Source organism: Lissotriton vulgaris, chromosome 3_1, assembly GCF_964263255.1.
Source record: "Lissotriton vulgaris chromosome 3_1, aLisVul1.2, whole genome shotgun sequence".
NCBI classification, from domain to species: domain Eukaryota; kingdom Metazoa; phylum Chordata; class Amphibia; order Caudata; family Salamandridae; genus Lissotriton; species Lissotriton vulgaris.
In genome coordinates, this window is record NC_141689.1 from 1,350,163,828 (window position 1) to 1,350,308,006 (window position 144,179).

The window sequence follows — 144,179 nt, forward strand, 5'->3', positions numbered from 1 at the left end:
TGGCCCTACTACGCTTACCCCAGGAAGTTATTTTTAAAACGCATTTTAAAGAACACTTGGTTCAAACAGGCAAAGGTGGCCCTGTAGTTTCTAAAACTGTCCGTAGAGGCCCTAACACCTTTTTGTAGTTAATTTTTTAAGGATGGCCGCGAGATTCAGAAACACAAAAGACTATGGATGATGGTATTTGATGTTAATCCCTTTGCACTAGTATTTATGATGCTTTAAATAATGAACTATGCTGGAGGTGGGTTTCCCTTCCAGCATGCTTGATTTACATATTTTTGTCCCAATCCCGACAGATTTCAAATGTAACCCGCTCAGGGATCCCAGATCTCCCAATTTTATTAAGGTTAATCTATTTTATCATCCAAGATGAATTTTATAGATATTTGTTAATACTCTTGCATCAATTGTATATGTATTTTGTATTAGGCCCCAATCTTTGTGTGTTTTTTAATGGTGTTGTACTTTTATGGTATTGCTGTATAAAGTAATTTTGATGATGATGAGTAGCCATAAAAATGTTTATGCCCCTGTGATAGCACTTCAAAGCAGAGTAGCTGTCATTTTATGTTGTTCCGTAAATTTTATGTTCCTTATAGGAAATTTTATTTGAAACCCATCTTTTTAAAATATGATATACGTAGCACCAAGAAAGCTATGCAGCTGATGTATAATTTAGGGACCCCAGACATATGTTTCCATGTGGCTGTATACATCTTAAAATGCACATTTGCACGGAAATCAATTATAGTATGAATTCAATACATGGTTTTAAATTATATGTATTTTATTAATATTAGCTTGCACATGTATATGCATTTTATCGATATTAGCCAGCATATGTATATAAAATGTTTTTAATTTGCACATGCGCCTGATAATGAATATTTTATATTGTGTTTGCCAATTTTGCACATCTGATTAATTCGTTATTGCATATTATGATTGTGGTCTCATACCAAACTGTTAAGACATGTATCTCCTACGACAAATGTTGCTACCACGAAAAGTAAATCCCTTGTTATGCGTCAACCAGAACTAATAAGGAGCATACAATGCTGTTTTTTGGTACTTGATAAATTAGGGCTTGATGTAAATTCATGATGCACATATAATTTTGTATTCTGTATTGGTTGCTATATGGTTATATTTATATATACCTAATAAAGCACTTTTGAACTGAACTGTATATGGAACAAGAGACACTGACAGACAAGCGGGCGAGTGAGGTTCTGTTAGTATGCCTGCTTTACAAATTCCATATATCTCTAGTGGGTGTCAACCCCTTTCTTCCAAACCAAACAGCTGAACAGCTGAATAGAGACATCCAATAAACTTTTTCGAGTATTGGAATAACGTTCTGAAAGAGTGTCAGACAATTAACTGTCCTCAAACCACACTTCTAATGATTCACTGTAAATTCCGGAAGTGTGCTGTCGAGAGCACTGAATGCACGTCACACGTAGCAATAGGGGCATGGTGGCCTTGCCCAGTGTCCGGGCGCGTACACGCAGCTAGATACCAGCACATAAAAGACACACGCTGCTCTCTCCCTAAATCTACACAAGACGGAAGATGTGGGCCCTAATAGGTTTTTCGAGTAGGGCTGGGATTGTGAGTAAATTACGAACGGGTGGTATATGAGTGAGCCTTACATCCGGACAGTGCTGTCTGTGTGCTTCTAGACGATGGAAGTTTAAAATTGTTGGTTGCCTTGTTTCCCCTACCTTTTTTTCCTGGTTGCACGATAGTGAGATCTGGGTTGTTCTCCCTGGTTGGGTAAGATACACATGTTTTGTATTGATCCTTCAGATGTGACAATGAAACACAACACTTTACTTGGGGCAAAAATCATTGAGATCCGACTTTCTTCACTTAATTTTGGTGTGTGTTGACTACGGGTACAACGATTTTTAATTATGTTTTTGGTGCATGACAGTAAGACTGCAGTCTTAATTGATCAGCCTGTGATTCGTTCGGATACGGTAGATGTGCACTTCACAGAAACCGAACTGTGTAATGACCTGTGGGGACTCATGGTTTGCCACTATGATCACTATATTCTTGAATCATGTTGCAAGTAATAGATTGCACAGAAGCACGCAGATACCTAATAATGCTATGTAAATGAGAAACGTGTGCAGCGCCAGTTGGACATGCTCACCAACTACAAGTTGGATCCAGGATAAGTACATCCAAGAACCAGGATTGTAGAGGCAGCTATCTGCACTACATAAGCAACGCGCTTTTGAACTAGAAGTGGAATTTTTCTCTTTTTTGCCCTGAAGAAAGCCTAGGACCCTTTGGGGCCACTATAAAAAGGCTGAAACATGTTGGGAACTGTATAAGGGTCATAGGATCATTAAATCTTCATGACCCCATTTGTTCTTTATTTTTAATATCCCCTAAAACTCTGAAAATAAAGGGATACCTGGAGTTTTCGGAGGATTTTTAATCTTTAACCCCCTGGCCTATTCTTTTAAGTGCTCCCTGCAATACAGTTGAGCCCTCCCTGACCTTTAGGAGCCAGGGTGAACACGATGATGAGGCATGACGCTACTAGAGTATGTGAGGGTTATCTAACAAAAAGGTATTGCCCCAAGCATGCAATTGAAATACCGACACACCTTTATAAGGGAATAGTGCGCAAAATTTTTGTGCAACCAGGTGGGATACTCTTTGTGTTTGTGAATATATAGTCGGGAGGACGTTTTCCTCCTTTTTTCCGTCCTGTACTGTGGAAGACCTTCTCTACCCTTCCGGCATTCAGCCAGAGTTTTTGAGCTGACTTGATGGGCCATCCTATCAGGATGGGAGGGAAGAGCTGGACCTAGCCTCACTTAAACCTGAATAGGCTGTGTCCTGTCCCCACACAAAGGGATGCATACCCCCTGAAGTGAGTCTGGAGCCAGGGCAGGAAGGGCAGGTCCTCTTTGCACTTCAAAGGCCTGTCTTTGAAGGAAGTTGTGGCCTGATGCTGATGTAGTGAGCAGCAGTGCTCTTGAGCTCTGACCGGCCGCCCGCCGTTCGGTACCATCCTGACGCAAACCATCAGGGTGAGAGCAGTCCTAAAGCCCAGTAACCCGATGTGCTCACCATGATAGATTGAGAGTGATTTTGCAGGGGAATATACCTGGAAAAAGCCTGAACTGCCAGGGACGCATATATTACAAACTGGTGGCGTGCATCGGAGACGAAAGCTTCCCTGCCTAGAGGAGCAGCGAGGGAGACAGCGATGAGGCAGTGAAGAGACACAAGTAGCCCAATATCGATACTGGGGATGACTAAGAGAACCCTTGTGGTGAAGTGTGGTGACTGAGGAGACTGAGGAGACGACTGCAGGCTGAGCACAGACTGGACATGACCCGGTTTGTGAGCTCCCAGTGGAGGGGTAGACAAACTGTGTCATTCACTGCTGCAAGCAACCTGAGAGCCTGCGGGTACTTTGTGCCCCCCCAGATATCACCCTGGATACCCCCTGGAACAGCGGATGTCCCTGGGGCCGCCACAAGATCTGAACTAATGCAATTGCATGGGGCAGACCTACTGCGGTGAGAAGGAAACTGATGAGGCCATGGGACTGGCCACACGGAACAGACTACCGGAGCTGGCAGTGACGGAGTAGGTGAAGAGCAGACGAACAGAGCGGGGAAGAGAGGCGACTTGTGGAGCCCGCCCCAGACCAGAGTGGGGGTCTAGAGAATACCTCCAGCAGATGCAGGAACCTCGAGGCAAAATAGCCCACCAGAGGAGGGGCCAGCAAGCGCAGGCAGAGCCCCCTGAAGCACTTGATGCCCTGAGAGGCCTAGTCAAGAAGTGAAAGCAGGACAGTAATGCCCGCACACTGAGGGGCCCAAGACGGGCTGGATCCTCTGCTGGGGTTAAAGAAGGAGAGTCATTGAGCCTGGCAGGAACTACAAATGGACGTGGCCCTATAGAAACATCAGCAAGGAGAAAAAGAGTCTGTTTGCTGACGAAGCAGCCTGAGAGAATCTGACATAGGGGCACTGAACAGCGGACCCCCCCATATGCATGCCAGGCAACTGTTGGGACAGAAGAGACCATACTGGGGAAACTGCGCTAGAGAAGCCGAGATATAACCCAGGGCAGGCGGTCCCAAGTACATTTGAGGAGCTGCTGATCGACTGGGAACAACATATTGATTTGATTTTTGGTTTTATATAGCGCTCGAATTCCTGGAGGTATCTTGTCGCTGCTGCTGTCTTACAAGGTGCTGACAGGAGATTGGTTGCTGCCGATTACTAGTGTGTAAACAGCCAGGTTTTTATTTATTACCGAAAAGCCAGGAAGTCTTGGCATTTCCTTACAGGCCTTGATAGGTTGTTCCATAGTGTGGCTGCTTTCAATAGAAAGCTTCTGCCACCCCAGGTTGGCATACCAAAGGGGAAGTAGATTAAAAGATTGAGATGAAGCACAGACCGAAAACCCACCAGAGGAGAGTGAGAGCCAAACCTCTCAAGTAGATCCCCCCATGAATAGAAATTTGCCTAGCCAGCGAGTAGGTAAGTTTCAATTCTATTAAGGACGCGGAGGCGAGGATCATGCTCTGTCTTTCTTTGCTTTATTATCAAAATTTTCACAGCAGCTTGTCAAGAAACTTTAACAAAAAACCACATTTCCCATAACCAGGGAAAGCAACACTTTTATAGTCTTTCACTCTGTTCATAACATCTTGGCCATAAATCCTGCTGGTCCTTCCTCACCTTCCTCTTTCTTCGCTGAAGGATCACCCCCTTCGTCAACCAGATTGTTTCGAATTGTCATTCCCTGAAAGAAGAACACAGCGATCACTCACCGTCCCACCAACGGGAATACGGCACATCAATAACCATTAAGCTAAATGAAGAATTCTGCATCACAGCATAATCATAAGGCAGTAAAAAGACATATGAAATGAAATGAAATGAAAAAATTAATTTATTAAGCGCACGTACACCAACGGCTTCTTGGCGCTTTGGATAGCAGAGGAGAACCTGCCAGTTCATATCCTGAACAAAAGAAAAAAACAGCTAAACGAAGGCTTGAGAAAATAACCACGTTTTCAGCGCCTTTCTAAAATTGAGATAAGAGGGGATGAGACGGAGGCCTGGGGGTAAGGAGTTCCAAGAAAGGGGAGCTTGGGAAGAAAATCTCAGTCCACCCAATCTTTTCCGTTTAAACGGACATGACGATAGCAAGTTGGAGCTCGAAGAACGAAGGGCTTGAGATGGAATGTATCGATCAAGGCGGCAGGAGATGAATGCCGGGCCTTGCTGAGCGAGGGTTTGATGAGTGAGGCAGCCCAACTTGAAGAGGCAGCGCTGGATCACAGGGAGCCAGTGCAATCGCTTCAGGAGGGGCCTCGCTGAGCTTGTTCTGGGCTGGCGAAAAATCAGCCTGGCCGCTTGGTTCTGGATCAGCTGGATAAAGCGCATTTCCGTAATCAATACGGGACATGACCAGCCCCAGCATGGTCTGAACCAGGGCCTCATGGGTGAGGAACCTGCTGATCTTGCTAATGCGGCGAAGATGGAAAAAACAAGCTGAGAGAACCGATTTAATTTGTGGTTTCATAGTCAGGTCCCCACTGATGGTGACTCCAAGACTCTTCACTGAACTCACCGGGCATGGGGCACTGCCCAACGAGGGCGGCCAGAAGTTGGAACTCCAGGGGTTGGCCGGAGGCCCGGTCAATACTATCTCGGTCTTTCCAGGGTTCAGCTTAAGTTGGTTTGCATTCATCCAATTACCAATAAAAGACATGGTGGACTGGAATCTTTCGATAGAGATAGGGGAGGAATCAATATAAAAAATGAGCTGGAGGTCGTCTGCGTAATTGAAGACGACCCCAGGAAGCTCTTGCAACTTAGAGATAAGGGGAGAAATATAGAGATTAAATAATAAGGGGGAAAGAGAAGAGCCCTGTGGGACACCACAGGTCAGGTTTTTGGGTTCAGATGTGAAGAGAGCGAGGCGAACACCTTGCTCACGATCCTGTAAAAAGGAAGTGAGCCAACTCAGTGAGGTGCCCCTGATGCCGGCGCTCTAGACCCGTTGAAGAAGAATGGTATGGTCAACGGTGTCGAAAGCTGCCGACAAATCAAGGAGCACCAGAGCTTGAGAGATGTTATTGTCCGCTCCCTTTCTCAGTTCGTCATGAACTGCCACCATAACGGCTTCAGTCGAGTGGTGTGGTCTAAAACCAGCCTGATGTTGATTCAAGAACTGAGAATTTTCTACAAAAGAACCAAGGCAGTTCGTTACATAGGCTTCCAGAAGTTTACCCAAGAAAGGGAGTAAAGATATTGGGCGGAAATTACTCAAGACCTGAGGGTCAGCCCCGGGTTTTTAAAGAATTGGTGAGACAACAGCGGATTTGAATGCATTAGGAACTGTCCCTAATGCGAGGGAATTATTAAGCAATGAGAGGGGAGTCTCTGGGAGACTAAGAAAGATTTCACGGGCAATATGAGCAGGGCAACAATCGGCGGGGGAGCCAGAACGGTCCTTTCTAAGAAGGGATATGAACATTTCCAGTGTGATTGGGGGAAAGGTAGAAAATTAGGCATTGTTTTCTGAAGCACTAGCTGTATATGGACCTGCATCAGGTGAGGGAATGCTGGCCTTGATTAGGGCAATCTTCTCTACAGAATAATTATTCAGAGAATCACAGAGGGGCTGTGAAAAGGAGGGGGTCATGGTGATCCGGTCAGGTATAGCCAATTCGTCAACAATAGAGAATATCTCCCTCGGCTTGTTAGTGGCGTTCAGCTTTTTTTCAGAAAAATATTTAGTTTTGGCCTCTAGAATGGCCAGCTTATATGCTTTAAGTGCTGCAAGAAATGTGAGCTTTCTGAATGGGCAGTAGTCTGCTCTCCACTTGCGCTCAGTTTGACGGAGTGATAATTTTAAGTCAAGTAGTGATTTATTAAACCAGCGTTGCGCATCATGCTTGCGCTTGAACCTGAGTTTCTTCAAGGGAGCAACCATGTCTCGGGCGTCTGTAACCCAGGTATGGATTCTGTCAGCCATGGCGTGAACAGACAGGGGGAGACCTGCCTCATCCAACAAGGAGGGAGTGGTGGAGGCCAATGAAAGACAAAGTGAGGGGACGTCTACCTTACCCAAATTCCGAGTAAGCGGGCACTTAGTGGGGCAGCATGTAATAGAGGGGGCTTTAGGTACGAGAAAGGAGATAAAAGAGTGGTCTGACCAGGCACATGGAGAAACCTGTAAGTTTAACACTTTCTGGTTTTGAGCCCAAAGCTGGTCAAGAATATGGCCCTTGTTATGGGTAGCAACATGAACATACTGAAGAAAATTCAAGCTAGTTAAAAGGTCAGTGAACTCCCTGGAGGAGGTACTTTCCTGTGGAGATTGGGGCTAATAATTAAAATCGCCTATAATGAAAGTCCTCGCATGGTTAATGGCCAGTTCAGCAGCTATGTCACCAAAAGAGGGCAGAAAGCTGGGCATTTGTCCTGGAGGGCGGTAAAAAACAGCGACAGTGAGGGGGAAGCTTTCTTGGTCGAATTTAAAAATTACGTAATCCACCGATTGTATGGGGCGCATGCTAAGAGATTTAACTTTATGAGTATGGGAAATTATAGCGGCAGCCCCACCCCCATCTTACCCTGCTGCCGGTTCGCCTGAAGGATATAATAGCCATCAGGAATGGCGGCCAGAATGTCAGGGCTAGTATCGGCTGTAAGCCATGTTTCAGATAGTAACAGTATGTCTGGCTTAATTGTTTCAAGGAGGTAGAATATCTCTGCTTGATGTTTCACCAATGAGCGGGTATTTAAGTACCAGAAAGATAGACAATTCTGGTCATGACCAGACCGGTCAGGGAAATCGCTACGTTGCAGAGTAGCCAGACCTGGGCTAGCGGCGGACTCTGTGGCCGGTGTGGGCTGAGACAGACGGGGGATTGTAATGAGGTAGGCCAAACATCGGGAACTAAGCAATGTTCGAAGGGAGGATTATAGCCACATAGGGAGATGAGTTTTTGAGGGGAATATACCCTAGTAGACTGTTGGCCGGCAGGGGGGGGTAGCCCCTAGGCCCGGACTGGCGCGGACGGGCGCAGACGGGCATGCCTTTGGCGCACCGCCGGCACGCCCGCTGAGCAAGTCCGCTGCACGTTGTCATATGGGACTGGTTTTAAGGTGAGGGGGGCGTGAGCGCTAGACCGCTCACCTCCTCCAACCGGAAGTAGAGGGGTATTGCAGAGTGTCACACCGATGGGCTCCCTCCACAACAATCGAGCGCAGACTGCTCGCGGTGGAACGGGGAGTCCAGCGGGGACGGCACGCCTATAGCGAGTAAGTGAAAATGCAGGCGTTTAAAAACACACAAGAGCTAGCAGTCAGCTCGAACAAAGAGAAACAAAATGAAATAAAATTGGCTATAGCTTTTCTTTAAAATGCTGCAAGCGATACCATCTGGCACACTACCTCAGCGCATCCAACGAGCATTACTCTCCCGGCCCGGTTTTAAGGTGAGGGGGGCGTGAGCGCTAGACCGCTCACCTCCTCAAACCGGAAGTAGAGGGGTATTGCAGAGTGTCACATCGATGGGCTCCCTCCACAACAATTGAGCGCAGACTGCTCGCTGTGGAACGGGGAGTCCAGCGGGGACGGCACGCCTATAGCGAGTAAGTGAAAATGCAGGCGTTTAAAAACACACAAGAGCTAGCAGTCAGCTCGAACAAAGATAAACAAAATGAAATAAAATTGGCTATAGCTTTTCTTTAAAATGCTGCAAGCGATACCATCTGGCACACTACCTTAGCGCATCAACTAACCCTTTTAACCATACAAGTATAATAAGCAGATTACTTACATTCATACGGGGCGGGCAGCAACCCATGCGCTTGCTGGGAGGGATAATCCTCGCCTCCGCGTCCTTAATAGAATTGAAACTTACCTACTCGCTGCAAATTTCTATTCCGTCAGGACTGGAGGCAAGGATTATGCTCCTTCAAAGCTTGTCGACCACCACCTGAGCCACATTCACCAAGGGCTTAAAGTAAAACTTCTTAAAGGTGGAGTCTGACGACCAATCCGCTGCCCTCATGAGGTCTTCCAAACGGACACCGAGGCTGAACGCCTTTGAAGCCATAGCACCTCTAGCAGAATGTGCACCAAAAACTTGTGTGTAAATGCCCGCTTCTTGCATAATCATCCCCACCCATCTGGCTATGGTGGGAGTAGACACTGCCTTGAAAGGCTTCCTAAGGGCAATCAGGAGTTGTCGTTTGTCTGGGGGACGAACTTCCTCCGTGGCCTCCTCAAAGGCCTTTAAGCATTGCACCACACAGAGCTTGGGCGAATCCGAAAACGCAGGGTAGGTGATTGTACGTGTATTAGATTTGGTGCGTTTACTCACCGTGAAGGTAACCCCGTCCGGGGAGAAAACACGTGCAGATATATCCAAAGCTCGGACGTCCGAGACCCTTCTACACGAGACCAAACAAAGCAGCATTGACAATTTGGCGGATAACTCTTTCCTAGAAAGGAAACAATTTGGCTGCCATGACAACAGAAGGTTTAAGACCTGATTGATATCCCACAGGGTGGAGTACCTAGGTTCCAGAGGCAGAGACAACCTTATGCCTCTCAACAGTTTACACACAAAAGGATGCTCCCCTACGGCGGTGCCGTCTATTGGAGCATGACCAGCTGAGATAGCAGACCGGATGGTATTCACCGACCTATAGGCTAATCCTCTCTGGGCCAGCTCTGCCAGATAGTTTAAGATGTAAGTTAAATCGGCGACCACGGGATCCACTTCCCATCGCATACACCAGCAAACCCATCTAGTCCAATCTGATCTGTACCTTTTGGACGTGCTGTCAGCCCACGCTCTGGACAACAAGGCGTCAGCATGTTCTGAAAGGCCCGGCAGTCTCCAACGTTGCCTGTAATCCACCATGCCATTAGTTGGAGCAAGCCGTCCTTCACCAGGCGGTGGGGAGTCCCCTCTGGACTCAACAGGAGATGGGGAGTCTGGGGGAGTTGGATTGGAGAATCCCAGGAAAGTTCCAGTAGAACTGGAAACCAGACTTGTGACCTCCAGAGCGGTGTTACCAACACAATCGAGGCCCCCTGTCTGCGGACCTGGGCCGCCACTCGGGTTATCATGGAAAAAGGCGGGAACGCATAACCCCTTTCCAGACTCCACTCCTGAGAAACCGCGTCCAACGCCTCCGCCAACGGATCCGGCCTCCAACTGAAGAACCGGGGAAGCTGGTAGTCCAGTCGACACGCAAACAGGTCGATGGAGAAAGGACCTCAGCGGTCCTGGAGGTACCGGAAGAGTTCCGGATCCAATCTGCAAATGCTGGCATCCCGAAGGTGACAGGAGTGCCAGTCTGCCACCGAGTTCTCGGTTCCCGGGAGATACTCCGCCGTAACCGCCACCTGATTGGAGAGACAAAACTCCCAAAATTGCTTCGCCAAAGTCGCCAGAATCTTGGACCGTGTGCTGCCCAGGTGATTGATATACCTGACTGCAGACACATTGTCCATTCTCAGAAGGACTGAAGCTTGAACCCTGTCCTTGGTCCAGCAGCGCACCATGAGAGAGCCCGAAAGGAGCTCGAGGCAATTGATCTGAAGCTGTTGCTCTTGAGGAGACCAACTCCTGCCTGTGGAGAAATCCCCACACCTTGCTCCCCAGCCTGCCTGACTGGCGTCCGACTCTATCACCAAGTCGGGAGCAGAACCGAAGATTTCAGGCCTCCATGTGAGCTAGCCACCACTCCAGCTCCTCCCGCACTTCGTCTGTCAACGGGACCACCTGGGTGTAAGTCATTCCCTTCCTTAAATGATGCGCCTTCAGTCGCTGCAGGGCCCTGTAATGCAAGGGGCCCGGAAAAATGGAGGCTGAGAAAAGGCCGACGAGCCTGGCAATTTGTCGTAGCGAAACTCCCTGTCTGGCCAGGGTTTGACGGATTTCATGACGTATCTTTGCCACCTTCCTGGAAGGTAAACTGAGTGTGGCTAACACTGAGTCTACTACAAACCCCAGAAAACAAGCTTGCTGGGTTGGTGCCAGAAGAGACTTCTGCTCGTTGATAACGAAGCCCAGCCGTTGCAGAAGATCAACTGCCTTCTGCAGATGGTGGCGCAATTGCACGGGGCATTGAGCCATAATGAGCATATCGTCCAAATAGACAATGAGACGAACGCCACGCGCCCGCAAATACTCCACCGCCGGCTTGAGGACCTTGGTGAAACACCATGGTGCCGAGGAGAAGCCGAACGGTAGATAGCAAAACTCATACGCTAGTCCACTCCAGAGGAACTGCAGGAACCGCCTGTGCGGAGGAAAGATCGGAACCACCAGATACGCGTCTTTCAGGTCCAATCTGACCATCCAATGGTGTGGCTGGAGCACATCCCTGAGCAGGGGCATGCCCTCTATTTGGAAGTGTCTGTACACCAGCCACTCATTGAACTCCTTCAGATTGATAACAGGCCACTTGCTGCCATCTGTCTTGTCCACTAGAAAGACGTTGCTGAGGAACCCAGCCGGGTGAACCTCCGTGTGGCATATCGCCCCTTTCTGGAGCAGCCCTGCGACTTCCTCGTCTACCAATGCGGCATCCGCTGCCGAAAACACTATTGGTGGCGGCCGAACAGCCTGCTTGGGTGACCCGCAAAATTCTATCTGTAAACCCCTCACTGTCTGGAGCACCCAGTCGTCGCCAGTAGGCGCTTCCCAAGCGGGGAAAAACAGTGCAAGCCTGCCCCCCATTTGCAGTTGCGCCACAGGCACGACACTCACCTGTGGAATTTCCGTCGTGACGTTTGTAGTTCCCACGTCCGCGGAATCGCTGACCTCTGGTCGGTTAGAAGTTATTGTACCGCTGGTCCGCCTGGTACTGACCACGTCTGGAGCCTTGCACCCTGCCCTGGGGCTGCTGCGCTTGTCCACGGCCGGGCGGGCGGCTCCTGCCCCGACCGGCCCCGCGGAAAACCCGGGTGTTAAAGACTCTTTTAATGTTGGCTTGAGCCTTATTAAGGGACGTAAACGTCGCCACAAACTTCCCTAACTCTTTTATAAAGGGCTCTCCAAACAAACCCCCTTGCGCCGAAGCTCTGAGCAGGCCAGGTCGCCCAACTTGGGGTCAACCTTAATTAACAGGGACCTGCGTTGCTCCGTTGAAAGCACACAGTTGGCATTCCCCATAAAAAAAATGGCTCGCTGAGCCCAGACCGACAACACTTCCGGGTCAATGGGGGCTCCTGAACTACGCGCCTCCTCCGCCGTGTCCAATATCTTGGTCATCGGACTAATGGCATCCAATAGTTTATCCTGGCATGCACGCCACGATCTATCAATCCCCTTCCTGGGGTCTTTGATGAAATTTGCCAAAACGTGGCCATCTTACTTTCAATTTCTGGGGTCAAAGACACCTTGCCAGCTAGAGTGGGATGAGGGCACTCTGCTCTAAGTCGACTACGAGCATCATTCTCCAGTGGCTTGCGGAGACGGGATGCGACGCGACATACAATGCCGCCTTCTCCGCCGGAACCCATTCCGCCGACCAGGGGTGGACAATGTCGTCCGGTTCCAGCATGTCTGCTATACACGCCTTGGGGGGTTCCATAGACCCAGAAGGATGCCAGGACCGATACCAGCCAGCCTCATCATCAGAGGCCTCAGGGGAGTCCTCATGCTGGGTCTGGCGGGACACTGGTGGAGGAGACTCAGACCGAGGAGGAGGCTCCTGGGGGGGCCACGGGAGCGGTGTGTTCTAAGAACGCCTGTTTCAGACGCTCAAAAGCACCTTTGTCCACCCCTTCCGTGCACTGCTTCTTGGGTGGTGGGGGCCCGAATCATGCTGCGGGGCAGGAACCCCTTCAGTCGCACCAGAGGCCCCTGGCAAAACTGGCGGCGCCATCTTTGCGCACAATTAGTTGATCCTGTCCACTAAGCGCTGTTCCATGGGGGTCATGAGATCATTGACCGCCCGGTAGATAGAGTCATCTACTTTAATATAGAAATCATCATCCCATTGAAGGTATGACAGGGAGTCCTCTTCTTCATAATACTCCTGCACCATCGTGGCATCAGAACCTGGGCACCCCAAGCTCACACACACACAGGACCCAAGCTTCTTTGCCTGAGGGCTTCCCAGAGAAGGTCAATAATCATGGGGATTCGTGAGAGTACTTTCTTGCCTGAGGGTCTCTCAGGAAAATTCACTGGCCACAGGCACAATTTACACGGGGCTGCCAACCCCTAAGGCACCAACACGCCCTACAAATCTTACTGGGCAATCAACTGCCTGCCACGGTGCCTCTGCGGTGCCAGACCGACCTATACTGCGTAATGGGGAAACCACACCCCTCCGCGTGGCGCGCGCCACTACCTACCCACAGCGTGGGCGTAACAAAAGGGGAATTACGTACAGACCGGGCCGCAGCACCGGGCGATTGCAGGCAGAGTGCGGGCTCAGACTTGGCGGCTACCGGAGCACGGAGGTCTGCTGAAGGAACAAGACTGCGCTCCGGAGCTGCGAATTACGAGTTGCCAACACAGCACCGCGGTCTCTGGGCATGACAAGGGCTGCGTAAGGAGCGCGCTAGCGTTCCCGTGGCCCGGCGGGGAATCTGTTGAATGAAATGGAAATCAGTCACCCCGACCCCGCATACCGACGCACGAACGCGCCACAACATGTTACACAAGAGAAAATCCAAGCACTTAACTTTCAGCTGCAAGCAGCGAAGAAAGAGGAAGTTGAGGAAGGACCAGCAGGATTTATGGCCAAGATGTTATGAACAGAGTGAAAGGACTATAAAATAGTTTTTTTCCCTGGTTATGGGAAATGTGTTTTTTGTTAAAGTTTCTTGACAAGCTGCTGTGAAAATTTTGATAATAAAGCGAAGAAAGACAGAGCATAAACCTCGCCTCCATTCCAGACATAGAATCCGACATTGCAAGATATCCTACACGCTATAACCACTTCCAGCGAGCGATTGGAGGCTAAGATCTATTTGATAGGTGCGGACCTAGGCCTCTTGAGGGCCAACCATAGACGCCTGGCAGAGAGAGTTACAACAAATGAGCGTCAGATATACGAGTCAGCCGCTGCATTTGCAGAAATGAAGAACCAACTCACTGCACCTGAATCAAAAGTACGGGTACTGGAGCTCAATTCTGAAGATGCTGAAAATCATTCACAATAAACAGTATCAGGTGATAGACCTGCCGGAAAAAGTGGAAGGCACGAATATGGTGGACTACTAAGAGAACTGGTTGCACGTGGCAGTGGCACCAGAGGGTCTCAAACCTTTCTATACCCTTGAGAGACGGCTCCTGCATTATTGAGACAGGGATCACATACTGGGGCAAGCCGGATGACAAGGTGACATAAGAGTGAACAAAGCAGTGGTGCAGATATTACCAGATTTCTCTAGGGAAGTGCAACAGAAGAGGAGCTCATATCAGAGTGTCAAATTGAACCTTAGGCAGCTCGAATACAAGTACGTAATGCAGTACCTGGCCAAACTGCGACAGTCCATCCCTGAAGGAACAAAGTTCTTTGGCTCTCCACAAGAGGCATGGACTTGGTTGGAATGACATGAGTAGTGAGCCCACCTGGAACAGAGACAATGCAGGAGACGAAGCAGGCGATCCTGCAGCAGAATACCGAAGAGAGAGAACGTAGCACCAATGCAGGCAGAGGTTACAGATGGAAAGATGCAATACACTGCACGTAGTGGCGCTGATCAGCTGAAAAGAACCAGCTGACTGCTTTATTCGCTGTGCAGTATACGCTGTTTAAACCTGCTGCCTGGGGCTCTTTTTATCCTTCGTTTTGCTGTCAGTGAGGGGATTCCTGCAGTGCTCACAGACCTGGAGTGAGACTGCTCCTGTTGCATAATCCATTCCACTCCAGGCTTTGGCATCATCCGCCCTGAACTGTGGACTTCAAATCCCAGGCTGCACAGCGCCATACCAGCTGCCACTGACGAAGGGGAGGCACCCATTCCAGCCTGTGCATAAAGCGCTGCCTCTCTCCCCGTGGCGAGGGACGCGCGAGGGCGGCACCCGGGCCAAGCCTGGACCAAGGGCGGGCCCGTCTGTGCCCATCAGAGGCCGGCCGGGCCACCCTTCTAAGCCCCATGACAAGGGCCGCATAAGGAGCGCGCTAGCGTTCCCCTGGCCCGGCGGGGAATCTGTGGAATTAAATGAAACGAAATTAAATGAAATGAAACACGACCTTGTGCTCGTGTTGTCATTTTCAACATTTTTATCCTCCCACCTGGCCCTATCTCTACCCCCCTCCCCTCCCTTTCCGCCCCCCCATTTGTACCTACTGGGAAAGTCCCCCTCTATCTCCTGCTGCCACTGTTGGGGCAGCCTAGCTGAGCGGTGACCTCAATATCTCCCTTCTCCCCTTATAAAACTCATATCTGTGCAGATAGCGAAAAAGAATACCCAAATATGGAAGCAGAAAAAGAGAAACAAGGATTTTTATATAAGATTTCTACAGTCACCTCTGTCAACCATCAGCAATCAGCTAATAGCTTTTTTATTCTACTCCTTAAAAGAGAAAAAAAACATAAAAAAAGAAAAATATTTAAGAAAAGAATAGCAATAGACCATTACAAATAACTTTTTCTCCCCAGTGGATAAGGTCCTCAAGGACATAATAAGCAGATTTTTATCCTATCTCCCACCTAAAATGAAAAACAAACCCATAGCTAGAAGTGATAGATCTACATTTTAATGTAATTTAGAGAGCAATAACTCAGCTTCTTTGAAATCCGTAAAGAAGTAAGTATGCCCCGCTTTAATTACTTTTAGGCATGCTGGTTTATGAAGATATACCTGCCCTCCTGCAGATTTGAAAGGGTCAATTAGTTGACGCAACTTCCATCGCTTATCCATAGTAGCCTTACTTAGGTTGGATCTTTCAAAGAATGTTACATTTCTATTGTCACAGGAGAATTAGGTCTTGCTTTAATAGATACTGCCTGCCTAAGTAGGAAATTGTCAAAATATATCAGTAAGGGGCGGGGAAATTTGCTCTCTTTGTTTCTATTGATTATTGGCAATCTATGCACTCTCGAGAGTTGCGAGTCCCAATCCCAGTCGGCCAAGTCTGGAAAAGCCCTTTGGAATAATTTAACCACATATGCACGAGGGTCCAATCCCTCTGAACCTTCTGGAACCCCAAAAAGTCTAAGGTTGGGCCTCCTTTGTCGATTTTCCATGTCTTCCAATTTGCTTTGGAGGGCCTTGATCTCTGCGTCATGCTGGTGAGTTGATGCCTCCGTACGAACTGTCAATTCTTCAACGTCAACCATCCTCTGTTGAAGCTCTTCGATTTCTTTTGTGACTCCCCCGAGCTTGCTAGTCACCTCCAGTAGACAGTTCTGCATTGTATTATTGTCCTCCCTTAATTGGAGAAAGTGCTGTTGTGCTTCTTGCCGATGTTCTGTTAGAGTTTTCAAAATTATAGAGAGTGATGAGGACTCAGACGTATCTAAAGGCATCGTGTATGATGTACTAGCCGTGTCTTCTACTACCTGAGTTGGAGATATCTGCAAGTTTGGTGAGCATGTTTCCAAGCATTCAATTACAGCTACTGTTCCTGCAGACGTGGTTATAGTGTTATCATATTCAGGTTGAGGTTTAGTCCCTGCCGTAGAAGTTATCTCAGACCTGGCTGATGCAGGAGGGGCCACTGACAGAACGGGGGACGGAGCATTACATTCAACCGACTTGTGAGAAGCTTTCAAGTTTTCCCCTTCGGACCCTGACAAACGCAGTGCCATATTTTTACTCCCACCCTTTGGCCTGTATCCATTTTCGCAGAGGGCTCTCATCTCTAATAGGCTTTCCTCGTGTGTTTGAGGAAGTTATTGAAGTAGTGAGAGCTGAGGCATTTATGTTCTTTCCTTTCTTCATTTTGTTTTTTGCCTTAGATCTTCCTTTTTTACGGCCTAGTGGTTTGGCCACGTCAGCTGAAGATCCATTCAGTTCTTCTTCATCTTCTGCGATCTCTTCATATTCATATTCGTCATTAGAGTGTTCTTCAGCCCTCTCAGAAATATTAATAGCACTTTTCACAGTACTAGCCACTGCACTAGCCACTCCATCCATTACTCCTTCAGGTTGCTCTGAGGAAACAGAAGGAGCAGCCGTAAGTACCTCAGAGGTGGAGTTTGCTGGGACTAACCCCAAATCTGCTTCATCGCCATTCACCCTATTCTTAATGCTTTTCGAAACCCCATTATGCATGAGTGTTGTATTGGTACTCAGTGATTGGCCTGTATTACCATTGGGACTCTCAGCAAGCACTATACTCGAATAGTTGCCAATACCCTCTCCATTCTCATAATTATCAGGTGCAACAGCTGCAACAGATGCAACATGGTTGTGTTTTCCCGGCAAACAGGGGACGGATGCAACATTGTTACCAATATTTTCATTAATGACCGGATTAGTCTTCTTTTTAGGCGAGAAAGTCTTGTGTTTGTGTTTGCAGTTTTGTTGACATGAGAATTGTTTGGGACATTAAATAAGCAAAGTTAAATTCGTCATTCGACATTCCAACTTTCTCTTGCCTTTTCTGCAAGATTTTCTCCGTCCGGAAAAAATGCATTAATAAGAGAATAAATACCCCAATCGTGCTTTTTTTTTTACCAAGCATTAGTGTTTCTACTAAATTAACTTTTTCAAACCAACCCCTCCCCCCACCTTTCGTGACAAAAAGTGTCTAATTTGAAGGTACTTAAAAAAATCCCGCCAATCCAGTCCAAACTTTCTTTTTAGTTCTTCAAAGGATTGAATCACTGTAGAGGAAAGGAGGCAGCCTATTTGGACATTTCCCACGTCGTGCCATTTGTGTATATATCTGTCATTGAAAATTTCCGGAAGGATTGGATTATTCTTTAAGGGAGTATAAAAAGGCAATCTCCCTATACCAAGCATTTTTCAAACGGACTTCTTTACCTTCAATCCACTGTACAATGTTTTAAATTTAACCTTTTTGTGGTAACTGTCATGCAGATGTCGCCAAAAATATCCTCTGCTCTCATTGACTAAAAGTAATTGAAAGAGAGATGGCGTATAGTCCTCCCTCTCCTCCCATTCCCCGTTATTCTGTACTAACTCATTACTATATAATAGCACGGTTGCCCAATAATAAGCCTTTAAATTTGGGACAGCTAATCCGCCTCTATCCTTATGAAGAGTAAGGAACTTATAGGCCCATCGGGGTTGTGAATATGCCCAGATAAAACTCGAAAACATACGTTCTATTGATTTGAACCAAGAAGATGAAAATTCTAGGCAAATGGCTCTAAACAAATACAGAATTTTCAGGAAAAAATAACAATTTTAGGGGGCGTGGCTTGGACGGCGGTGGTAATGGCCGCCTAACCCTATCCCTGCATGCGTAGGAAAGCGACTTCTTCACCCTAGGAGAGAATCTTCGAACCACCGATCTACTGGGCACTGGATCCTAGCTCCTGACATCATGGAGCACACTCGGTGACAAGATCCGAGTTGAAATCCGCGGATTAATGCCCCTTTCAGCACCCGTGCCTCTGCGCCGGCCAGCGCCTGGTCAATTGCATGGAGATCCGTGGAGAAGTGTGGCTCAGGGGTTAGAGGCGGCAGACCCGGAAGCTGAGATCGGCCTTGGACCAGGGTTCAATTCCCCGCCTCGACGGGGCTTGGGCTCAATAATTCCACAGACTCGACAATTCTCGCTCCGGTGCCTACTCGACTCACGGGTTCACACTCTGCGACTCTGGGCAATAGCTTGCTTAATCTCCACAACGGCCCCTCGCGGCGGGATGCCTGGCTTTCACCTTGTGGATACCCTGCCGGGGTTATCTCACAGGGGAATACCAGGACGGGTTCCCTAAGCAAGCGCTTAGATGCCTGCGATGTGGGCGGTTTGCGCTATATAAATACATGTACATTTACATATGCTCCACCTGCTCTACCCTTTCACGGCGGTCGTCACCTACCTGCCAATGAAGCCTCTGAGGTGAGCCGCCTGTGTTTCAGTGCATCACAAGTGCCCGGCCACACACAGGAACAGTTTTGTTAACTTTGATCGGCTCCAGCGTTCCCTCGCCGAAATGCCTGTCCCCAAAATGGCGGCCTGCTTTCTTGTCTGTGCGCGATAACGGCGCCCTGGGGGCTTCTACCAGCGCAGATCTACTCACCCGGCCACACCGCTCTAGTGCCACTCTGATATGCGCTTACAACCCTGCATCCTTGAAACAGAAGCTGTCCCTGTGTGCCCCTTCGACCTACGGCGACCGGACCTCCCAGGGGGACTTGCTTGACCCCAAAATGGCGGCGGAAAAGACTCATTTTTAGCGCGAAAAGCGCTATTCGTAGCTTGAGGGCGCCATTCATGCCCAGATACACCGGGAAAACCCTAAAACAGCCACCAGGGTCGTCACTGTTGATCCCATTGCCACTCGGATCACAGAAGTCAACAGAAGGATCATTAATGAGCCCATACTTTCTGTAATCGCCTTCTTGTGTGCCCTTCACCTCTCCGCCCAGCCACTACTCTGCCACCACAAGATTACCAGAGGGGGTTCCTGAGGTCAAGTGGCAACGCCGCGACCGGCACCATCACCACTTCTGCAGAGTTACGGAGAGTTAAAAGAGCCCCTACCCCGCAACCATACTGCTCTCTCAGGTGCCACGTGACACTTCAAAAATACCAGACACATCTCACTTCTGATATATCACTCAGGTCAGTGATTAAACACCTCCGCGGCCTTGGCCCAAACATCTTCTTGAACCTAACTCTTAAGCCAAACTGGATAATTCCCGCCTCATCGCTAGCCCGCTATGGAAAACCAACAAAATGGCGGAAGGGATTGATAAGAAGAACACCAAGAAAGTGAAACCGGAATCGTCCGTATCTGACTCGCCCATCAAGGCAAAAGCAGATCTTAATAGTACCCTGGATATGATCCTAAAAAAGCTAGCGGAGGTACATGATCTCGCAAAATCGACGAAAACCAACACAGATACTATGCAGCTTGAACTTACTGCAATAAGGGCAGACATGAACTCGGTCCACAAGAGCTTAGACGAAGCAGAGCAAAGGATAAGCGATGTTGAAGACAAATCCAACCTCTCTGCCAAAAATATCTCCCAGCTTCAAAGATCGACTGACTCCCTCAGACGCCAGAATGCGGAATTGAAAGACAGAAATAGAAGGGGCAACATACGCATCTTTGGAGTTCCTGAGAATGCGGAGAAGGATGCTGAATCCTGCGTAGCCTTCTTGGAAGCTTGGATTCCCTCAGTGACGGGCATCTCATTTACCCATGAATTCGAGCTTGACCGAGCTCACAGAGTCCCAACCTTCATCCCTCATGGATACAAGGGCCCGCGCCCGCTGATCTGTAAACCGCTGCGATTCCAGCACACTGAAGCTATCCTACAATTCGCCAGACGTAATCACTCCGTCACCTGGGGAGGCCACAAAATCACCTTCACTCAGGACTACTCGAAGGACACGATGGAAGTCAGAAAAGGCTTCCTGGCCCTAAGGGAAAAACTGAGGTCAAAAGGTTTGCAGTTCTCCTTTGCAGGTCCGACGAAATTCAAAATCATCATCAATGGCAAACCTCGCTTCTTCTCCAACCCTAATGATCTAGCGATGTTTCTGGAAGATTCACCTACGCAGGCAATGGACTCATCTGTCTTCGCATCTAATAAAAGGAAGACGGCCGGCCATGAATCTGATCAATCGAGCACAGGACATGGCTGAGCTGCCCTCTGACTCTCCGTGACCTACAGTAATTTTGTACATGCCCGTTTTCTCTATTCTGCCTGCATATGCCGACATATGCCAGCTTACATTCCTAACAGCTGTAAGTCCGTGCTTATGCTCGTGCTAACTTATGTTCGTGCTAATTTAGCATGTTTCCAGTCCCCAAGTTGACCCTCGCCAAAAGGTAGGCTCTTCTTTTACCTACTTTTGGGCCCACTGTCATGTCACTAGTCTATTCGCACTGATACTTGGAGAAACTGAAAGAACTATGTTCCAAAGACTTGCCTACTGTCACTATGGTTATTTGTTATCTGTAATGGTTTTATGAAACAAATCTTTTAGTCTAGCCTAAGTTATACACTGCTACGAAAATACATAATACTAGTTAGTTTTTCATGAGTCATGTTTTTACTTTTTGACTGTTATCTTTGCTCTGAAACGTAATGTCCACACCAGTATCCCCTGTGTAGTCATCATGATCTACTGTATTTCCTATGGTTATATAGCCCCGTATAGTATTAAAACTGGTAGCCCTCACCATTTTCTTCATTTACAGTCACTTTCTCTAATGGCTTGGGTTAACCTAGTTATACCCTGCTAGTAAATACTAGCTAGTTATAAGATCTCTCCTGTTATGATGTCATTTTTGACTCCTCCTACGTTGTGCTTGGACGGTACTGCCGTCGCTGCTCCTATGTTCTAGTTTTGGGGGGGATGGGTGGGGGGAGGGTTGGGGTATTGTGGGTACGGGTAAAGGGTGTGGGAGGGGGAGGAGGGGGGGGGACTTTGGGAATGTTTCAGTATGCCTTATGTACTCTTGTTTTGCCTTTTGTGTTATCTTTACATGCTCAACAGTACAGTTATCTAACAAACAGAAATACTACCGGCTGATTGTTTGCCACACGTTCTTCCAGCCCTTTTCTGACATATTCAGAACTTACCGCCAAGCTAGGCCAGTTCTGGACCCAGAAACCACCCATACAGTAACTCTCACGACAGTAGCTTTATTAATCCATAGGCGATACCCAGCAGCTTCATGACCCACACCAAATCTATATCGGATGGCCTTAACATTGTCTCCCTAAACGTCAAAGGGCTCAATCACCCGGTTAAAAGGAGGAAGGTCTTAGAATATCTTGCCAAAACCAAGGGTGATATTTTCCTACTCCAGGAAACCAAATTATCCAACGAAGACGCTGAATTTATCAACCAATACTGGATTTCACACACCCTATGCTCCTCAGCTATACACAAAAAGAGAGGGGTCATTACACTAATTGCAAAGAATTCCAATATCTCCGTTGTTTCACATACTCAAGATAATGATGGTAGGTTAGTCATGGCTCACCTCCTGAAGAACGATGATCACATCCATGTCCTGAATATTTATGGCCCAAATGGAGACGATCCAATCTTTTGGGACTCCATCTCCCCCATACTCGAAACAGTACCCCAAGACGAACTGCTGGTGGTTGGGGGGGATTTCAATCTGCCTCTTGACCCGGTAATAGACCGCCAGTCTCATTGTACCTACCACCCCACTCGCTCACACGATAGTTTGAAACGCCTCTGCTCAAAATTTGACCTACAAGACTCCTGGCGACTACAGCACCCAGATGGCCGTGATTACACGTTCTACTCGACTCCCCATAACTCCTACTCCAGGATCGATTATATCCTCATCAATAGTCCCTTCACTCACCTTATTGAAGAAACCAACATTGCCCCCAAATTCGTATCAGACCACTCCAGCATCCAAGCTAAACTAGTAGGCTCCAGATCTATTCTTCCCCCAAAGAGATGGCGCTTCAACGACGACATTTTCACAAAGCCAGAAAACAAGGAAAAAAATTGAATCTGCCATAAGAGACTACCTTGAATTAAACGATACCCCGGGCTCAGACATAGCGAATGTCTGGGACGCACTTAAAGCCACTATAAGAGGGGTGATTATTGGTATTAGAGCGCAAACTAACAAGGCACTGAATCTAGACCTTGTTACTTTAGAAAGGGACATTAAGATCCTGGAATTATCCCATGCGGCGGACCTCCATAATACTTCGGTTCTAAATGACCTCACTAAAAAGAAATACAAATACAACGCGATCCTAAGCAGAAGAGCGGGGGTGTGGGTTAATAAATTTAAATCATTGAGGCTGTGTGAAGGCAACAAAGCAGGGAAACTATTAGCATCCTATCTAAAACATAAAAACAGACAATTCAACATTGCCTCAATCAAGGATCAAAACAATATTATCCAAACTAAACATAACCACATCCTACACACCTTCAAGTCCTTTTACGAGGATCTGTACAAGAATAAATTAGACTTTGATCCTCATGCGTGCTCTACATACCTGAAGTCCCTAGGACTCCCAAAACTCAACGACGCGGATAACCTGAAACTGAATTCCCCGTTTTCCCTACAAGAAGTCTCGGACTCCATTAAAACACTCAAAAGCAATAAAGCACCAGGCCCCGACGGCTTCTCTGCCAGTTTCTATAAGGAACTTGGGCCCACATTAAGCCCAACCCTTCTAAAATTGTTCCAGTCCTTTTCCTCAAAAAAAGGGGTAACGAAATCAATGAGTGAGGCCACCATTATTATCATACCCAAAGAAGGGAAGGATCCGCTACTAACAAAAAATTATAGACCGATATCCTTGATAAACCTATACTGCAAGATCTATGCCAAAGTCCTCGCGTCCAGACTGGACTTGATCTTACCTAAATTAATTAGTACATCACAGGTTGGGTTCCTAAAGCATCGCATGTCTAATGACAATACGAGACTTCTCTGCCATGTTATAGAAAAGGCCAAGGCGTTTGATGCCCCCTCCGTGGCGATTACCTTAGACGCGGAGAAGGCGTTCGACAGAGTATCTTGGCTCTTCCTTAAACATTGTATGTCCACCTTCAACTTGGGTAACACCTTTATAGATATGGTCATGGCTATGCATCTCTCCCCATCCGCTCGCATTGCCATAAATGGCTCATTGTCAGATCCCTTTGGCCTGGAACAGGGGACCAGACAGGGTTGTCCCCTCTCCCCATCACTCTTCCTCCTGGCAATGGAGCCCCTCATCGCCAGCATTAAAAAGAACGACAACATCAAGGGCGTAAGCTTTGGGGATACTTGTGATAAACTAGCCGCATATGCGGATGATATCCTGATAGTGACTGAATCTCCGGAGCCTTCCATCACCGCCTTGATGTCAACCATTGAATTATACTCCACCCATTCAGGGTATAAACTTAATCGGGAGAAATCGGAGGTCAAACCATTAAACATCCTAGCCACTAAAGACACGTTGGGGAACTCTGGTCTCTGTTGGCAATCAGGGTTTATAAAATACCTGGGGATAGAGTTTGGGGACTCCCTTATGGAAACCCTTCTACAAAATGAGAAGACCACCCTAAATAAAATTAAAAAAAAACTGGATGGATGGTCCCCTCGCTTCATCACGTGGTGGGGTAGAGTAGAAACCATCAAAATTATGATATCCCCCCTGGTAAACTACCTTATTTCAATGCTTCCTCTAACACTCACCCAAGACTTCTTCCATAAATTGGACCAATCTATAGCCAACTTCCTGTGGAAAGGGAAAAAAGCGAGAATCAGCATTAAAAAATTACGATTGGACAAATCTTTAGGAGGGGTCAACCTACCGAACTTTAGACACTATGAGACCGCTTTCCTAGCGAAACAAGGTGCCCACTGGCTAGCCCCAACGGTAAACTACACCCCAGTTTGGCTGGAAGTAGAACAAGCGATCCTAAACGGAATCACTCCGGCTGCGGCCCTCTCACTCAATTTAAATGAACTAGCCCACTCGAAATCGATCTTTCGCAACACGAAAACGGCTCTTCTTAAAATCGATAAATTTCTAGATCATAGCATATGCCACTCAGGTTGGGAATCTTTATGGAACAATCGACACATACTGCACAAAGGCAAACATCTGCATAATTCTCAGTGGGTAAAGAAAGGTAACTTCTTCCCGCACCAATTATTCGAGGGGTCATACTCTATCCCGTTCAGAGTCTTGCAAACTACCTATGGCCTGGCGCCTCTAGAGTTCTATACCTTCCTAAACATAAAAGCCGCACTCTCTAAGGCGAAACTATCCCTAATACCTCCCTCCCTCCCATCTTACCTCAGTAGATTAAACAGACTTGGACATCAGGTATCACATCTTTACAAACTTATTCGCCCCCAACATACCAATCTCACCGCTCCACTCACTCAGTTTTGGTCTGAAATGTCATCTAGACCAATTTCAGAGGAGGACTGGGCCAATACCTGGGAATCTTGCATGCGACATAAAATTAGCCCGACTTTATCCCAGACCAAATATTGGTTCCTCCACAAAACCTTCTGTACTCCTGCGCGTCTTTATGCCCATAACATCAGCCAAGACGCCTTCTGCTAGAACTGTAAACGGGCGGAGGGCGACCTCGCACACATTATTCTACATTGCGACTGTGTTACCCAATTCTGGGACAAGATATTCGACTTCATTAGGAAAATTTTCCCCATCTCCCCGTCCAGAGAACTTCCATACCTAGCTTTTGGTTTCACCCTAGAGCCCTCCCTCCACGCCGACGACAGGGCATTACTTGATCTCATGCTCACTGCAGCTGTTAAAATTGTCCTCAGTAATTGTAAGGATTCTAGCAAGGCTACATTTGCTTGCTGGCTTAACTGGATAATTAACCTCAGGGGAGCGGATAACATAGCTCTCCAACAATCACCATGGCGCCCCCCTATGAGAAAGATGTGGTCTACCCTTGACAGTTATTTTACCACCCATAAACCACCTTAGTCATTATCTCCCCCCCTCCGTTCCACTTGACGCCATCACAATCCAACAGTGTGGAGCTAATCTGTTACTTCAATTCACCCTGAATTCCTGAGCCCCACCTACATATCTTTGGCGCTCTAATTTACATGCAACTGCCCGGACACACCGCCTACGGAAGTATGTATTATCGTGTAACCTATTGGGTATTGCTTTTTACCCTTTTTCGCTTTATTGTACTGTACTGTTCATTTGTATTAATGTATGCTTTTTAAGTCTGTATTTTTTTGTATTTATTTAATACTGAAACACCCAATAAAAACCTATTTGAATTTAAAAAAAAAAACCAACAATTTTATCGCATTCACTCTTCCAATAATAGAGAGGTGTAAATTGTCTAGGCGTTGGAGATCTTTCTGCATTGCGTCTGTCATTGGTTTCAGATTCAGAATAACCAGATTTTCGAGATCCGAAGTAATGCAAACTCCTAGAAATGTAGAGGCAAGATGGTGACCGACTGACATCTTCATGGAGACGCTCTGCTGAGTCTGCCCTAATGAAACTGCTTTGGACGCCTTGGTCACTTTCTGGTAGCAAAGTTATCTGGAATCGTTAAAACCAGTCATAACCCAGAATTTTAGAAGAAAGGAATGCAGCAGAAACACAATATTGATATTTAGATCCAGGAACAATCTCCTTCACAGCTCGTACTCATGCTGTTCCCCTGCTACGAGGACGCCCGGACAGCTCGGGCTTCACGGATTCAATCTGACCTGCGTGAGTTCTTCCCGGCTCGACAGGACAGCGGGAGAGCAATTGGGAGACAGCACGCTCATCACATTGACTCAAAAAACTTCCAGCTGAAGCAGAGCTGCAAGCGCTACAGAGACGGTGATGGTGCTTGGAGCGGGACAGCTTCGGGGATACTTTGTATCACCAAGCACATCTACATTTTCACCCAAGTAAGGATGACCGGCAAAGAGGCTAGGGCAGGCAAGGGAAAGACTGCACTAACATCTTCCCAGTCAAATACTGTGCTTGCAGTTACACGCCAAAAAGAGGTGGGTGTTTTAAGCGCCAAAAGCAGAAGTGGGGGAGAAAAAAGGGACTGCTTAATTACACAGGAAAAAGACATTGCAATCATGGCCACGGTCAAAAAAGGCACCACTCGACTACTTAAGGAAACCGATGTCTCACAGCCTTTAATCACCAGTAGTTTCACTACAACAAGAGGGGCGGAGGACAATGTGCCTACAAGCGGGTCAGCAAGTCAAAGCATAGAAGGTTTGGCCAGTCAGATATCAGATACTCTCTCCTGATGACAACGCCCTAGTACCTGTAATTCTGGCAGCAGAAGGCAGCCGAGGGGGGCAATATGACCAGCGTTAGTAATAACACCAGCACTTGGGGTAGCAACATGACTACTGTTATGAACATGGTAGGTACTGCCAGCCCTTTACCACCATCTCAATGTGATAACAGTGGGCCGTTAGAATGTATACCAAAAACGCCAAACAACCAGGACAAGTTTTACTCTCTGACAGAGGAATCAGAATTGTCAGATATAAGTATCTTGTTGTCCATTGGAGAGAAAGGCAATAAGTGGTATAGTAGTCCTAATACAGATACTCAGAGAAATAAACCAGGCACAAAGAAATTACTCAAGAAAAAAATAGAGATCGACTGCAAATAAATTGTGACATGTCCAATAAAGAGAGTGCAAGAGATCTCAAATGGGACTATAATGACACTCCTCTCATGCTATTCTCAAGCTCCGCCATAGCGTCTGGGCGCAACCAAACTATCACTGGGAGCGGTGTACGGGGAGATCATGGAGACTCAAGAAGCGAACCTGCCCTGACAGATATTTTGCAATCCATCAAAAGATTCCAGGAGGAAGTCAAGGCAGACAGCCGCAGATCCTGTCTGGCTGCCAAAAAGTTGCAAGGGGAAGTCAGAAAGGTTGGCAAAACCTATGCCGAAATTGCAGATCGAATGGCCGTGGTGGACGAAAGAACTGAACAACTAGAAAAAAAAATCACTAGACTACTAACACAGCATGATGAACATGGGGGGTTGGTTGAAGACTTGATGAGGAAGATGGAGGAGAAGGAAAACTTGCAGAGACGCAACAATCTCCGCTTCCTAGGAATTCCAGAAGGGGCAGAAAAAGATGACCCAAGGAAATTTTTGATTACTCTGCTCAAAGGGGCTTTTCCAGAACTGCAATCATAGGATTGGGACAGGGAGATACAGCGAGCCCACGAATGTCCTCTGTTTCCTGGTAAACGTTGTGAGAAGTTAGCCTGGCATATGATGTCCTCTAGTTCTAGTCTGCACCTTGTACCAGTCTAATCGACCCTTATTGATGGTGGTTGTAAAGTCAACCTTATAGAAAGCTATCCTATTGGTAGCATGAACCAGCAGTCTTCAGGCTAAGACTTCAGTAGGCGAGTTAAGCAAGTTGTTTTACCATATATAATCCATTGAATACCAAATGAAAGGACACCACACAAGGTGTATATCAAATATATATTTATTTAACTTAAACACAACCCCTCTGCACTCTTTATGAGGTCAGAGGAAAAACTACAATACAAGTCACACAGTTAATACACAATAAGTTGCACAGTATACGGTATGCCCTAGGGGCCTCATTAACTATATACTAAGAAAGTGGTATAAGTATGACATGTAATTTAGAAAGCAGGCCTAGAGCCTGTTGAATCGCTGGGGCTACTTTAAGCAACCAGAGGCTAAGAAGTAGGAGACCCACGGGAGTCGCGTGCAGTGTCTAAACACAGGCGCGGGTTCAAAATTGACTTTCTATGGAGTTCGTAAAAGTTACAAAGTTACAGTTTAAGGACACTTCCGGATGGACTAGGACGGAACCCTTTTAGACTTAGACACTAGGAGGGCCAATACCCTCGAGACTACCAGAGTACTCGTGTTACCTCACCCACGGAAGCTCGGTGCATAGGTGTCTTTTGGTGTTGGGTTTCGTCGTCATTTTCTATGGAGAGCTGCAAAGAAGTGCTGTCGGCGACCAGAGGAAAAGTGTCCGGGTGGATCCAAGGGTGGATCGGAGATGTGAAGAACCTGAAAGCAGAGGGGACAGAGTCTGGGTCACTAGCCAGTGACCAGGAAGGAACCAGGAAGGAACCAGGCGATGTCGGGTGCTTTAAGGTGAAGAAGGTGAGTTTGTCTCTTCAGCCACGAGGTCCAAGAGGCATCGACGATGACCAGGACCTGGATTCGAGCTGTCCCATGATGGATCTAGATGACTGCAGCGTCGGTATCCGGATTTGACCCAACAAACCTTGGCAACCGCAACCCACGCAGGATATCGAGATTGGCTCTGTTGCAGACCAGCAAGGTCTGTGGGGCTTCTCTTTTTCAGGGAAACTGGAGCAAGCCTGGAACAACCAGGATCGCAAGTTAGATTCAAGATGGCGTCTTCAGGGGGCTCACTAGCCAACGGGCAAGGAACTGGGAAGATGATTGAGCACAAATGTAAAGATGGGGCCCACGGGACACTCCTGGAGTGTGGGGGCCTGAGCTTCAGTTCAAATGATGCTCGAGCTGGGGCTTCTCGTACCCCAATGCACAATTTACTGAGGCTTCAGAAAAGTAGTGCAGGTAGAAAAATGCAGGATGTTCAAGATGTCCGGTCCCACGTCTCGCGTGTCCGCCACAGGTCTTAGCTTTGATGTGGATGTGGGTCGGGGTCAGTGAAGTCTGGAAGTCCAGTTCCTGAGTCGCAGAGTCTTCGGGTTCTGATGGGAGCCTTGAAACTGCAGACCGGCAAAGTTGCTGTTGGTGCCTGTTTGAACAGGGTGGTCACTTCTTGACCACAAGGGAGATGTCTTCCATCTTCTAGTCAGAATAGAATGTCGTAGGTCCAAGACTTCTGTATCAAAGTTTTGTTCCAGGATAATCTAAAGTCCTGGGGACACAGCTCCTATACTTATACTAAGGATGGGGGCTGGATTACCTGACTAGGTCCCTCCTATGGGTAAGAAGGGGTGGTTACACCCCTTTCCCTTTGTCCAATTTTACACCACAGCTGGGGCTGGAGTGCCCCAGCAACTGGTTTGAACCGGGCTATGCATGGAGCACCTTGTGTGCCCCAGGCAGTGTCTAGATGCATTCACTGAATGCAGCCCTCCTTGCCCCAAGACACAAAACCCCTGTCTGGGGAGGTGCCAGCACCTCCCTGGACAGGAAACCTATTGTCCAGGCCTCCCCTGCCGGAGTTTCATCCAGCAGCAGGAGGTCAGAATCGTGTCTGTGGCAGCAGCATCCATTTTGTGATGCTTAGGCTCTGTTTAACTTTAACCGGGTAAAGCAGTAACTTAGATGTCTTTTCCCTCTAGAAGGGTAGAATGCTACCTCCGCTGCCTGAATTGGTGGGGGGGGGGGGGTAGTATTCCAAAGTGTTTGACACCTTACTAGACATGTTTTGATAAAGCCAAACCAAAGTTAGCATTAACCGCGAGAATTATAATGCACTAAAGAGTATATGGTATGGCTATATCATAGAACAGCTATAAGGAAATGGTTTCGAAAGCTGCAGAGGGGCTCAGCTCATGCTAGGGCACCCTCTCACATAAAACCAAGCACTCTGCTTCCAGGATTGTCGAGGCCTACCATAGGAGTGGCTTATAGGTGTATATGTGTCTATATGTAAAGGTAGATATAGGTATACTATGATTACACCACCTTACCCAGGCTGTGTGAACAGACCTGTGGTGTCATTCATTTCATGAAGCTTTATTCGGTGCATTAAAAGAACAATGACCATAAAAGCACATAAGCAAAATGATACATAATTATACAGATAAAACAGGATTAAAAAATCATGCTTTTCCTAAGCTGCATTGACTTACATAAAAACGTGGCAATATAAAAACATTTGTCCGGAGAATTCAATTCATAAATCGATTTCATAGCATCATCAACATTATAAATAGCATATTTTTTAAAAATTGGTTTTAGATCAACAATCCTCAAGTTCATATAGAGAGTACAAATTAGCATAAAGTGCAGGGTGCTCTGTTTCGAGTGACCATCGCATGGGCATGGTCCAACTGGATGCTTTTTTACTTGTGGGAAAGCCACCAATCCATGGGCCAACCCAAGTATAAGTCTAGTCAGAACAAACCTATGAGCTGATCTGGTTACCTGGCTCAAGTACAATTGGGGGCCCTCACTTTTCATATATTTATTGTACAGAATAACTGAAGTGAGGTGTCCACTGGATGCTACACGTTTTTGGGCTCTATGCATCATGAAAATTTGTTTCATGTCTGACTTTGAATAATTACTAGCAGAGCCTGGATCAGCCACTATATTGAGTCCATATATAATTAGAAAACTGTCCACAATATATTTGAGCCATGGTATCTTCAAAAAATTATCCAATTTGAGACAATCCCCAATGACAGACTGGTTAAAGGCTCTCTCTCCCTTAATCCAGATGGCACGCCATACCATTAGTGGCCTAAACAAAATTAGGTCACTTAAGTGGGCAACCCCAGCTTCCCTATGGATCAAATCAGTGGAGGCTGATGTGGGGACACATAGCAATTTTTTAACAAAACAATTTTCCTCCCTTTGCAATGAGTCAGTGTTAGTATAGCCCCACAGCCCCGCCCCATATAATGCGATGGCAACACTCCTCGCATTATATATTTGGATCATGTCTCTTATTCTTCTGTCGCCGATCTTAGTTGCAAATTTAAAAATACCATAGGCGCTTTTCTTCATTTTGGACCTAACATTCATTAAATCATATGACCAACTACCATCATGAGAAAAGAGGACGCCCAGATAACAGAATTTATCCTCACCCTGAACTTTCACCCCATCAATAAAAAAGGCATGATTTTTCTTAACTCTAGCACCACAGATCATGGTATGAGTTTTACTCTTATTGATAACTAGCTTCCGTTTACTGATAAAATCTGAAAACTGGTCCATCAGTCGCTGCAGACCTATCGGAGTCCGGGACAGGAGCACAACATCATCTGCATAAAGCAGAACTGGGACACCTGTTCCGCCAATCTGGGGAGCATCTGCTTTGACTGTTTTCAGGACCATATCGACCGCATTAATAAAAAGAGTAAACAAAAAAGGGGCTAGGACACAGCCCTGTCTAATCCCGTGTTTTACATCAAAATTTGGGGTACACTCCCCTCCTACCCCAAAACGCACACAAGTTTGCATTCTATCATATAATCTAGCTAGGAAGAAAATGATAGCCTCTGGTGCGCCGAGTTCCAACAGGACTGGCCAAAGAATGGAATGGTCCACAAAATCACATGCGCTGCTTAGATCGGCAAAGCAAAGATATAGGGTGCCTGGCTTAGCCCTGGTATACTTTCCGATAATTAAATCCAAGTTCAGGCATTGATCGAGTGTTCCTCGCCCCTTTCTGAAACCATTTGGGAGTTTGCCAAGATCTCATTTTCTTCCGCCCACTCTTCCAACCTAAACAACAGCACCCTGCTCATTAGTTTTACTGAAGAGTCGAGCAAACTAATCGGGCGATAATTACTAGCTGCCGCCTTGTCCCCTTTCTTATATATAGGGACGATGATGGAGTCACCCCACGTAGGTGGAATCTGGGTTGTTACGGCTGCATTCAGTGCCAGTGTAAGTATGGGTCCCCACAACCGTGGGACTGTCTTATAGACGTCGATGGGTTCTCCATCTGGACCCTGGGCTTTTCCCCCCTTGCTAGACTTAATGCTGTTTTCAACTTCTGAGAGGGTAATGTCTAGAGGGACTATAGGCCAAATTCTTGGTTCGACATCAGTAGAACCAGTTCCTTGAAATATGGCAGAAAAGTGGGAGATCCATGCCTCGCTACCAACATTGGATACAAGGTGTGGTGCTTTATCATCCCTAAGAAAGGGAGAATTTACTGTCGACCAAAACAGGCAGTTATCTGAGATTTCTGCCGCCCGAGTTAGGTTATCCCACGCTTCTTGTTGTAACTTCCTCTTTCTTCTAGACAATGCCAATTTATATTCAGATCTCAGGTGAACAACTAGAATTTTGTCCCTTGGTCTAACTCCTAGGGCCTGTTTCAATCGAGTTAAGATGGCTGTACATGCATGATCGAACCAACCCTTTCCCTGTGAGGGCTTGACATTCCTACTATTGGAAAAAACATCCTCAATATTTTTATTAATTTTAATAAAATTATCCATAATAATAGAAGATGTACTACCCATATTCAGAATGCCTTCAATTTCAACCAACGATTTGGATATGATCATGTTCATAACAATTGCCGATTTTTCCCCTTTCCATCTTATCCGTGTTCCGTTTCACCTATGTGGCTCAATGTTACACAACCTTCTGGTCACCTGCTGCCTACTATACTTCCATAACTCAGTTTCCATAACAATACGATTATGATCACTAAGTGTAGGGTCCTGGATGACTGAGGTCAAAAAATTTGGCGCAATAAAAGATGATGCCATAACATGATCGATGAGAGAGTTAAAATTCCTTCCCGTATAAGTGGAATAGTTTGACCATTCGCATCCTTGCCTGGTTGCAGTAGCTCTAGATCGTATGTTGCCATGATATTATTAATCGCTTCACCATAGGCATTATGCGGAAAATGGGATATATTATTATCACTACAATCTAACACTCCACAAGCCCTAGAAAGTGACAAGTGACAAATGGAAAGATTAAAATCACCTAACCAAATGATATTAAAAGAACATTTTGCTTCGGCTACAAGCTTCACGAGTGCCTTATCTAGCTCCTCAATGACTAGATGTCGGGTATTATTATAAATGTTATTATAAAAATTTATTAACACCACCTCGTGACCATCTTTTCCTTTAACCCACAGAATTTGTGAGTGTGTTCCTACCGTAATATATTTAATAACTGTAAGCGATAAGTGCACAGACAACAAAAAAAGCAAACCACCCTTCGCTCTATCATGTCTGGATTCTAAGGCATCCAGGCTGTAACAGACAAAGCCATCAACGCTGTGTGAACAGACCTGTGGTGTCAGTTTGGAAGGCAGGTGCCTATGCCCTGGGTACCTATGGTACACTATACAGGGGCTCACAAGGGTGACCCATTAACTAATCTGGTATGTACCTAAAGTACATGGAGTCCATTTTATAGGGAAAGCAGATTGTCTGGGGCCCTGAATAGCAGAGTCCCAGGGCCAAATAATTCGAAAACCAACAAAACACCAGGAAAACCATATAGTCAGATTCCACCTTCCTACAAATGTGCCACGGTATCACAACACCCTCGTGCCATGCTTTTTTTTTTTTTTTTTTCACAACAAATTTTGTTGATCGATCAGGTAAAGGCAGGTATACAGTTCTCCACAATCAGGAAGTCACTGCAAATTATCAACACATATAAATCATTGTAGCCCAATCAAAAATAGAAACTTTTTGCCCTAATCCCCCCCTCCCACAGCCACCCAGTAACCCCACTACCCACCCCCTATCCCTCCCTAGCCCTGTACACGCGATCATATCAAGCCTCCAGTAAGTGCTATCCGTATGCCAGGCGCCATGCGTCACTCTCGGCCTGGCGTCCATCACCCAAATCCAGATCGTCGTTAGGTTCTGCTGGGGGATCTAGATCCAAACCTCTGTAGTCTGCCCACCGCTTCCAGATTTTATAGTGTTTTCGGGGGCAACCTCTGGCTTCGAACACTGGGCGCTCCAACCCCATAAAATAATCCAGTCCAGCCTTCCACGCAATCAGGGGGGGGGGCTCGCTCATTCTTCCACGCTCGTGCCAAGTCCCGCTTGGCCACCACTAGGCCCAACAGCAAGAGATGACATTGTAAATATTTCCACCTACCCCCTCTAACACATGAAGGAGACCCAGACGATTAGTGCAGGGGTGATCCCAGCCCAACACCTCCGACAAACAACTCCACACACCATTCCAGAACCTAGTCAAGCCAGCACACGACCACACTGTGTGCATCAGGGAACCTATCTCAGCTCTACAACGCAGGCACTCCGGGGACCCAATCAGGCCCGCTTTCCACAGTCTCTCCCGTGTATAGTAGGCCCTGTGCAAGTATTTAAAATGGATTAGTCGGAGTCGTACCGCAATAGCAGTCCCTCGTGGGGACTTCAGTGCCTCCCTCCAGTCATCTTCATCCAGGGGCACTACGTCCTTTTCCCAGGCGTCCTTAAGTGGGAGCAGGGAGGAGGAACAGTGAGTGACCAGCGTCTGATAGATGCGGGACACCTTCTTGTCCCCAAGATCACCCATGAAAACCTTCGCATCCACGGGGCTGAACTCTGGCAGCGACTCCAACCCAATTAGGCTAGGCGCCAATGCGTGACGAAATTGTAGATATCTGAAGAATTGAGTTTTAGGCATGTGGAACTCGTCCCGCAGGTCCTGAAAGGACTTAAGCGTCACACCGGCCATAACGTCTCCAAGCGAGGAAATCCCTATAGAGTCCCAACCGCCAAACCCCGTCAGCGAGGCCAGCGCGGGGAGTCGTCCGTTCTGCCACAATGGGGTCTCCGCCGTCAACCTTCCCCACCAACCCATCCGACGCAGTGCTTGTCTCCAAACGGCAAAAACTACTTGCGTGTCTGATGACAGCCGCCGCCTGAGCCCGGCCGAGTACAAGATGGTATGTAACGGGTTATTCCCCATCAGCGAGCGCTCCAGAGCATATGCCGGGTCACCTCCATCCCCATACCACCATTCGTTTAAGACCAACAGATGAGAGGCTTGGTAATATGAGAGGATGTCCGATGTGGCTAGGCCACCACAATACGTGGATATAAAGCACATGCACAGCGCCACTCTAGCGGCACCCCCTGCCCACAAGAAGCGACCCAAGACGGAATTGACCTGCCGGAACCATTGGGGTGAGATTGGGTGCGGATGGTTCTGCAATTGATAGAGGAGGCGCGGAAGGGTGACCATTTTAAAGATTGCCGACCTACCATAGATGGTAAGCAGCATTCGAGACCAGGTTTTATTGTCCGTTTGGACCCTCTCCCACACCGGCAGCACATTACGCTCCCACGAGATCGTCGTGGACTCGGACAAGAACACTCCAAGATACAATATGCCTCCGGCCGCCGCTCGCAAGGTTGACGCCCACGAGCCCACGTCCGCCCCGTCACCCAGCACCCATAGGGTGGACTTACGCGGGTTAAGGTAGAGGCCCGATACATCACCAAAGATACGCATTATCTCCAACACTCGGGGGTCCCGATCTATTTAGATCAGTGAGGAAAAAGAGGACGTCGTCCGCATAGAGGGCGATTCTATCGGTAAGGCCCCCCTCCCACAGAAAGCCCCGTAGCTGCGCATCAATGCGCACCCAAGAGGCGAGAGGCTCCATGATCAATGCAAATAAATATGGGGACAGCGGGCAACCCTGACGGGTCCCCCGGCCGATGGTAAACCTCTCCGAGATCGCTCCTGAGACACGCACAGACGCCGTGATGTCAGTATATAGAAGTCTGATATAGGAGATAAACACTGGGCCCAGATTAAGATGAGGCAGGAGTGCGAACAAATAGGTCCAACTCACCGAGTCGAAGGTCCTGTCTATATTCGCCAAGAGCAGGGCCGCCCGCTCTCCCATGGCCCTCATCGCGTCTACGGCTGTCTGCGCCCGGTGAATATTCTGTTGTGTTGCCTGCGTGGCATAAAGCCCGCCTGATCAGGGTGGACCAGATCGGCCACATACGGGAGGAGACGGTTCGCCAAGGCCTTAGCAAACAGTTTAGCCTCGAAGTTGAGTAATGATAGAGGGTGGTACGAGTCGTGACGATCAGGGGGCCTACCTGGTTTCTGAAACACCACCACCTCAGCATGACGCCAGTAAGCTGGCAGCCTACCCACTTCTCGCGCTGCCTCTAGCGCTGTCCTGTAATGGGACCCCAATTGGAGATGGAATTTCTTATAGAATTCACACGGGAAGCCGCTCGGCCCGGGTGCCTTCCCTGTGTTGAGCTGTCCCAGTGCATCACCCAGTTCCTCCGCCGTGAGGGGAAGGTTCAATGCCGCTCGAGTCTCAGTAGAGACTGCTCTCAGGGGCAGGTCAGCGATAAATTTGTCAATCGCCTCAGCTGAAAGGCAATTCTGCGGCGCATACTGCTCCGCAAAATAACTGGCGAAGCTAGCTGCCAGTGCCGCTGGGTCCGTAACGGTGACACCATCCCCATCTGTAAGCCCAGGCAGGGTGAGGGGCTGCAGGGTATGCTGTCACGGTTTATGGAGCATAGTACAGGATTTGTCACCCCATTGATATACCCTACACCGTGTGGCCAACCACGCCAATCGAGCCTCATCAAGCAACACTGACGCATAGGACTGCTGCGCCTGCAGAAGCAGCCGCACTGCGTCGTCCTCCTCCTGACACCGTCGCTCCAGAGCCTCCACCCGAGCCGCCGCCTCCACTATAACTTTCCGACGCCTGCGACGGGCCGCTGCACACCATGCAATATCAATTCCCCTCAAAGTAGGTTTCATGGCTTCCCAGACAACTGTTGGATCTGTGCCTTCCACTAGATTTTCTCGCCAATAGTTTGCAATCGCACCACGCATGTGTTGCACATAGTCAGCTTGCTGAAGGTGCCATGAAGACATTCTCCATCGAAAAGGCTGCCTCGTCCTACGTAGGTCAATCACCACGGCCACAGAGGAGTGGTCAGACAGTCCCCTAGGTAGAATATTAGCCTCCTGCACCCTATCCAGGAGTCCACAAGGCACAAATATATAATCTAGCTGGGAGAAGGAACCATGGAGGGCAGAGACATATGTGTATTCACGGGCCCTGGCATGCATGTGTCGCCAAACATCCGCCCAGCCCAGCCCCTCCACCATAGCACGCAGCCGAGTAGGGGCCGCAGCAGCAAGTGGCCCCTGCACCCTCCGACGGTCCTCATGCATATCCATCACGTCATTCCAATCTCCACCTAGTATTGCTAGGGAATCCGGGATTTCAGCCCATACTGCAAACAAACGCTCAGCCAGGGACCACTGCGGGGGGGAGCATAAACACAGCCAAACACAATTGATTCCGCGCCCACCATCCCCTGAACAAACACATAATGGCCCTGGGGGTCTATCCACTGCCTCTCATGCATGTAAGCCAGCCTCCAATGGATCAGGATGGCAACGCCCCTGGAACCCCTAGAAAACCCCGCATGAAAGATTTGTTGGTATCCATATCTTTGTAGGCTTAGCACTTTCGTCCCCATCATGTGAGTCTCTTGTAACAATAAGACATCCGCCGCTTCCCTCTTACCCCACCGCAATATCGCCCCCCTCTTGATTTTGTCCAGCATCCCCCTAACATTCCAACTTAGTATACGTAGTGACTCCCTGGGGAGCCCCGGGGTGGACGCCTCAGCCATAATCCCATGAGACCCAACACAAGAACCCCCTGCACCAGGCCCAGGCGCACAGCACATCACAGAACAAGGCACCAAAGGTCGCGTGTACCCCCCACCAACCAACCCAAACCCCACCCCTCACCTGCCCCCCAAACGAACCTCTCAACTCCCCATCCCCCGTTCCGTGCCCCCCACCCCAATACCTCATAGAACACTGAAGTATCTGTCGCGGCATGGGCAACCTCGGGCCCAAAACAGAGCGCCCAAGGCCAACCATACCAATGGATCCCAATTACCCACTGAACAAAAGAACCCCCCCCAGTCAACTCCTACTCACCTAGGAGGCAAGTAGCCCCTATAGAGGAGCACCCCGAACCCCTTCCCACAACCCCACACAATGTCATAATAACAAATTAGTACTCAGCGTTCAATCATCAGCACAGTAGAACAAAGCTGTACAGCTCCTCTCAGCTGGAGCTTGCGGCATCTGTAGAAAGATACAGTTCCCCGCAGTCTCTCAGCGGCCTTTTCCAGAGTGATCGGAGTCAGTAGGTGCAGCAGATTGAGTTCCACTTCGAGAATTAGAGCGTCTCCGAGATCTAGACCTCCTGTTCCTTTTGCCTCTGGCATTCTGGTCCCCCCGGTCCTGCGATGGATCTCTCGAGTGGCCTGGGTCCAAGCCCGGTTGAGCATGTGGCCTGACTCTCACCGTTTCATCAGTCCATTTGAAAACGTCCTCCGGTGTATCAAAGAAGTGAGTTCGTGATTGGAAGACCACCCGTAGGCGGGCCGGGTAGAGCAAGGAGTATTGAATCTTCAGGCCTCGAAGTTTCGCCTTGGCGGCAATAAAGGAGTGCCGCTGTTGTTGTACAATTCTGGTGTAGTCGGGGAAGATCATGATCTTCTGGTTTTCAAAGAGAAGGGAGTCTTTGGCCCTCGCTTCCCGCAAGATAGTGTCCCTGTCATGAAAGTTCAGGATTCTGGCAATCACTGGTCTGGGCCGCTCTCCCACCGGCGGCTTCTGCGTCAGGGCCCTATGGGCGCGTTCAATCACAAAACAGCGGGGTAGGACATCCGGGGGGAGCCAACTCTCCAACCACTGGGACAAGAACTGTTCCATATTGCCCTTCTCACAATCCTCCGGAAAACCCACAAAGCGAAGGTTGTTTCTGCACGCCCGCCCTTCGGCATCCTCCACACGAAGCGCTAGGCCCTTTTGAATGTTTTCCATCGCCGCCATTTTCTGCTTCAGGGTCCCAACATCATCCTCCACCACCGAAATCCTAGATTCGGCCTCCGTGATTCGTGCCACCGCGTTTCGCATGTCCTGGCGCAGCAGGGTCACGTCCGCTCCAACTGCCCCAATCTTGGCATCCAACATGTCCCTGGACTGGGTTATCGCCGCCATGAGCGCCGCATTATCTGGTCCCGACCCCTGTCCACCCGGCGCTCCGGGCCCCCCACTTGGTCCTGTGAACTTGTCGATGGGTCCTTGGTTGGCGGGCCCACTCCCCCCTCTGGTCATGGTCGAGGCTCACCCCGGGGCCACCGCCCTCGGAGGGCACACAGATCTTCTCGGCAGGGGTATCCTGCACCTCCAGCAATGGCCGAAGGTATTGCATAGAAAAGTCCTCCCCGCCCCAGGCTCACACTTCTTGCGCACTGCCGCTGTCCGTTACCGGGGGGGCACACACCGGGAGGTGTAGGATCACACCCTTATTGTAGGTGCGCAGTGCGGCTCAAGCCAGGTCCCGGCCTTCAGCTTTCGGTCCGGACCTCACTCCACCGAGGGCCACGTGGCACCGCTGTCTCCCGGCCACTCAGTGCCCTCGTCTCACCGCTGCATGGCGCCGGGCCCCAACAAGCACCGTCGGCTCCAATTCCCTCTTCGCCCTTCGTTAGCACTCTCAGAGGGGACCCCGGAAAGTCACTCACTCGTGCCGCCACTCCGCCATCTCCGACTCCCTCGCAGGGCCTCTCCCGGACCGGGCGTGATACTCGTCGGACCGCTCAGCCGCCCCTTCACTCACAGTGCAAGGAAGCACTGCAACGCCGTGTCCAGCTTATCGGTTGGTCCCCATGTCAGAGGTCTCAGCTCCGCCGGATTCTTCGCACCGCAGCCAGGGACCACCAAACTCGAGAACTCAGGAACCTGGGACGATTTGAAGTCCAGGTTACGAAGTTGTACGATTGACATACCAATCGACACTAAACAAAGTGGATGGTGGCCTGATCAGCTGGTATGAGAAGACAGGGCTGAATCAGGTGTCCAGAAAGAGGTGTCCACAATCGGTGGAGTGACCGAGTGTTAATACCCTGATGAATCTGCCAAAAGCATTGGGGCAGTGAAACATGTCGGTATCAGGTATTGGTACGCATTATTAAGCTACCAGCCGTTTTAATTCACCAGCACACACTAATACGAACAATAAAGATATATAGTGAGTGTGTCTGATGATTTTATGTCACTCGTTTATGTTGGTCACACTAGTTGGCTATTGTTGTAAGCTTTCTGTCTAGCACCTCTTTACACGCATTTTTGCCTTTGTGTTGTACATTTTCTGTGTTTTGTACACTCATTTCCTTCTGGATTGGAATGGCAACCGATGATGAGAAAGGGGCATAGAATTGGTAAGAACATCTGCCAAGTTCCCCGAGGGTTGTTCGCCCGTGAGGTGCCTTCCTCTCCACCACACATTTTTTCATTCTTTCACCTGTTTGAGTGTGGAATGATGGACTGTTTGATTGAGGGCAGTTCATTGGACACTTTGAGTTGATTGCCACCCTGTAATTTTCAGTTTCCAAGACACAAGCATTGCTTTGTGTATGGACAGCAAAACATTAGAGAAAACACACCTCACTGTAAAGAGAAAGGGGGTTGTTTCTGGCACATTGTAATAATAGGTCCAGAGCTAGTGCACTCTCATGTTGAGTAAATAGAATACCTGTCCTTGGTACAGGGATCTTTTTTGTGATTTGCTCTAACTTGCAAAACAGGTACAGACAAATTAGGTCTGATGGTAATACCCGGATTCTTTATATCCAAATGGCTGAATATATATATGGTGTATACACTGTAATAAGATGGGATTGTTAACCCTTCTATTGCGGCGGCAATTCCGCCGCAGCGCTAAGGGGCGGTGGGGGTCGCGTGGCGCTCCGACGCTGGTGACGGAACCGCTCCGTCACGCCCCTCGGGTGAGCTGTGCTTGTGACGGAGCGGTTCCGTCATGGCCCCGCCCGCTCAATAGAACGCGCCGCGCAGGCAAGCGGGTCGTGACGGAACCGTTCCGTCACCAGCACAGCCCACCCGAGGGGCCTGACGGAGCGGTTCCGTCACCAGCGTGGGAGGGGTTAAGAGTACTATCAATGAATATCTGTGGCTTAAATGATATTTAAAAAAAAGGCAAACTGTTGCAGTAGGACTACAGGCTTGGGGTACAAATATTGTTTGCTTACAAGAAACGCACATTGAGTGTTCACAAACACACATTTTAAAAACATTAGGGTATAGGTTGATCTGTGCCACAACACAAGGAGCTAGGGTGGGGGGTGTTGCTATACTAGCCAGGGGAAGCAGGTATGTTTTTAGTCACTCTAAAGCAGACAAATTTGGTCGCTGGGTGTTTACAGAATGCCAGTATGGGAATGGGCAAAAGATAATACTCTGCGCCATCTATGGTAGTAATAGTGATAATCTGACGGTTTTTGATGAGATCTCAAACAAACTTACACACTGGCCATTACCTTTAATGATTTGCGGGGATCTTAACATCAACCTTCCAAATGATTGGTCCATAAAAGATGGTTGGCATTATGTCGGCCGTAAACAAAAAGTATTTAAAGCACTGGGACAAATGTGTTGTATGCATGGGCTAGTGGATGGCTGGTAGACCTTAAAGCCCGATGTTCCAGGGTACACATTCTTTTCTAGTCCACATCTTACCATGTAAGATTGGTTTATATATTGATGTCTAACTCAATCAAAACTAAGCACCAAATGCAGAAACTACCTCAAATCCTATCGGACCATAATCCATTAATCTGTTCCATAGAAATAGGTAACGGAAAAGGCACACCCATCTCGTGGACATTTGAAAAATCCCTGCTTTTAGATGACAATTACTGCAGCCATATGAGAGAGTGGACCCCCAATTTTTTAACAAGACAATGAGGGGAGCCCTTCAATTGAAGTTGTGTGGGATGCTCTAAAAGTGGGATCCGAGGAGAGACCTTGCAATACTCCCTAAAAGCTAACATACGAGCTAGGGAAGATATGTAGGTGCTGCAAGACAACTTGATGATGGCAGAGGAATGGTTAATAAGAGTGGAAATATTCAGGGCGGGAAGGAAGAATTAGCAAAAACACAGAGCCAAGTGGTAATTGCAAAGGTTCCAATCACGAATATGTTCACAGAGAAAGCGGTTAAAAAAGCACTCTCTCAAAAGGAAATGGTTTACGAAGTAAAGGAGCAAATCGGGCACCAGCTAGCTGTACGTATGAGGCAACAGGCCTCATCAAATTTGATTCGGGAAATTCATGATCCTCAGGGAGACAGAGTATCTGATTCAGAACTTATAAGAGAAGCCTTCTGGCGGTTTTATCAAGATTTATACACGGAGACAGGGGGAGGTGACCAGGCAAATATTGAGGAATTCCTAGATAAGGTTGGCAATGTGAAGTTTGAGGACGAGGATGCAAGTCTTTTAGAGGAAATCCCCAATGTAGACGAAATTTTAAACATAATCAAAGATTTGCCGAAAGGGAAAGCAACAGGGTTGGATTGCATCCCTTTGGAGTTCTATGCTTCCGTTTTAGGTCAAGTTAAAAACATCTTGACAGACCTCATTATTCATATTTTCAAAGGTGGCCATCCCCCAAAATCTTGGTCCCGGGCAAAAATAGTCATCTTTCCCAAAAAGAATAAGCCCCCGGAGCAGTTAGGCTAATATCGTCCCATTACTCTCATTAACTCAGATTCCAAAATATATTCGAAAGTCTTGACTAACAGGCTTTGTTCCAGGTACATCTACTATTAACCACGTCCAGCGAGTGATCACTTTGTTTGATGGTATGATTGTTACAGGAGACCCAATAGCGCTGGTTCTGCTTGATGCAGAGAAAGCTTCCAATAGGGTCTCCTGGCACTTCCTGTGGGCTGCAATGTCCAGAATGGGTTTAAAGGAAGGTTACATACAGGCATTCCAAAAACTGTATGTGAATCCCAGGGCTTAACTGAAGAACTGATAATATTGTGTGGAACACGACAGGGCTGTCCTTGCTAACCGTTGCTCTTTGCAATTTATATAGACCCTTTTATTCGTTCATTAGAAGGGAACAGAGAAATTAAACCCATACTGTCACAGGACTATGCCACTAAATCTTTGGCCTATGCGGATGATATCGCATTTGTGACATCTGATCCGAACACGGCCATGATTGCTAATGAAAGGGAGGCGAACCAATTCGGTTTTGTGTCCGGCTACGTACTTAATAAGGGAAAAACACAGATTGTGCTAAATAGGAAAAGCGAAAGGAGGGATGCTCGAGTTGTGGAACAAGCTACATATCCTGCATTTCCTCGGATCTCGAAAATCTGGTTAATCTGAATTTGTCTAAATGAATTTCATAAGAATTTTAATATTTGTGAAATACTGCTATTGTGCTTTTATGATTGTTTGTTTTCAATCAAATAAATCTTTCTGACTTTACTTGATATACGGTATTTATTTTATTTTATTTGCAAAGTTTTATATAGTGCTGGGTAGACCCGGAGGTATCAGCGCGCTTTACATGACAATCAGCAAGTTACAGGGTACATAGTTATATCAGTTGAATCAGCGAGTTACAGGTTACATAGTTACAACCGTTTGAACCAAAGAATCACAGAGGGAGGGGGAGTGAAGGAGACACGAACAGGGAGAAGAGGAAAACAATGTCAGATGATCGGCTGGGTAGGTGATGGCCAAGGGGCCAGACTCTTCTATAGCTGAATAGGACAGCTCCACCGGGCATCGGCCAATGTTGCTCGGTCTCCGCGGTAGGTACATACAGATTTGGTATCCGCCCAGGGGGTGTCGTCATTGTTCCATCGAAGTGGGAGAGAAGGAGATACATAACAGGGAGACGAGGAAAAACAATGTCAGATGACCGGCTGGGTAGGTGACGGGCCAAGGGGCCAGACTCCTCTATAGCGGCATAGGACAGCTCCACCGGGCATCCGCCAAGGTTGCTCAGGCTCCGTGGAAGGTACAAACAGTTTTGGAATTTACATCAGTTGAATCAGCGAGTTACCGGTTACATAGGTACATCAGTTTGAATCAAAGGATCACGAGGGGGAGGGAAGGAGACACAAACGGGGAGATGAGGAAAAGAATGTCAGAAGACCAGCTGTGTAGGTGACGGCCAAATAGGTGCTGGAGAATAGTTACATGAGTTGCAAAAGCATAGCATAAACATAGGGTGGAGGGGTAAGAAATACAACGGGGAGATGAGGAAAAACAGTGTCCGAAGTCCGGCTTGGTAGGTAACGGTTGAGGGGTGAACCCAAGTCAAACTCCTCTTTAGCTGCATAGGGCAGCTCCACCGGTCATCGGCCAAAGGTTGCTCGGGCACCGCAGTACATACAGAAGGTTCTAGATTCTGCCTAGGGGGGCATCGTTAAAAAGTTCCATCATGGGGGCCGGTCACGGCGCGGCTCTTGCCTGAACTTGATAGGTGGCATCTGAAATGCTATTCTCGGAGCCAGTGGAGTCTCGCAGTCAGAGATGACCATCCCCAAATATGGCAAAGTGTGTGTGCTTAACAGTTTTTCAGAGCCGGAGTTGATAACATTTACAGAATATTTTTTGTGGGCCGCAACTCAAAAATGTTTTATTTAATTTGGGAAAAGGCCCAATTCATTCATAAAATCGGCAAAACCCCAAACTAAAATACGGAGTGTATTGGGTGTGCGGCCCATTAGGACTGCATCATCTGCGTACAATAAGGCAGGTTACTTATTGCCATTAATCATCGGGACGTCCTTAATCAATTTGCATAACTCGTTAATCAGCTCATTGATATATAGGATGAAAAGCAGAGGGGCCAATACACATCCCTGCCTGACCCCTCTGCCAATCACGATGTTACCTGATACTGCCCAGTTCCTACTGATCCTCACCTTAGCCCCCAAGTCTCTATGTAAATAAGCCAGAAAGTGTACTAAATCCTCATCCAGCCCATAAATTGAAAGACCTAGCCAAAGACTTGATCGGTTTACAAAATCAAATGCTGAGGTAAGATCCATAAAGGCCAAGTAAATTGGGAACTGTCGAGCTATTGTGGATTTACCAATAATCAAATTTAGATTAAGACATTGCTCTACAGTTCCCAATTTACTTCTAAAACCTGACATTTGTATAAAATGCTTTCTTCCTCAGCCCAACTCCTAATTCTGGAGTGAATGGGACTGAGTGAGGGTCTAGTGGGCTGGGTGAAATTGCTGTACATGGATCCGAGAGCTAGAGTACGCACAGAAAATGTTATCTCCCGGAGTCAAGAAGTGAAGCGGGGTATGCGGCAGGGATACCCCGTCTCTGTTGCTATTCGCCTAGGCCATGGAGCCTCTGGTGTGCCGTGCACAGTTAGGGCAAGACTATGAAGAGCTGCAGGTAAGGGGGGCTCCACCATCACATAGCCCTATATGCAGATGACCTGCTGCTTTTTCTCTGGGATGCAGAAGAGAACCAGAGAGGTGCCAGGAATATGCTGGAAGAATTTAGCCGCCACTCGGGATAGCGAGTGAACTGGCAGAAGTCAAGAGTGTTCTCCACGTCGCTAGATAGGCCCCTCCCGTACGGGCTTGGATGCCTCCAATGGGAGCCCACCTGTTTGGAGTATCTGGGGATGAAAATATACCACAGAGCTGCAGACCTAGTGGATGGCAATGTGGGCAGGAATGTCGTATAGTTCCTCTAAACCTACATAGGATCTGCGTGTTTAGACAAAATAGACTGTGGGATTGGTGTCCAGACTGATTCCAGATACCCTTATACCGGGTATGTTCGTCTGTATACCTAGCTAGCTCACAGTGCCACTGTAAACTCCTCTTACCAAGGAGAGAACAGTTCTTGGCAACTATTGAACATGACAACCCTGTCCCATCAGGGATCATGGAAACTGTACAGTCCTTTTCGTTCAGTCACTCGTGCTCACTTTATCTCAGAGAGATACAAAGAATAAACGGTGGAGACGTTTTCAATAAGCATTTATTGAACCAGCATCATTCTCGTGTAAAATAGGCGTGCTGAAACAACCATAAGACAGAAATAGATACAAATGATTATAAGCACCAATACAGTAAATGGATGGTAGATTCCTACCATAGTGCTAAACCAATAAATACAGGCAGATAAAAAAAAAATGACAATCAAAAATGCGTGCTCCTACGATGCGACCCTAACTAGGTGTACCCAAGTGTACCTAGCATGTATGTGGGTGTGAAAGCCAAGAATCTCTCTAGGATAAAGTCAACCCCTTTAACTGAAGTGAGAGACTGGGGGACCCCATCTTGGTTTCAAGATAGACACCCCGCGAGGGATGTTAGACCACTGCGATCTGGAGTGTCTGCGTGCAGGAACATCTGCGTCTTGCGTCAGTGTGTCAGCATGGAAGTCTTTCTTCTCTGCCTGCCCTAGCAAAGATATGGTGTATATATACACCCTAAAGGTACCCTCATAGGTTCTACTTTGCTGTGTGATTTTCCGCTTCCGCTCTTCGTGTATGCAGATCCAGAGATTTGCGGCTGAGGGGAGACGCTGTGTTTGGGCCCGGGATTGAGTGATTGTCCGCTCTCGTTCGCTGCTGCGCCACAACATCTGCCACCTCATCGCCAATTCACATCGCATTATGGCACAACCGCCCCACCTCTGTCACAGAGGCCCATAAAATTACAGCCAGCAACTTACCTTGGGTGTGTTTTGGGTGCAGTTTGCGGCCGCAGGTTGCGGTTGTGGTGGAGGGTGCAGCATGGTGTGGCTTGACTGGTGTGGCTGTGGGCTGCGGTCTGCACGCTGAGGCGATCCTTGCTTGTTACTCAATTGCTTGCTTCTTTGGCTGCCCCCGCGCCGCCTGCTCTGGACACTACTTTGCCCTCTCTGCCTCTTACTTTCCTGCTTCCCTGTCTCTGTGCCCGCTTCTGTCCACTACGGTGCCTGAGAGTCTGGAGGGCCTGGAGTTAGAGAGGGAGCGGTAGGTAGTGGCTGCGAGTGTTAGGATAGCCGCAGCACAGTGGCTTGAACCACAGTCTTCCAGTCACAGGTTTCACGACTACAAAGACCAGCGTCTAGTCGCGAGCCTATCCTTGCTGGTAGAGATAAATGTGTCTATCCATCGTAGCTTTGGCTCACAGAGTGCAGAGAACAGTTGAACACCGTTCACCCCTTCCCCAGTCAACCCAGTTGGGCAGCAAAGGAGAAGGAAAAGGGAAAGAAGCAAAACATATGCCTGCTCAACTATCACCTTTTTGAGCAGTGGGGGACTGGGTTCACCCCCTCTGGATACAAGGAAGGGTAAAAAAAACGGCGTTTAAGGAGAAAATTCTCCTCTGCAATTCAGAGGACATCAAAAATATATTAAAGGACAACAAAAGACATCAAGGCAGGCTATAACAACCAAGAACTGAACACTTTAAATTGTCGCGTTTCCAAGTCCATTCCTGAAGCTGCCCTGGGCCTCAACCACGACAGTGACTGTGATCGAGCAGAGGGAATAGAGTGAGGAAGAATAAAAACAGAGAGCAGCCTGGTACCACCTAAGGCACACTTCTAATAGGGATGAAGTGGCATACGAATGGAGTGACTCCTGGAGGGTGGCATAGAAACGTAACAAGTAAGAAGTAACAGCATCAGCAATCCAATCAGCTAAAACAGAGAGCTAAGATCTCAGGCACCGGTACACTGTAAGTCTGCCGAAGTGATCTAAGAAGCGGCTTGCAGGTTCTCTGGAGTGCCCAGCTTAATTACAGCAATGTGATCAGGTAAGGTGAGGAAGGCATTGGGAGAAAAAAGCAGTCATGCAAAAAAGACTCGCCAAAACCAACAACAGTAAATGGTGGAAGCTCCGTTTCGAAGAGCCCGTTTATCTCACCCATAGTGTCTATGTTTGAAAAATCAATATTAAACAGAAAAATGACTGTGCTATGCCTGGGGAAACGTCAGGTTTGGTGACCCCGTTGGCACCCCAAAAAATAGCACAACAGATACATCAAGAGGGGGAGGAGGGAGTTCAAGAACTTACCATAAAGAGATTAACATCAAACTCAAAAATAATCTCCACTGAGACACAGGACCTGAGCAAACAGGCAGAGAAGCTAGAGACTCAGGACAAGAATATTCTAGTCGGGGTATGTCCATCACATAGAGCCATTTTAACAACAGCAACAGTACATACTAGAGGAAGGGACATCAGTATCTCTCTGGAACATCAACTTCACGATCTACTACCTACCTCAAGTAACAGCTATGGGGAACGCATTCCACATATTTGGCTATAACATATAAGCCCGACATCCCGATTATATCAAGCAACTATTTCTTACACACTACTGAGCAAGGAGAAGAAGTTAGCCAATATGATTTGCAATCAAACAGATGACCTAGCACACTTTTGGTCAAGTCATGGTCTATCTCTAACTGATTCGGACAACTCAAGGGTGAGTAAACATGAGGAAGTTACACAGGAGACAAAGGTGGAAGGAAACTAGGATGGAAAAGAGAATGAGGAGATGGTTGCCTTACGGTTGGGCAATCCTGGGAAGACACACTGTGGCAAATGAGGAGGCCCAAGGAAGAGATGAAGAGAAAAAACAGACACGCAGTCAAAACCACGCAGGAGGAAAAGATAAAACATCTGATCTTGGAGCCAAAGTTTATTCAAATCCAACGGATAAATCTGGAGAATTGCCTGAAAAGGGGACAAGTGACATCGAAAGCAATAAAAACGGGCAAATTGAACTGATTCCATCAGTACTGCATGCACTGCAAATGTCAAAAGCAACGTTGATAATGCAGTCGGATAAATTAGATATACAGATAGACCTCATGAATATCATTGCATCATATATAGCTGGAATAAATACAAAGCTTGAAGATTTGAGGATTTTAATAAAAAGAGTGCAACTAATTTACTCACCACGGGAATCAACTTGTACATGTGGACCGGCTGCAAACTTAGAGACCGTAAATACACTAAAATCAGAGAAAATTATAAATCAGAACCACGTACAGGCACTTACAAAAAGAAATAAAGAGCAACAGAAAGAATTTCAAATTATAATTGCTGAGATGGCGATGGTTTAAGTACTAATCAGAACGTCATAACTGAACAACCAGAAAAGATGAGGCCACAATCTAGAAGGCAAAAGAAGATGGAAAGGAAAGCAAAAAACAGGACGAATGATCCTAAATGAGAGCAAGCCAAAATAATATATTCCATCTTTGCTAAAACAACAGCAGGTAAACCCCAACAAGAATACCATCCTGAATCAACACAGGATAGTGCTACAACCAATGCAAACACCCCCAGCGAAGAACTCAAAGGTAAAAAAAATGAAAAAGATGAAGCCACCAGAAATTACGTAAACAACTATAAAGGAAATCGAGGATTGCTCGCATCACCCAAATACCCAGAGAAAACTGAATCAAAAAGTAAACATTTAGTTGCCATAGTAAAGCAAGATGAAAGCCACAGAACACATAGAGAATTAACCATTACAGTAATAGCAATAAATCTGGAAAACATGACCTGTCCTTATCAACATGACTACACACAGAGGAAACATAATGAGGAAGCAGGAAAAGAAAGAGTCAAGTCAGATGATAATTTTAATACTCAAAAACAGAGAGTTGCAATAAATTTAGATTAGAGGTGACGAAGGCCTTCCACTTAAGGAGTGGGCAGATTGTGACATAATAGCCCTGCAGGAAACTTGGTCACAGGTAGAGATTCTGTTAGTGGGTTATACCCACTATACAGTAGCTGCAGAAAAATGCAAGCATTACGGTTGGGCAGTAGGAGGATTAATAGTATATGTATACACAGCCATAAAAGCTGAAATCACCGGACCCCAGTATACAACTTGTAAAAATATCAGATCAATACACAAGTACAGGTAAAACAATGTTACTAATTAATTACTATACACAACTTAAGGCTCAAACAAAAAAAGGAGAAAAATGCCCTTCTAATTAAAACAATAACAAGACTACGGTGTAGTGAGCCCACTCGGAATATAATAGTGGCAGGAGATTTTCATTCCAATCTGGTATTTATGTCGGATGAAGATAAAATGCTAACAGCAGATAACTCGTTTTGGTGCGTCCCACAGCAACATCACACTGGGACTTGTCGTGGGGACTGTATTGGTCAGCTACTAGTAACAGAACTTGAGTTTCAAGGTATGCAGGTGCTTAACAGAAGAACGGACGAAGATCGCTCGCCGGAAAAAACGTATTAAGGTCCAAGGGCATAATCAACGTTAGATTATACACTTATAACACTCCCATTGTTGCCAACACTAGCTCGCTTTTACATAAAGTATACCACCTTGAGTGATCACTCAATCTAGCATGTCATCTTTAATCTAACCACACCAAGACATCATCTTACTAATGCCCCGGAGGGCGAAATTACCTCAATTAATCTAAAAGGTCTGAAATGGACAATTTCAACCAAAACTGATTTGTTTTTAACAATAAAGGCTCTCCTGGCAGAACAAACAACAGAACCGATGAATAGAATACATGCTTGGTAGCAATTCCTAAATAAATTAGCAAAAATAAGGAAAGCCCCAGAAATAAGGGTTAAAATATATGAGCATACAAAAAATCTACCAAATGATCTACAAATGATAAAGAGAGAACTATGAAAAGCACAAAGGAATTTGCATTTAGACAAATCCAAGGGGACACGCTGGAAAACATTTCAACAACTGAGAAAACAATTCAAAAAGAGAATATGGGCATTTCAAAAAGTGAAAGCATAGAGTTTCTGGTCTAAATTAATTTTCGATGTAAGACATTCAAATCCTAATAAATTTTGGCAGACAATAAAACAACCTGTTGAGACCTCGAAACGCCTTAGCTTCACATATACAAGAGCTGGAGTGGGTTAATTACCTCAGGGATAAATTTAATGAAAAACAACCGCAAGACGTGGACGCTTGCCAATTGGTGATAGCGACGAGGACTATTGAGAACGAATTGTCGTCACAGACAAAGCAATCGATTTACACAACGGAAGAAATAACAAATATAATAAAGAAAGGCAAACGTGATAGGGTTCCTGGCCCAAATGGCATTCCACAAGCCACTTTTAAACATGATTCGGAGTATTGGAGCTCGGTCTTAGAGAAACTCTATACTGACATAGAAATTAATAATCAAGTTCCAGAAAGTTGGCAAGGATCGTTCATTACCCCTATTTATAAAGGAGTTGATAGATCCAACTCTAAAAATTATAGGCTAATTGCCTTACAGGACATTGAAGCCAAGTATTTTGACTCACTAATCCTAAAAGATCTACCTGACTGGTCAAGAGATTGCAATTTAATACCAAAAAATCAAACAGGATTTAGAAAGGGCATCGGAACTATCTTAAATATTCTTTCAATTACACTGATTGCCGAAAAATGCAGAAGCAAAAAACAGGATCTTCACCTGCGTTATATAGACTTAAAAGCTGCCTTTGACAGCGTAGACAGGAAACTTATGTGGTCTGAATTAAAATCCTGGAATATACTGGAGAGAATATTGAGGGGTCTATAGCTGTTTTATAAAGATACCTGGGTACGTGTGAGGCTTGGAAACAGTGCTAGAATATCCAGAAAAGTGTATACCAACACAGGACTGAAACAGGGGTGCGTGCTGGCACAGCACCTATTTAATTTATTTATTTCAGACCTATCGAGAAAGATTGATGAAATTAATTCACATTCACCGAAGTTGGGTAAACTACAAATGTCACATCTTGTCTACGCTGATGATATAGTTCCTTTGAGCCTGACAAAGGTAAGCTTGACAAGACTACTAAATGAACTCTCTGAATATCTGTCTGTAAATAAACTGGAACTCAATTTTACAAAACGAAATCAATGCTTATCACAAACCGAACAGCCTTGAATCACAATATCATACTAAAAGGTAATTTGTTAGAGAAAGTATCTTGTTACAAATACTTGGGATTTTATGTAGACGATAAATTATCATTTCAAGACAGAAAAAATACATGACGCAGCGAGCAGGGGCCTAAACATTTGCCTTAAAAGCACTAGCAAAGAAACTGGAGGGACCTTCATTAGGACCATTATTGATGACTATTTCTGCTAAAGCACTGCCAACACTATCATATGCCAGTGCTACTGAACATGGGAAAGATTCAGAAACCCTAAACAAACTAATAACGAGTATCTATAAAAAGGTTCTTCAGCTCCGAAGACTCCCTCACCAGCACAAATTTGCTTAGAGTTTAGGCTAGTGAACGAAATATTGGTCTACACATACATAAAAGTATGGTATCAGATAAAACAAAATGTAGAGGAAAATAGTCTCAACAAATTATTATGGCAGGAAATGGAACAGGACAAAAACTCGCCTATAAATTTTTGGAACATGCACTAAAGGTCACCTGCACTATTGACCTCTGGAACAAGCATATGCCCTATCAAACATTTAAGTTAACATTAAACAAAGATGCAAAGTTCCACTCGCTGCTGATTGTAAATGCATTTTCCAAAAGAACTCATTCTTGAACCCTCACCAACCACCCCCGACACCAGGAAACCAGCGATTGATGACTGGACAGCCCTCACCACCAAAGACACACTGAAGACAATGAAGTCAATCCACTCAGAGGCCCCCACGGACCCCTGCCCCCACCACATCTTCAACAGAGCCGCTGACACCATCGCACCCATGCTCTGCCACACCATCAACCGCTCCCTGGCGAGCACCTTGTTCCCCGACGACTGGAAACACGCCGAGGTCAACCCCCTACTGAGGAAACCCTCAGCGGACCCCACCGACCTCAAAAAACTACAGACCCATCTCCCTGCTCCCTTTTCCAGCGAAAGTCATCAAGAAAACCATCAACAGCCAACTCGCCACATTTATTGAAGAACACAACATCCTCAACTCCTCCCAATCCGGCTTCAGAAAAAAACACAGTACGGAAACCGCCCTCCTCGCCGCAACAGACAACATCCGCACCCTACTGGACAAAGGAGAAACAGTAGCCCTCATCCTCCTAGACCTATCAGCGGCGTTCAACACAGTCTCCCACCGCACCCTAATACGCAGACTCTACGACGCAGGAATCCAGGACAAGGCCCTCGACTGGATCTTCTCCTTCCTCTCCGGCAGGACGCAACGGGTCAGACTCCCCCCTTTCCTCTCAGACCCCACACCTACCACCTGCGGAGTCCCCCAGGGCTCCTCCCTCAGCCAGATGCTCTTCAACGTCTACATGGGTCCACTTGCCCCCATCGTCAGAACCTACGGACTCAACATCGTGTCATACGCAGACGACACCCAGCTCATCCTCTCCCTATCCAATGAGCCCAACACCGCCAGACGCAACTTTCGAGAAGGCATGGAAGCCGTCGCCAAATGGATGAAAAACAGCTGCCTACAACTAAACACCAACAAAACAGAAGTACTCATCATGGGCCCAAACCCAGACGCCTGGAGCGATACCTGGTGGCCCACCGCCCTCGGAAACCCACCAACCCCCACAGACCACGCACGCAACCTGGGAATCATCCTGGACTCCGAGCTCAAAATGGACCGCCAGATCAACTCTGTCTCATCTTCCTGCTTCCACACCCTCGCCTCCTTCGTAAGACCTTCAAATGTATCCCCCTCGAACACCGAAAGACAGTCACTCACGCCCTGGTCACCAGCAGACTCGACTACGGCAACGCACTCTACGCCGGAATAAACAAAAACCTCATCAGCAAGCTACAGATCATCCAGAACGCCGCTGCAAGACTGGTCCTCAACCTGCCAAAACACTGCCACATCTCCCAGCACCTGCGCACATTCCACTGGTCCCCGTCGAGGCGAGAATCATCTTTAAGATGCTCACCCACGCACACAAGGCCCTCCATGGCACCGGACCAGCATACCTGAACAGCCGGCTCAAATCCACTCACCCCAAAGGAACCTACGATCAGCCCAGCTCTCCTACGCCGAGGTCCCCCGCACCAGAAAGACCAGATCGGGAGGCCACTCCTTCTCCTTCCTCGTGGCCAAAGCATGGAACGCCCTTCCGCTCCACCTCAGACAGACAACATCGCTCCCCATCTTCGCAAGAAACCTCAAAACCTGGCTCTTCGAAAGACCCCCTCCTTGATGGAATGGAACCTGCACACCCCCCACCCCTAGCGCCTTGAGACCCTTACGGGTGAGTAGTTGCGCTTTAACAAACTCCTGATTGATTGATTGATTGATTGGACAGTGATTAATAATAAAACAATGAAACAAGCAGCCTATTTAGACTCCACTTTCTCTATCTATATAAAAAGACAATTAATAACATTACAGTTTGGACAGTTCCCTACTCTTGCAGATGTGTACAGAAAATGAAAATTGCCGGCATTGTGGCTATGAAAAGGAAGATTTGGTTCACTTTGTATGCCACTGTAAGACATTGCAACCAGCGCGAATGACATTATTACGGCAAGGGTTTTTGGACAGAAGCATAAAATCGCCTAGAACCGCTATTATAAGAGGATTGGACTTTACCGATTCCCAAATTAACTGCAAATTGATTACGTTTTTACGTGTTCACAAGCAAGAATTGAAAGCTAAAGCAGCTCAATGATAAAATCTGAAGAATACTTTTATAATTATGTATATTTTATGAAGTTTTTAGAATAATGTAACTATTATGCAATTTCCCTTTTTCTAAACAGTATATGAAATATTGTTATGGTGTTAACTAACTGAACAATAAATAAATTATTGTTGTCATTATTATTACCTTGCTGTGTCATGTCGATCGAGGATGGAAGGGATGACCCTTGTACATAGTTATTATGCAGAAGATGGTAATCCTGCTGTGATTCTGAGAATCCTCATGCATAATAAATGAGGCTACTTTTCTCGGAAAACTACACGACATTTATACAGCACCTTAAATAGGGAAAAGGTCAATACCAAAAACCGTTATGTAGTACAATGGCAGGGAAATGTAGGTGAAAGGTTAGGTGACTATCCAGGCCTATATTGGAGTACATTACAAAACATAAAAGGGGGATGTGATCCCTCTGGTCCTCCAAGGTAGTCTGGGGGTCCCTGCTGCTGTCAGTGGCAGATAGGGTGGCCCTTTTGAAAATGGCGGCATTCCCATGCCTGCTATATCTCTTTAGGACTCTCCCAGTATGGGCCTGAGTGCGACGTTTAGAGATCTGACCTCAACATTCATATGGGGATTGGGCCGTAGACGCAAAGATTTAGTAATGATGCAGCGCTCCACGGCAATGAGGGGACTGGCGGTCCCTGAACTTGAAGCATATTACTTCGCGACACAGCTTCAGTGGTTCGTGAGATGGTTGGCGGCCAGTAGGAACCTGGAAGGGACGCAGTGGCTGTTCACCACAGAGGCCCTAGACTTCACAAAAATACTTGTACAACTGAAACGATGACCACACCAAGACACTGAAGAGACTAAAATACTGACACTGTTCTAGACACGCCCAGTGTGGAGTTCCCTACTCTCCTGACTTTCCCCTACAGCTACTAAAGTTCCTGGAGAACTGGGCGGGCCTAGGCGAATGGTGGGAGGCAGGAGCGACAGCAAGGAGGGATCTATTCCGAGACTCCCAGATGCTTCCCTTAAAGGGTTTCTGTGCAGAATTTGACCTTCCCTGAGGCCATTTGTCACTGCACAGGGCCCTCATGGCGGCATTTAATTTAAGAAGCACTGGAGCCGGGGATCCAGGGAGCCGCAAGCCCTAGACTGCTTTGAATATGCAGCCCTGTCGGGGGGTAGAATTAAAGCGGTCTCCTTGATCTACAGGGCGATCAGAAGTGACATACAGAGACCCATGAAGCGGCTACTGCTTCAATGGGAGGAGGACTTGGGAGTACAGATTCTGGAAGACAGCTGGGGGACCATTGTGGGAAGGACTTCCAAGATATCAAGAAATGATATGAGCTCAAGCTGATAAGCTATTATGTGTTACAAAGAGCAGATCTCATGCCTGTGTGAATCTGATGCTACTTTCAAGCAACAGAGGTGGCTTGTCCTAGGTCTGGGGAAAGGGAGGCACATGTGCTACACGTGTTCTGGGGCTGCTCCAGTATTTGTGAGTTCTGGAAAGAGGTGGTAAACACGGTAGAAAGCATTATAGATAAAGAGATACCACGCAAACCAGGCCTTGTTTATTAAGCTTGTTTTCCCAAACGACCAAAACGAAGTTTAGAGGGAAGCTCCAGGACCTTGCATACATAACAGCCAAGTAGGAAATCACTAGCAACTGGAAGTCAGCGGGGGCGATGGTAGGGACTTGGAAGAGAGACTAGAAAAGTGGGCAAGCGCCAAAGGCAGAATGTTGCTGAGAGAAGCAGAATGGGGCACAGGCACACTGGACACAGTAAAGGCTTGGGGGAGACTAGTAGATGACAGAAGGGCACTAAAGCAAAAGACACACTGCAATACAGCTGAAGTGAACTTCTCATGCTCCCCGACGCCTGAAAGAGAAGGGGATGCAGTAGATCAGAGAGACATGGCTAACATCTGACCCCTTTAGCTATGACCTGGCCACAACTGGACCAGCAGGTGCACCTGAAGGCGTAATCACACACCAATAGGCTTGATAAGCTGCAATAAAGAGAATCATTTGGGAGGGAGGGGGTGAGGGTGTTGAACAAAATTGTAACAGAAACGGGTTGATGAATCTGCAAGCTAGAATGTACAAGAACGTCCTTGAGAGGGACAATTGTAATGGGATCAATAAAACCCCAGTAAAATCAGTTTTAAAAAAAGGCCTGTCTGGACCTGTGAAGACTCTGCCAGGAAGTAGGACTGCTGTGCTTCTGAAAGGACTGGCATTCTACTGGACTGCAGCTTTGTTGAACTCCTGCTTTACTGTGGGGAGCTGCTACCCTCTTGCCTGGAAAAGAAGGACTGAACCTGCATCACTTGAACTCAGAGTGACTCTAAGGGCTAGCTGGCTGACCTCCTGATCTGAAGCCTCAGGGACTTAACAGGCTTCCAGCCTATACACCTGGACTCTGCCATCTATGTGTCTACCTTGCTAAATGGTGCAATCCCAGTTCTGGGCTCTTGGAAGTGGCCTTAAGGATCTTTACCAGCGAAACCAACACATCCTCTGCTGAGTAACACATCCCAGAGCAAAACCTACGCATCTCCTCAGCTGAGCCGCTCATCTTTGAGCACAACCGACGCATTGCTGTTGTTTCGTTGATTGAACCCATCACAAAAGACTTGCATTGCCACGACATCCCTTATATTGAGACGTGACGCATTGCTGTTGGAACTGTCACTGCACAACTCTTTCCCCAGCACATGCGCCTCGCATCACTGGTCAGAGGCAGCCTCGGCAATGATGCATTGCCTTGACTGCACCACACATCCTCTAGACCATCCTTCAAATTGTAAGCCCCTTAGAAAGGATCCTAAACGTCTGTGCATCAGGTCCTCGCAAAACAGTCTCGCCGCATCCCAGAACTGACACTTTGCCTCTGCTGTACGACATATCTTTGACGCTGATCCAGGCTATGCTCTGGAACCAGGACTGGGTCCTGGTAGCCAGCATGGTTCTATCGCGATCAAATGATTTTTTTTACTGTGTCCCGGTCCTGCATGAACAGGTATCACCCCTTTAGCACTTTGTGCTTTTTATCTCGACTTTCCACTTAAAACTATAAAATTCAATATTTCAACTTCTACTTATTGCATTTTCGACTTCTTGATCGTTATTTATTAAATTAAGCCTATTGTTCTAACCTGTCATGGAATCTTTTTTGTCAAAAACAAAAAAAAATGTTTTATTTGGCAGCATCATAGACATCATAGGATCAGTGGAGGCTGTATGACCCCAGGCAAAGTAAGCAGCCAATTACAGTCCAGTTACACATGTTGCTGGGTCATTAGGTAGTACCCTGCGTAGAGTACAAGCAATCACAAACAAGGAGAAAAAAAACCCTCCTCACTCCTACCCTTCCTCCACCCCTATCCCAGTGGTGGTGCTACCGCTTGCTAAGGAAGTGAGTTATGCAGGTATAACTGTAAATGTGGACTCTGAAAAGGAGGCCCAGCCTTTAAGTGGTGCCTAAGTGTTGATGCAAACCCTTCGCGGAGAGATCAAAATTGAAAGAGGTGCATTGCCCTTAGAGAGGGTGGACACACCGCTGAGGGCAAGCCTCAGGACAGATAAGTAACCAATGGACCCCATTTAAATTCAAAATTCTTGTATTCGTCCCGGAAGATGTCAGCTGGGTGTTCCATACAAAGAATTCTCCACAGGCAGGAGCGCCACAATGATAACGCAGGTGCCTCTTCCTTTTTCCATGAGGCCGCAATTGTAAGTTTAGCCGCCCCTACACATGCCCACATAATTGCCTTGTCTGCTTTCGTTTGGTGTTCCAGATCTGGATCTCTGATGCCCAGTATTGCCCCCTCTATAGTCGTCGGGATCGGGTATCACAGCATCTCCTTAATATGTGAGAGGATTTCGTCCCAGAACAGCCTAATGCCCGGGCAGTCCCACCAGATGTGGCAAAAGTCCCCTTGTAGACCACAACCCCGCCATCAAAGATCTGACGTATCGGGGAAAATACGCTTGAGTTTAGTGGGGTAGAGGTACCAGTCTAGTGGTGTTTTATAGTGGGCCTCTTTCAGTGCTATCGAATGGTTGTGCCTATAAATATCTACCCAAATAGGTTTCATTCCTACCCTGTGATGTCCCCCCCCAGCATCTGGTCCCAAAAGCTCATATAGCGTGGCCTAGGTACGTGGAGTGTGGTCAATAGCAAAGCATATAATGAGGAGATAGCCCCCTTCATGGAACCAGCTTTTAGCACCAGTCTCTCCAGAGCTGTGAGTTCTCTAGTAGCATCCTCTCGTATGTGTGGTTGTGTAGCACAATGTTTAAGATGGAGTTCCTGGTAGTGTTCACTAAGTGCGACCTGAAGCTCTCTCTTACAGCTCTCAAATGTCAGTACATCGTAGTTATGAAATAGGTCGGATAGCTTTAAACAGCCTCCCTCTCTCCAGCATTCAAAGGGACCCTCACGTAAGCCCAACGGGAAAGCAGGGTTGAAGTGAATTGGGGTAGATGGGGATGTGAAGGTGGTCCAACCCTCCCTCTTTGTGACCTGGTCCCAGACTAAAAGCGTGGTTCGGTGGGGCGCTTAGGTACGTGTTCGCTGTTCTGTCTTTCTTTGGTTTCCACAGGACATCCCAGATGGAACGCTCTACTATCGCCCTGTCCATGTGGAGCCATTGTTTTTCAGATTCTCTAGCTGTCCATTCCAGCACCACCCGCAGTTGAGCCGCCTGATAGTAAAGCGCAAAATCCGGTAGTGCCACCCCCCCTCCCCCCTAAGTCGATGCAACACATGAAAAGGAAGGCGAGCCCTCCCCCCTTGCCAAATAAACCTGGTGATGAGCGAGTGTGAACGGGACATCAGGTCTCGAGGGAGCTCAATAGGAAAAGCCTGAAAGAGATCGATAAGTTTTGCCAGAACCGTCATTTTGACTGCGTTGATTAGCCCGAGCAAGGAGATGTAAAGAGGTTTCCATCTCTTGAAATCCAGCTGGAGCTGTGATACTAGAGGGGGGTAATTAGCTTTATACAAATTTCCGATTCTGGGGGTGAGGTGCACCCCTAAGTAGAGGAGGGAGTGGTGAGCCCACTGGAGGGACGTTTGGGTCTTTAGCCTCGTTGCTTCGGTGTCAGAGAGGGTGAGGTTAAGTATGGAGGATTTGGAGAGGTTAACTTTAAAACCTGCCATCAGCTCAAAGTGTATCAGTTCCTCCTGAACTGCATGGAGGGAGGTGGCTGGTTCCAGAAGTGTGAGCAAGATGTCGCCCACAAAGAGAAACGATATGTGTTCCTTGCCCCAAAGGGGATATCCCGGATTGCTTCATTAGCACAGAACTTCACAGCCAGGGGTTTGATACTAAGGGTGAAAAGCAGGGGGGAGAGCGGGCAACTCTGCTGTGTACCTCTGCCAAGGGTGAAGGGGAGGGACGTGTTCCCGTTGACTAATGCATGAGATTGTGGAAGATGATAGTTGACCTTGACCATGTTTAGAAATTTGTCCCCGAAGCCTAATTTGCGCACGGTGAGAAAAAGGAACGACCAATCCACCCTATCGAAGGCTTTTTTGGTGTCCAGACCTACTAGGATGTCCGGTAACTGAAATTTAGAGACTTTCTCAACAAGGTGAATAGTGCGCCGTATATTGTCATACGTTTGCCGCCCCTTTATGAAGCCCAATTGATCAGGATGGATTAGTTTGGGCATTAGATCATCCAGCCTGGCAGCTAAAATCGTGGAGTAAAGCTTTGCATCCAGGTTAAGGAGCGCTATGGGCCTATAAGAAGTGCTGGGGGGTTCTTCCCGGGTTTAGGAATTACAGATATCACTGCCTCCGCCATGGATGTTAAGACCCCAGTTCGGTAAGGTGTGGAATTAATTCAGACGCAAAGCATTTATAAAAATGTGCTGTTAGACCATCTGGGCCTGGGGCTTTATGGGATTTAAGTTTAGAAATGGCTTGCCCAACTTCCTCTGCAGTGATGAAAGCCTCTAGATGCCCTGCAGCTATGGGAGAAAGATGTGAGAGGTCCACCGAATCGAGGTATCGCTGCTGCAAGACCATGTCTGGTGGGTTCCCCCATGTATAGTTCCCCATAAAATTTGCCAAAAAGATTAGCTTTGATGGCATCGGAATGGGTCAGGTGGCATCCCCATCTAGATAGCCCCCAATGAATTTGCCTTCCCTCTTTTTTCTGAACTGTCGGGGTAAGTGGGTCCCGACTTTATCCCCCTGCGAATAGGAGTACTGTCGCAATTTCAACAAGGTAAACTCATCTCTTTTATTGTATATAGCGCACAATATACCCTGTAGTGTGGTGAGCTCTAGCTGAAGAACTCGTGTGGGAGTGACCTTATGCTCTCATTCTACAACTTCCAGTGCTCTCTGTTTATTCAGTACCAAGTTGAGCTGGATGAATTTGCCTCTAAGCACTGCTTAAAAGCGTCCAAATTATTCTGTAGGGTAGTTGCTGTGGGCTGTTGAGTGCAAAGAACTCAATGAAAGCGTCTCTCAGGTCCTCACGTAGGGCCTTGTCTCTAGTGAGTGAGACTGGGAAGTGCTGTCATGCTGTGCCGGGCTTAGACCCATCCCACACTAAACTAATGGAGATGAGACTGTGGTCTGAGACCGAGAGGGGCAGAATATGAGATGCCTGTAAGGGGCCCAATAAAGATATAATCTATTCAGAATATGACTGGTGGACATGAGATAAATAAGTGAAGTCTTTGGTAGTAGGGTGCAGTGTCCTCCAGGCATCATAAAGACCCAGCATGCTCAATTTCTGTTTAACCCCTTTGTAGAAGTTTTTGGGGAAGCCCTGTGGGAGCGTGAACTGTCTAGTGTCTCGTGCCTTGTCAGAGTGAAGTCTCCCAGGAGTATCACCGGCCCCTCAGCAAAGCCACTAATAAAATCTAGTGTTTTGGGGAGAAAAATCGCCTGGCCCACATTTGCTGCATAGAGGGAGATGAATGTACAAAGGGTGCCCCTAAGTCTCCCCTTCACTATTAAGACTCTGCCCTCCCGATCCGCCTTGATTGCCTCAGGCTAGAATGTGGCCGTGGTGCGAAAGAGCCGGGCCACTCCATTGTGCTTGGTATTAGCTGAGGAACGATAAAGTTTTGTGGCGCAGTCGAGATTCTCGGCCTTCTTAAGATGCGTTTCTTGGAGCACCACCACATCAAACTGGCGGTCGTTCAGATATCTCCAGATCTTTTGGCACTTTTGTGGCGAGTTCAGGCCTTTAACCCCTTTGATGCTTGTGACGGAACCATTCCGTCATCAGTCACGGTTGGGCTGTGCTGATGATGGAATGGTTCCGTCACGACCACACCCATTTCAATGAGGGGCAGCACAGGAGGGGAATTCCACTAGCAGCGAATGTGATAACATTCCACGATGCTATGGAAATCATTTAGAATGGTCGCCCACACTCCGCTAGTTGAACCCTCCTCATGGTGGGCTCTACTGACAGCTTAACTCATTTGTCTTAAAGGGCCCTGCCCACCCCTACATCGCCACCAGGATCCCATCCCCCCACAAGAAGAAAAAGCAAAAACCAAACAACCCCCAAGGACTACTAGCTGAGGAGCCAACGGGATCTCAGCTCTGAACTTTGCAAAGAGGAATTAAGACATTCTGGGTGGGACAGACAAGGCCCGCCCCCCGTTTGCCCATGCATCAAGTACACAGAGGACAAATTGCGGACTGGAAGTGTCCCCGGGTGTCAAGAGTGTCCCAGCAGTTTCTGATTCATGTGTTCAAGGTGTCTGCTTGGTCCCAGCCCCAACATGCCTTCCTTCCCAGCAGTAAGACACGACCGGAGCTCAACATAGGGATCGCCATGATCCGAGCATACCACACGCAGGAGCTTTATTTGGGTGATCGTCTGTTGGTAGGGACTGTGTGCCAAGGTCGGAGCTCGCTCCGGGGCAACCCAGGGTCTTTGGAAAGACCATCATCGGAGTCCTCCGCCGGGGCGGGGACACCCTCCTTCAGGTCAGAGATATGGTGAGATGTGTTCATGTGCTCAATTGAGAGACCAAAGGTGAAAGTCCAGCAGTATCGCACTCCATCTTCGAAGAGTTTGGAGGTGATTGGGCGTAGAGTCTGCCTGCGAGCCAGTGTAGAGGGTGCCAAGTCCTGAAATAAGGCACATTTGTAGCCCTGAAGCGAGGTCTCTGCCATTTTCCTCACCCCCCCTTAGAATTGCCTCTTTGGAAGAGAAGGAGTGCATCTTGACCAGAACATCTCTTGTGCGTCGGTGCTCCCCAGTCTGCGCCGCCCCCACATGATGAACTTGATTGATCTTGAGCTTCAGTTGTTGTGGGCTCAGGATTTCTGAGAAGAGGACTACCTGGTTGAGTGGTTGTGTCTACATGGGGCATCTAGATTTGTGTTATTTTGAGGAAACATAAGCTCTTTGGAAACAGGTTTTACTCAGGGCAATTTCCTTTGACATATTTGTAGTGCAACTATTTATTTATACTGATAACGTTTTGCATGAGCATATTGAAGACACTTATGTAGTTTTTTTTTTCTTAGGAAGACTGTAGAAATATAAATACGAACAATGCAAAGACATGAATTTACAACTGCTGAATATTCACTTTGTCTTCCTATTTTACTAGAGTTTGGAGGATTGATGAGATACACAAATCTGATAATTTCACTGTAGTCAGAACATAATGTACTAAATGCTGTGGTATGTTAACTAGCTTTCTGTGACCTAGTACTCTTTCTGTATCCATTGTATGTTGTTCCCGGTAGCATGTAACCTTATTTCCTTTTACATAATTAACCCCTTTGCTGCTAGGCCTTCCCCCGTGCTAAGCCTTTTTTTGGTTACTTGGGGGTAATTGGCTTAGGCCCATGTAACTTTTTGACCACATAAGGGATCCACGCCAAATTTGCGTCCTTTTCTTCCAATATCATGGGGATTTTCAAGGTACCCAGGGTATGTTGATTCTCCTGGAGGGGACCCAGAAATTAGCCAACACACAGCTACATTTAGTTTTGGGGGGGGGTGGGGGGGGGGAGTGGGAAAAAAGTGCTGCAGATGAAAGGGTCTGGTTTTTTCCCCGCAAAAGGTATCAACAAAGTGTTTGTGGTGCTGAAACCACCATATTCCCAGCTTTCAGGGACTGGCAGACTTTTATCAGAGAAACAAAAAGTTTTTCACAGTTCGGGCATTTTACTGGGACATAGCCTATTTTTGCTTTTTTGTGTGCTTTCAACATCCTTCCAGTTAGTGGGTATGAACGCAATAACGGATCCTAGAAAGCTAGACATTTCAAAAAAGTATACAAAATTATGAATTCAGCAATGGGTCATTTGTGTAGATCCTTCAAGGTTTTTTTATGGACACTAACAGTTGAAACTGAGTTGAAAAATAGCCATTTGTGCCAAAGTTTTCACTAGTTGCTTACTCTAAGTATAACAGAAGGTATACAACGTTTACAACACGAGCGTTACAACGAAGTACCATTACCACGCAGTTATAACAACAAAAGTTGTTACAACGAATTGCGCTGGGTGGCGCTCAAGGATAGTAAATCATTTAATTTACTATCCCAACACCTTCCCTACTATCCACGGGGACTGGTGTTGGAATAGTAAATTATATTTTTTAAATTTGTGCCCCCCCAACGCAAGTCGTTGTAACGACTTGCGTTGTTACAACCGCGTTGTAATGGTACGCGTTGTAAAAGTGTGCGTGGTAGTGACGTACATCCATAACAGAAGCAATATATTGTTATATCCGCTGGACCCTTCTGGTTGTGGGGATATACAGGATTTGTAGGTTCACCAAGAACCCGACGAACCCAGAGCCAATAACTGAGCAGCGTCTTGCAATGGTTTTTTATTGTGTACCGGGTATATAGCAATTCATTTGGGTAAATATAAACAGTGAAATATTGGTATGAAGACACTTATGTATTTCTGAAATGGGAACAGAATATAGAGTTTAGAAACAGTAGCTATTTGCACATCTCTGAAATTGTGGGTACCCATATTAGCATGTGAATTATAAGACATTGTTCAAAGTGACTTCTTTTTTAAACATGGTCTTACATTTGGAGGGAAGAAATGCAGCAAAAGTCAATAGGCAATACCAGTTGCTCTACAATTCTGTGTTCCCCTAAGTCTCCTGATAAATATGGTACTTCACTTGTGTGGGTAGCCCACGTACCCGCGACAGGCAAGGGCCCAAAACCTATTGAGACTAACCCTGGGCGTAGTTCGCGAAGTAGCGCTACGCGTAGCTACGCGAAGTGCACTTTGCACTACGCGAGCTTCGCGTAGGTATGCAAACTGCGTAGTGCACTGTGCAAAATGCTGTTCGCACTGATTGCACAGTGCCGGATGCTTGTTCGCACTGTGCAATCAGTGCAAACTGCATCTTGCACAGTGCAATCAGTCATTTTCTGCCGCTCGAGTAGATTTCTACTCGAGCAGCAGCTTTCTCAACGCCAACTGGTAGTTTCTCATCGCGAGAGGTCGCGAGCATACGCGACCGCTCGCAGTGAGAAACCTGGCCTCCCCGAGTTGAGAATCTCGCCGGGAGGTTTATTTTCCACACTCGCGATCGGCAACTTGATGTTGCTGATCGCGAAAGTGGAATAGCCTCGCCGGGATGTCATTTTGCTTGCTCGCAGTCGCCAAATTGACATAAAGGACCGCGAACAAGCAAAAAAATGACCGCTACGGGCGTTTACACTGTGCTACGTCAATTTGCGCAGTAGCTCAAACTACGTGAGCGTAGCGTAGTGCTTTGCCCAGGGTTAATTGGGACAGCAAAATTACCTATCACAAAACAACCTGGTTTTGCAAGGGGGGTCACCTGGGTTTATTGGCCCTGAGCTCGGCGGCCATTTTGGTAAACTACCAAATCCATGCATTTCTTAAAACTAGACACCCGGGGGAGTCCAACGAGGTATGGCTTGAGCGGACCCTCCATTGTTTTCCTACCCAGAATCCCCTGAAACCTCAAATTTAGCTGAAAAAACACATTTTCCATATTTTTTGTGTGGCATCACCGTGTCGGCACAAATGCCCCACCCCACATCGTTCCCCTCAGTCTCCCGAATAAAATGATATCTCACTCGTGTGGGTGTCCAAAGCAGAATTGCATTCAAACTTTTTTTAATGTAGCTGTTGGACTTGGCCCTGTTGGCAGGTTCACCCCTAAACTTTTTGGTTTTAAATATGACCTGATGTTAGTGTTTTTGGCTTTAACACTGTGTCCCAGTGTAAAGTGTGTGCGCAATCCTAGTGCGTGTGGTGAGATTGGCCTGTCGTCCCATAGAAATGCATGGGGGATATATGTGTCCATGTGTCCATGGTAATTCCTGGTGTGAGAGGAGTGCGGGCGAGTTTGCTATATGCAAACTTGCGAGAATAAATGCTGTGCAGTGGTGTGCGCAGGTTTATTTTGTCTAGTGGAGAAGTGCCACTTTTAAAAGTTGGCATTTCTGTGTGCAGTGAATGTGAATTGCCTGTCTGGCTTGTGAGTGACAGGGGCTGGCTGGTGTGCCTGGCTCCAGGATGGGTCTGCCCGGTGGTGAATAGGGAGATCTGCATGTAGATGGGAGGGAGGAATTGCACCTGGGACCTGAATAGGGCTGTGTCTCCCCTACACAATGCTGGCTCCACCTCCTCTGGTGCGTCTGATGTCCCTAGCCTGTCCTGTGAATAGGGAGAGGGGCTGAGCAAAACAAAGTGCTCCATAACCAGTTGTAACTGGTTCTCCCCTTGCCCTACAGTTTGTAACAAAGGATATGTGTGTATAAGAAGGGGCTGTGACCCCATGTAAAATGTTCTCTGGTTCCTGACTTGAGGGGGACCTGCTGCTGCTGCTACTGGGCGCCAGGAGGAACCACCACTGGCGACTGCCTCCCTGTTGGAGGCCCCTGTGAGCTGGCCCCTGGGCCCAGAATTTGCCCCCTTGCATTCTGACAGACTTTCTTGGGACTTGGCGCTTTATTGCCTGAAAAGCGCTTCTTTTTTATTCCTGGAGGGGGCTGTGCTGTCCTGACTGAGGAGCAGCGCTTCGGATTCTGGTAGCAGTACGGCGCTGCAATCCTTCTCAAAAGAGAGTCCCCAGCGTGGAGATTCCCCGCAATTTGACTGATTTCGGCGCAGGTGCCCACCCCGCATATTTGCCCTTTTAGTATCCCTAGCGGGTGCCCACCCATCCAAGGACTTTGTGCTTTGGAAATACCCCTAGCGGGTGCCCACCCTGCCGGGGGTTTTGTGCTGTTGTGGTACCCCTAGCGGGTGCCCACCCCGCCAGGGACTTCGTGTGGCGTTTCTGAAGCGGACGGGAGCCTACCCCACGCTTCTGCAACGTGAAAAAATCATCGCCGCAGGCCCGGGAATCTACTGCCATGCTTCCCCTGATGTCAAGAGCCTGCCGCGCTGGGACTGGTCCCAACAGCGGGCGTTGCCTAGCAGCTGAGGGGCTCGACTGACAGAAGCCTTTCAGAGCAGGGAAGGCGCTTGGCGTCTCAGCCTCCGCGCTTCCCGGATGCCGCCAAGCCTGCCCCCGAAGCAGCGAGGGGGAAGAAGCTGTTGGATTTGGCAGACCGATGAAGAAAGGAGCGGAGTTCCCCGAGAGCCGCCCGGTAAGTTGAAAAGTGCTGGGGGGGCTCCGTGGGTGCAGGTTTGACGCAGAGTAGGGCAGAGTGACCCTGCCTGTCTCCTGAGCAGGCCTGTCATTGCGGGCCGCTCCAACGTTGGGGGAAAGGTTGATTAAAGGGCCCCAGTGGGGGTCCAAAGGGCCAGTGGTGTCGCCCTTTACCTTTGTTAGTGCCCCAGTGTAGGGCTGACCTCCACAGCAGTGCCGCCGTTGCGAGCCGCTGCAACATCCGTGGCAGATTCATTTTAAGAGCCAGAGGGGTCCGACAAGGGGCACAGTGATCTCCAGAGCCTAGATGGCTCGAACGATGGCAGTTCCCCTATTGTGTGGCCATTATTCACAGCTGCTCGCTTGTGATTTTTGGGAGGAAATTAGAGGTTTGCTGGGGATTCTGGGTAGAAAAACATTAGGGGCATCTGCATTTTTGGTCCCAGGTTTGGCAGCCATCTAGGGATATCTATCAAACCCACACATTTCTGAAAACTAGACACCCAGGGGAGTCCATTCCATCATAAGCACCGAACGGGTTAAATTACAAGATGCAGGTATTTTATCCAAAGGGACACTTGGCATTTAATGTACAAAAACACATACCTTTTTAAAGCATGGTTTTATGGTATATTCTTGATGGGGTTAATTGTAAGTAAACAAATCTGTTCAAATATATTTTGCAATATAGATTTTATTACACTCTTGTAAAGGTGTGTTGGAGAAAAAAAAATGTGTGGGATGGTTATTAGTTATTATTTGGAGACTACATACTGGTTTAAAATACATATGATAACACATAAGTAAATATTGGACAATTGTGCTATGAATCCCGATCAAATTTAATCTGCAAAAAAAAGGGCATACAAGTGTTTGAAATACTGGATGAGTGCCATCATGCTTTTTTCCTCGAAAGTCTCGACTCTTAAATATACCTTTACACAATTCACCGAAATAACACCAACATCATGGAAGGCCTGCCTGGCGATATCTGTATCCAAACAAGGAGAGCAGAACAGTCATGATTACTATAAATTTAATTAATGGAAATCAATGCTAAACCCTCACCAAAGCAGATGGATAGAGTTGGAGGCCAGTGTGTGCACAAATGTTAACTTTGCATTACAAAGAAGGGTTTTGCAAAGCATTAATCAGCATGAACTTGCACACAATATTGACCTCTTTAGCCCAGATGTTACAAGACGCAACAGTAGTTTGAACTGCTATAGTGACACGATTTAAATATGGGAGGCCTTCGACAAAACAAGAGAAACATCAACTAGGTGGGGGTAGACTATGGTGAAATTTGTGTTTTGATCTACATACATCCCTATTCGGGTTGGTCGTAGGATAGGCTTTGTCCTTGACCGTCTCTTAAGCGCTCTCCATCAAACTTTCCCAGTTTGATAGCAGATGTCCTCTTTGGCTGTCTTTTTTACCTGGATAGGAACTGTTGAAAATGTGTTTTTACAAGAATGTAATGTTATTCTAACACAACCAACCAGAATATACAAATGTGTGTAAATTAATAGTAAGCATGGAAAAAAACAAGGGCCTAATCTTTGGAGCTAAGCCATTAGCGACTAAGCTACGTTAGGAAGGCCTCCAGACGGGTTCTGGAATGTGAAAAATTCAATTCAGAGCCTATGTTTCCGATCAAATCGCCCCCATTCCGAACGACCAAGTATGATGCGAAGATCTCACCCCCCACCGACCGAATTGTTTCAGAACTCGATCTGGTCAGTCTGAGTCATTCGGAGCAGAATCGTGCTGTGCAATGGGGCCAGCTTCCAAACCAGCAAGCACAATGCCAGATTCTGACTTGGTTTTGGCAAGATAAAATGGATTTGGGAATCAGAGTTTGGCTGGCCATAGCAGGTACTCCTAATCGGTTTCAGGGGGGTGCCCATGGGTCCCCCTGAGCCAAGCATGCATAGTGTATCGGGCACCATACGGTGCCCGCCACAGGGTACACGCTTTTCCCGACCCACCCCTTTTTGCAATGGGAGCCTGTGCACGCGTACAATTTGTTATGGCAACATGGTGGCTGGCACTTAGGGAGCGAAATTTCCCCACCCTCCCACCACATTGTGCTGTGGTCTAGGGGGGGGGGGTCAGGGAAATTGGGGTGGGCTTCGTTCGAAAAGGTGTGCAAGGGTTTATCAGTGTCTGTTTAGGGTTGTTGCTTGGAGCAAGTGCTTAGGGCGGTTGGCAGAGAAGTTACCATCCTTTAACGAAGTTTATTCTTGGTGACAGCGCCAACTCAGGCTCAAAGGGAACGGCTAGATTAGTTCATGCCCGGAGGTCACAGAAAGTTCAAGGTTTTGTAGGTCTACTTGAGTAAGGGTTAATAGTTGTAGTAAAGGGCGGGTGGAGTTTAAAGGACAGTTACAGTAACATTGCACCTGCTCCATATCTGTTTAACTGTATCAAGTTTGTGGGGGGGAGGGAGAATTTTAGGGAAGGGGGTATATTAATATAGGTGAGTTAACTGTATAGTGAGATTTTAGCTTTGTGAGGCCAAAGGCCTAGGTTTTGTTGTGATGTGCAGCTCTTGCAATAAAGCAGCCTTTTTTACAGAAACCTGGCGTCAGTGGTCTGCTCCCCTCTTCCCCAAATAATCATTTTTTCAAAAGGTACCCATGCTTCAAAGAAAAGCTAAATACACTAGAAATTGAGTTAGCACATTGAAAAGAAAGCCAAATACAAAAATGACTGCAGGCTGAACTTAACCCCTCCCACGCTCATGAGGAGCTCAGCTCGTCATGAGCCACGGTTCTCGTGGGCTCCGTTAGAACGCTGACACGCGGGGCTAATTTCCCTGCTGTGCTGGGCGTTCTAAGGAACGGGCGTGGTCATGGCGAGCTCAGCTCGTCATGAGCACACGAGAAACGTGGCTCATGACGAGCCGAGCTGGTCATGAGCACTGGGTCGCTGTGCGCGCCCCCCCTGTGCGCGCCCCCCCTCCCCCAGCACAGCGGGGGAATCGGCCCTGCAGCGAAGGGGTTAAAGTAACACCTGAAATCTTAGATGTATACAGCTCATGAAACCGTAATCCACCAACTTGCCACTGAAAACTTTGCGTCTTGTTGCAAAAAGAAGACATTTATTATGGTCATTTGCAGGTTATTTTTTTTTAACTAGCCCCAATATTTGACAGCGCCTGTAGACAGAGTCTTCCCAAATACAAAAACACATAAGTGCACATTAATAATAGATCGGAGTATCTGGGGAAAAAACGACAGGACATGCAGGTCACAGGCTTGATAGTTTAAAGAATAAGGGGATTTTAAGAAGCAGGCACCTGTCAGTATACAAAGAAACTGATACCCCGCCCCCTGCCTAACTTGGCTAATGCAGATGTTCATCTTTAAGGGACCGGCCGATGAGCTACTCGATCCCTCAACTTAATGGATATCAACCTGCCCGATGACTACCATTTAGAGCTCCGTTGAATCAAATTATAATGCATACTTTTCATGGAATCGTCTTTCTTGGGGTCATAGTTATATGCGGTGTATGTAACCAGCGCTATCACAGCAGGGTCCGTGGTATGTTCAAGTAAATATAACTAGTACCCTGAAATATTTTTTTAAACAACTTTAAGCAAAGAGATGGCCTGTCAGCAGTAACATAAGCGAATATTTTAGATGTGATATTTAATACCTGAAGCACGACTCTCCATCCACAAATGAACATAACCATAAAAAAGTGAATAGGAGTGATATCACGCACATTTACTGGAGGATCGCTGTGCACTTCCTTGCGCACAAAGGTTCCAGCAAGCTATCAGAAAGGATGGTGCTGAAGAAAAAGGCCATGGGTAGGGAGGGACAGTGCCAGCCTGTTATCGAGGCCAGTCTCCAGTGGCCACAGGTTGGTGTGGATCCTGGGTGATGGTAGATCCAGGGCCGCCTTTGCCTGTCCACTGACAGATGTAAGACACTGTTCAAGGTTTTCGTCCGCAGCGTGAACACCCACGTTCTCAATGAATTAATGATTAGGATGGGGCGGTTGTACGCCCCTGGGCGCTGCGATTGTCCGTACAGTGCCCATGCTAAGGCCCCTCTAAGCTTCGATACCGCCACGCCGCGGATAGATCTCCTCATAAGGCGGGGGCATCTCGTGGGGAAGAGGGTAGCAGTAGGGGTAGGAGGCGTTGAGCTCGGGGTCCATGGGTGAGTAACCGGGCAGCTCCACCGAGGGGTGGCCGCCGCAGTGCACCTCCACGCCAGCCTCGTCAAACACGTGGAAAACCCCCACGTTGATGTAGGAGACGGAATGGAAAGGGTGAGTGTCCGGGCCTCCAGGGCCTCTTGTCTGAGGGAAGTCCTCGTCTTCCTCCGCCGCAGAGATGATGGAGCCGCGGCTGCGGCGCCCGCCCCGTCCCCTCGGGCCTCTGCCCGTCCTCCGGCGCTGCTGCGCAGCCTTGTAGTTCTTGACTAGCAGCAGGTTGAGCAGCCCCAGCAGGCACTCCAGCGAGTTGAAGATGGTGGAGATGACCAGGCCGCGCTGGTAGTCCTTGAGCTTCTGGCACTGGTTGCTGCCGTACCCGGTGACTAGCTGCAGGCAGTGATGGGAGTACTTCCTCTCCACTAGCGACACTGTGTCCCCGTCGATGACTGCGCCCGCGAAGGCACTCAGCACACCCAGCATGAAGACCAGCACGCCCAGGAGAAGGAAGTTCTGGCTACCGCTCTCGGGCTTCGGGTCGCCACTGTTCTGCCCCGGCTCCTCTGACGGCTGCGCCCTGTCCAGGCCCTCCGGCTCCTCTCGGCAGCAGAGCAGCGCGGAGCCCAATAGGGAGAGGCCGGCCAGCAGAAGTAGTCCCGAGTAGAAGGCTCCGGCAGCAGAGCCCAGGCGGAAAGGCTCCCCGCGCAGCTCGGAACCCAGGGAGAAGCACTTGAGTCCCACGGCAGCCGCGCTCAGCGCGCAGGCGAGCAGTAGGCAGCTGGAGAGCGCGACGCAGGCTCCCCGGGAGCTGCACTTCATTCTCCGCCGCCGCCCCCGCCTTTACCCTCCGCCCGAGCCCGCCTCGCCCCCGCTCGCCCTCCCTCATCCTCCCGTGTCCTCTTCAGCGGCCCGGCCCGGGAGGGAGGGGTTGGCGGTCTGGGGCCACATGGCGCTTCAGGCGGGGGCCGGCTCCCCGCTGCCTCGGTTCCTCCCGTCGCTGCTCCGCGGAAGCCCGGCCTGTCCCTGGGTGCTTGCAGCCGGCTCCCCACGCAGCATCCGATCCCGCAGCGCGCCGCCTCCTCCTGCAGCCGCCTTGTGGTTCTGCCTCCCGCCCGCCCTCCGCTTTTATTGCTCCCCCTCTCTCCACTACCATTCCTATTTTGGTGCTTTTAGGAAGCAAATTAATAATGGATGAAAGTAAAAAAATGCCGAAGAGGGTATCACTACGATCAGTCATTGCCTGGCCGGCTCTTGGATGTCCTTAGAGCTCATCTCTTGCCTGGAAGCTGCGACCGCACTGCACCTGCATACCTACTCTCTGAGTGAACTCAATGCCGACCTGGGGTAGGGAATAGAAACCACAGGGGAGGAGCATATGAGCTGAAATTTCTCACCTGCACCTACCACTGCGCCTACACAACATGCAGTAGTATCTATGGACGGGACATGCCTTTCAGAACAAGAAACAATGTATGCGATGCGCTTTTCGGTGGCTTTTGTAGCTCTGCGCACATCACTGGAGTTCACGCTTTTGCTCGGATGCATGCGTAGATAGGCCGCGGCAGCTTACCTTGTCTTCTCACACATTAACTCAGAAGCCAGCTGTGAGGCTCGAGCTTGAACTGCTTAGTCTGTCATCTTCCCAATGGGGATGGTACGAATGCCCAATTGTAAATGGGCTATAATTACATAATTGAAAGGGTGCTAGGTCTCATTACATGATGTACGATTGCTGATAAGATGTACGATTGCTGATAAGAGTCGATGTCTACAAGATGAGTGTGCTCTTTCTAGGTGTTCCTGTGACAAGTCAATCGTTCCAGTGACACGTCAATAAGAGGGCCCACTCTGTTCGTCGATGACAACTAGCTATGGCTGTGCCAGTTTTTTCAGGGCAAAATATGGTTTAAGCAGTGGCGGCTGGTGACATTTGAAAGTGCCGGGGCGTAGCGCACGTGCCCGAACCCCCCCCCCCCCTGAAAAAATTCAAAATCGAAGCAAGCAGAAAGATAATGTATTGAGAAAAAATAGTCATCACCTAGCAGGTCATTGTTAATTTGAAGCAACCACCCTATAGTGTAACTTTCTAAGCTGTCAACGGACAAACAAGTGGCATCCTTTTCGAGAAAGATTTTGAATGCACACGGACCAGGCGCTATAAGCAATCCCAGGCTCGGTGCTGCACCTGTTCAAAATGTTAATGGCAGCAAGTGGTCAGGAACATAGCAATGTTTTAATCCATCAAAGCAAATGCATTTCACGTGCTGGTAGATTCCTTCTGCCATTCCAGCAAACACTAGCACGATTTTCAAATTTACAATGGAAATACATACATTTTCCATCACGAATACGGATGGAAGCGCAAATATTTAGCGCTTTCGTAACAGCAACACACACCACACAGAATGACAAGAGTCGCAAACGGCATTCTTTGAAAAATAGAGTAATGCTAACTATGTACAGAAACTGTAGGGAAGTAATCAGAAAATGTCATTTCCACAGTGACCTTGGAGAGTAGCTATCGATTGTGCAGCAGGTGCAATGAATGGTCTGGGGGAGCTTTTGATCTCTGCTAGATTTTACGACTAAATCAGCAGTCACGGGCTCACTTTTCCTTGGCTGTACTGGGGCCCATGGCACTGTTGTTACGTCACTGTGGTTCAGGGATTCTTCAAATATTGCATCAACGCAAACCCGACACAACACCACTTAGATCAGGACCCGAGTGAACGGAATGTGATCGCATGGAGTGCGGAGCTCTATTTTTTATCAGACTTTGCATGTCACCGTTTAAATCACTTTTTGATCTTTAAGCATTTGATCCTGCATTACCACTGAAAATAGTGGCAGAGATTTTTAAAAAGACAGACATTTCTGTGAAAGACACAGCTCATAACAGGAGCTGCTTTTGCAGGAAGAGGGTGCTTTTAACATAAGGTCACGGAAGCCTGTTTTAAATAGAGCTTTTGTGGCTATTTCTTGGTCTCCATATCAGAAGTTGTAAATAAAGGGATATAAATGGCCTCTACAACCACAAACTCGAATACGTCTTTCCATCTCTATTCATTTTCAACTTACCTTCTTCCCGCCTTCACCGACTCTGAGACTCCACCAGATTCCCGCCCACGCCGTCCAGTTCTTTCGAATTCCTCGTCGTCACGCAGGAAGGCTGCAGGCAGCCTGCCTCCACCACAGCACAGGCTGTGATTGGTTCGGCCGGCTGCCCCAACACCACGTGGTTTCTCTGTATGCTGCAGCATACCGAAAGCAGGGAGAGTGGGAGGGGTTAATCGAGGGCAGGGGGGAGCGGCTTTCTTAATACAGTTAATACTGTCTGTTTGGACAGCCTCTGTGAGGCTGCCCAAACAGACAGTATTTACAACAGTGGGAAAGCCACTCCCCCCTGCCCTCGAGTAACCCCTCCCACTCTCGCAACCAGGAACTTCATCTTTCTCGCCGTGCGAGGGCAGAAACAAATGGTAGTTCTCTACAATTTGTTTCTGCCTTCTTGCACGGCGAGAAAGCAGTGGGGCGGCGCCCAAACGCCCCCATGGAGGATCCGCCACTGGGTTTAAGCACCTTATCAGTAGCCTCCTTTTTGCTACTCCAGTGTTAGAAACCGAGATTCGAGAAGCATGTGTTCCTGGGTGAGGGGATAGGCGTGAATGGGCAGGTGAAGTCTTGTATTCCAGAAATCGGTCGACCAGCAAAAAGGTAAAGGTAACGAGCCTGCCCTTTCAAGCTGGACTTTGCAGAATGAGTCCCCTACATTTTTAAACCGGCAAATGGGGCTAGTTTCTTTAAGTGTTTTTTAAACTTACAAGCCAGAGTCTCAGAAAACTATCTAGCATCCAAACTAGAACACAATAATCTAGTTTATGTAGGACTTCACACATTTAGTGCTATCATCATTCCTTCTGAACAGAAGGTCACTGTTCTTTTCTGTTTATGGGGACTGTATCAAAGCGATTTAGGCGCATATATTGACCCTTATCACTTTATGATAACAGATTTCATATACACCTCATAAACCAATAAACCTGAAGTAGGGACCAGGCCAGGGGTCCTACTCCGAGGGAGGGGAGACCTTAAATCACCGGGTCAAGGGATACACTCTCCCTGCTTAAACAGAGCTTACAACAAAAGTGTATTCCTGCCTGAATAAGGGCGCTTTCCTTACAAATAAGTACCCCGCCGCATATTACAAAAAAGGAAAAGATTAGTTTTCTTTTGTTGGACCTCCACCTACTCTTAAAGTGGCATACTTTATCATCGGGTTTCATCCTGGTCCCTAAAAACTAGGACGGAGCTTGATCGTATTTCAGAGCGAACTTAGGATACGTTAATGACCGGGAACCTAAAAATATAAAAGAAACTTAAACCAACCTTGGTTTCCCTTTATTATCACTTGTTTGGGTAAAAAGTCTTCCTTAGGGGTAAGTATGTTATGGTCCTCTGTGAGAAAGTGCCATCTTTCTTGCATTGGTATGCCCCCACTTTTTGATGAAAAGCTGATGTGCTTTGACTGAGTGTGCCCTGGGCTCCTGCCAACCAGGTGCCCAGGGCCTGTGCTCCTTCCCTAAAACTGTGTTGAAACTAAAACCCAATTGACATCTCTGGCCACCTGTCAGCCCCTAGTAAATGGTACCCTAGTAGCGAGCTTTTCTGGCGCACAGTAAGAACCCCTTACCTTACTGATAATGGCATCCCAAAAATAGAAGTCGCCATTGATGAAAATACATGGGTCTCTCACTTTGAAGAGATTTTTAAAAACACCTCAACAACAGAACCCCTGCCTTCAAAGCCACACTATCCCATTTTGGTCCCTTTCGATATCCCAGACCTTATGGATGCACTCCAGAGCAGTAAATCAGGCAAGGCACCAGGACCGGATGGGGTCCCAGTGGACTTTTTTAAAAACAACTTAGACCTCTGGGCACCCATCCTAACTAGAGTCTGCACAGCGGCAGCGAACGAGGGAATCCTTACCTCCTGGACCAAATCAATAATGGTCCCCATCTTTAAAAAGGGGGACCGTCAAGACGCAAAATGCTACCGGCCCATATCACTGCTGGACTCGCTCGGGAAAGTAGTAGGGAGAGTTTTTGACCAGAGAGCACTCTGCCGGGGACTTACTTGTTTTGCCTGACATCCAACAGCTCGCGGAACCCGCTCCGCGGGTCCCGCATCGCGCTGTGTGAACCTCTGCAGCCCGGAGATAGGAGGATCAGCTGGGGGAGTTTGCTGTCGGGGCTGCGAGCGGCGAGCGCTTAGGAGGGACTTCAACTCCCAGGAGCGCCTGCCTGCCCGGAGGACCAACACCTGGGCCGCTCTCCCCGACCCCTCCCACCCTTCCACCGACCGTTTTTAAGCAGCATTTCCCTGTGAGCGAGTGGGACGCTTTTCTGACCAGAGAGCACTCTGCCGGGGACTTACTTGTTTTGCCTGACATCCAACAGCTCGCGGAACCCGCTCCGCGGGTCCCGCATCGCGCTGTGTGAACCTCTGCAGCCCGGAGATAGGAGGATCAGCTGGGGGAGTTTGCTGTCGGGGCTGCGAGCGGCGAGCGCTCAGGAGGGACTTCAACTCCCAGGAGCGCCTGCCTGCCCGGAGGACCAACACCTGGGCCGCTCTCCCCGACCCCTCCCACCCTTCCACCGACCGTTTTTAAGCAGCATTTCCCTGTGAGCGAGTGGGACGCTTTTCTGACCAGAGAGCACTCTGCCGGGGACTTGTTTTGCCTGACATCCAACAGCTCGCGGAACCCGCTCGGCGGGTACCGCATCGCGCTGTGTGAACCTCTGCAGCCCGGAGATAGGAGGATCAGCTGGGGGAGTTTGCTGTCGGGGCTGCGAGCGGCGAGCGCTCAGGAGGGACTTCAACTCCCAGGAGCGCCTGCCTGCCCGGAGGACCAACACCTGGGCCGCTCTCCCCGACCCCTCCCACCCCTTCCACCTCTTGCTACATCAATCCAATACTACTCCCGCAGCGCGGGAGAGCGCACGGGAGAAGCCCGGGACAAGGGCGGGACCGTCTGTGGCCGTCCGGGGCCGAAGGAGGCCGGGCAGGGCCACCCATCTAACATTTATTCTTTCCTAAACCGTGTCTTTTATCTGGTTTTAATATTGGGTATTTTTAATCTTGAGGTATATATCATGTATATTCATTAATTGTCTATTGAAACCCGTGAAATCTTAGATTTTTGTAAACTTTCTTTACAAACATGCCCCTAAGGTCGGGTAAAGAAAGACAGGTTCAGGTCTCCACTTCCAATGGCACTTTCACCGGGACTATTGATCAATTCTTTACACGTTCTACTGCCGTTTTGGAAAAGGAGATAGCCTTGGTTGAAAAGCGACTTTCGCTTGACATTATTACGGGTAAACGCTCCTCACTTGGTAAGATCAGTGCGGACGTCCCCCCAGTCCCACTTACATTGCTGACTACAAATAGTAACGATATTAATGCGGAGTCGTTATTGTTAACTGCTTCCGATAACTATTCTGTGGAGGTAGTGGGGACAAACCAAGAAAGTGTCTATAACACTGCACAAGGCAACCAATCGAATGGTGGGACTATTGTTTTAGACCTGGTTAGTGAGAAATCGGGCCTTTCGGACTCGCCCAATCTTAATGTCAGTACTGAACATATGGATTCCACTTTCAGCTCACAACATATATCTCCCCATAACCGTGGGAAACGTAAAAGGGTAGATTCACCTAACATTGATGTACAAACTGAGGGTGCGGAAAATTTTATATCATCTCCCCCGCAGCCACCTAATACTAATCTGATTGTCCATCCTGAGGAATGTAATCCTACAATTAGTATCTCTGAAGAAATCTTCCTGGCCAAGACTGAGTTACTACTTAAATCACTTCTTTTACCACTTTTCGAAAGGACTAGATTGTTAAATGATAAAATGGATGCCTTAGACAAACTGGTTAAAGATAATATAGTGTCATCGAATAAAATCCTTGTTGGCTTAGTACCAAAAGGACTAAATCCCCTTGTCCCTCCCACTAATATGCCTAATACTACGGCCAATAATAATATAGAGACCAATAGTAATCATGGTAATAACAGCAAAAATACCTCCAAAGCGGGGGCATCTATCTCCAAATCAGCACAAAATAAAACAGCACCAGTTCCCAAAAAAGTAACCATGGTGAATTCAACTGGGTTAAAGACTGCTGTAAACTCGCAGAATCAGAGAAACTCAACTCCTACACAGAATAAGGCTCCAAGTCATCACCCCAAATTTATCCCTAGGAAGCAGTGTGTGAATCTCCCTCCGGAATCAGTGCTGTATACTATTATTTTAACTGGTGTGGCTCCCCTTAGTAATGGCACGAGAGAAACACACAAGGATCTTTACAATAAGGTCATATTTTGGCTTAACAAAAACCGTCCGCTTCCCCCTGATTTAAAACCTGAAATCCTTAATGTAAGGAGGGTGGACTGGGTAGGCTATGAGAAAAAAGACCTTGAGGGTGATTGTGTGGTTATTAGTTTTAGAGAACCATGGGTTGCTGATTTAATCGGTAGGGAAGCAAGATTTGGACGAGTTGGAGATGTGCAAACACTATCACTGCATTATTTTTATCCTACCTTATATGCTTCTAGACCTCAATCTCCAATCCACCACAATAGAAGGGATAGATTTAGAGGCAGATTTCAACCTGAAACTCCGATCTACCCAATGTTTTATCCTCGCCTTGCAAATCGGTTTGCACCATTGTCTGGGCTAGAAGGTGTAGATTGACAAAATGCAGAATCTGAATCTTTAGATAGTGAGGTTGTAGTAACCCAGTCCCCAAATAATTTGAAAATCCCTGGAATGGAGATTGCTTTAGGATCTATTAACGTAACACAGAGGGATGTAGAAAGGGATATACACCCTAACTGTACACCTAGCTCCTTGAATATAGTAGAAACTATGAGTCCAATGGTACCCATGGGAGAGCAACCACCTCATATTTTGAAAGTCTTATCATGGAATGTAGCGGGATTGAGGGGGAAATTGTCAGAGGCTGAGTGGTGTTCCTTTATAGATTTACACGATATAATTGTTCTGCAGGAAAGCTGGTCTATAGAGCCTATTTATCGAGCTGGCTATCTTAACTATTATAAACCAGCCTGCAAAGGACTGAAGGGACGTCCATCGGGTGGCTTGGTCATCTGGATAAAACAATCTTTAGCCTTTGCAATAACAGACCTCCCTACTGTGAGTAATGATGTTCTGGCTTTGAAATTATGTGGTGTAAACAAACAGGTTTTTTTCCTTATTAATATTTATGCAAGAGGGTTACCAGGAGGGAAGCCCGCGAGTGTGATAGCTGAACTGGATTCTGTATTAAACAGTATTAGTAGAGATAAATGTGTTATGGTGGCAGGTGATTTTAATTGTTCTTTTGAACCTTTTCCTAGCCTTGTCGATGGGGGTTATGGGGAGATTGACCAGTTATGGAATATACCTCATCTAACTATTCCACCAGTTAAAAAAGTCACTGAGGCTGCTATGCAGTGGTTAGGTCTGTGCCTTGATTGGAATTTGCGTGCAGCAAATGGTAGGACCAAATCAGATACAATGGGAATGGTCACATTTGATAACTCCCTGCACTCTAGTCGCATCGACTACTTTCTGTTAAGATTAGAATATTGGAAATTATTGGAGGATATGGCGGTGGTCACGAGACCTGAAAGCGACCACAATCCCCTGGTCGTTAAACTATTATCGCAGGAGGGTTTGTTTTTGGATCCTGCAACTAATATCTATACAGCAGAGGCTGGTCTTACGAATGATTGTAGAAGGGTAAGATGGGCCAGGATACTAGATAACCCCTCTATTATTAATAAAGTTGCCGATGAGGTCAGAACTGCAACAAATCTGATAGAACCTTTACTTGAAGAAGGAATCTCACCCGATCAAATTGGGGTGATTCACGAGTCTCTTTTTAATAAAATTAAATCTTTTTTTATTGAACCGGTTAAAGGAAGGATAATAGTGCAATCCAAGTCTAAGTGGTACGACAAGTCTTGTCGTGCCGCCCATAGCTCTTTGTTATCCGCTATTAAATCTAAAATAGCCAGGGATATAAGGTTGGCTAGGGCAAACTACAGGAAAGTACTTAAAGAGGCAAAAACCAGATGGGATGACCAGCGTTGGTTGGATCTATACCAGGCTAGCACCTCATCCAACCAATTAAAATTCTGGGAGGTTGTTAAATGGGGTGGGACGGGTGATATGCATGTTCCTGTTAATTATGTTCCAGCTGAGCAATGGGTCAAACATTTTGAGGCACAGTTTAGTGTCGCGGAACGGATCTCCCTTAATAATAGGGAAGATGCCAGCGTACAGTTTTCTGTGCCATCTCATGATCACATTGTTTTTACCAAATCAGAAGCTATCACCGCCCTTAATCAAGTGCAGAACGGTAAAGCCCCAGGTATGGACTGTATTCCTGCGGACCTTTTTAAGTATGATCAATTGTATTGGGTCCCGTATATAACTCTTCTGGCAAATGCAATAGCTAGAGGGACTGAGATTCCCATCTCATGGAAAGGGGCAGAGATCCTGCCCGTGTATAAAAAAGGGGACAGAACAGATGCAGGGAACTATAGACCCATCAGTCTTATAGATGCCCTTCAAAAGGTTGTTGCTCGAATGTTGTTAGGGAAAATTCACATTTGGATGTCTGAAGCTGACATTCTGTCTCCTATGCAGGCGGGTTTTAGGGAATATACTAGCACTGTTGACCAGATATTAAGATTTGTTATGATTTTCTGGAAAACTGTATTCCTGAGAGGTGGCACGATATATGCTGCATTTGTGGACCTCAAATCAGCATTTGATTTGGTCCCAAGAGCAAAGATGTGGTCAGCCCTGAGAAGGATGGGTGTGCCTGCCGCACTCCTTGATCTCACAATCAGGATGCATGAGGGAAACTTTGCCAGGGTTAGATGGGGGCGGCAGGGTCAGGTCACAGACACCTTCCCCGTGACACGTGGAGTGAGGCAGGGCTGTGTCCTGGCTCCTACCCTGTTTATACTCTTTATTAACCAGGTGGTGAAGTTTCTCACAGACACTCCGACTGACGCCCCTTCCTTAGGTGGGACTAAATTTCCTCTTCTAATATTTGCTGACGACACATTTATACTGGCTAAAACTCAGAAGGGCCTGCAAGTGGCTATAAATAAATTTGTGGACTTCTGCAATGAGAATGACCTGGAAATTAACATCAATAAAACTAAGTTCATGGTCTTGACAAAAAATAAACCGAAGAGGGGGTATGTTATCATGAATGGGTCTAGTTTGGAGCAGGTTGAAGCTATGACATACCTTGGGGTTTCAATAGACTACAGATTAAGATGGAAAGAACAAGTGGCTGCGCTTAGTTTGAAATTTGCTCGTCTGTCCGGGTGTTTAGTGAAGGAGCAGCGATGCTCGCTCACTAAAAGAGTTTTACCGGCTCTTAAAATCTATAGCGCCAAAATTAGCTCAGCTATTTTATATGGGGCTGATATTTGGGGCTATGTGGACCTGTCTGTCTTAGATAGGATTCAGAGCAAATTCCTTCGTAACCTTGTTAGCCTGCCCCCTTCAACACCAGTCCTACCATTATTAATGGATATGGGCTTGTATTCCATCAAACTCCAAGCCCTCTACAGGATGGTAGCTCTGTGGAGGCGCATATGGTCTACCCCAGAACTTGCCATGTTTGCCCGAGAAATACATGATGTGAGAATGCAGCAGGGGGCCGGTGACATACCGTGGTTTAAGCAAATTAAGACCACTTTGATCAAAATGGGTCTTCCTTTGCTCTGGTCTGAGCCGGGTTCTAATACTTTCCCTACAAAAAAAGACTTCAAGCTACTTTTCTGGTCAACGGTAAAAGCAGAACATGTTGTTTTAACGGAGAAACAGAACTTGACGGGTCAGTTTTTGCTTCATAAAATAGTCCCTCACATAGAGAACTACTGGGATGTTATTCCTAAAACATTAGATAGAAAATTATACCATCAGTTTCGTGTAGGAACACTCCCTTTGAGGGCTTTTACTAATGGTTGGCAGAAGACAGAATCATCCCTTTGCCCCTGTTGTTATGTTTGCAGAGAAACATTGGGTCACTTTTTATTTGTATGTGCAGCTTACAGTGAACCTCGATGTAAATGGTTGAAACCAGTATGTTCCAGACTTAACACCCGAGTAAGTAGCGAAGCTTTGCACATTCTGAGAACAAATACTGCTGAATGGCTATCCATTGGAATGGCTAAATTTCTTGGATGGGCTTGGCTAATCAGGATTAAGTCAGTTCGAAATTTATCGTCTTGAATAATTTTGAATAGTATGCTTCTGTAATATACTATGGTCTGTCCAGAATTGATGTCCAGTTTTCTTTCATATATAAATGTATACTTGTAAGCTCTTCCTTGTATATTTTTAGTAATTCTTTAAATATTTTGACGTCTATTAATGTATGTTTATTTGGGTATTTTAATCTAAATAATTACTGTTATTCTGTATTTTCTTGTTAGTATTGCTTTGACATTTTTAGATTCTGTTAATTTAATTTGTATTGATTGTTTTGTATGTGTGTCTTTTATGAATAACAATTCGCAATAAAGACGTTAAAACTGAGTAGGGAGAGTTATCCTAGAGTGTCTCCAGCAGTGGAGTGAGGACCGGGGCATAATTTCCGACATCCAATTTGGCTTCCGCAAGGGCTTTGGTACTTTAGAGCAGGCCCTTAATCTTTCCTTAATAATGGGCAAATACACCCAGGCCACCCCTACTAAGATATATATGGTCTTTGTCGACCTATCCGCAGCTTTTGACTGCGTCTCGCACGCAAAGCTGTGGAAGGTCCTAGCTCAGTTGGGAGTAGATCAACCCCTTTTAGACCTTTTAAGAGAGCTCTATACCGGGGCAACAGCTAGAGTTCGCTTTGGGGTAAACGGAGAGCTGACGTCGCCGTTTAGCGTAGGGCGTGGGGTCAGGCAGGGATGCGTCCTGGCCCCCTTCCTCTTCTCACTCTATACCAATGGTTTGGAGGGAGAGATGTTGGGGGGGGCTCAGGACCTCCCACGCATAAACCGCCGCCTGATCCCAGCCCTGCTCTACGCGGATGACGCTGTTATCCTTGCGCGAACGCCCCGAGAACTTCAGAAAGCAGTAATCAAGTACACTTCATTCATGGGCAATCTCGACTTAAAGGTGAACGTGAAAAAAACGTTCGTAATGACAGTTGGTAGAGGCCAAAAAAGAACAAACCCCATACTCCTCAACAACCAAAAGCTCGAAGCTACCCCTCAGTACCCCTATCTAGGGGTTATGATAGATGACCAACTTAGCTGGAAGCCAGCAGTGAACACTAGGGCACATTTATTTAAGAGGGCAATTGCTGCCCTAACAACTTTTTCCCAGAGATTAGGCAAAAGACCACCAGTAGAGCTCCTCAAGATTTATAACGCCAAATGCCAGGCAATCGCAACATATGGCGCGGGAGTCTGGGGCTACACAGATACTAGTCCCATCCAGAAAGCTGAAAACGCCTTTTTAAGATTTCTGCTAGCCACCCCTAAAGGCACCTCTACCTATGCAATTTATCTAGAATTAGCTATACCCTATATAGAGGACCTAATCAAAATAGAACCGTTGATGCTGTGGCGACGCATTTGGAAGTCAGACAAAAATGCCCTGACACAAGCCATCATTTCAGATACAATGAACTTGGACAATTCCACAAAAATAAAATGGCTTTTTTATGTTAGAAACTTTTTTAACGATTTAGGCGTTGAGAACTACTATTTGGACCCGGTGTCAATAACAGACATCTCGAAAAAAGATCTTAAACAGAAAGCACTAAGACACCTGGAAACTCTAAGACTTGCATCCATTTCCTCAAAAACGGCAGTCATCCATGCAAATATGATCCAAATAACCTCTGACATCCACCCGTACTTGGCACTCCAAATAACAACATACGAGAGAATGCTAATCACAAGATTCAGGCTCAATACCTTCTTCAGAATGGTTACCTTTCCATCACAAAACTGTTGGAGTGACATTCTTCCCCCCTGCCCATGTGATGGTTTGTCCACGCAGTCTAACTTGCATGTGATCCTGCTCTGTAAATACCATCAAGCCCACAGAAAGATTTGGCTTTTACCGATATTAAGAACATGGGGGCTGAGACAGTGCAGACCCGCCCTTTTAAGACTGCAAATGCTGGAAACGGAAAATGTCTGTTATTTTGTTAGTAGCTTTCTAAAATGTATCATGGGACATAGAAAGAACCTGTAAAATCCTCGTTAGTTTTAATTTCGAGCGGCCCCTCGCATCCCCTGATTAATTCTTATACTGTGAAATGAATTTTATATGAAATTTTATGTAACATATGTATTTGCATTGTATGATATTTTCTGCTCTTTTATGGTTTTTTTCCACTGTGAAACAAGCCGAATAAAGAATTTATATATATATACCCTAGGTACCCAGGACATGGTGACCAGAGAAGACCCCTAAGGGCTGCAGCACTTATTGTGCCACCCTTAGGGGCCATGTACACTGACACCCACACACTGCCTTTGCAGGCTGAGTTTCTAAGTGCAGAACTAAACAAAGAGTCGACATGGCACACATCCCTGTGTGCCATGCCCACAGAATCTACTACCCTGGTCTACATCAGCCACCCCTCTACCTGTGTGCCCTATGCCAGTGGCGTGGGCACAGGTGCATGAGCCCTGTGCCCCTACAGTACCCAGTGTCATTCCTTAGCACTGTAAGTGCAGTGATGCCATTAAGAATATATGGTGCTGGGAGGTTGTCATTACGAACTCCAGCACCATAATGGCTACACTGAAGACTGACAAGTTTTATGTCAAACTTCTCAACACATTAAACCTGCACTGATGCAAGTGTGGGATTTAATGTGAAATGCACCAGAGGGCATCTTGGAGATGCCCCCTGAAAACCTAACCTACAATCCATGTCTGGTCTGAGAGGCTGCCTAGGCGGCCACACAGCAGACATGTTGCTGGACCCCTGAGTGGAGAGCCCCCGCTCTCCGGGGCCTGCAACAATGCACATCCTGGGCGAGGTGCTAGGTCTCCTCCCTCAGGATGGGCAGGGGGAAGCTTCAAAGGCCTGTCGCCTTTGTGAGCTTCTCCAGACCACTTGCTGTACTCAGCAACTAGCCTCCCACCAGTTCTGACTCCAACTCTGGCGGGAAGACTGGTGGAAAACTCTACGTCAGGAAGGGGGTGTAGGAAGGTGGATATCTGACTATATGGTTACCCCAACTTTTTGCCTAGTGCTTATCTGTTTTTCTTACTTAGTTTGCCTGGGATCCTGCTATTCAGGACCCCAGGCTATCTGCTCTCTCTGTAAAAATGGACTCCATGTACTTTAGGTACATACCTAATTGGGATTGGGTCACCTTTGTGAGCCCCTGTATAGTTTACCATAGGTACCCAGGGCATAGGTGCATCCAAGGCCTACCAGGGGCTGCAGCATGAATTATGCCACCCCTGGCTGGCCATCCGAACTGACACCACAGGCTGATCACTCAGCATGGGCAAGGTTGTGTAATCACCCCTTGCTTAGATATAGTATTCCTATATCTACCCTAACATATAGACACATATATACCTATAAGTCACTCCTATGGCAGGCATTGACAATCCTGAAGGCAGAGTGCTTGGTTTTATGTGAGATGGTGCTCTAGCATGAGCTGAGCCTGTCTGCAACTTTCGGAACCATGTCCTTATAGCTGTTGTATGATATAGCCATACCGTATACTCTTAAGTGCATTAATCCTCGTGGTTAATGCTAACTTTGGTTTGGCTTCATCAAAACATGTCGTATAAGGTGTCAAACACTTTGGAATACTACCCCCGCCAGTTCTGGCGGCGGGGGTAGCATTCCACCCTTCTAGAGGGAGAAGACATGTAAGTACTGCTTTACCCGGTTAAAGTTAAACAGAGCCTCAGTATCACAAAATGGATGTTGCTGCCACAGACACGAGTCTGACCTCCTGCAGCTGGATGGAACTCCAGCAAGGGAGGCTTGGACAATAGGTTTCCTGTCGAGGGAGGTGCTAAGCACCTCCCCAGACAGCCTGTAGTGTATTTGGGCAGGGTGGGTTCAATGGAAAGATGCTTTTCCAGACACTGGCTGGGGCAACCAAGGTGCTCCATGCATAGAGCGGTTCAAACCATTTGCTGGGGTACTCCAGCCCCAGCTCTGGCACAAAACTGGACAAAGAGAACGGGGTGTAACCAACCCCTTCTCAGGTTCCACCCATAGGAGGGACCTAGCAGGTAATCCAGCCCCTTAGTTTGGTATAAAGTTAGGAGCTGTGTCTAGAGACATTAGATTATCCTGGAATGAAACTCTGAAATGAACTCTTGGACCTTCGACGTTCCATTTCGACTGGAAGACTGAAGACATCTCCCTTGTGGTCAAGGAGTGACCACCCTGTGCAAACAGGCACCATCAGTAACTTGCCGGTTTGCTTTGTCGATGCTCCCGCCGGAACCTGAAGACTCAGCAATGCAGGAACTGGACTTCCAGACTTCTCTGACTCCGACCCACATCCACAGCAAAGCTGAGACCCACGGCGAACATGAGAGACGTGGGACACGACATCCTGGACTACCTGCGTTTTGCTACCTGTGCAGCTTCTGAGGTACCCTCGAAGTTGTGCATTGGGGTTTGAAAAACCCCAGACCCGAGCATCATTTGTACCGAAGCTCAGCCCTCCACACTCCTCGAATGCCGCGTGGGGCCGGTGCATGCATTTGAGCTCGATGCATCTTCACAGTTGCTAGCCCATTGGCTAGGGGCCCCTCTGAAGACATCCTTATGAAATTACACCACTTGGCTGGTTGCTCCGGGCTTGCTCCAGCTTTCTTGCGAAGGAAAAGCTCTCCAGACCTTGCTGTTCTGAACTGAAGCCAATCTTCCCATCCTGCATGGATTGCATTAGCCAAGGTTTGTTAGGTTCTTTCTGGATACCGAGACTGCCAACAGCTAGATCCCTTGTGGGACAGCCCGCCTCTAGCTCCTGGTCATCGTTGACGCCTCCTGGTCCACGTGGCTGCAGAGACCAGCTTCACCTCCTCACCTGATTTCATCTTGACATCGCCTGGTTCCTTCCTGGTTCCTTCCTGGTCACTGGCTAGTGACCCAGACTCTGTCCCCTCTGCTTTCAGGTTCTTCACTGCTCCGATCCACCCTTGGATCCACCTGGACACTTTTCTCCTGGTCGCCTGCAGCACTTTCTTGTAGCTCTCCATAGGAAACAGCGACGAAACCCGACACAAAAGAATACCTATGCACCCGGCTTCCCTGGGTGAGGTAACTCGAGTACTCCGGTGCTCCCGTGGGTAATAACTATTCAAGTGTCCTAGTTTAACAGGGTTTTCCCGTAGTCCGTCCAGAAGTGTCCAAAATCTATTACTTTATAACTTTTTCCGTTCCTATTGAAACTCTATGGAAACCCGCGTGTGTGTTTAGACACTGCACACGCCTCCCGTGGGCCTCCTACTTCCAAGTCCTTGGTTGTTCAGTGTAGCCCCAGCGATTTCCTAGGCCGTAGGCCTACTCACCTTTCTTTTTTTTAATTTTTTTTTTTTAATTGAAGTTATTTGGGTTGTAAAATCTGAACAAACACAAATCAATTTAGCAACCACAAATTAAGTTAACGCAGAATACATTCAGAGAAACAGGAAAGGCACCATTTTTGGCAATACATTAATCCATAATTACTCAAAATAAGATCTCCAAATGTTATCAAACTTCCTCGTCCCTCCAATTCGTTGTGCATATAATAATTCACTCTTTCTAACATTCTTCATTTTTTGAAGCCATATATGGAACAAAGGAACCTGTATTGATTTCCAGTTCTGTAATATCAAGGACCTTGCCACTGCCATTGCAATAAACAACAATTTAACCATCTGATCTACTAGTTCAAGATCGGAATCATAGCCATACAGCATTAGATTAACATTATAAGTGACCTGAATCTCACAGTAAGTTTGGAGAAATAAGAAAATCTCATTCCAGAAGGGCACAATTTTAGAACAATGAACTATAATATGAGACCAATTGGCTGGGGTAAACCGCCTACTCACCTTTCTTGAAGTGGTTCTTATACCACTTACTTAGTATATGATTCGTGAGGCCCCTAGGGCAGAATTGTATTTGTGCAACTTATAGTATGCTTATTGAGTAATTTGTGCTGTATCTCAAACTCTGACCTCATAAAGAGTGCAGAGGGGTTGTATTAGTAATAAATAAATATATATTTGATATATACCTTGTGTGGTGTTCTTTCTTTTGATATTCAAGGGATTATTATTGGTAAAACAGCTGGCTTCACATGCTCTCTGAAGTATTAGCCTAAGACTGCTTAGTCCATGCTACCACTAGGATAGCTGGTCTATAAGGTTGACTTTACAACCATCACCATAAGGTTTGTTTGGACTGGTGCAAGGTGCCCACTAGAATAGTGGACATCATATACCAGGCCAACTTCTCACAGGGGGTGTGCCAGCCTGTGCCAACCCCACTCCTCAGGTGGGAGAGGCGAGGTGAAGCACAACCCTGGGCTCAGTCCATCTTGAAGATGGGGAGTCCAGCCCAATTACAGCTAGGCTTCTGCCCCCCTCCCACAGCAGAGTAGCAGACTAGGGGGTTTACCCAGCTCAGGACAGGTCCCTGCCATTGCACTACCTGTAACACCCCATAACTTAGTATTTAGGGGCACCCTGAAACCTCCTTCCGCAGATCCCAATAAGAAAACAAGAAAGAAGATCAAGAAGAAGAAGAAGAACTGCTGTGCAGCTGCTAACAATCGGACGAGACCAACTGACTTGGTCTCAGCCCTACTGGCCTGTCAACCCTGGAGCCTGCCCTGCTAAATCCCGGTGACTCCTGCGGACAGCAACTTTGGAAAACCCGAAGCACCTGCCTGCCTTGACCCTCTTGAAGACAGGGACTCCCATGAGAAGAGGCTCTTCTCTAACAACCATACCCCTGGTGCCAGCCAGGAACCGCGAATCTAGCCCACTCTGCACCCGCCATGCCCGGCCCGTGCCCAAGTGGTCCAAGACCAAGAGGACATACCCCCGGTGACTGGGTCCCGAAGTCCAGTGCCCAAAGACCCTCCTCGACGACCAGGAAGACACCTGCAGCCCCAGAACCATGGACCCCTCCAACCGCGACCAGCCCGTGCCAACTGTCAAACTGGACTCGAACAATAAAGTTAAATCAAATCCCAGACTAGACGAAGGAAGCGCTCTAGTCTGGAAACACTTCCGCCCTCATGACGAGACACGTCACTGTCAGGCGAACTACACGATTGGTTAGTCGATCAGACACTGTTTCCCAGCTACCCGCGGCCACGCTCATCCAGGAAGTGAGCCGCAACACTTTCAAGACATTTATACTCCCTCACCGTCCCCGCTCCTCATTGTCGGGGTCTGGTCGAGGGAGCAGCATGTTCCGAGAGGGTGCCTGGCGTCGAGGGCGTGAGTAATTCAGCAACGCTAAACGAAAACTTAACTTTCAGCATCACGCCTAAGCTAAGTAACATTCTGGCTATTTTTCTAACCGTGAATATGTCATTCTTTCCATCTCAAAGGGTGTGCCAATTACGATACCACCCCCCTCCCTTGACCCATGGTGACGATCATATGTAATTTACAAGTGAGACAAATCTTAATGTATTTTAAACATTTCTGCATTCAATGCAGGATCACCGACCACATGGTCCATTGATCCTGAATCGGAACACATGTTCCCTTTTTAATCACGGCTATCTCCCATAGCTAATTCATCTGTAGCCCACCACACTCCTTTAAGCCAGTGTTAGCCTCCCAATGGGCAGAGGTTGGTGATAACTATAGCGTCTAGCTGCCACCCACAGCCCTATCACAATTTGAGCACTACAAGTAGACTCTCAAACAGACCGGCTATTAACTGTGTGTCCTGTCTTGTGTGTTTGTCTACGTCACTTTTTCTAAAGGTGCAGTATCCTTAAAGTTAGTAAGCCTCCTAAACCAGGAGTTACCGGGAAGGAGCAAGCTCTTTCCTTTTACACTTTTTACTTTTTTCCCCTTTTACTTTCACGTCCCGTGGTTAGGGTGAGCCTTAGGGTGCTCATACCGCCAGGGTTTAGTCTATCTTTGTTGTCCTGACGAATGCCTGGTAAAATTACACAGTTTCAAAGGCAGAAACATGTTGACTGATGTAAATATTTATTGGAATTAACCTGACAATTAATTTGGGTTCATCTTCCAACATTAGATTTTATCAATGTCCTAGTGATCATATAATAAATAATTCTTGATACACTTAAGACATTTTTTACTTCACACCACCACTAATTAGTTTCACATCACGCCTGAAAAAACCCGCTCCGCAGTAGATCTGGCGTTGCAGCACACTGAAGAGGCACTCGGCCTCTTCAGTGGGGCCCGATGATGAAGCATGCCATCGACCAGGTCGGTGAGTGAGGGCTTTCTTAACTGACCAAAGCGAGGCCAGTGATATTTCTTTGCTCCAAGTGTGGTCCTCTATGTACTATTGATCACTCTTTTTTTGTTTGCAAAAATAAGTGACCAGGAGCTCAGCTCCCACAGCCGCGTGTCCTGCTTGCTTGCAGCCACCAACCAAAGACCCCCTACCCTCCATTGGATTGCATTGGGCCTACTCTCTCTCTGCACCCGGCTGCCCCAGTGCTGCTGAGGGTGTAACAACTTTACCTTCCCGACCCTGGGAGACCCCTGAGTCTATGCCCAGAACCTTAACTTCACCAGTCGAGTACTCACCTGAAAGCCCATAACTCACTTTCCTTCCATAGGCTAACATTGACTGGTTTTCACTGAAATTTCTTTTAATTGTGGCGTTTTGAAACTTTAAAATATTCATCTAAAATCAGCTGAATAATGAATTCTGAAATACTCACCTGTGATCAGGAGAGAAGCCAGCGCTGTACCTTTTAGCCCAGTACTGAACCGCAAAAGTAATCCTAACTGTACTTACCAGTAACTAGAATTTTTTTCCTTAGGAAACCATTGACTGTTTTTTTCTGAAATTTCTATTTTTGCCTAGAAATATTCTTTAAAAATCGTACCAAATACCAAAACTTAATTACTTAACTGTTTTGGGTAGAGGTTTCAGTGCTGAACCTAGGAGTCCAGGACTGGATTACAAAAGTAACGAGAACGTACTTTACCTGTGACTTGAATTTCCTTCGCTAGGATAACATTGCCAGTTTTTCACAGAAAAGTTTCTTAGTGTCAACTTTGAAAATACATGTATATTCTTTAAAAAACACAACTATAACCAATACGCTTTTACTTAACTGTTTACAGCTTAGGTCCCAGGAATGAATCTAGGATCCAGTCCTTTAGTTAGAAAAGTAATCCTTAAAGTAATCAACTGCATTTATAAAGAAAAACCCATTGAGCTCAATGTTAAATTGTGTTTAGAATCGTGTTACCTAGTGTAACCACTGTAGCTATTGTACTTACCAAGCCTATTGCCTTTCTGTAAAGCATTTATCTAAAGTCACTCATATTGAGAAAAGTATATTTTGATACCTGTTGGTTCTAAAATAAAACAACTATATCTTTTGATATAAAAACAATTGGCCTTGAGTTCAGTTCTTGAGTGTGTGAAACCTTTTGCTGACTGCCGACCCGCCCTCCCGGCTCCCTACTTAAGGGGACCGCGGACAGCCCTCATCAGTGACCACCGCGCCTTCCTTAGACCTGGTGACCCCCTCCTGCTCCCGCTGATGCCGACCGCCACTTGAGAGCCCCAGCCACCACAGAGCCGGCCACCAGAGCGCCCCAGCCACCTCAGAGCCGGCCGCCAGAGCGCCCCAGCCACCACAGAGCCGGCCGCTCTCTCTGACTTTTCCCGCTGCTGCCTCCCTGCGGCCCCGCCCCCCGCCGCCCATTCGCCGACACCCAGCCGACCCGCCCTCCCGGCTCCCTACTTATGACGCCCACTCCCACGCGCAGCGGGCGCGCCGATGGTGCTCCGAAGGCGCGCCAAAGGTAAGCCCGTCTGCGCCCGTCCGCGACCGGACCGCGCCCAGTGCCAGAACCCCTGGCCCCCGAAGATGCCAGCCCACCTGCCCGACCTACGACGCAGCCACCCTCAACGCACCCCCCCGTTCAGATCAGAAGCCACCGAAGTCATCTGCGGCGTACCACAAGGATCATCACTCAGCCCCATGCTGTTCAACATCTACATGAGCCCCCTTGCGGCCATCGCACGCCAACACAACCTCAACATCATCTCCTACACCGACGACACCCAGCTGATCTTCTCCCTCACCAACGACCCCGCCACCGCCAGAACCAACCTACACGAAGGGATGAAAGACGCAGCCGAGTGGATGATGAACAGCCGCCTGAAACTGAACTCAGATAAGACGGAAGTCCTCATCCTGGGATCGTCACTATCCACCTGGGACGACTCCTGGTGGCCCCCTGCCCTGGGCAGCGCTCCCAAACCAACAGACCATGCATGCAACCTGGGCTTCATCCTGGACTCCTCCCTCTCCATGACCGGACAAGTCAACGCCGTCTCCTCGTGATGCTTCAACATCCTACGCATGCTACGGAAGATCTTCCGGTGGATCCCCACCGAAACCAGGAAGACGGTCACCCAGGCCCTCGTCACCAGCCGTCTGGACTACGGCAACTCCCTCTACGCCGGAACCACTGCAAAACTCCAGAAAAGACTCCAGCGGATTCAGAACGCCTCAGCACGACTCATCCTGGACATCTCCCGACACAGCCACATCTCCGCACACCTAAGAAACCTGCACTGGCTTCCCGTCAACAAGAGAATCACGTTCCGACTCCTCACCCACGCACACAAAGCTCTCCACAACCAAGACCCAAGATACCTCAACGACCGCCTCAACTTCTACACCCCCACCCACCAGCTTCGATCGACCAGCCACGCCCTCGCTGCCGTCCCCCGTATGCGAAGAGCCACAACGGGAGGAAGATCCTTCTCCTACCTGGCCGCCAAGACGTGGAACTCCCTCCCCACCCACCTCCACCTGACCCAAGACCACCGCGCCTTCAGGAAGCAACTCAAGACCTGGCTGTTCGAGCAGTAGCGGACCCCCCCTCCCCAAGCGCCTTGAGACCCTCCGGGTGAGTGCCGCGCTATACAAATGCTTTTGATTGATTGATTGATTGATTGATTGATTGATTGTGTACAACAAATGCTTTACACTGTCCTCTGATACTGCCTTACTGCTCGACCAAGCTAACACTTTAGCGAGTTATTCCTCTGGAGACTGGGGACTCTATACACACTGTACCTTACTTTGGTCCAGTATATATCGAGCCACTTTCGTACATTGGTGGATCAGCGGAGAGATACAAACTTGCATTTGTTGGACTACCTGGTTACTATCTGATCACACAACAGAACTCACAAATTGCCTTTAGAATTCTGAAATAGATTTTTTCCAAAATACTAAAAGTCTTGTCAGGGCCTTTCTTAAGTCCCTTTAGAATTTTAGAAAAATAAACATCACTATAGTCAAGGGTAGAGGGTTAGAACTGTCAGATTAGAATGTCTCAACAGAACCCAGCTATTAGTGAAGATAACACCATGGACCTGGTTAAGGAACTCGGCCTCACACCGTACTTACACTTGTCTTTCAAGGACTGGCGGTCCTTATGCAAAATTAAAAATATATAAATGGGCCTGCATCCAATCAACCAAACAAGGGCTCCAGGAGCTCCTGGCTGAGTATGCTAAAGGCCACCCCTCTGAACATGGTGATGACCAGTCAGAAGGGGGAGAGGTGTCAGAGGAGGAAGAAAATCCCCCCTCAGTCATCTCTAGGGAGGGCCCCCATACCCTTTGCTCTAAGAATCACTCAGGTGGGACAGGTCCCAGAGAAAATATTGGGAATATTCCCAGTGAAGAGGACAGCTTTCTAGCAAAGCTGGCCAAGAGAAGACCTAGAGTCCAGACTCCTGGCTCTAGAAAAAGAAAGGAAAGAGATGGGTTTAGCACCCATCAATTGTGGCAGCAACAATAACAATAAGGATAGAGAAGAGACTTCTGATACTAAGATCCCCAAAGGGATTGGTCCTAAATTTGAGGAAGGTGATGACATCACCAAGTGGCCACAGCCTTTGAGAGGGCTTGTGAAATAAGGAGAGTAAGAAAACCTCTTTGGGGGCATTCATGTGAGAACTGTTCTCTGGTAAATGCAGAGATAGGCTTCTGACCCTCTCTGTGCCAGATGCAGGGTCCTATGACCGCATGAAGAACACTCTGAGGGATTTGGACTCACTACTGAGGAGTACAGAATAAGTTTCAGGGGGGCTCACAAAACCCAGACCCAGTCCTGGATTGACTTTGTAGACTACTCAGTAAAGACACTGGAAGTGTTGGTTAGCTTGACATAATGTGCATGATTTTACTGGACTGTACTATCTGTTTATGAAGGGACATATATTAAGTAACTGCACAAATGAAAAGCTGCATCAGCATTTGGTAGACCTAGGTCTAATTTCTCCCCAAGAATTGGGAAAGAAGGCAGACCATTGGATCAAGACTAGGGTGACAAGGACAACCATCGGGGGTGAACAGAAGAAGGTGGTCACAAAACCTCCCCAGGGGAAAGGTGGTGAGGATCCCCAAGATAGAAAGTCTGAGTCTTCCAAAGAGCCCCAAAAACCTGTACAGGTGGGTGGGTCCCAAACTACTCCCTATGTGCCTCAGCCCTATAGGGGGAAGAACTTTGATACCGCCAAGACCTATTGTAACCACTGTAAGAAGTTGGGACATTTAACTGTAGACAAAAATTGCCCCCACAATAAAGCCCCTAAGGCACCCAGTACAGCTACTCTTGGGGCAGCAAGTCTACAAATAGGATCAGAGGAGTACCCAAAGCAAATCTGGGAATATACTCAAGCCAGCCTAGTCTCCTTGGGGGAAGTGAGTTTTGCCACTGTAGCTGTGTGGCCACCCAACTTGAAAAAGTATTTACAATACCCTTACATTAATGGAACTAGGATAGAAGCCCTGAGGGATACAGGTGCCAGTGTCACTATGGTGAGAAATACATTGGTTTCCCCAGAACAAATCCTGATTGGGAAAACTCCCCCAGTCAACAATTCTGACAGTGTTACCACTATTCATCCTATGGCTATGGTGACATTAGGCGGGGGGGGGGGGGTTACTGGCCTGAAACAGGTACTGGTCTCTCAGAAGTTGCCAGCTGACTGTCTGCTTGGAAATGACCTAGAAACTTCAGCTTGGGCGGAAGTTGAGCAAGTAACCCATGCAGCAACGCTGGGTATCCCTGAATTGGTGTGTGGGCAAACAAGGACACATAGCAAAAAGAAGGGTGAACAAGTAGGTTTGGAGCCTGAAAGTATGGCCCAAACAACCAAGAGAAAAAGCAAGAAGACTGGGGGAACAGCTTCTACACAGTAAACCTCTCAGGACCCCCCTCCTCAGGGAGAGGACTTGGAAACCTTAGAGGAAACTGAGCCCCTGGAGCTTGAGCCTTACCAGGTTGAACTTCTGGGCCCAGGGGGACCCACCAGGGAAGAGCTGTGCCAGGGTCAGCAAGACTGTCGCACTCTTGAAAGCCTGAGGCAGCAAGCTGTTTCAGAAGCTCAGGGAAATGTCAGTGGTACCCACAGAGCTTATTGGGAATAGGGATTACTGAATGCTGAGACAAGAAACCCCACCCCTGGAGCCACCAGGAGAGTGGTAGTGCCACAGAAGTACAGGGAGTTTCTCCTAACTTTGGCTCAGGACATCCCCCCTAGCTGGGCATCTGGGGCAAAACAAAAGTTGGGAAAGGTTAGTCAGTCACTTCTACTGGCCCCAGATGCATCAAAAGGTGATGGAGTTCGTGAGACACTCTGGTAACTGTCAGGCCAGTGGCAAGACAGGTGGACACCCAAAGGCCCCCCTGATACCACCGCCAGTGGTGGGGGTCCCCTTTGAAAGGGTGGGATGGATATTGTGGGTCCACTTGAACCTCCCACAGCCTCAGGGAACAAGTTCATTCTAGTAGTAATGGATCATGCTACTAGGTACCCTGAAGCAATTCCCCTTAGGGTTACTACATCTCCTGCAGTAGCCAAGGTTCTCCTGGGTGTCTTCACCAGGGTAGGGTTTCCTAAGGAGGTGGTTTCAGACAGAGGTTCCAACTTCATGTCTGCTTACCTTAAGCACATGTGGAAGGAGTGTGGTGTGCAGTACAAGTTTACTAACCCATACATCCACAAACCAATGGCCTTGTTGAGAGTTTCAACAAGACATTGAAAGGTATGATCATGGGACTCCCTGAAAAACTCAAAAGGAGATGGAATGTCCTGTTACCATGCCTGCTTTTCGCTTATAGGGAAGTGCCACAGAAAAGAATAGGATTTTCCCCCTTTGAACTTCTGTTTGGTCATCCTGTAAGGGGACCACTTTGTCTTGTGAAGGAGGGCGGGGAGAGGCCTCTCCAAGAACCCAAGCAAGACATTGTGGACTATGTGCTTGGCCTAAGGTCCAGAATGGCTGGGCATATGAAAAAGGCATCCACGAATCTCGAGGCCAGCCAGGTGCTTCAGAAGCACAGGTATGACCAAAAAGCTGCACTGGTTGAATTTCAACCTGGGCAACAGGTGTGGGTTTTGGAGCCACTAGCACCAAGGGCTCTCCAAGACAAATGGAGTGGCCCTTACCCTATCCTGGAGAAAAATAGTGAGGTCACTTACCTAGTGGACCTGGGCACAAGCAGGACACCCGAAAGGGTTATCCATGTATACCGCCTCAAACTCTACAATGACAGGGCTGACATCACCATGCTGATGGTGACTGATGAGGAAGAGGAAGCAGAGAGTGAACATCTCCCTGACCTCTATTGAAGCCCAAAAGATGGGTCAGTGGATGGAGTGGTCTTTTCAGACACCCTCTCTATCCAACAGCAGACTGACTTCAAGCAAGTCTTGCAACAGTATGCTAGTCTCTTTTCCCTGACCCCTAGTCTGACCAACTGGTATACCCATAATGTGGACACTGGTGACAGTAACCCTGTCAAAAACAAGATCTATCGACAATCAGACCAAGTCAAGGAAAGCATCAAAGCTGACATCAGCACGAGGCTGGAGTTAGTTTTTTTTTAACCATCTGAGAGCCCCTGGGCTAGCCCAGTGGTCTGGTCCCTAAGCCTTATCAACAGGGTGGAAAGAGAGAGATGTGGTACTGTGTGGACTACAGAGGGCTCAACTCTGTCACCAAGACAGATGCTCACCCCATTCCAAGAGAAGATGAGTTGATAGACAAGTTGGGGTTAGCCACATTTCTCAGTACCTTTGACTTAACTGCAGGGTACTGGCAGATTGGCATGGCCCCAGGAGCAAAAGAGAAAACAGCATTCTCCACACCTGATGGGCACTATCAGTTTACCGTAATGCCTTTTGGGTTAACGAATGCCCCTGCCACCTTCCAGAGGTTGGTGAATCAAGTCCTGACTGTGTTGGAGTCCTTTAGTGCAGCTTATCTTGATGATATTGCTGTCTTTAGCTCCACCTGGCAAGATCACCTGATCCACCTTGGGAAGGTTTTACAAGCCCTGCAATCTGCAGGACTAACTATCAAGGTATCCAAATGCCATATGGCGCAGGGCACTGTGATGTACTTGGGCCACCTTGTTGGTGGAGGCCAGGTACAACCCTTACAGCCCAAGATCCAGAGTATCATGGACTGGGCAGCTCCAACCACCCATACCCAAGTCAGGGCATTCCTTGGCTTGACTGGGTACTACAGGAGGTTTGTGAAGGGATATGGGTCCATTGTGACTCCCCTCACAGAACTCACCATCAAGAAAATGCCCAAGAAAGTAAACTGGACTGTTAGCTGCCAAAATGCCTTTGACACCCTAAAATAAGCAATGTGCTCAGCACCAATTCTAAAAGCACTAGATTACTCCAAGCAGTTCATAGTTCAGACTGATGCCTCTGAACTAGGGATAGGAGCGGTCCTATCCCAGACCAATGAAGAAGGCCAAGGCCAACCGGCTGCTTTTATAAGCAGGAGGATACTCCCCAGAGAGCAGCGTTGGAATTCTATTGAGAGGGAGGCCTTGTAGTGTAGTTCCTAGTTTCCCACTAGGCCCTGCGCATTGGAATAACATAAACAGCAGTATCGACGTAGAAGTGCGGATCTTCCAGGCCTCTACTGACTATGCTAAACTTAATTGGGTTTGTTACCAACTAGCTCAGAGGTCACTGGAAACTTTCTTGACTGAATAGGAAGTGATCAGCTTCCCTGGCACAGACAAGAAGGGATTCAGTTTTCCAACAACCGTGCAACATGACAACTTTGCTCCTCAGATCAAGAGTCAATCTCTAGGGTCGTGTGAAGCAATAGACAGTTATTTTACTCAGTCAGGTTAGTGCAGTTTACTTTCACAATATGTAGAGAATAGAGAGACGGGCGTTTGTCAATAAAGGGTTAACATTTATTGAACAGTCTTTCTTCTCGTACAAGAGAAATGAATTGCCACAATTGCAAGACTTGTTATGATAAAAAGTACGTACAGTAAGATAAGAATTGCAAGATAATACTGTAAAAGCATTGATATGGTTTCTTAGCCATACAATGGTTTAAAAGTAATAAAACATATATACAGTCATATATACATTAGGCTAAAATACTCAACTGGTGCTTCCAACTACGCCTACCCCAGTGTACCTGACCTAAGCCTAATACTTGGGAGGGGAGTAAGTAAGTAGCTTTTAAGTTAAGTTGGTTTTGCCAAGGTTTGCTTCAAGAATTCTCACTAAGGGTTTAGTCAACACCATACCTCTGAATAGAATGATGGAGGTCTGGTATCTCCTTCAGGGGGAACTCGGTATCCCAGTCACCCGCGAGGGTAGACCAGAAACGCTGGAGCTGGATTTCTCGGCAGGAGAAAGACAGCGTCTCTCTTCAGCGCGTCGAGGAGGAGGAGTTGGGACAGCGTCCGCGGGCAGCTGGCATCTGCTGGGCTCTTCGCAGAGGGACGGCTGTTCTTCTCCTAGTTTCACCACACCATCGTTCGCGCTTTAGCAGTGATAATGGTATCAGCAGCTTGCATACAGCAGCTTCATCAAGCGACGGGCAACAGGCTGCAGCAACAGGTAATTGCTTAAGGCAACGTTGGTAATATTTATACCTGACAGGTGCCTGGTTTGACGTAAGTTTGCTGGACATAAGACGTCAATTAAAGATGTCACTAGGAAGTGATCGCTATCAGTTGCTCATTAGAGTTCCATTACTAATCAAAACACAGCAAGCGGGGATTTCCAGGTTTGCTGAGTTTTTATCTTGTTGAAGAACTCGGAGTGTTAATCTAGGAATCTCAGATAGTGACTTCTGCTCTGTCATTGCACTAATTGGTTGCAAAGGAAGTGGCAGAGAAAACTATTCTGGAATGTGGCTCTGTTCGTGTGAGGCCAGAGATGACTTTCTGAATATCGCACTTGAACGGTTATGCCAATATAGGGAATAAATGGATTTATAGCCGAATAGGGGCATAAGGTCACAGTATCGATCAGGATCCTAGATAAGCACGCAACACCCACTCCACGGGTTCATGTCCATCAAATTACTAAAACTAGAGCAATAAGATGCATGTGTAACATTGCCTACCCCAAAATACATAAATTAATTCGAAATAGGCGTATAATGTAATATGTGAAATTTAGGTACTGTACGTTTTTGAAGCATAGAAATCATTCAAAAATTATTGCATATGGAATCAATGAACGATTATGCAAAAAGAATTACACATGAAATATCTCTGAAACAGAAGAAGGGCGAGATAAATCATCAAATATAAATGCATTGCAATAAATGTGCTAGAGGCTGGTGTAAGGTTGTTATGTCTCTAGATGTGTTTAGAAATAGAAGTTGAAGCTTCTGTTCTCTAATAATAGTTTTTACTTTAAGCAAAAGAGCTTTGGCTTGCCATAACGAAGCAGGACGGTCAAAAATAAAATCCCTGCTACAAGTCCCAAAAATAAGGGTATGCCGCCAAAAACAGAGTGGACAAAATTAGGAACGATTCCCAAAATTGCTTGAAAAGGTGTTAGCAGTCCCGTAAAAATCGTCTTAAATATGCCTGGGATGCCTGTGGCACTAGACATGTTAAGGAGTTGGCTAAGCATTTCTACGAAATGCACGGGGCAATTTGTTGATAAAAGTTCATGAACTTCAGTAGCTGTCCTTGCAACTAGAAGATCATACGTCTCTTTTGATGACGTTATGGGCACTGTTGTCTGCAAAAGCACAGACTTCATTTTGCTTAAAGTATCAATTCGTATAGAATAGAGATTCAGACGAGGCCAGATGGGAGTCACTGTGTCTACAGGCCCGCTCGGAAACAATGCCTGCATACAGCATTTGACCATGGATGTTACTCTTACTAGATAACTTTTCCCTGGCACAAGGCCACAACATCTGTGATCCGTTCTAAGAATGTAACTCCCGTTTGCAAGTTGCATAAAGAAGGGCTCTATCTGAGTTGCAGGTGTGACAAGCTGGTGGCATGAAAGGTTGTTAGAATTTCCATCACAAGTTCCGTGTAAATGAATACCCTGGCACAAAAGTATACCGCTTAGTGAATGTTTACAGTTTTCACCACTAAGAAATACATTTTTGTCGCTGTCACTATAGCATGAATGTGTGTATGGTAATTTCCATTCTGATTTTACATAACCGTTACCCAATCGTTCATACTGGCCAGTAGGTATGTATTCAAGGCACTTTTTAAATCGGAAAGTTGTTATCGGAATAGTGATAATTCTGTGTATTATCCATTCAATGACAGGACTCTCTGATATTGTCAATGGTAATCTCTCAAGTTTTTCGATGCTCAGGATTGTATAGTCTGCTCCTTTCTGTGCCAAACTGATTTGTTTATCAGTAAGGTTAAAATAATGACGTTGTGTTTATTAAACGCCAAGGCACATAGCCTGAACGAAGATTTTGCAGCGTCCAGCCCAATTGTACAATAGAACGTAATTGAGATTGGCCATGTTGTAACATTAGCAAGTCTCTGTCTATTATGTCAAAGGCAGAAGATACAATATTGTCCAACGAATATATTCTGGAGGACAGAGTCATTAACCCATTGTCCACTACAGAAAGTGATTTTTCCAAATTAATACGATCAATTCCTCATATTTTTTCTGCTGTTTCAATTTGTGTGACTTTCCAAGCCTCGTTGTACGCAGCATAGATACTGGTCGCTATGAAACGCTTTTGACGCTGTTTGCGTGGTCCAAGAATGAAATCGCGCAAATCAGCACCATCTTTTAGTAAAGACAGGTGTTGCTTAATTTCAGCCAGTGTGGATGATGTTAGCCATTCGAGGCAGAGTTTCCCTACACTGTATGTTGTTACTATCCCTGGATGTTGTCTCTGGGAGTACCTAGAGTCTTGTCTGGTCATTTTTAACCCCTGTGTTTTATTCAGGAATCTATCTTGACAGTTGTTTGTGTCAGTAGGCCAGATTAACCACTTTTTCCAATCAGGATGTGTTCTGTTAAAATGTAAAATTTGTGACACGTCTAACTCAATATCTGTAGTTGTATTTTCAGGTATTGGCTTTGGAATAGACGGTGTTTTAAGGTGTTTGATCTTAGCTAGGCCAAGACAGGATGTTTGGTGTATTGTGTCATTTAAAAACATAATTTGTTCTGGTATCATGCAGGTTCTGAATAGTGCTTCAAGGCCTTGTACCTGCCAATCTTTTGTACCCCAAATTGTTTTCGTTTCAATGTTATTTTTCCAATAATCAAAACCAAATGTCATCATTTTGTCATAAAATGCTTCTGAATATATCAATTTAGAATTTGTCAGCATTGTTTTCATTCCTGTTTTATCTAACAGTTTGTAATAAAACGTTTCTGCATCACTAGTGTTAAACCCTGAGAAGTATTTGAATTTCTCAAAAAATGCTTTAGAACTGCTTTTAGGTGGTGTAGCACAATGTTCCCATTGATTATACATAAAAACATTTCTAGGCTGTGCAGATTTATGCAAGTAATGATCACCATAATGTGTGTAGCAGAATAATTGCTCATAACTAGATGAACCTTGTAAATAATCATGTTCTGTGAATCTAGCTGACATTACTTAATCAGACATCATGTCATTAATACTGTTAAAGTCCCAATCATCAGAGAATGTACTAGGTTTTACAAAGTCACTTAAGGAAACCTTCAGTTGATGAGGATACTTCAGGATTTCGACCGGACCATAGATCTCATAGTCAGTTTTCTCCCATACTACCCCACCAGGTATTGGAATTGCTGTGACATTTACTGTTGACAGTTCTCTTTTCTTCACGTGGGATGATCTGTGTGGTTTGAGGACTAGGTTGATGTTCTGACTTGCTGTGTCCATTCAATTGTAATAAACTTTCCTAAAATTAAAACTAAAATTAGGCATAGTAGGAGTATGAATACCCCTGAAATAATCCAATGCTCAATCAACGGTGAATCCAGATATAATTCTTTGATTTGTTGATGGAGTCCTGTTGTATTTTCCTTAGAATACTTTTTGTTTCTGGCATCACTTTGGGGTCGTTTTGATCTTCAGAGAAGTTGTCGAAGTTGATGAAATAACCAGAGGTAGTTCTGTCAATTGATGGGATTGTTCTTTCAATCTGTCTCTCGGTAGCACTTTCTGATGCCACATTGTTGTAGACTGGTGTTTCTTGACGAACTGTTTCAATCTGTGTCTCAAGAGGCACGAGTTCCATGGCATTATTGCATAGTCCTTCTCTGTGCACTGCAGGCTGATCGAATGTGATTAGTCTTTCAGTTTGAACCTCTTGGATTGTTGCAAGTTTGGGTATTCTGGTGTTTCTTGGGAGTCCACTGGGCCTACTGTTGATTATAGGCCACATGCTTGTGGTTTTACCAGGTCGATAGACACAACTCTGTTCTCCTTTTTACCAGCAAGGGGCGGTAGTACTACTGATCTTGTTCCGGTGACTGCCAAGACAGGTACTGCTTTTCTGTAAGAAGGCCCAAATTTCTTCTTCACCGCGATTTTTCTCTGACTAGATCCCCAATCTTTGGAATCCAGACAGGCCTTGCTGGGGCTGTTGCTTGTGGTGCCTCGTCAGTGGTAGATGGCTGTTGCTTTAACTTTATGTTGCTTAAGGATTTTCTTGTTTCATTCAGTTCCTGTAAAACAGCCAAACGATCTTTGATGTCAAAGTCTGTTGTTTTTTCTTGTACCACTGATATCTGACTATCGAGGTCCTGAATGTTCATTCTAATTCCGAACAATAGTTTGTTTGGGCTGAAACCTTTTAGAGAATTTCTTGGCAAGTTATTAAGACTAGTCTGGACACTTATTAGATGTTTGACCCACCCAGCGCCTGAACCTAATACCTTCTCTGTTATAGGTCGCTTTATGTCCCGGTTTTTTCTTTCAACCACACTATTCCCTTCGGGGTGCGACGGACAAGAATACCGCAACCCAATTCCCATGCTGGCCATGGCCTCCCTATAAGCTCGAGAGCTAAAAGCAGGTCCCTGGTCAGAATGGAACGTGGTAATTGCGTATGTGGCGATATAGACTCGCAGATCTCTTATAACCGTTCTAGCGTCAGCCGAGCGCTGGAGGCCTAATTTTTTAAGTGTGTTTAGCCTTAACGATGTACAATGGGACGCGCTTCTCTTCTTTGATTGCGCAGATAGACCGCCTTATGCTGTCTATCAGGGTTCCTGAAACTACACTGGCCTGTTCATTACCGCGATCTCTGTTGCAGTCTTCACAATTTTGAGCAAAACATTGAATATCTATGCTCATTCCTGGCCACCAGTACTCTGATTGTAATTCTTTCAGAGAATCCTTAATTGTTTGATGTCTCAGACCCAACCCCATTTGTGCTTCCAGTAAGAGGAAGCCCCTCCTGCTCCTGTTTGGAATTACTCTGTCCCCCACTCCAGGGATTCGAGCAAAAGGAACGGAGTTTGCATCGATTACGTATGCATAATTGAGTGGATAGTTCACGGGTAGTGCTGCACAGTCGCCTTTTACGGTCGTTTTTACTGCCAGCATGGTTTCCCCGTCTATGTATTTTTCTGTACGCTTTTTTGTGGCTACGGAAGCCGGTTTAGTTGCTTCCGCTGTGGCTGTATTAGCCAATTAATTCCCTGCAACGTGAATGCCATCACGTTGAAGACTCTGTGCGTGAATCACGTGAGTCTTTTGTAGTTCTTTGTATAAAAGAGCTACCTGTTTCCAGAGCAATTTATGCTTTATTGTGGCACCTGTGTCATCTTTGTAATCGTTTTCAATCCACCTCTGCAATTTATTGTTGTAAGAGTTGACGCAAAAATGAGAATCGCACACGATAAGTGTCGGGAATTCACGTTCTGCATTTTCGAGCGCCATCTTTAAACATCTGATTTCAGTTCTCTGAACCGAACAGTTTCTTACAGATTCAGTTTTTGTTACTTTCGGTCTGAATTTACCGCACAGCCAACGACCTTTAACAATCGCACAGGCTGCATCGTAGGATTTGCTCTCTACGTTGAAATGCTGTACAAATCTATCTGTATAGATTATACAGGCGTATTGTGGGAGAGGCAGAAGTTCGATTGGCAGAGGATATTCTTCTTCATACTCTAAATCATTCAGTTCTTCGAATTGCGGGGCGAAATAGTATTTCACATCTTCCGCTCCTAGAGAATCTACACACTGTATCCATTTCGGATCCAGTGACACTGTAGGCAGGTTTACTGGGCTGAATAGCGCCTCGAAGGCGGATTCCGCTGTGAGGATATTAATCCATTTGCCGTGTGCTAGTTCTCCTTCATTTGCTAATGCAATTTGCACTGCTTTCACAGTTCTTTCTGTGTGACTGAATGTTTTTTCTGCTTGCGTGTACAAGTGAGATTTAATTGAAATTGGTACCTTTTCTCCCTCATTAGAGGTTAGGTACGTGAATCCGCATCTTCCTGGGATGACTCGGATTACAAGATCGCGTGTGTTGTCACGTGTATCTAATTTTGTTTTAGCTAACATGTCTGTTTGCAGTGATCTCAAAATTTCTGTGTGTTTTTGAGTCCAATTGATTTGTTTAAAATCAGGTTTAATTAGTTCGTAGAGAGGTTTAACCCTCTCTGCGTAATTTAGTATGTAAGTTCTTCCGAAATTCAGAAAACCTAGTATGGATTGTAAATTCTTCAGCGTTTTTGGAGCTTGGAGTACAGCGCACTTCTCTAAGAAGTTGTCCGCTAGGCTTTTCCCTTCACTTGATAATTCGTATCCTAAAAATAGTACTGTCAGATGGGCAATTCGAGACTTTTTAAAGTTGAATTTGTAACCCTCTGCTGCGAACCCAAGTATAATGGTGTTCACTCTTTTCAAGTGAGTATCCAAGTCGTCGTCTGTGAGATAAATATCATCTACGTAAGATAATGCCTCATCATCATATATTTGTAGTAACTCTGTTACCCTAGCTGAGAATAGTCCTGGGCTGTTCTTGAACCCCTGTAGGAGTCGACAGAATTTTTTCTGCGACCCAAATGCAGAGAAAGCGGTCAAATATCTGCTTTCTGGTGCAATGTTTTGACAAAAGAAACCATTAGATATGTCTAATGTCGTTTTATATTTTTTCCTAACTATGTTATTCATTAGGGCTGCACTATGCGAGTTTTGTACTGCAAATGTTTTACAACATGCATTAAGGTGTCTGTAGTCCAAAACTAGACGATATGAATTGTCTGGCTTGGAGACAGGAAACAAGGGATTGTTCATTTGAGAGGTGCATGTTTCAATCACCCCCTGGTATTCAAGTTGATCTAAGATCTCCCTGACTTGTTTTTTTAGCTTCTTGCTTAATGGGATACTGCCGTTGGGCAGTTGGTTCACTTTTTAACTGGATTTTGTGGGGAGGTGAGTCCTCATCCCATCCTACATGATTTTTATATAATGCCGGTGCCTGGGCTACTGCCCATTTCCTTGCATATGTATATTTTTTATGAATCGGAATGTGATTTGAGAAGGCAGGCATAATCACTTCTTCGCCACGAGGGCACTCCCTGACAAACTCTGGGGGCCAATCTTTTTCAGCTAACAGAATATCATAGCCTTTTGAGAGCTTATCCCAAAATAGACTTCTTATTTTCCTAGTCTTATCACCCTCTATACGCAATGTTATTTCGTATATTTTATGGGGCTCGCTAAGTCTGGTGTCGGCAGTTTCAACCTGAATGTATTCATTCGTGTCCACTGTCTCCAGATGACTCATCAAGATCTTGCGCGCTATACTGATTTCTGCTGCACTGTCCAACATCGTCAATGCCCACTCCCCGTTTTTCAACTGTGTCCTCAGTATTCTCGGCATGGTTGATTACTCTAATACTGGCTACCTTCTTTTTCTGAAATTGAGATTTTTTACTCTGAGCAGGTTCCTTGTCTTTGGACTTGGTGTGCTCTCCTGGGTCTGACCGTCCTCTTCTTTCCGATTTCTGCGAAAAAGATCGAGAGGGACGTGTATCAATACTTTGATATCTATCAGGTTTTTTCAGATTATCCCTATTTCTAAGGTTATATCTTTTCTCAGAGGGCTCCCTCTGGGGAGACTGGTGTTCTTGAGTCAGAGTTCTTTCCCTCCGTCGAGGAGACCTTCCTCTGGACTGGAAAACTTTTTCCTTGGGAGTGGATTGTTTATTTCCATCCCAGCTCTTTTTAGGAGTATTTGAATTATTTTTAATAAATAATTTTTCAGGATTTTCGAGCAGTTGGGGCTTTACTGGTTTTCCACCCAAGCTGTCTCTACCTAATTCTTCATAGCATTTTTCTATGATTTTGGCAAGCTCAACTGGCTGATCTTTTATATCTGTTTCCTTCAACTTCTGGCGGATCGCCACAGATGCTGCTTCTCCCTTTATATTGGCTAATAATATAGCCGAGACCTGCTTGAAGTCTTTCAGTAATTTCATACCAAGAGTTAAAGCGGGCTCTGGACCGTATTCATTTTGAATCTGTTTTAGCACTTCTGGTATTACCGCCATAGACGGAACACCATGTTTTTTGTGTAAATGGAAGCAAAGACTGTACCCCAAGTGTCACAGTCCTCCACTTGTGGTGCGATTCCCATAGGAAGGCAGATGGTCAAGATTCTGTGTTTCTCTATAGGGGTAGTATCAGGAAATACTGCCTCTATTTGAGTGATTTTCTGTGCTAACCAGAAAGGAATTTGTTCCCGTTTTACGGGTGTTTTACCAAGACATGACTGTATGTTCTGTGGTGTGATTTTATTAGTGTTCCCCTGATGAGGGGTCAGCTGTGGTACATTAACAGCTGATTGGACTGTTGCAGTCCGCATTACATATTGGACTAATTGCCTATGTATTTTTATAAGTGTTTTTAGCTGTACTAACAGCTCTTCCCTAGACATTTTTGCAATGTCCGGATGTGGTGTGTAGCTGGCTAGAACCGGCCACGTTGCTCCTGGTCTACCTAGTGGACCGAGCCTGGTAATATGATCATTGTGGTTTAAGGACTTCTCGCATCCCCGGAGAAGTGTGCCGCATCTGGAAGATCTTCACGTCTTTATTGCTTTGCACCTGAACTTTGCCGCATTTCCCTTGCTGCGACATTGCTTGTCGTGGAAGCGCAACGCAACCTAAGGTACATTGACGCAAAGTGTAGCATCTTAAAAACTGAACTGAACTAAGCTAAATCTACCATCTTAAAGTAATCGTATTATGTATTTTTGTCGTTTATGGTCTTGTGGTAAATCTATATAAGGTATACCTATTTTTGATATAAAACCTGGTGTGATGTCCATCTGTAGTGTTGTCACTGGGTTACTGTATGTGGTCACAAATGCTTAACACACTGCCTCTGAGATAAGCCTGTCTGCTCATGCCAAGCTACCAAGGGGGTGAGCAGGGGTTATTTTAGGAGTGCAATCCCCTTATCCTGACTAGAGGCAAGGGTCCCTATTTGTCACAAGTACTTACCTGTGCCAACTAGAGACCCCCAAATCTAACATTGGTGGCAGCCGTGGGATTCTGGACTTGCATTTGTGACTCATGTACAGTGATTGGTGAACACTACTAAGTGAGTGCAAACCATAACTCAAACTCATACTGTTTGGTAGTTACCTTTTTGAGATTTTCTATTTTGGAAAGATGCCTAGATCAGTTATCATGGGAGATACAGAATAAGTAACCTCCATGGATTGTGAATGGGAAGAAGAGAGGCTAGAACGCTACAAAGTAAAGCAGCTGAATTTCTTCTGCAAGAAATTCAGGGTTTCTACTGTTGGGTGCACCAAGAAAGAAGAATTCTACAAGGCGCTAATGGCCTGAGTAGAAGCAAGGAAAACCCCTGAGATTGAGGAAGAGGGTGACCAGGCAGTTGTACAACAAGCGGAGCCATTGGGCTCAGGAGGAAGAAAGGTACCTTCCCCTGCATGTAGCACTGGTTCTAAAAAAAGTCTGTCTCCACAGGAGTTGGAGGACAGAGAGAGATCAAGAAGGCAAGTTCAAGGTGAATAGGTAACTGGAATTAGAAAATAGGAGATTAGATATAGAGGAAAAGAAAATGCAGTTTGAGCATGAAAAGGTTTTGAGGGAGTTGGAGTTTAAAACCAAAAGTTTGGAGGTTACTCCCTCTGGTGGCAGCGTACCATCAGTACATGTAGAGAGTAAAGTGTATATTCCCAAGGATGTGGTGGAAGAATTTTACAAAAATTATAATGGTCAGTGGTTCAGGGCCTTTAAGGTAGCCATGTCTTACCACCGGGTCCCTGGAAGAGATTGGGGAGCGGGGTTGTGTGGAATGTTCCTTAGTAAGGGACGGGACACACTGTTAGCCTTGCCTTCTGAAGTCCACAATTCATACAGCCACATGAAAGATGCATTGATGTCTGGATATGGTTTGACACCTAAACTCTATAGACAGAGGTTCAGGAAATGCAAAAAGTTAGAAAACAGTACTTGGGTTGAATACATCACTTTCTTTTGCAGAGCATTGTATGGTTGGGTAAAGGGCAGCAAGGTTAATGATTTTCAAGGTCTCTTTGATTGGAGTGCATGGAGGCCCGTGTCTGATAATTGTTTTCCAGAGCTGCGCCAGCATCTGATAGATAGCAAGCTGACTAACCCTAGGAAGCATGCTGAGGAGGCGGACCACTGGGTGAGCACCGGGTCCAAAAGGGTCACATGGGAGACTCAGCCTAAGGTGGGCAGGGTCCCCAGCAGAAGAGTGGGGGGGACAGTGGTAAACAAAAGGAGTTCTGCAAAGGGCCCCAAAGTAGTCCCCAAGGGAACCAAGGGAAAGGTTCCCAGCCTCCCCCTGAGAAGAAGCAAGGGGTCCGACAGGTAGTCCTGTTCCCCAGGGGCCCCTGAAGTGTTACAAGTGTGGTAACCAGGGTCATAAGGTGAGTGATACCCGGTGCCGCCTGTTTGGTAAACAAGCACCCACTGGTGTTCCGCCCCGGCAGATGGTTAGTGTAGCCCTGGGGGAGGAGATTGATGTCCAAGGTGGGTGGGGTCCGGCACAGATGACCCTAGTCTCTTTAGGTGACTGTGAGATGGTCTCAGAAGCTCAGCTGCCCAGGAACACTAAGAAATATGGGTAGTGAGTCATCATCAATGGCCAAAAGGTGGAGTCTCTTAGAGACACAGGAGCCAGTGTGACAGCTGTCAAGTGTCACCTGGTGTTTTAAGAGCAGATTATTCCACAAGCATTCTGCCGAGTTGTTAACGCCGACAACACAGAGAGTCATTGTCCAATAGCTCAGTGTAGGAGAGTAGGGTCTGCTTTCCTATGGTCACCCCATTTTTTGCTTTTTGTTTCACTGGTTTTCGACTTAATGTGGCTGTGGGCCTGCTAATCAGACCCACAACCTGCAGTTCTCTCTCTAAATTCACAACTATGTACTTTAGGTACATAACCAATTGGGTATTGGGTCACCTTATCAGCCCCTGTACAATGTACTATAGGTACCCAGGGCATAGGTGCATCCAAGGCCTACCAGGGGCTGCAGCATATCTTTTGCTACCCCTGGCTGGCTATCCAATCTGACACAACTGACTGATCACTCAGCTGGGGCAATGTGGTGTAATCACCCCTTGCTTGGATATAGTATGCCTATATCTAAACCTATATCTGGACACATATAGGCCTTAACAATCCTGGAGGCAGAGTGCTTGGTTTTATGTGAGGTGGTGCTCTAGCATGAGCTGAGCCTGTTTGCAGCTTTCAGAACCAAGTCCCTTAGCTGTTCTGGGATATTGCCATACCATATACTCTTAAGTGCATTATTATCCTCGCGGTTACTTGCTAACTTTGGTTTGGCTTTATCAAAACATGTTGTGTAAGGTGTCATACGCTTTGGAATACTACTCCCTCGCCAGTACCCCCTCTCCATCCTTCTAGAGGGAGAAGAAATGTTGCTTTGCTTAAACGCGGTTAAATCTAACCAGAGCCTCAGCATCACAAAATGGATGCTGCTGCCACAGACACGAGTCTGGCCTCCTGCTGCTGACCGAAACTCCGGCAGGGGAGGCCTGGACAATAGGTTTCCTGTCACAGGGAGGTGTTACACCACCCGAGACAGGAGATAGTGGATTGGGGCAGGGAGGGCTGAAAGAAACTAGACACTGCCTGGGGCACACAAGGTGTCCCATGCAAAGTGCAGTTCAAACCGGTGCTGGGGCTCCCCAGCCGCAGCTCTGGCACGAAACTGGACAAAGGGAAAGGGGTGTAACCACCCCCTCCCTGGGTCCCACCCATAGGAGGGACCTAGCAGGTGATCCAGCCCCTTGATTTGGAATAAAGGTAGGAGCGGTGCCATTGCACCTCAGATCATCCTGACTGAAACTTTGAAACGAAACTCTGGACCCTTCGACATCCTACTCAATGTAAAAGACTGAAGAATCTCCCTTGTGGTCAAGGAGTGACCACCCTGTGCAAACAGGCACCATCAGCGCATCAAGACTTTCTTTGCCGTTGCTCCCGCTGGAGCTCGAACGACAGAGACTGACAAGACCTAGACTCCCAGACTTCCGACAGCCCGATCCACAGTCCTAGCAAAGCTGAGACCTGTGGAGGCGATGAGAGACGTGGGACCGGCCATCTTGAAAAGTCAACAAAGTGCTTCCTGTGCAGCTCCCGAGGCACCCTCGACGCTGTGCTTTGGAGTTTGAAAAGCCCCAGCCCGAGCAGCCTGTGCTCCAAAGATCACCCCTCCACACTCACCGAGTGCTGCGTGGGGCCCTTTTGCACTTTTCCTGCTCGACGCGTTGTCCGGTCACTTGCCCGTTGGCTAGTGGCCTCTGAGACAACGAACCTACAATTTTGAACTGCTGGTCTGGTTGCTCCAGACTGGCCCTAACTCCTCTGAAAAGGAGCCACCGATCTGAGTCCTCCATGGGTTGCATTTGCCAAGGCTTGGTGACTCCGATTCGAGAACCGACACCGCCAACAGCAAGAGCCTTCGTGGGACACTCGTGTTCACCAGCTGGTCATCCTCGATCCTTCCTGGTCCACGTGGCAGTGGAGACAAACTACTCGACAGCTCCTGATCACAACCCGACATTGCCTGGTTCCATCCTGGTCACTGGCTAGTGACCCAGACTCTTTCCCCTCTGCTTTCAGGTCCTCTACATCTTCGATCCATCCTTGGAAACAACCGGACTCTTCTCTCCTGGCCACCTGCAGCATCTTTTCCTCCAGGCTCCATAGAACTTCACGAAGAAACCCGACGCACTTTGGCACCTATGCACCCGCCTCCTGTGGATGAATAACGAGGGTACTCAGGTGTCCCTGTAGTGATTTACATCCTTAGTGTCCTAGTTTCAAGTGGCTACGTTCTAGTCCAGTCGGAAGTCTCCTAAACTTATAACTTTCTGATTTTTACGCACCATTGACTTGTATGGTAAACGCGGTTGCCTATAGACACTGCACCCGCATCCTGTGGCCCTCTTATGTCCTAACCTTCATTAGTCCAGTGTAGGCCCAGCGATTCCCAAGGCCCTAGGCGTTACCATTGTTCCTGACGTGGTACTTATACCACTTTTTTTAATATATGGTTTGAGGGGCCACCCGGCCTATCCATAATTGTACAGCTTATTGTATGTTACACTGAGTTCTTTGTTTAACGCTTGTGCTTCTGTGCTCATAAAGAGTATAGGGGATTATTCTAGAAATAAATACATATATTTTGTAATATAATAAACTTGTGTGGTGTCCTTTCATTTGGTATTTAAAAGGATTGCATATGGTAAAACAGCTGGCTTCACATGCCCTCTTGAGTTTAGCCTAAGACTGCTTTTGTCCATGCTACCCCTAGGATAGCTGGTCTATAAGGTTGATTTACAACCATTCACCATAAGGGAAGTTTGGACTGGTGCAAGGTGCTCACTAGAATAGTGATCATCATATACCAGGCCAACTTCTCACACTCAGGTTCCCTTTAAGTGTGGGGGTCTCTAGTACTCTTCAGGTAGCTGTGAGGCCTGCCATGCCTGTTGACTGTTTGTTGGGGAACAATTTGGAGAGCTCCCCTTGGGAAAAGGTGGAGAAAACAACTCACATGAAGATGGTTGGACTGCCTGACTGGGCGTGCGTGACCACCCGGTCAATGTCAGCCAGTAGGGGTTCTCAGAAGGACCTGGAGCCTGTGAGGGAGGCCCAGGAACCTGCCTTAGAGAGAAGTGGCGGGGGCATGGGAAACCGGCCCCTGAAGTTCCCACGGCCCAGGAGGAGGTAGACCCTGAGGGGGATGCCCTGGAGCCTACCGGGGAACAAGTAGCTGAACTGGGGGACCTGCCTGAGCTGACCCATTGGCAGCAAGAAGGAGACCCCTTCAGGGAAGAATTCTGCCGGGAGCATAGAGAATGCCCTTCTCTTGAGGGCTTGCGGCAACAGGCTGCAAGCCAGGCAGCAGGTGAACAGTCAGGATCACATTGGATTTACTGGGAGAATGGTCTCCTGTATAGTGAGCCTAAGGTTGCTGAACCTGGGCCAGCCTGTGTGCTGGTGGTACCCCAGAAGTTTAGAGCCTTCCTACTGGGGCTGGCTCACGATGTGCCGTTAGCAGGACATTTGGGGCAGAACAATATCTTTGAGAGGCTTGTTACCCACTTTCATTGGCCCCAAATGCGCAAGAGTTCAGATACTCATTGCAGGACCTGTCAGACTTGCCAGGCAAGTGGAAAGAGTGGGAGGAAGCACAAGGCTCCTCTCCAGCCATTCCCTGTGGTCAGTACCCCCTTTGAGCGGGTGGGCATTGACATTGTGGGGCCACTGGAACCCAAGACAGCCATGGGCAACAGGTTCATCTTGGTCTCGGTGGACCATGCCCCCTGTACTGGAAAGCCATACCTCTGAGGATAGTGACGGCCCCCGTGGTGGGACGAGCACTGATGGTAATTTTCTCAAGGGTAGGATTTCCTCGCGAGGTAGTGTCTGACCGGGGAACCAACTTCATTTCCAAGTATATGAAGTCCCTGTGGCAGGAGTGTGGTGTGACTTACAAGGTCACCACTCCTTACCACCCCTAAGGAAATGGGTTGGCTGAAAGGTTCAACCGGACCCTGAAGGGCATGATTATGGGTCCTGAGGAACCCATGAGGCGTAAGTGGGATGACCTCTTACCATGCCTGTTGTTTACATACCGGGAGGTGCCACAGAAATCTCTAAGATTCAGCCCCTTTGAGCTTCTCTATGAGCAATCTCCCAGGAAACATCCCCTGGATGTATATAGCTACATGCTGGACTAGGCGTTTCAGGCAACTCGCTGAGGCGAATCTGGAAGCCAGCCAGGAGGAGATGAAGCGCTGGTATGACCAGAATGCCCCTCTGGTAGAGCTTCATCCTGGTCAGAAATTGTGGGTCATGGCCCCAGTGGAGCCCTGCGCGCTCCAAGATAAGTGGACCGGAACATTTGAGGTTGTGGAGCGCAAAAGTCAAGTTACCTACTTGGTTGACTTGTGGTATCCTAGGAACCCCTTGAGGGTCCTACATGTCAACCGCCTTAAGCCCCACTTAGAGAGGTCTGAAATGGGCATGCTCTTGGCAACAGATGCAGGGATGGAGGAGGAGACTGAGCCTCTTCCTGACCTACTGTCAGCCTCAGAGCAAGATGGGTCAGTGGATGGTGTTAACCTCTCTTTCACCCTGACCCATGAGCAACAGAATGACTGCCGCCAGTTGCTGGGACAGTTTTCTGATCTGTTGTCCCTTTGTTCCTGGTGTCACAGATTGGTGCGCCCATGATTTGGACACAAATCACTGACCAAATATCGACGCTGAAAATATCGACCTACAGGAATATCTATGCAGAAATATCGAAGGCAAGAATATCGACATCCTATCTACAACATGGTTAGTACAAAAATATCGAAAAAAAATATAGATGTTAAAAATATCGTTTTTTTCTGTAAAAATATAAATGTAAAATAAAGTAAATAACACTAATAAATAAAATAAACAGTTAAAAATACCTAATAATGTTTAAAATTAATAAATAATACATATATAATAATAATACATGAATTAAACATATACAGAAAATATATAATATATACGCACTTAGCAATAAGTTGTAATAATTATTTTAATACTTAATAAATTTATACAAAATATTATAAATTACAAATACATTTACAAACATATAACATAAACATAAATAAAAAGTAAAGAATTATGTTTAATAAATTAAAAAAATTAAACATACCTTTAATATTTTTAAAATTATTTATATACTACATTATCTAAATTTATACAAAACAATTAAATAACTAAATAAATAAAAATACCATTCAAAATCCATAAGTAAAAAAAATACAATAATAAAAATGTAGGATAGCATAGAACTTAAAATTACCATTCCCACTCCAGAGAGCACCATAGTAGAGAAACCGTTGTATAAGCGTAGAGGTAAAAATTACTATTCCAACTCCAGAGAGTGCAACAGTAGGGAAAACATTGGTTAGCGTAGGGGTAATAATTACTATTCCAATTCCAGAGAGTGCAACAGTAGGGAAAGCGTTGGATAGCGTAGAGATAAAAATTACTATTCCCACTCCAGAGAGTGCAACAGTAGAAAAAATGTTGTATAGCGAAGGGGTAAAAATTACTATTCCAACTCCAGAAAGTGCAACAATAGGGAAAACATTGGATAGCGTAGGGGTAAAAATTACTATTCCAACTCCAGAGAGTGCAACAGTAGAGAAAACGTTGGATAGCGTAGGGGTAAAAATTACTATTCCAACTCCAAACAGTGCAACAGTAGGGAAAACATTGGATAGCGTAGGGGTAAAAATTACAATTCCAACTTCGGAGAGTACAACAGTAGGGAAAGTGTTGGATAGCGGGTGGGTAAAAATTACTATTCCCACTCCAGTGAGTGCAACAGTAGGGAAAACATTGGATAGCATAGGGGTAAAAATTACTATTCCAACTCCAGAGAGTGCAACAGTAGGGAAAGCGTTGAATAGCGTAGGGGTAAAAATTACTATTCCCACTCCAGAGAGTGCAACAGTAGAGAAAACGTTGGATAGCTTGGGGGTAAAAATTACTATTCCAACTCCAGAGAGTGCAACAGTAGGGAAAACGTTGGATAGCGTAGAGGTAAAAATTACCATTCCAACTCCAGAGAGTGCAACAGTAGGGAAACCGTTGGATAGCGTAGGGGTAAAAATTACTATTCCCACTCCAGAGAGTGCAACAGTAGGGAAAACGTTGTATAGCGTAGGGGTAAAAATTACTATTCCAGCTCCAGAGAGTGCAACAGTAGGGAAAGCGTTGCATAGCGTAGGGGTAAACATTGCTATTCCAACTCCAGAGAGTACAACAGTAGGGAAAGCATTGGATAGCGTAGAAGTTAAATATAACATACTTATAAATAATTGTTGTAAATAAAATAATAAAAATTTTAAGTTTTAAATAACTCTACATCATTTGCAAATACACATTAATAATGACTAAAAACATAATTACAATTGAATAATTAATTAACAATACATTTAAAATAAATAACAACAAATATTATTTAAAAAATATAAATGACCAAATAATAAATATTGAACACTAAAATATTTTTCAAAACAAAAAACATATTAATAATTGAAAATTGATTAACAATTAAAAAATGGTAAACATTTTTTTAAATAAAACATATTTTTAATGAAAAATTATTTACCAATTAATAAAATGAATTTGCAATCAATAAAAAGCTCATCCCTGACCCAGTCCTGAGGCGGAAGCCGGGAGCTGGAGGTACGAATCAGACCTTGTCTGCATCAACTTTTAAACTGTGTGGTGTCACTTTATTACTTGTATCACCGCTTTTAACCTACCAGGCACGTTCTAAAAAGCATCTATTTGTACTTTACAGCGCTGTTGACGCTGTCGCGCTACCATTACAAAAGCGGCCGCCATTGCACCTGGCGCGCTCGCCGACCACGCCCACTAGAGGCCACGCCCCCTTTTTCACCTTATATAAACGCTGACCTCTCAGCGCAACGTTCTCATCCCTGACCCAGTCCTGAGGCGGAAGCCGGGAGCTGGAGGTACGAATCAGACCTTGTCTGCATCAACTTTTAAACTGTGTGGTGTCACTTTATTACTTGTATCACCGCTTTTAACCTACCAGGCACGTTCTAAAAAGCATCTATTTGTACTTTACAGCGCTGTTGACGCTGTCGCGCTACCATTACAAAAGCGGCCGCCATTGCACCTGGCGCGCTCGCCGACCACGCCCACTAGAGGCCACGCCCCCTTTTTCACCTTATATAAACGCTGACCTCTCAGCGCAACGTTCTCATCCCTGACCCAGTCCTGAGGCGGAAGCCGGGAGCTGGAGGTACGAATCAGACCTTGTCTGCATTAACTTTTAAACTGTGTGGTGTCACTTTATTACTTGTATCACCGCTTTTAACCTACCAGGCACGTTCTAAAAAGCATCTATTTGTACTTTACAGCGCTGTTGACGCTCTCGCGCTACCATTACAAAAGCGGCCGCCATTGCACCTGGCGCGCTCGCCGACCACGCCCACTAGAGGCCACGCCCCCTTTTTCACCTTATATAAACGCTGACCTCTCAGCGCAACGTTCTCATCCCTGACCCAGTCCTGAGGCGGAAGCCGGGAGCTGGAGGTACGAATCAGACCTTGTCTGCATCAACTTTTAAACTGTGTGGTGTCACTTTATTACTTGTATCACCGCTTTTAACCTACCAGGCACGTTCTAAAAAGCATCTATTTGTACTTTACAGCGCTGTTGACGCTGTAGCGCTACCATTACAAAAGCGGCCGCCATTGCACCTGGCGCGCTCGCCGACCACGCCCACTAGAGGCCACGCCCCCTTTTTCACCTTATATAAACGCTGACCTCTCAGCGCAACGCTCTCATCCCTGACCCAGTCCTGAGGCGGAAGCCGGGAGCTGGCGGTACGAATCAGACCTTGTCTGCATCAACTTTTAAACTGTGTGGTGTCACTTTATTACTTGTATCACCGCTTTTAACCTACCAGGCACGTTCTAAAAAGCATCTATTTGTACTTTACAGCGCTGTTGACGCTGTCGCGCTACCATTACAAAAGCGGCCGCCATTGCACCTGGCGCGCTCGCCGACCACGCCCACTAGAGGCCACGCCCACTCCCCCTAGAAATGTGCCTGCATAGGAAGCGCAGCGGACGAGCGCAGCGGGAGCGCCGTTTGCGCGCCAGATCCCTTGCCCAAATTCCTACAATCCTTAGGTACACCTCTAGCGACCTCCACCGACTCCGAGGTAAGCCCGACTGCCCCTGCAAATTTGACTTATCTACGGTACTGGTCTCCTCCAATTGCTTGAATTGCCACTGGACCCTCAACCTAGAAGCAGAACGGTCAACCCCCCCCAATACCTTACGACCTTTCTTTACAGGGGCCTTAATAAATGCCAGGTCAATGTGTAAACACAGCCAAGACATCCATGATCTCATCATTGATCACGACCTGGACTGCCTAATGATCACCGAGACCTGGCTCACTGAAGACAGCAACCCTGACATCGCCACCGCCCTCCCCCCGGGCTTCGCCTTTCATAGACAAGATAGACAGAAGGGTAGAGGAGGTGGGGTCGCAGTTATTGTCAGGAACACCTTTAACTGTCACACCTTCAGCCTCGATCCCCTCACCGACGCAGAAGGCTTAGGATTCTGCATAAACCTTAGCAAAACGCTCTCCTTTACCGGTGGCCTCATCTATCGTCCACCTGGAAATGCCACTAAATTCCTAGACTCGTTAGACGACGCTCTTGGTAGTTTCCTCCTTCGCTACCCACACTTTACCCTCCTTGGAGACTTCAATATACATCTTGAATCCATAGCAGACCCGCACTCCAGAAATTTTCTACAGTCGTTGGACGTCTTTAACCTTCAACAAAGCGTCAAGCTTCCCACACACTCCCTAGGGCACACCTTGGACGGTATCTGTTCTAACCTCCCGTCCCTCTCCTCCCTATCCCCTATACCTCAAATCTGGACTGATCATTGTCTAATCCCCTTTCATATTTCTAGCGGCGCCATCCCTACTTGCAATAAACGTTTTCGCCAGCCCGCCCGTTCCATCAACTGGAATACTGTCCAGAAAAACCTCACTCTCCACCCCTTTTCCCCATCTAATGCCCCTTCTCCCTCTGGCGATATAGATAGAGACGCTATAGGTCTCAACAACTGGCTCACTCACGAATTTTCGACTCGCTGCCCTCCCCACAAACGGGACAAGGCCACGAAAACAGTTAAACTCATGGCCCCTTGGTACACGCAGGACCTAACCGCCGCCCATCTCCTTTGCAGAAAAGCTGAGAGGAGATGGCGTAGTACCTACGACAACAGCGATCGCAGGAACTACATCCTACAGAGGAAAACCTACCTTGCAGCTATCAAAACAGCAAAAAAAATCTACTACGTTAATGCTATTAATAACGCTAGCCAAAGGCAAAAAACTCTTTTCTCTATAGTTAAATCCTTTACCAAACCCAAAGCTCTTCAACCGGAAATCCCCCCATCCCAAGAATTCTGTGACAAAATTTCGGACTACTTTGATGACAAAATCACTCTCATCCACAAAAATTTCCCTCCCCCACCCCCAGCTCCCTTACCATGGGACCCTGACCATTTCAATCAGCCTACAAATAGTTTCAAAAGCTTTACTCCGGTTACCTTGTCCCAGACCAGAGATGCGATCCTTGCTTGCAAATCTGGCTCTCCCTCTGACCCCTGTCCACCTAGGATTCTCCACCTTATCATCGACGAAATTAACCCTTCCATCAACACCATAATCAATCAATCTCTCTCATCCGGCTTAGTACCATGCTCTTGGAAACAAGGGGTGGTCAAGCCGCTCTTGAAAAAGTCGAATAAACCCCCGCCGACCTGACCAACCTTCGTCCGATCACCCTCCTACCTGCACTAGGTAAAATAACGGAACAGCTGGTCCACAAGGAGCTCAAAACCTATCTGGACTCAAATAATTTACTTCACCCCCAACAATCCGGTTTCCGGCCGAAACATTCCACTGAGACGGCCCTGATCGAGCTGACCGACACAATCAAAACCTTTCAAGATCAAAGGAAGAAGGCTATCCTGATCCTTCTCGACCTCACGGCAGCTTTCGACACTATTTCTCATTCCATCCTGATCAAGAGACTCTCAGACATCGGCATTTCCAACACTGCCCTATCTTGGATCAGTTCTTTCCTCAGTGACAGGTTCCAGACCGTCTCACTTGGCCCCTATCAATCCAAGGAGAAAAAGGTGTTCTGCGGCGTCCCCCAAGGTTCAATCCTGAGTCCCCTCCTCTTCAATATCTACCTTATCCCTCTCCTTACCCTCATAGAATCGTTCGGCATAACTGTCACTTCTTATGCCGACGATACTCAGCTGATCATCCCCCTTGATGAAAATACCAACACGGCTGAGCTCAACCTAAAACACTGCCTTACAGCAGTCTTCCAGTGGATGGACACCAATCACTTGCGCTGCAACTCGAACAAAACCGAGATTCTCCCCATCGGAAAAAATGCATCCTTCTGCCCTGCCCTGTGGTGGCCGGACAACTCTGCCGCCCCTCCCCAAACTGTCTCATCAGCTAGGAACCTCGGTGTCCTCTTCGACTCCGAGCTATCCTTCGACCTCCACGCTTCGAACACGGCAGGTAAATGCTTCGGCATAATAAAATCATTAAGGAAATTCTTTGACTTCCTCCCGCTCGAAGCGAGAAAAACGGTAGCGGTAGCCCTCATTCTGTCCCGAGTTGACTACTGCAACGGACTCATGGCAGGGACCAAAAAATCGACCCTCGCCAAATTGCAAAGTGTCTTGCACACTGCCGCCCGGCTTGTCCTGAAACTTCCACGAAAATCCTCCATCTCCGCAGCCCTTAAGTCACTGCACTGGCTCCCCCTACACAAGAGAATTCTCTTTAAAATTCTCATTGTAGCTTTTCGAGCCTTCAACAAAACCGGTCCTTCCTACTTAACCAAACGTTTCCCCCATTACACTCCGTGCCGATCCCTAAGATCTTCACAAGACAACCTCATGTCCTTGTCTAAATTCAACCTGAAATCCAAAGGCGGCAAAACTTTAAGCAACTTAGCCATAAAAGCCTGGAATAGTATGCCAAGGCATCTCAGGCTTCAAACATCTGAGAAACCATTCCGGAAGCTGCTCAAAACCTGGATCTTCACGCTCCCTGACGATTGGTCCAAAGCCGCCATTTAGCCTCCCCCACTCCCCTCTATGACTGGAATCAGGACCTATAGCGCCATGATGCTCCTTCCGGAGCGACCGCTTGCGCTTTATAAATACCAATCCAAATTCCAAATTCCAAAAGTTAACAATGAAAAATATCAATCACCAATTAAAAAAAATTAATGACCAATTAAAAAATGTAATTACCAATTTAAAAATGTAATTACCAATTACAAACCTTAATTACCAATTAAAAAAAATAATTGCCTATTAAAAAATATAATTACCAATAACAAACCTTAATTACCAATTAAAAAAATTAATTAGCAATTAAAATAATTAATTACCAATTAATATTTAATTATAAACAAAATAATTATCAATATCAATTACAAATAAATAATTACTTAATTACAATTAAATTACTTCCCACCCAATTCCCCTATAAACCCACAACCCACTACAGAACTTAAACACAAAAATGAATAAAAATTAATTTACAACTACTAAAAATTAATAATTAATTTACTATAATTAAATTACTTCCCACCCTGTTCCCCTATAAACCCACAACCCGCTCCAGTACTAAAACATAAAATTAAATTAAATATAACATTTTTGATATATAAAAAATAGTACACATCTAATTTAAAACAAATAAAATACTTAACAAAAAACATAGAACACATGCATATAAAATACATAATAAAATACATAACAACAAACAAATATCGATATTAGTAACATTGAAATTAGTAACATTGTTATAATTGATATCGATATTACTAACTTCGATGTTACTTACATCGATATAAAAAAAATCGATATTACTTAACTTAGGGTCGATATTCTGTCCAACGATATTCTTGACCTCGATATTCTTCACCTTCGATATTTTTAACTCAATATTAATGTTGGTTGATAATTTGGAATCGATATTTTGACTGTGCACCGTGGACACAGGAGACAGCTTACCTATGAAGCATGAAACTTACAGGGTAACTGACAGGGTGAGGGTTTGCATCAAAGAGGAGGTCTCAAAGATGTTTGTGTGAGGGGTGATTGAGTCATCTAGCAGTCCTTGGGCCAGCCCAGTGGTCTTGGTCCTGAAGGCTGCAGCGCCGGGTGCCACACCCGAACTCCGGTTCTATGTGGTCTACAGAGGGCTCAATTTCAGTCACGAAGACTGACACGCACCCCATTCCCAGAGCTGATGAGCTCATTGATCGCTAGGGGCTGCACAGTACCTCAGCACGTTTGACTTAACATCTGGGTTCTGGCAGATCGCCTTGACTGATGGGCAAAGGAGAGGTCAGCATTCTCCACACCAGATGGGCATTTTCAGTTCCGTGTATGCCCTTTGGGATGAAGAATGCCCCTGCCACCTTTCAGTGGTTGGTCAACCAGGTGTTGGTTGGCCTGAATGAGTTCTGTGCCGCCTACCTGGATGACAACATGACAGAGAGAACAAATTTCCCTTACCTACCACATGATTTTAGTACAATGATATTTCAGATTATAATCAAATATTGGTGACAGAGGCTCAACAGTGACTTACATTCTTTCAAAAAATATATAATTTATTTCATTTTTGTAAATATAAATTCCATTAGTTTGCATCAATTAACATTCCATTGTCAGTTCTTCATATAATACAAAGTTACCAATTTTTATAAAGACAAAACATTTTTTAAATAGTGTAAACAGAGAAAAGCATAAAAAAGTGCATACAAATCATGGCTATATACAAGATTGAATTACTACAAATTAATACATAATTCATTAACCCCCTGGTAGAAAAAGAAAAAAACTTGGTCAAGTGCGGGGTCTCACACTGATCTTGGAGACCTGCATTCATGATTTTTTTTCCTTGTTTCAAATGGTGTGGTGATGTATGTAGTTAGAGTGAGAATGTTGAGATTGTTCTGAATGCGTGTGGATGTTGGTACTTTCTTTTTCTACCAGGGGGTTAATGAATTATGTATTAATTTGTAGTAATTCAATCTTTTACATAGCCATGATTTGTATGCACTTTTTTATGCTTTTCTCTGTTTACACTATTTAAAAAAATGTTTTGTCTTTATAAAAATTGGTAATTTTGTATTGTATGAAGAACTGACAAAGGAATGTTAATTGATGCAAACTAATGGAATTTATATTTACAAATATGAAATAAATTATATATTTTTTGAAAGAATGTAAGTCACTGTTGAGCCTCTGTCACCAATATTTTATTATAATCTGAAATATCATTGTACTAAAATCATGTGGTAGGTAAGGGAAATTTGTTCTCTCTGTCATGTTGTCTCATTCCCCTCCTTCCCTGACTTGATCAAGTCGTGAGGGGGTCCCATCATTTCTGCTATCAGCCTACTTGGATGACTTCTCAGTGTTCAGTGCCAGTTGGGCGGAAAATCTGCGCCACCTCTGGTAAGTGTTGATGGCGCTATGGAAGGCAGGCCTCACGATCAAGGTGAGTAAGTGCCATATCGGGCAGGGTTCCGTGGTGTACTTGGGACACCAAGTTGGGAGCGGCCAGGTTGCGCCCCTACAACCCAAGATTGAAACCATCCTGGCTTGGGAGCCACCCAAAACCCAGACAGAGGTGAGGGGCTTCTTAGGACTAACAGGGTATTACAGGAAGTTTGTCAAGGGGTATGGCAACATTGTTGCACCCTTGACAGAGCTGACTTCTAGGAAGCAGCCCAAGAAGGTGATCTGGACTGACACCTGTCAGAAAGCTTTTGAAGCCCTGAAAGCTGCCATGTGCATGGCGCCCGTGCTCCGGGCACCGAACTTTCCACGTGAGTTTATCCTTCAGACAGACGCTTCAGAGCATGGTGTGGGGGCTGTTCTGTCACAGATGAATGAGGAGGGCCTAGATCAACCCGTAGCCTTCATCAGTAGGAGGTTACTTCCATGGGAACAGAGGTGAAGTGCTATTGAGCGTGAGGCATTTGCTGTGGTCTGGGCACTGAAGAAGCTGAGGCCATACCTGTTTGGGACTCATTTCCGGGTTCATACAGACCACAGACCCCTCAGATGGTTGATGCAGATGAGGGGTGAGAATCCAAAGCTGTTGAGGTGCTCCATTTCCCTACAGGGTATGGACTTTACGGTGGAACACCGCCATGGTATAGAACACGCCAACGCTGATGGTCTGTCCTAATTTTTCCACCTTAGTGACAAGAACTCAAAGGAGTTAGGGTAGTCTCCCCACATTTCAGCTGGAGGGGACACATGTTAGACCTGGGACCATTGGCGTGGGTCTCCCTTCCATTTTTGCTGTTGCCTCATGTATTTTTGCTGATGTTAGATGCTTTGGGCACTGTGCCACTGCTATCCAGTGCCACAGTGCATGTGCTCCCTATTCTAAATTGATGTATTAATCAGTGGTTCCATGTTTGGCTATTTAGTTTACTTGTCAGACCCTAGTCTAGTGCACTGAGTGTGCCCAGGGCGTGTAAATCCAAATGCTGCTGGTGGGCCTGCAGCACTGGTTGTGCCACCCACATAAGAAGCCTTGTAAAATATGCCTAAGGTCTGCCATTGCAGAGCCTGTGTGCAGTCTGGTACTGTCATGCTGACTGGGCAAGTGCACCCACTTGCCAGTCCCTAAACCTTCCCTTTTCTTCATATCAGTCACCCCGTGGTAGGCCCAAGGGCAGGGTGTGTTGTAAGTATTAGGTAGGACAAGCCCTGATCTGTGTGGCATGTCCTAATAGTGAATTACAGCCACTTTCGTTTTTCACTATTGCAAGGCTATCTGTTCTCCATAGGCCAGAATGGGCTGTTAGATTATTACATGTTTATAATCCTAACTGACTCAGAGAACATGGTAGAAATTTGAGTTTAGTATGCCTGGACTCAGAATGATAAAATACATATTTTAGTTAAGTTGCTTTTAACATTCTGTGTTTGCAAATACCACTTTTAGAAAGTAGGTATTTGCTTGTCTAACCTTTCAAGCCTACCTCTGCTAGGTTGTGTATTCCTTTGTCTGGTTTTGTGAGTGACAGGGCTGGGGGATTCCAAGAGGCAGTATGACTCAGCCCAGTGTTGAATAGAGAGATCTGCATCTAGATGGGAGGGAGGAGTTGCCCCTGAACCTTGAATAGGGCTGTGCCTGCCTTCCACAATGCTGGCTCCACCCCCTCGGGACTGGCTGATGTCTCTGCCCTGCACATGGAAAGAAGAGAAGGAGTCCTGTAAACAAAGTGCTCCAGGACTGTAATTGCCTTCCACAATGCTGGCTCCACCTCCTGTGTGGCATCTGATGTTTCTGCCCTGCACTGTGAAAGGAAAGGAGAAGTCTGGTAAACAGAGTGCTTCAGAACTGGGTTGAACTGGGAAAAGGTCCCTCTCCCCTCAGAGAACAAAGGATTTTGGGGTATAAATATTGGGACCCTGATCCCATGTAATTAAATCACTTTTGGACTACAAGAAGAAACCTTTACTGAGGAGAGGAACCGAAAGAAACTGAGGAGAGACTATTCCCAAGCTAAAGTGCTGCTTGGGGGATTGGCCTGCAGTGGTTGCCTTACTGCCAAAGGAAGGAGAAAGGAACTTTGTGTACTTGCTGTTAACTTGTGAAGGATCTCCAAGGACTTGGAAACAAGTGTGCCTCCTGCTGAAGTCTCATGGACAACAGACTTCAACCCCCAGCTCCCCAGAGTTCTTTGGAAGTGCCTGCTGCTGTTTTGGGCCTTCTGAGGGACTGCGTGTCGCAAGGAGCTGGAAGCGCGACTCATCGAAGAAGAAGCATTTCACAAGGAGCTGTGCCTACCGTCGCAACTCTGAAGGAGGGTGTCGCTGCTGTAGCTGTCACACTGCACCGCATCTAGAGAAGAGTCTTGCAACGAGGTCGGAATGTGTCGCCGTCGCTGTGCCTGCCGTCGCAACTCTGAAGGAGGGTGTCGCTGCTGGAACTGTTGCACTGTACCGCATCGAAGAAGAGCACCTCGCATCCCCGAGAAGCGCGCCGCAATGGGAGCTGCTGCCGTCGCTTCGTAGATGTCGCCGCTGTAGTTGTCTCATCGTGCGGAAGCTTCACGCATCGTGGGAAAAGAGTGTTGCCGCTGGAGCTGCTGCCGTCGCATCGCTGAACAAGGGTGTCGCTGCTGCAGTCCACGCATCGAACCGAGAACTTCTCGCATCCCCGGAGAGGATCTTCTCGTCTTTATTTCTTTGCACCTGAACTTTGCCGCATTTCCCTCGCTGCGACATTTTTTGTTGTGGAAGCGCAACACAACCTAAGGTACATTGACGCAAAGTGTTGCATCTTAAGAATTGAACTGAACTAAGCTAAATCTACCTTCTTAAAGTAACCGTATTTTGTATTTTTGTCGTTTATGGTCTAGTGGTAAATCTATATAAAATATACTTATTTTTTATATAAAACCTTGTGTGGTGTCCATCTGTAGTGTTTTCCCTGGGTTACTGTATGTGGTCACAAATGCTTAACACACTGCCTCTGAGATAAGCCTGTCTGCTTGTGACAAGCTACCAAGGGGTTGAGCAGGGGTTATTTTAGGAGTGTAATCCCCTTATCCTGACTAGAGGCAAGGGTCCCTATTTGTCACAAGTACCTACCTGTGCCAACTAGAGACCCCCAAATCTAACAGGGGGGGGGACCTGCAGACTCTACAATTTAATGTGAACCATGGTTACACCTCCTGTGGTGCTGCACCACACTTGACGCCACCAGGAGGTCCCTGCTGAAACGAATTTACTTGATGCAGGCAGTTCAAACTTGTCGGGAGGTTTCAGCTCTATGTTTTCCCCAAACGGATGAAAGAACTCTATTGAGATCTGGAAAATAGGTTAATGAACTTAGAGCTCAATTGTGCCTTTTACCTGCCAATCCCCAGGCTGCCGCCTTTACCCAAAAGCTGATTATGCACTACTGCATACATAAACCTTGAAATGGGATTCAGTGTGGTAAACGATCTCTAGACCAAGTTTTGCATGAAGCACTTTTCTCCGTCACTATTGTAAAGCTAACATTGTTCTACTGAATGCGGAAATCTGGAAATGAGAAGTAGTGGGCATATTATCAAGATGTGCGTTAAAAAACGCACAGCGCACATTTCCCTATCGCCAGATTTTATCGCCGTGATAGCGCATAATTATCAACGCGCAACACGTAGGCGATATTAAATCCGGCGATAGTCGGCAATAGTGAACATTAGCGCGTGAAAATAAGCGTTGTTGTCACGCGCTAATGTGTGCCTTGATAATATGGGAGGATGGATTCAGCTTTATGATCCACATCCCCATGTTATCAATGCCTAACACCTGATCAAAGCAGGCGTTGGGAGACCTGCGATAAAGGAGTTTATTGCAGGTCTCCTTCTCCCAACGCCTGCCTTGATAATAGGGTGTTACCACCTCCAACCACATTTTACATGTGGTTGGACGTGGGAACGCCCACTTAGCATGTCATTAGCGATGTTTCTCGCTGACATGCAAAGTGGGGCGGTATGAGGCTGAGACAGGCGTTAGCATGCCCTTGTTGATAGGGGGCTAGAAAAATTGCTGCTTTCTCTGCACAATTTGCCGAAAAAGCAGCGATACTTCACCTTGATAATATGGCCCTCAGTGTGATAACCGGTTCTTAATCCATTAACTGGGTGAAGCACTTTTGTTTTTGGGATGGCAAACTGGGCCAAGACTGTTAATTTTCATATTCCTGTTCTTCTCAGCCGCAGTTCTCAGGGGGTAGCCAGGAGTGAAGCAATTGCATACATCATGTGAAGCAGTCCTCTTCCTTTGCCCTGATCCCACTTGAGCACTTTAGTCCCTATTATTGTGAGGGTAAGCTGGGATACGACTGGTAGTTTTTATAACCCTGCCGGTTTCAGTCGCTGTTCACAGGGGACAGACCTGAGTAAAGTAACTGCATGCATTAATAGACGCATCCCTTCTTTCTCATCCCGACCTGATTTAAGCACTTTAGTCCAAGTGGATGATAATATCTAGCACCGTGCACTTTAATCACTTAGCACTTGTTTTTTATCTCTTCTTTTACTCCTGCACTTTTAACACACACGGTTCTACTAAAATCCATTTTTATTCCCTGCTTTGTCATGGTGTGGATTTAAAGTTTTGAAACATTTATAATAAGGGAACAAAACATGTATATACCTCTATTTTAGTATGTTTATGCTTTTTGAAGGTTGCTGATACTCAGTATTGTTTGAATGTAAATTGTTATGCTTTTTTAGCAACTAAACAATAAAATTGACATTGATTCCTATAGAGCAGTTGTTGGTCAACAACAGGATAACAGAGAGAGCAGTTGTTGGTCAGCAACAGGATAACGGAGGAAAGCAATGCATTAGATATTTTTATATTTGGTGATTGTTAGAACTGGCATTCTTGGTGTGGTGTCTTCTGGCATTTTGCATTCGGACCTCCAGTTTTTGCTTACTTTATTTTGTGCTGGTCTTAAAAATCTGAGAATTCACACCTCAACAGTGCTAAAGTGCATGTGCTCTTTACTTAGAACATGGTGACATTGGTTTATCCACAATAGGCATATTTGAATTACGTATAAGTCCCTAATAAACTACATAAATGTGCCCAGGGCCGGTAAATCAAATGTTACTACTGGTCCTGCAGCACTGCTTGTGCCACCCACTGAAGTCGCCCCTTAAACTTGTCTCAGGCCTTCCACTGCAGAGCCTGTGTGTGCAGTTTTAAACTTCTATTTTGACCTGGCAAGTTAACCTACTTGTCAGGCCCAAACCTTCCTTTTTTATTACATGTAGGTCACCCATAAGGTAGGCTCTAGACAGCCCATGGGCAGGGTGCAGTGTATTTAAAAAGTAGGACATGTACTTTCAAGTTTTACATATCTTGGTAGGGAAATACTCGTAGATCCATTTTTCACTTCTGTATGACCTATCTTTCCTATAGGATAACATTGGGATTGCTTTCTTATATCTTGTGAGTGTAATTTCTAATTGGGAAAATATTGGAACCCTAAATTTGGGGTCTCTATATTCACAATGTAATAACACAATTTATGGTGAAGTTGTTTTTTAAATTGCAATTCTGAAAATGCCGCATTTAGATGGTTGAGTAAACAACACAAGGGTTGGGACACTTTATTGTCAGCAAGGGTAGGCAACTATATACTGAAACAAGCAAAAAGCAGCAATTCTGGCACAACATAGTGTAAGCTTTTTAAACTACTGGTCATTACTCTTATTCAACATAATCACATCACATCTCATTTCTTTTATTTTTTATGGATATAAATTAGAACACTCAATTCAATCAATGTGAAAGTGTCTGTTAAACACATAGAACAATACAAAGAACATGACGTACATCTTTAACTCCTTCAGTATGACGGACGGCCTGGGGTCGTCCGACGCATCAGTGCTCATGTACGTAGGACGTCCCCCGGCTTTCTGATGACATGGCACTAGAAATCCCACTGGTGCGGGCACCAGAGGGATTTCTTTCCACTCCCAACTGCCTCGGGAGATGGGAGAGAGCTTTTTGAGCTAAATCTGAGGTTTGCAGGGGATTCTGGATAGGAAAACGTTGGGAGATCCATGCAAGCCATACCTCGCTGGACTTCCCCTGGTGTATAGTTTTCAGAAACATGTGGGTTTGGTATTTTCCCAAGGTGGCCGCTGAGCCCGGGGCCAAAAATCCAGGTGACCCCCCTTGCAAAACTAGGTTGTTTTGTGATAGGTAATTTTGATGTCTCCTCAATACGTTTTGGGCCGTTTCCTGTCATGGGCAATAGGCCTACCCATGCAAGTGAGTTACCATTTTTCTTGGAAGACTTTTGGGAATGCGAGGTGGGTGGAATTTTGTGGATCCACCCAGATTCCAGAACATTCCACCACAGAAATGTGAGGAAAATGTGTGGTTTTTTGGGCAGAGTTCGAGGTTTGCAGGGGATTCTTGGTAACAAAACCTGGTGAGAGCCGCACAAGTCACCCCATCCTGGATTCCCAAGGTGTCTAGTTCGAGGTTTGCAGGGGATTCTGGGTAACAAAACCTGGTGAGAGCCACACAAGTCACCCCATCCTGGATTCCCAAGGTGTCTAGTTTTCAAAAATGTGTAGGTTTGCTAGGTTTCCCTAGGTGCAGGCAGAGCTAGACTCCACACTTTGCACAAAAAGGGTCTGTTTTCACTGTGAAAATGTGGTGTGTCCATGTTGTGTTTTGGGCCGTTTCCTGGTGCGGGCACCAGGCGTAGCCACACAATTGTGGTACAATTTTTCTCTGAAGACTTTGGGGAATTCGGGGTGGGTGGAATTTTGTGGATCCACGCAGATTTAAGATTTTTCCATCACAGAAATGTGAGGAAAATATAGCTTTTTGACAAAGTTTGAGATTTGCAAGGCATTCTGGGTAACAGAACCTGGTGAGAGCTAGACAAGTCCCTCCATCCTAGATTCCCCTGGGTGTCTAGGTTTTAAGAATGTATAGATTTGCTAGGTTTCCCTAGGTGCAGGCAGAGATAGGGTTCAAAATCTACTGCTAGGCACTTTTCAAAAAAAGGGTCAGTTGTAACTGTGAAAATGTGACGTGTCCACATCGCGTGTTGGGCCGTATCCTGTGGCGGGCACTAGGCCTACCCACACGAGTGAGGTACCATTTTTCTTGGAAGACTTTAGGAAATGTGGGGTAGGTGGAATTTTGTAGATCCACGCAGATTCAAGAACTTTCCACCACAGAAATGTGAGGAAAATTTGTGTTTTTTGGACAAAGTTCGAGGTTTGCAGGGGATTCTGGGTAACAAAACCTGGTGGGAGCCACACAAGTCACCCCATCCTGGATTCCCAAGGTGCCTAGGTTTCAAAAATGTATAGGTTTGCTAGGTTTCCATAGGTGTCGGCAGAGCTAGGGTTCAAAATCTACAACTCAGCACTTTGCAAAAAAAGGGTCTGTTTTCACTGTGAAAATGTGGTGTGTCCATGTTGTGTTTTGAGCCGCTTCCTGTCGCGAGCACAAGGCATAGCTACACAAATGAGGTACAATTGTTCTCGGAAGACTTTGGGGAATTCGTGTGGGTGAAATTTTGTGGATCCACACAGTTTTAAGAACTTTCCATCACAGAAATGTGAGGAAATTGTGGCTTTTTTGACAAAGTTTGAGGTTTGCAAGGCATTCTGGGTAACAGAACCTGTTGAGAGCCAGACAAGGTACCCCATCCTGGATTGCCCTGGGTGCCTAGTTTTTAAAAATGTATAGGTTTGCTAAGTTTCCCTAGGTACAAGCAGCGATAGGATTCAAAATCTACTGCTAGGCACTTTGCAAAAAAGTGTCAGTTTTAATTAGGAAAATGGGGTGTGTCCACATTTCGTGTTGGGCTGTTTCCTGTGGTGGGCACTAGGCCTACCCACACAAGTGAGGTACCATTTTTCATGGAAGACTATAGGAAATTTGGGATAGCTGGAATTTTGTGGATCCACGCAGATTCAAGAACTTTCCACCTCAGAAATGTGAGGAAAATGTAGCTTGTTTGACAACGTTTGAAGTTTGCAAGGCATTCTGGGTAACAGAACCTGGTGAGAGCCAGACAAGTCACCCCATTCTGGAATCCTGGGGGTCTATTTTTTTAAAAATGTATAGGTTTTCTAGGTTTCCTTGGTGCAGGCAGAGCTAGTGGTCCAGCGGGGTACCAGCAACAGATACTCCAATGCCATATACTCACCTGGGCCCATAAACACACACACAATTGGGTACAACCACTGAAGTCAAAGTTTATGTTTTCTAAATTCAAGATTAGTCACCTCTTATTCCTAACTAATCTTTCACTGATCAAAAATTTCTTCTAGTTGATGGTTAAATGACATAAATTAATCTTCTTATATTAAATTTAATGACCACAGACTCGGGAAAAATTTAAATCTCTGTTAGAAATGGGGATCTCCAGTTGGCAGCGGTTGGCGCCGAGGTCCAAATAGGGATTCCTCTTCCTAAGTCAGAGTAAGGGGGCTACACACTGTTATAACTCCTTCTCATCCCTGTGGTAACGTAGCATGAGCGGACAGGCCTATCTCAGAGGCAGTGTGTGAAGCATTTATGACCATACACAATAACGCAGGCAGGACGCTACAAACGGACACCACAAGTAGTTATAGAAAAATAGTTATCTTTATATAGACTGAACACAAGGCTTAAAAGCAATCAAGGAGCCACAAGGCACATAATTACAGATTCATTTCAAACAATTAAGGCACTCAAAAGCGTGTGAAACGAACTTAGTTCGAGGCTGGGGTCCACGCGACCCGGTGATGCACAATATACCTGAGATTAAAAGGGGATGGCACGCAGCCTCACAAGGAAGCCGCGGTGATGACAGGCGGACTTGCAGTGGCCACAGCTCCCAGCTGTAGCAGTCCGCAGTGTGCAATCACGATAATCCTGGACTGGGCTTAAAGGCAGGCACCCAACGGCACACGCAGGTGATAACAAGATCCTCGAAGTGGTAACTAGTGCGGGCACTCAGCGGCACAGCTCCTCGGCTGCAGCAGCCCACAATAGTGATTGCGATGATTCTCGTAGGACGGCAAAGGCGGGCACTCAGCGGCACAGCTCCTCAGCTGCAGCGGCCCACAATAGCGATAGCGATGATTCTCGTAGGACGGCGAATGCAGGCACTCAGCGGCAACAGCTCCTCATCTGCGGTGGCCCACAATAGCGATAACGAGGACTTTGGTAACACAGGCAAATGTGGGCTCTCAGCGGCAACAACTTCCTCAGCTGTGGCGGCCCAAAATAGTGATAGCGAGGACTTTCGTAACACAGGCAAATGCGGGCTCTCAGCGGAAAAAATCTCCTCAGCTGCGGCGGCCCACAGTAGCAATAGTGATGATTTTCATAGTACGGCAAATGCGGGCACTCAGCGGCTCAGCTCCTCAGCTGTAGCGGCCCGCGATAGCAATGATTTTCATAATATGGTAAATGCGGGCACTCAGTGGCACAGCTCCTCAGCTGCAGCAGCCCACACTAGCGATATGATGACTTTCAGCCGCGTTCCCCGCAGTAGAACCAGAGGCTCTGGAATTCTCAACAGAGGCCTCACCTGCAAGTAGAATTCCCCTCAAATAGGAATCTGGACGGCTGATGGGTGAAGTCTAATGTCCCTGAGACTTCAGCAGGAGGCAAGCTCAAATCAGGCCCTTAGGTAGTTGCTTCAGCTAGATGGATGCAAGTTTCAAAGTCATTTTCCTTTAGTTACATGGGCAGAGGTTCGTCTTGACATCCAGAAGTAACTCACCGTGTAGGGGTTTAAGCACAGATCTGTATACCCCAAAAGTCTTTGTTCTCAAAAAGTTACAAATCACTGAACCCAGCCAGAACCAGTTTGGTGTCGTCCTGGAGCACTTTGTTTACAAGGCTGCATCCTGCCTTTCAGGAAGCACAGTGCGAGGTGGAGCCATCATTCACCTTGCCAGGCACAGCCTTGCTCAGATCAAAGGGCCACCCCTCCCCATACTTCAACTGCAGATCTCTCTATTCAATCCAGGTCAGGCTCAGCCTTTCCTGTCCCTCCAAAACCAGACAGCCAATACACATAACAGCAGAGCACACTGGAAGGCTTAAGCAAGAAAATACCCACTTTCTAAAAGTGGTATTTTCAACCACAGAATATAGAAATAATCTTCACTACCAGTTGCACTTTAATATTCTGAGCTTAGGCATACTAAATTTGGTTTTCCTATCAGGTCCCTTCGGTCAATTAGGAATATTGAAGGTAATACAGTCAATTTACAATAGGGAGCATTCGTGATGTGGCACTGAATGGCATTGGCACAGAGCCCAGAGCATCTAACACCAGCAACACTGTCTGTCTTTTCCGGTCACTAATTAAAGCACCGGGACACTCCTTTGGAGTAGCCGTGCGCTATAGAAGACCAACCTAACATCTAACATCTAACACAGAGGAGACAAAAGCGAAAAAATGGAAGGCCGACCCATGCCAATGGTGCCAGGTCTAACAATCATTAACTAAAGTAATTTCATGTAAACCACTTTCAAGATACAGTACAGTCACTGTCACTCATAGGAAGAAAGATTAAATTGATCAATCATCAAACACATAACTGTACTTTTGCAATGACGTATGCTTAGAAAGGAGAGGACAAAGAGAAAAGAACATCTGCAGATTTACGAAGTTATAAAAACCTAGGATGGTGTGAAGACCAACCCCCTGGCTAAAGGGCTGATAGGGGTCCGCTGGGATAGGTCAGGCGACAAAGGCTTCAGGACAGGCTGCAGGACAGGATAGATGACCTCTCTAGCACCGATGCTTACTTCGCACCCCTCTCTTCCTCCTCGAGATTCTTTTGCGATCTTCTTCCTAACTCAATTAAATTAGGATAGATGGTTCTGCATTCTATTCTTCATCGGCATCTCTTGTTACTCCGACAGCCTTCCGAGCTCTGCAGCATTCAGCAAATCTCCCTCTGATTAACTATCTAAGAGTACCTCAATTATATCCTTTGTAATTTTTGTACCACCCATTAAAGTTTCAATATCGTAAAAATACTAATTCTGATTGATCAGGCAGGGGGGAAAATCATTACACCATGCCTACATATCACTGTTTTCAGTGAGCTCTTTGTTAACAAACCCATTCCCTTAATTTTTATTCATATTTTAATTTTCCACCCCCTTTCACATTACATCTGCAACAAATGTATTTTTTAGAACATATAGTCTTATTCATTCAGATTCTTAACTGCAGGTTCTCAGGCTTCAGGCAGACTGTGACCTTGTCCTCTTCTTAACCTACTCGTCATTCTTCCGGGCTGTCTCTCATCTGTCATGCGCAAACCCCACGTGTCTCGGCTCACTTCAGACATACCCAAAAGGCCCAAATGTACACTACTGATAAAGTCAGAAACACAGAGGTTACTTTAAAAAATAAATGTTTTCACTGTATACCACCCATCTTCACTCTAACCCCCTTTATTTATTAATAAGTTTCCTGCATTAGCATTAGTAAAATAGCTTGATTTAGTTTCAGCTAAGCAGGTGCCATGCATGCGAGTCTTCAAGACTTCATATTAGTATCTTCTGCTCATGCGCAAGAATTTCCCTCCAAGCGACAGCTCGTCATACTGCGTAGATGCAGTTGACGCATGCTCAACAAATATTTCTCGTTTGCAGCCATTTTAGAAATGTATTCAAGTTACTCACGTTAATAAACATATATGCAAGCTTCTTAAACCCTCATTTTTATGTTGTACGGATTCGTTTTACACAATACGCAATTAATACCATGTTAGGGAGTTAAATGAGAGAATTTTTTTCTACGAGTAAGCATGGGCGAATTTTGCGAATCTGGCGTTCCCGAATTTGCGTATTTGCAAACTCGCAATCCGCAAAATCCGCGAATTCTCACGAATTTGTGGATTTTTTTTTGTGTTCGCAAGGGTTTCTGCCAGTTCGCGAGGGTTTTGTACCAGTTCGCAATTGCGAACTTACTTGTCGGCTCGCAACCGTCGCGACTATGTTGTTTCTACGTCTGGTTCATCATAACAGGTTCCCAGCACCCTCTGTTTCACCACTGCCACCCTCTGTTTCACCCATGCCACCCTCTGGTACATCAATGCCACCCTCTGGTTCATCATCACTGTAGATTATGGGGGGGGGGAAGCAAGCACACCTGCCCTGCTTCAACTGACATGAATTAATTTGGGGTTGATTTATTAACCACTTCCATGCTTGTGACAAGGTCAACTCGTCATGGGTTTTACCTGCCCTGTGCTTATGACGAGTTGACCTTTCAGTTTCAGTTTTGCAAAATTCGTTTTTCTGCAGAACAGCAACTGTAATGCCCCAAACAAACATAGGCCCCTCAGGAAGTACTACAGGGAATGGTTACTAATGATGAGTGAACTTTTGCACCTGCTGAGTGCTTTCAGTTTTGCAAAACTCGTTTTTCTGCAGAACAGCAACTGTAATGACCCAAACAAACTTACTTGTGAAAGTTGATTTCTAATCCAAAAGTGATCCAAGAAAGTCAAAAGGCCTCAAATCCAAATAAGTGCAGGCAAATGTCAACCTGAGGAGTTATTCTGATAAAAATCATCATTTTCAGAAGGTCTATGCTGCTTGCTAGTGGATTTCTTGTGCAGAATTGCAAAGTGCAAGATTGTTGCTGCCCGCCGCACCTACATGTTCGCAAGTGCGAACTCTCGCGGTGCGTCGCCAAACTCCCGCGGGATCCCGCAGCAAGATCCAAAATGGCGCAGCACTCGCAAAATATCAAGAAAAACAACTCGGCAAACGCTGAATGACGGTAAGTGAACGCCGCATGCCGCAAAATTGTATCACCAAGAAAACAAAATCCGCTGCGTGCGAATTTGCGGATTTTTGGTAAATTCGCGAGCGTTCGCGGACTGCGAATTCACCGAAAATCCGCAAAATCCGCGAGCGGAACGGATTTTCCGCCCATGCTTATCTACGAGTCCTTGATCCATCAATGCCCTCTCAGATGGCATTTTGAGCCATCACAAAATTACCCATCCCAATCAGATGCCAAACTTTAGTATATCTAATTTTCTTTTCCTCCCTCTTCGTTCTCATCTTGGTTTTTCAAACCTTTTATTCTTTTATATAACTTCCCTTTCATTTCCTCCAGCTGAATGTCTTCATATTTTCTTTTCTTTCCCTTTCCATTTACTTCATATTTTCATCCCTTCCCTATGTTTCTGCAACATTTACACCATATAATTATTCTTGAAACTATTATTGTTATACCAACTAACGGAAGAACTACTTGATCTAAAACACCCTTCCCTAAATTAGTAAACAAAGTCCCTATTGAAGAAATGCTCTTTGTTAGTCTTTCCCATACACTGTCAATCTCCAGTGGTTTCAAATCTTGAGGGTTTTAATATTCTTAATATACCCTCTGATTTCCCTAATTTTATCAGGTATGTAAGTGCAACAATGTTGCACTTTTAACATTTTACAGACTCCGCCTTCTTTTGCCAATAATATATCAAGTGCAAGTCAGTTTTCTAAAACTATGGACCTAATTGCAACCATTTCCGTATTAATCATCAAGAAACCCCCAGTAGTATCAGTTGAGAGACAATTGACAGATTCTATGTGAATTTAGAATGACTCCCACTGAAGGTATCAATGCACCAAATATATCACCTAATATTTCTGAAAAACGAGCTCTCTTTCTTCGTGTTAGTTTATTAGTGTTTTCATTGCTTCCAGTGATTCTTTTTTACATGGTATATTTTTGGAAATTAAATCCCAAAGTAGCAACTTCCGTACCACTTTGCAGGTAATTTATAATAGGCATTATTACACACACATAATAAACCCCAGGAAATACCGGATAAGTTCCCCTTTTAGTCCCCAACCTCCCAGAATCACGAAGTTATGTTCACATTCACTGGAACCAATAAATATGTTATTAGATTCTCTCTTCAATCTATGGAGGCAGGTTTTCCCTGTTTTCACAAAGTCTAGGGACATTGCAGCATGAGCTTTGCCAGCTGTATAAATTCCCTCTTTCTCAGCCCATGGTGGTATATGGGTTTTCTTTGGAAATTCTGTCTCCTTTCTTCAACTAAATTCAAAAACTCCTTCTCTTCTTCACGTAATGTGCATGTTAAATTATTTTTGTGTGCCTTTACTATATCTATTGACTTCATTGTTAAGAAAAATTCACCCATAAACTGTACGTCTGGACTACTAAGCACTGGATTCATATTTTTTTTAACAGGAATTTCTGAAAATACTACATCTAAGTTTGAATAATAATATTGAAGTTTTCCTGCTCTATAAAATAGACTTGTCAGTATACTACATGAAAAACCATATGTTAGAGGTAAATGATGGTAGGTGACTCCTTTTGCCACTGAAGCTGATAATTTCATACAAACATAACAATCACTAATCTACATTGTATCTATATACTGAAATAACTTTGTGAAGACATTTAATGACGTGTCATTATCTGATACTGTGTGATGTAAATCTATCTCATCTGCTGCTTCTAATTCTACTCTATCTCCTTTCATGGTAGCTATCTTTTCATTAGTATCTGTATTGTTCTTCTTGCCTGTTATCACGAGATAAGGAACTGCTACTGTTAGGAATAGCCATACTGTGGCCACTGATAAAATGCTACATATGCAAGCCCCACAGCATTTTTGTGTGCAAGTTTGTTTTGGTCTTTCAATAACCCTGTCTTTAGCCATTTAGGCTAAGAATATTCCTCTTCTTTTCTTTCTTTACTTTTAAATTCAAACTTCTGATTCTCAATGAGGCTTCACTTTCCCTTCATCAATCTGTGCAGCATTTACTTCTTCTTTGTCTGTCTCTTCATTCAAATCCAAATTCTCAAATTCCTCTAATATTATGTAGGTCCACTCAGGACCCTTGAACGTATTGTTCAAGATTCTCAGTCTTGGATTTCTTTGACTGTTTTTTACAATCAACTGCTTGGACTGAGTTTGACTAGCAATCTCATTCACTTGTTCCGGTTTCTCATTTGTTTTCCTCAAACGGAATTTTAATCTTTTGACTCCACCTGGACAGTTATCACCTTTTCTGACCCTTTTAACTTGCACTGCATTTTCACCCTCTTTGTCTTTCTCAAGAGCTCTTTTATTTTCATTATGTTTTGGCACAATCCTTTCTTCCTCTTCTTCATAGTCGCTCTCTATCAGTTCTTGTTCAGGTCTTGTTACTGTAACTTCATCTGCCTGAACTTGTTCTTCTTCTATCTGTTCCTGTTCGGGTCTTATTTCATATTGATCTTCTTCTGCCCGAACCTATTCTTCTTTTCCTGACTGGTCCTGTTCAGGTCTTACTACAATTTGTTCTTCTGCTGCCTGAACGTCTTCTTGTATCTGTCCCTGCTCAGGTCTTTCGGTAGATCTATTTGCTTTTGCCTAAGTACGTTCTTCTTTCCCTATCTGGTCCTGCTCGGGGTCTCGAGTAGCTTTGTTCACCTTTTCCTGAGTGTGTTCTTCTACACCTATCTGGTCCTCACTAGTTTCTTGTCTTTCAAATCTGGTTCTACTTCTTGTTTGATTAACAACTTCAGGTATGTCAATCACTGGTATCCAGCCCTCCTGACTTGAGCTCGGTTGATCCTCGCCTGCCACTCTAGATTTTTTGGCTTCACAAACTTCAGTCAGCAGTCTCAACTGTTTCAGTTAGTTGTGATCTTCTCACAGTGGGGTCTGGAACTCTTTTATGTGTGACTTGCATGAATCCAATTTGGTAAACCTGCACACTTCACTTCAAATTCCTCTAATATTATGTAGGTCCACTCAGGACCCTTGAACGTTTTGTTCAAGATTCGTGGAGAAGCGTGGCTCAATGGTTAGAGCGGCAGACCCTGATGCAGAGGTCTGGCCCGGGACCAGGGTTCAATTCCCGCCTCGGCGGCTCTTGGACTTAATCTCCCCGGACCTGATAATTCTTGCCTCAGTGCCTAGTCTAATCATGGGTCCCACTCTGTGACTTGCTTAATCTCCACAACGGCCCCAGCAGCGCTTGGATGCCTGGCTTCACCCTGGGGGTGCCCAGGAGTTGACATCTCACAGGAAAGCCAGGAAGGGTTCCACAGCGGTATGAATACAGTGCTACGAGACCTCTGGGTAGAAGGTGCTATATAAATATAAAAACATTTACATTTACTTCTGTAGTAGTGACCAGTATGACTTGACGTGGTTCATCCCTCCTGGGTGCTAGACACGACTTTCTGGTTTGTTTCTTCACTACCACCCAATCTCCAGGATTCAAATCATGCACCTGTGCTGGCTGCTTGGCAAATGTGTCTTCTTCAACCTGGTGAGAGACAGAATGCACTAGGTCAGCCAACCCTTTGCAATAGTCCAATACCAGAGCATCAGTTATATTTAGCAATTTTTCTCCAGGAATAAATTCTTGTCTCATTGCCCTTCCCATGAGTATCTCATGGGGACTCAATCCTGTTTTCCTGTCAGGGATATTTCGGAGTCCCATCAACACAAGAGGCAATGCATCTGGCCAACTCAGTGATGTGGATGCACACACCTTTGCCAATCTTGACTTGATTGTGCCATTCAATTTCTCCACCACTCCAGAAGTCTCTGGCCGGTTCAATTGTGAATGCTTCACAGATTAATCAAATTATTTCATTATTAAAACGAGGTCCCCTATCTGATTCCAAAGTAACTGGAAAACCAAAACAAGGAATAAACTCCCTTAACAACAATTTAGCAACTATAAGACTGTTGTTTCTCCTAGTGGGGTATGCCACCGCCCATCATGAAAACAAACACACTATGACAAGGATGTACTTCATTCTGTTGCTTGGAGGTAACTCTATGAGGTCAAGCTCTAGTCTTGTGAATGGTCCTTCTGCCTTTCCAATTTTCCCCGACTACTGTCTTCCTGCCTGGATTTAGTTGCTGACAAATTAAGCATCCCTGGCAAAGACTCTCTGCGACTACCTTAAACCTTGGGTTGTACTAATTTTGTCTTAATAATTTGATCATTGCATCCCTATCTAAATGGGTTTCTCCATGATATATTCTTGCCATTTGAGAGAACAAGCAGTCTGGCATGACTGGTCTGCCATCAGTGTATATTCATACATCATCCTCTGCCCTCCTTTCACAACCTGATTTTATATAAAAAAAAAAGTTCGCTTACCTCCACTTCATCCTGCAACTGTCTCACCTCTTCCCATGTTTCTAAAGCTGAGAACAACATACGTTTGCAGCTGATTTCACTCGTTTCAATTTTGCTGTTCAATGCCACATTATTTCTCACACAATATTGAGCAATCTGTCAACATATCGGTTACCTGCCCCCACAAAGTCATTTTCTGACTGGTGAGCAGCACACTTGACCATTGCTCTTTGTTTTGGTAATTGTATTCTTCCAACAATTCTTTAACATTTTTGCCATTTCTGATGGGGGATCCTGAAGAGGTCATGCACAACCCGAAACCATATTGACTGTCTGTAAATATGGTTCTTCTCCAATTTTCCCCAATTTTGCATGCCTTTGGTAAGGCCACCAATTCAGCTACTTGAGCAGACTTGACTCCCTGTAAACAGGATGCTTCAACAACCCCAGATACCTTGCATAGAGCATTTGCTGCACTGAGTCCTCCTCCCTCCATTCTCATGCATGAGCCATCTACAAATAGTTCATGATCTGGCTCCTTCAGAGGCTCCTCTTTTATATCAGGGCGGGGTGGGGCGTAAACATCTCAGTCACATCCAAGAAATCATGATCTACTTCATCTTTCACAACTTCACAACGTGGATCTGGTAATAATGTGGCAGGAATTACCATTGGAAAAATACAACAGGAGTATAACCCGTAGACCAGATTGAGATCTGGCTGTACATGTGTAAAGAGCAACAATATCTCAATAGGTATCACTATAGTAACAGAAACATTTGTATGTACAACATTACAAAAGATCTGGGCAAAGAAAAAAGAGAGACTCAAATTTTTGGTTTGACTTAGAAGTGCATATAGCATCATATATTTAAAGACATATTTACGCTTAAACAGTCAAAAAACAGTTTATGATATCAGCACTGGAGGCATATAATGCGTTTGGCAACCCAAAGGAGCTTGTGCGCTACGTGATAGTGAGTCAAACGGTGATGGCGCAAGTGACATATAGATGAAAAACAGCGAGGGACGCAAATGGACAAAAGTGAAAAATACAATATGTACAAAGTTGCTGGTTACTCCTTGGTGAATGAGTATTTACAATTAGTTTGGGAACCAGAGGAAGTACTGCGCCATTAGTCCCACTGTATTGCGGGTCTACGGCGTTTCGATCCTATTGATTTAGGATCATCATCAGGACCGGGTTGCCGAATGATGATGGTGTTGAAAGGCAATGGATGGAAATGTAAGGGTTCGAGAGATATGACGTGTATGCAGTGCATGGGCCGTGGACTTGGACGGGACAGGAGGCAGGGAGAAACTGGTGGGGAAGAGAGTCAACCCAAAACGCCCCCCCTCCTGTCATTTCTCCGCCCTTACCCTCTCTTACCCACACTACCCTTCTATCCTCCATGCCCTTCCTTCTACCTCTCTCCCCCTTTCCCTTTATTTTCCCTTGCCTTCCACCCAGCACATCTCCCTTATGAGCCTCTCTTCCCCACCAGTTCCTCCCTGCCTTCTGTCCTGTCCGAGCCTACGGCCCAGGCACTGTGTACACGTCATCCCTCTCGAACCCTTACATTTCCATCCATTGCCTTTCAGCACCATCGGAAACCCAGTCCTGATGAAGATCCTAAATCAATAGGATCGAAACGCCGTCGACCCGCAATACAGCACGACTAAAGACGCAGTACTTCCTCTGGTTCCCAAACTAATTGTAAATACTCATTCAACAAGGAGGAACCAGCAACTTTGTACATATTGTATTTTTCACTTTTGTCTATTTGCATCCCTCCCTGTTTTTCACCTATATGTCACTTGCGCCGTCACCGTTTGACTCACTATCATGTAGCGCACAAGCCCCTTTGGGTTGCCAAACGCATTATATGCCTCCAGTGCTGATATCATGCACTGTTTTTTGACTGTTTAAGCGTAAATATGTCTTTAAATATATGATGCTATATGCACTTCTAAATCAAACCAAAAATGTGAGTCTCTCTTTTTTCTTTGCCCAGATCTTTTGTAATGTTGTACATACAAATGTTTCTGCTACTATAGTGATACCTATTGAGATATTGTTGTTCTTTACACAGGAATTTCCATTGTACATCTAATCACTGTCACATTTCCTGCTACAAGAATTACTCTTTCATACTTAGTCATCCAACTAGGGGTAAGATGCTGTGTTTGAGTTTTTCTTAAAAGAATCTCGACTGAATGTGGGACATAAACCTTAACTGGATGTCCCATCATGATTGACTCACTTTGCTCCAGACTCATACAGGTAGCAGCTTCTGCTTTCAAGCAGCCAGGTAAAGCTGAAGCCACAGAATCCAAAGTAGCAGAAAAATATGCTACTGGACGTCGGCTTAATTCATGCCTCTAGGTCAAAACTGAAAGCGCACAACTTTCTCTCACAACAGAACAATGCAACTTCTTTCATACAATCAGCCATACCTAAAGCTGGGGCCTCACACAGATAATTTTGCAATCTCACAAATGCTTCCACACATTCATCATTCCAGGCAATTGGATCCTTTGCTCTTTTTCGTGTCATCTGAATCAATGGCTCTGCTAGCAGGGAAAATCCCACAATCCACTGCCAACAGTACCCAACCACTCAGAGAAACAGTCTTATCTCCCTTTGCGCCCGCTGTAACTTCATTTGCTTGATTATTTTAATTCTCTCAGGGGTCACTTTTCTCACTCCACTTTCTAATTTGTTGCCCAAATATCTGACTCCTGTTCGACAAAATTGCAATTTCTCTGGAGACAAATTGTGTCCTCCATCAGCCAAATGGTTCAGCAACGCAATTGAATCAGAAACGCAATCATCTCGTGATTTTGATGCTACTAGTAAATCATCGAAATATTGTACTAGGACTGGATTTCTGGGCATAACTAATTTGAATTTGAATTTGAATTTAAAATTATTTATAAAGCGCATGTACACCAGCGGTTTCATGGCTAATTTCTCTAGACACTTTTTCAGTATTTGATTAAAATTTGAGGGACTCTCTGAATACCCTTGAGGAACTCGGCACAATGCCAAGATAAGATCTTCAAACTTAAAAAAAACGATACTGGCTGTCTGGATGCAAAGGAATAGAGAAAAAGGCTTGGCACAAATCAATTACTGTAAACCAACCTGCATTCCAGGGTATCTG

General features: G+C 46.3%; 1 protein-coding gene across 2 annotated transcripts; it reads right to left on the bottom strand.

The window, feature by feature from the left end:
- Window positions 1-4,567: 4,567 nt before the first annotated feature.
- Window positions 4,568-72,682, bottom strand: TMEM271 (transmembrane protein 271). Of its 2 annotated transcripts, XR_015309349.1 has the most exons (2): window positions 71,161-72,682; window positions 4,568-4,794 (listed from the first exon to the last, which is right to left on the bottom strand). XR_015309349.1 is itself a non-coding variant. In XM_086961824.1 (1 exon), the coding sequence occupies exon 1, from the start codon at window positions 72,415-72,417 to the stop codon at window positions 71,494-71,496; it is 924 nt and encodes a 307-aa protein (XP_086817950.1). In that variant the 5' UTR covers window positions 72,418-72,676; the 3' UTR covers window positions 70,512-71,493. The 2 variants fall into 2 exon arrangements, 1 of the variants encoding a protein (XP_086817950.1); XM_086961824.1 differs by lacking the exon at window positions 4,568-4,794 and having other exon boundaries at window positions 70,512-72,676.
- Between the last annotated feature and the right edge of the window lie 71,497 nt (window positions 72,683-144,179).

What these genes read in the sequence shown, in the direction of transcription:
- TMEM271 (XM_086961824.1), bottom strand. Translation starts at nt 72,417, where the DNA reads ATGAAGTGCAGCTCCCGGGGAGCCTGCGTCGCGCTCTCCAGCTGCCTA.